At 46.4% G+C, this 105928-nt stretch overlaps 1 protein-coding gene across 5 annotated transcripts; it reads left to right on the forward strand.

Annotated features, from left to right (window-relative positions):
• Positions 1–6819: 6819 nt before the first annotated feature.
• Positions 6820–91399, forward strand: ZHX2 (zinc fingers and homeoboxes 2). 5 transcript variants are annotated; one of them, XM_075085713.1, is made up of 6 exons: positions 6820–7112; positions 37901–37958; positions 38405–38476; positions 54775–54915; positions 82090–84765; positions 90112–91399. In XM_075085713.1, the coding sequence occupies exon 5, from the start codon at positions 82263–82265 to the stop codon at positions 84759–84761; it is 2499 nt and encodes an 832-aa protein (XP_074941814.1). In that variant the 5' UTR covers positions 6820–7112; positions 37901–37958; positions 38405–38476; positions 54775–54915; positions 82090–82262; the 3' UTR covers positions 84762–84765; positions 90112–91399. The 5 variants fall into 5 exon arrangements, with proteins under 5 accessions (XP_074941814.1, XP_074941813.1, XP_074941816.1 ...); XM_075085712.1 differs by lacking the exon at positions 54775–54915; XM_075085715.1 differs by lacking the exon at positions 37901–37958.
• Positions 91400–105928: the final 14529 nt, after the last annotated feature.

Below are 105928 nucleotides of genomic sequence, written 5' to 3' on the forward strand. Positions count from 1 at the left end.
CTTTACCATCATATATAAGTTGCCACAAAGTCTTAATACTTAAAAGTCTAATACTGTGAAAGCCTAATACTTCTCTCTGCACAGTGTGCCACATGAGGAACGGCATTATTTTTCCCAAATTCTCTCCTTCCCTTCCTAAAACACCTCTCAACTTCGTTAACACATGCCATTTAATAGGCACGTATCATTTAAGTCCTCATAAACAGCACCGTGTCTATTCAGCAACAAATAAAATAGCCAAATTAGGCTGCCTGTTAACTTTCCAGCTCTCCAAAAGGTGGCAAATTGTACCACCAGTCCCGCTAGAATTGCCAAATATGCCCATCAATTATGTTTGCACCACCAGTCTAAAGATGCTATATTCTAATCTAAGGGACAGATAAAGACACATTCTGAAATACATACTAAAGTACAGATAAATATACAAGCTGTCTCGGTGAATTAGTTACATGTGCAAATAGCTTGCTGGAAGAGCAGGCTCAGTTTGACGGTTAAAACCTGATCCAAAATCCACAGGAATCACAAAAAAAAAAAAAAATCCCCTACTTTGAACTAGGGGCTCTGAACCAGGTCTTTGGTTAATTGGAAATGGATAACACTGGATATGGCACCTGCTGGGTGGTCTTTGGTCACTAATCCACTCCAGTTGTCCACAAAGGCTTGCGACAGTTGTCACCCTTCATGCCAGGCTCAGCGGGTAGGTGAGAGATGAATGCCTTGGAAAGCCAAACCACTCACCCCCAACTCTGTTATCTTCTGGATGGGGTTGGGTCCAAGCCACAGGGGAGCATAGGTGAAGTATGCATTGCCACCGGCCATACAACACCTGCCTCCAAACAGGAAAAAGAGAATTTAGTCCCAGCACCTTCAATCTATGGATACACTGGGATGGGGGAAGGAAAAAAGTAATCTTAAAAATTCCAGGGATTTCTACTGAAATAGTACCATAAGCTAGTGGAAAAGGCTACTCAAAGAAAGCAACTTTCTCTGAGAGAAATACATGCTTTCTCAAGTGGATGGCCCCCCAGCCCTAGCACTGAAGTCCTGTAAAAAGCTCTGGGGAGGGCTTTAGTCCGTCTGCTCCAGGACAAATCCCATCGGCTTGTAGCAGAGATCCCACTTTTGTTAATACAGAAGCTGCTTTTTATTCATCCTGCCAAAGCAGCCTGGCCTGTCTGGTCCTGCAGTGAGGTCATAACTCAGGGTTGATCACATCACAGCACGTTGCCATGGCGATGCTTGAACTGTCACAAAGGATGTGCGCTATGATTTCACAGCAGATGGGCTGTGAGGGAGGAAGCCCTCATTTAAATTTTAAAAATTGCTTTAGTAATTAGCAAGAGCAATAGAAAAAAGACATTAAAAAGAAAAGAAAAATCCACAAACCGCCACTCTCAGCAAAGGTTACAGGATTCACGTGGGATCTGCAGGCCATCTGCACGGGAGGGTGGCAGAGCTGCTGCTCCGAGTTCACCCAGCTCTTGGGGTCACTGATGGGCCCAAAAAAGCCTGGAGCCTACCCAGCTGCAGAAGGCCCAGAGCAGTGGTGGGCGAGCAAACCCCCCCGTGCATCAGTGTGTTTCAAAGCACACCAGCACTCAGCCAGCACCCTTCGCAAGGGCCTGATAGGAATGGCAGAGGGCAGGCTTTATTAAAACACAAACTGCCCAATGGAAAGGGAGGTGTAGTGCCCTGGCTTTAGAAGTTTTTAGCAAGGAGCTGGCTTAGGTACTCCTATGGCCCTTTTTAACACAGCACGCGAGGAGATGAGAGTCGGATGTGTTTGCCCTCACCTCCTGAAGTGTTACCCCTCTAAGATGAGAGTGCAACCCCCTGGCCTCCTAAATCTCACAACTCAGCAGCACTGACCCACACAGTAGCCTATGCCGGCCTTGCCCTGCATCCTCAGCATCTCTGTCCCAGAGCGATAACCCAGTCCCACCTATTGCCCCTGTACTTGGGAACTGAGATCAACAGCAAACAACAGAGGTAAAGCAGAGGGCATCAGGCTTTCCAGATAGCCACAGTGCAGCCCTGCTCCTCCTTCAGGCATCTCCATCCCCGACAGAGGTGACCTTGAGGAAGCGGACCCCCGAGTCCCCATCCCCACAGCCACCATGGCTCGTGGCAGAGATGCCACATCCCCCAGGTCGCTGTAGCAGCTCTCTTCCACATCACAGCAGCTCAGCAACCTCAAGGCAGAATTAAATCTCTCTCCCCTCTGCCTGCGGCAGGCACTGCACGTGGTATTTCAGGGACCTTGGGCTGAGTCCTCATATTTAATGGGGAGAGCAGACTTCAATGCAGCATGTTCCTCGTTCGTTCGGTGACTAACTGTTGATCTCTAAGAATAAGCCAGATGGTTCCCGTGATAAGTGATCAGCTCTCCTGGAGTTTTTGAAACAGAAAAAGACAGATGCCTGCGTGCCTCTTGCCAGGACCCATCTTAAGCTCAGGCAATGAGTGCAAATGCTTAGGGAGGTTGTGTTCAGGGGATTCTCTCCATCCAGGCTTAGGAACTAATCTTCCCCATCAGCCCTGCGTCCTGAAGGGGAGGTATCTTGCCTTCTGACAGCTTTCCCCGGCTTAAGGGCACTACAAATCATAAGGTCAGCCCTTCTAATTGGATCAGATCTTGATATTTCTTTGCTCTTCTGTGCATTTATATTAGCATCTCATTTTGCAGACAGTGCATCTGATCGGTGCTCGCTATCTCAGCTTGCATTTGCACACCCTGGCAATTGAGAACACTGAGGGGAATTGACAAAGTGTTTTAGCAAAGGAGAAAGCTTGATTTGGGGACTTCTTTTGCTGGGGCAAAAAATCCCAAACCACCAGGGTTGGGGAGTGAATGGCAAACACGTGAGGCTAAAGAGCTTTCTCTCTCAGCCACCAGTCTGCAAAACATGTGCAAGCACCGCTTCCTGCCCTCAGCACAGGGATCAAGATTTCCTCAAGACAGGAAAAAAAAGTAACAACATTTACCTGCTGACTTCTTCCTAAATGGTTTTTACCTTAATTTCTACAGCTGACTGCATAGAAAGCCTAACTCCACTATGGAGCTGTCATTAAAAATCCAAGTGGGAGCAGGGGAATCACCATAGCTGTGTGGGATAAGAAGAGGGTGGAAAAGGAGTTAGGAGCAAGGTGTAAAATTAGCAATTGAAGATGAGCCTGGTTCTTCCCAAAACCAGTGCTAAGGCAGCAGCTTGGCCCAGCAGCCTAGGGCTGGTTCACCTTGCCCAGGGCAGGAAGCAAACACATCCTGAAGCTCACAGCCCACCCATTTGCTGCGGCATCCTGTAGGCAAAACTCCACTTGATCCTACACTATCAGGCCAGCGTAATAGTGAGCAACATGTAGCCATGCACTCAAAAGAAAATGTCTTTCCAGTTCTTTTATTTACATGCCTCTGTTTTGGCTTTTAATGGACGCACATTCCCTTCGAGGATATTTACACGGTCTCTTCAGAGTGAAATTTGGAGCTGCACCTCCAAGAGAGGGAATTAGGTCTGTAATGCTGACTCAGCCTGCAATTTCACAGGATTAAGCAGTCAGGAAGAAACCATTAAGCTGAAAAAGTCTGAAACGTATGTGACAAGACATGTCAGACACTCATCTCCTCTGCATAAAATAATATATATATACATATCAGTATAGAGTTCATTATCCCTGACCAAGGTATTATTTCACAGGTGAACTTGCAACTTCATCTGAGGGCTTTATGGAGCAGATGTCACTTTAAATCTAGAGAAAGTGCACAGAGGAAATGGAGAGGGCACCAGATTTAAAGCAAGCAAGTGCTCTGCCCTCACTTCCCTGGGAAATTGTCAGTGCGTGTTTGCTGTGCTTTGTAATTAGTGTGGCTTCCATTGTGTCATTAATTGAAAAGAGAGGCCTTATGCATAAGAAATTTAAAACTGCAAATTTCCTTTTTGCATCTTCTGTGAAAGCCATTTCCATTTTGTTGTTATCCTGCATCATTTGAATGTTAGATTTCTATAAATGAGGTACATACCCAGAATGAGCAAGAGTATTCACATTGCATTCATCATTGATACTTTTTTTTTTTTTGGGGGGGGGGGGGGGCGGAATGATTTCCAAAGGAATCAAGGCTTTTATAACCATAAACTCTAATCATAAACACTGTTCCCCCACCCCTCAGTAAGCTTTTGATCCTTTCAGTTAACTTCAGTTAAATTCGACAGAGTCGGAGCTAATTGACTAACCACAAGTTTCCTGAAAGACAGTGTCTGGCTAGAGGTGCCACGCAGCCTGTTGGTCCCGCTGCTCAAGATTCAAACAGAGGAGGAATTTAATGACCAAGATGAAACACATTCGCAGAACAGATCTCTGTGCTGTGTTTTACACTTCGGTGTGGGAAAATGCAAAGTCACACACAAGCACGCAGCCTTAGAGTCACCTCCACGGTCTGAGCAGCTTCTCCGGCGCTCACGAAGCTGTCCTTTGTTCATTTGGGACGGCAACAGCAACAGCTGCACTTTTAAACCCGCATCCTCCTCACCTTAAATACAGTGAATTATGCTTTCTTTTTAATTAGGACCTTTGAGCTCCTAATTTATGTGACATCATCCAGGGTTTTAGGGAAGGCAGATGAGCCTCACTGGGGGCATTGGTGCAGAGAACGCTCTGACCTCAGGTTAGCACTGTCTTAGTTACAACCTGAGCTTAAAGTCCGAAAACCCGGACCCGGCTCCAACGGATGGCCCTTTTTTGCACTTGAAAGGCAGCACCAGCTGCCCTATCGCCCAATCGATCAAAGAGCCTTTGCATTTCGCAGTGCAAAAAAAAAAATGGTAAAGAGGCCTTAAGTGTTAATTAGGACAAGAGCAAGCAGATGATTTTTTACCTGCTTTTCCATTGATCTGCCCTTTCAAGAATATGTTATATTCATAAACATAGTCGCCTTATTAAAAGACTTTGGCTTTTCTTTTATTCCAAATCATGGAAGAGGAATTTGAGACGGGAGCAGGGAAAGCATGTCCTGCGGGAAATACTCTTGCCCCCTAAAATAACTCTTTTTTTTTTTTTTTTCCCGGGCATTCAAAATTCAGAAACATTTCCAGGGCTGAACAGCCATTGAAGAGTTAAACAAAACATATTCAGTGATATTTATAAGAAAGAGGAATTTCCATTAAAAAACCCCAGACCTCTAGGGAGCAAAACCGAAGTTCAATGAGCATCAGCAAGCTCTAATGGTCATCTTCCGCGCCCCCAAGCAAGCGCGGAAAGGACGCCCATGCTTGTCCCTTCCTAACAGTTTCGATCTAGAAAGAAGTTAGCGGAAATCTCGGAGCCGGTGGCAGAAAGGAAGGAATCCATTCTGTTATCAAATACTTGCAGAGACTGTACTCACTCAGGCAGTCAAAAACACGCCTACTCAGATAAGGGTATCCCTGCAAAGAAATCTCTTGACACTGCTTTGACATATTTACGTTCTTCTGCGATTATTCAGTTGCAATAACTTAGAGCTCCTCTTCTGACACTCTAATACAAGGCAGTCCCCAGCCCTACACGGGGAAGGGAAGCAAAATGTTGCCCAACGAAGTTGCTATCCAGCTGGGCTGAGGACTGGCGCCCGGCTCTGCCCCTGCATGCCACTACGCTGGCGGTGCGGGGCAGGGCGGGAGCCGGAGCCAGTGGGGATTCAAAGCCTGCGGAGGTTTAGGTTCACCGTTAAAATATTAATTGAATGCGATCTAATCAAAGATACCGCAACGCGGCTAGCACACCCCTGAAGTTACGCTGAGATTATGCTACTCCTAAATCCTGTTAGCCTTGGCTTGTTGGAAGATCTGCTATCTAGTAGCAAGATGCAATCGGTAAACTATGTCTTTGAATTAATTCTCTGAAGTAAACAGCAAATAGCCTGAGTCCTGTCTACACCTCTTTGGAAGAAAGGCAAAGAGGCACAAGAGTTCAACGACAGTTTTACATGGGGGAAAGGATTCCTGCGATGCAGCAGAGGAGCAGAGATTGTTGCAGCCTCCCTTGGAAAAACACACCACCTTCCGCAAAGCAATAAACAACCACCGCCCGAAGCCCATCCCGGACCGGGGGGGCTTGGAGAACCTCCACCACAAGCCGAGGATGAAGAAATGCCTCCCACCTCCCCAGGTAACCTGCCCCGCTGCGGGGAGGGGGCAGCCTCACGGAAGGGCACAGCCTCACGCAGCCCCTCGCCACCCCGATACCGGGGTCCAGCCCCTGCCGCCCCTATAGCGGGGGGTCCCGTCCCCACGTCCTGCAACGAAGGTCCAGCCTCTGCCACCCCCATAAGGGGGGGCCGAGCCCACGCGGTCCCGGACCGAGGGTATCACCCTCCGGCCCCGGTACGGCGGGTCCGAACCCCGCCGGCACCGCCACCACCCGCACCGCCCGGGGTCGGGGGTCGGGGGAGGCCGCCCCAGCGCGAGCCCCGGCTCCGCCCGGAGGGTCGCGGGGTGTGCGGGGGGGGGGGGGGGAGGTGTCCGCCTGGTTCCTCCCGCGGAGCGGGACGGGGGGCACTGCGGGTACCGGCCGCCGGTGTCGCCACAGGGGCTGCGGGGCGCCCGGCAGAGCCCACGCGCGCGCCGCTCGGGGGGGGGAGGGGGGGGTACGTGGAAAATCCGCGGGGCTGAGCAGGGGGAGGAGCGGCCGGAGCCGGGCGGGGGGATGGGGGGGGGGGGGGCACGGCCCCGCTCGCAACTTTCCGCCGCGCCGAGGGACCCCGGCGGCCGCGCCGGCGGTGGTATCGTATGCAAATACGCACGCTGACGTCAGAGATCATGTGGGTGTTGGCGTAGATCCCCACCGATCGAGGGCTCTTTTTTTTTTTTTCCCCTTTTTTTCTTTTTTTCCCCCCTCTTTTTTTCCCCCTCTCTTTTTTTTTTTTTCTCTTCTTTTTTCTTTTTCCCGCGGCGGGGCCGGGGCGGCGTGTGCGTGCGTGCGCGCGTGGCGGAGCGCGCGTGTTTCCCCACGGGCCGGCGCGGCGCGGGGGCGGGGGGCGCGGGGTCCCGCGGCCGCGGGCTGCCGCGGCGGCGCGCGGAGGGGCGCGCGGAGCCCCGGTGCCGCTCCGCCCGGGACAGTCGGTGCCGCCGCCCTGGGCGCAGGTAGGAAACTTCCCAGGCGGGCCCCCCACTCCCCCAACCCCCCCACCCCCCCCAACCCCCGGGGCGCTCCCGCCCGGCCCCCCCTCCCCGGCCGCCCCCTCCCCGCACACACGCACTCGCCGGCGCTCCCGCCCCGGCCGCTCGCACCCAACTTTTCCTCCCGCAAAAAACTGTCCGGTTCCCGGGACTCCGGCGGGGGCCGGGGGGGGGGGGGGGGGCGGCGGGGGAGACCGCCGCGGGGAGGGAGCCGGGAGGGTTGTTTGGGGTGGGCTTTTAATTATTTAGGTATATTTTTAATTTTTCGCCATGCAGGCTCCCTCCCTAACCTCCCCCCCGCCCTCTTCCCCGCTCCCCGTCGCCTCCCGATCGCAAGTTTGGGTGAAGGGGGGAAGGCAGGAGGAGGAGGAGGGGGGGGGGGAGGAAAAAACATGTCTACGTTTGTCTATGTCGACATCAGCAACACAAAATATGGCGTCCGCTTTCGACAGGGCGTTACGTAGAGGCGAGCAGGGCGATTTTGTCAGTGCGGTCTTTAAAAAGGAGCCGCCGGCTTCGGGGGAGGAGGGGGTGGGGAAGGCGCCCCGGGGGTGCTGCAGGCGCGGGAGGGGCCCGGGCGCCGCCGTCACGCGTGGATCCGCGGCCGCACTTAGCAGCGGGTTCTTCTGCTTTAATTTTTTATTATTGTTATTCTTATTATTTTTCCCCCTCTGCCCTGCCCCCCCGCGAGGCCGCGGCCGTGGCGGGAGGGGCTCGCCGCCCCCTGCCCCGCCGGTGCCGGTAACCGGGCGGGCGGCAGCGAGCGGCGCCGCGCTCCATCCCTCCGCCAGCCTCCGCGGGAGCCTGTGCCTGCCCGCGGCGTTTCATTTTCCCCGGAATGGGGAGATTTAGGGAAACTCGGCCTTTGGCACGTTGCATCCACTTTTTTTTTTTTTCCTAGGAGGGGTGACTTTCCCTTTTGTTTTAGCTGGTTTCCAAAGCCATCACACAACTGTCTCCTCTTTTTCCCTTCTCTCTCTCTCTCTGGGATGAGGGTGACAGCAAAAGGCACACGTAGGCACAGGTTTTTCTCCCCTCTTTGCTAGGAATAAAACTTGGAAGTGGAGTTGGGATGTGCCCGCCTGACTTTGGGGGATCCCTCTGCCCGGCTCTTCGCCGAGCCCTTTCGTTTGCTTTGCGCCTGCGAATCCCTCCTTGGGGAGAGAGCGTGGGGAGGGGACGGGGCCCTGATTCCATCCCCCCTTGGTCTCCCCAGGCTCCCCTCCGATGGAGGCTCCCCATCCTCTCAGGGCAGGTGCTCCCCTTAAACCTCGTGTGCCTGCAAGGGCCAAGGGGAACTCGGCAAAAGTTTTGGGTCAGAAGGTGGAGAGCAGAAGGGGGAAAAGCGTCCAAAGTAAGAATGGGAGGGAAGAGGAGGCCTCTCGCTGGGTAGGAAGGTGACTTGGTGAGCGGGATTGCTGGGTGTGAGCACCTCCTGCCAGCTGGGTCCCGAGGTGGCGGTGCCAGTGCCAGGAGCAGCAGGCAAGGGTGGCAGAGCGTGTGGTGCCTTGTGAAGCTGCACCTCTGGCAGCGCCGGGGCCGCAGCATAAGGCTGTCAGCTAGGCAAAGCTGCTCTTTCCTATTTGATTGCTTGTTTTTTTGTCCCACCTTGCTTCAGGTACACAGGTGTCAAGATCCCAGTTCGGGAAGGAATTTTAGCACATCCTTTAGTAGAGCAACGATTAGTCGCAACAACCAAAGCCCTTTCCAAAATGGGACTGAGAACTGAAATGTCAAAATTCTTTTACGGCAAATGATGGTAAATCACTGCCGCGTTCTGCTTCATCATCCAGCGCACCTACAAATAATCCACATGTAGCTGGTCAATGAGTTGTCTTTTTCGTTTTTAAAGCTAAGCTTCCTGCGGAGTTTGTCCCTCCTGGCTGAGGCTGGGATAGTTGTGCAGAGGCAGGTGTGACTTGCAGGGGTCTGATGTCTCTAGCAGAAACCTCTTGTATGTAGCCTTACTGAGAAATGGCATGTGGAGTAACAGGGCTGTGTGCTGCCGTGGTTGTATTAGACTGGTAGAGGAGTAATTTTGCTGTGTAAGAGGTATCTGTGACCGAAGTACTTTGCCAGTGTAATATACTCCTGTCCCGGTGAAGCCTTTCTAATGTAGATGTGCCTTCAGTCTGTGGTATGAACTCAGCAGCTCTTTGAAACACAGAATTGCAAATTGATCTCCGGCTCAGGGAAAGCAAGGTACTGGCCAGCAATCAGGAAGAATATAAATACTAAAAAAGCCCATGCATTTTTTAAAGTTGTTGGCCGGTCCTTATTTTTCTTCAGCAGTCGTGTGTGCTTGTTTATCCCCTTCCAGGCCAAGAGCTCTCTTGTGTTCGTCCTCTCTTCTTCTATCTGTGATGAACTCAGTGCTGGAAAGCACTTACAGATGTGTGTAGCTCAGTTATCAGCCCAAAGCCCAGGTGATTGCTTACCTGTATAAAATGGCATTTTTCCTGCTTGCCCACCCCAAAACTTCTCCCAGAGTTTCATGCCACAGCACATCTCTTCCATCAGTGTTTGAAGGGCCTGCGCTCCTGCCAACTGCTTTCTCTCAAAGTACCACTTTTTTTTTTACCTTTTTACTTTAGTTACAGTCAACAATTTCTAGACAGTGCCTGTAAAGTCAATAATCCATTGTGTGAGACAGCCCGAGTCGGCAGCATCACGTTTTCATTCTTTTTTTGTTAGGGGGGAAGGTTTATTATGTTTTTATTGGAAGTCCAAAAAATAAAGCTATTATTAAATATAGCAAAGTTACTTGCTTCTTTTTACATTTTCAAACCAGTTTCAAACTGCTGCAGGCTGGGATGAGAACACAGCAGGTTTTGCTCATCCTCGTACAAGATAAAGGTCTTAATGCCAGGCATGACATCACTGTATTTGCATGTGCGACATCTTCGTGTTTTATTCCTGTTAGCTTTGCTCTAACTCGGATGATCCTCAGTGGTTTTATTTGGATTCTCTTGTGGTTGGGATTTTTTCACTGATGTCTAAATTTATCCTGTGTGTCCACTTAAGGAATGAAAACATCCACTGAAAATAAATCAAAATAGTATTTTGATTAGAATTTGTTTAGAAACGGACAGTGTCACAACTGGATTCCCTGAGATTTTCGCATGGCATGGCTGTCAGGTTGCAGTAAAGCTGCGTCTGCTTTTTGTGTGGAGAGACTGTAATTGTAGTTTTGACTTTCTTTCAAGTGTGAGGAAAATTCAGCAAGTGTTTTCTTTCCCTGAAAGTTGCTGCAAACTGAAGGTTGTAACTTGCACATCTGCATGATGGTATCTTTTTGTGTTGGAAGTAAGTAATGAACAAAAGCAGGCGTTAAAATGATCTATAAAGGCTTTAACTTAAAGCTGTTAAAGTAATTGCTGGTCTTCTGTCGGGGTGTGTTTACATGTGTCATTCAGGGGGAAATACTATTTGTGGTTTTAGTTTATTTTATCAACCCTTCGGAAATGGGCAGATCTGAAGTTTACTGGATGTCATGATATGGTTCAGTGCTCAGTTCCAGCCTCGCCATCCAGAAGCAGTTCAGAAATCACCAACCCAGCCCTCCCTCCCCAAACCCGCTGTGCCTTTGCAAGTCAGAAGTGTTGTTTTGTTGATTGTTTTGTTTTTAAAAAGATGCACTTTGGGTTGTTGCAAGAAACGCTGTGAGTTTGGATTTAAGACGATGCACTGGCAAGTTTTTCTCAGAACCATGAGACCCAAAACCTGTTTCTAAAGTGAAAACTGGGGTTTCTGTAAAATGAATTTACATAAAACGGCCAGTATTGTGAGTCTGCTGGTGCAGCTGGGAGATGCGGTCCAATTGAAGGGTAAAGGGATTTTCAGGGAGATGTGTGAAATGATTTTGTGTATTTAGCACTGAAGAACCTTAAAAAGTCTGGGTTTTATTAGTGAGCGGAGGGAGAATAGCATAGGCAAGCAGAGGAAGTTTTGGCCTTGGTAACCAGGAGAGGACTTCAAAAAAGGCCTCCTGGGGGAGTTTATTCTGGTAGCTGAGGACATGGTTTATGATGCCACATCCCCTGTGACAGAGGCAGGCTCCTGAATTTGCAGGTGAGAGGGCGCGTGCCCGCGCTGCCTGCAGCTGGCGATGCCCCGAGCGGGGCTGGCGGCGGGAAGGCGCCTGTTGGCGCTTGGCAGAGGGGAGCATTTGCCATCTGGAGGGCTGACGGAGAAGGGAGGAAGGGTCGGGAAGCAAAGGGGGAAGAAGGTGATCTGTAACGCCTCTGTGCTTAGAAATCACACATCGGGGAGTGGAAGGGGGGTGGAGGGGTGGGTGTTCAGCAAGTTTTGACAACCTTTTGTAAATTGGCCCAGTGCGCGGGGTACGTGCCGGGTGGTGAAAGCAGGGCACGTGTGAGGAGTTCAGTGTCACTCCAGCAATGAGCCTCACCAGCTACATCTACAGTTTATCCTCTCCAGGTTGTGGCCCCCAGACAGACTATCCAGCGGGGACCTGATGTAGCAAAGTGAAGGCTGCTCACCACTGGTTTGCCTCTCAGATTAACTTTTGCAGACATTTTGGGGGGAATTTGCAGGTGCCCACCCACCCACTCCACCCAAGACTAAAGGTTAAGCAGGGCCATGGTCCAGGCTCACCCTTGGGCTCAGTTGCCATTTATACTGTTCACAAGCTCTGAAGAGATGTAGGTCTTTTCCATATTGTGCTGCTCTTCATCTTGCAGCTGAGGGAAGCCCACTGGCTGCACACCCTCGGGGCTCTGGCTTGAAGGGCAGCCCCAGTGTCCACAGGATCTTAGAATGATTTAGGTTGGAAGGACCTTTAAAGATCATCTAGTCCAAACGTCTTGCTATGGGCAGGGACATCTTTCTCTAGATCAGGTTGCTCAAAGCCTCATTCAGCCTCACCTTGAATGCTGCCGATGATGGGGCATCCACAACTTCACTGGGCAACCTGTTCCCATGTCTCACCACCCTCATAAGAAATGTATTCCTTACGTCCAATCTAAACCTACCCTCTTTCAGTTTAAAACCGTTGCCCCTTGTCCCATTACTGCAGGCCTTGGTAAAAAGTGAGCATGTATATATTTCAGACTACTTAATATCTCATTACCCAGGATACACAGACCCTAGGAGTGCACGAGCGCTTTGGTGGGGTCAGCATCCCACAACCATGCCAAGAACTTGCTCCATGGGTGAATTTGCTGGTTGTGGGTTTATCCTCCCAACCCTGCACGATGAGTTTGATAAGCAGCATTAGCAAAAAATGCTGTTTTTGCTGGTGTAACAGCCTTTTTGCTTGTGGGTTTTGGCAGCACAGCTATATTAGTGACACGTCCTGCCCTGGGCTGACTCAACTGTGTGGTAAGCGTTAGTGGTGCAGACCTGACATGAGATGTTCCCATGCAGAGATGTCTGCTGTTTGTGCTTGTTCAGCTCTCAATGTCTGCACATCAATGCTCCTCTCTGGGAAACCCTTTTTACTGCTTGAGTTAAGCCCAAGTTAAACCCAGTCCTCCCTGCAGGAGCAGATGTTGGAGGCTCTGGGCCATAAGAGCGGGCACATCCTGGCCCAAACACAAGTGGCTCTGTGCCAGTTGTGGAGTTCCCTCCAGATCGGTGTTACCTGACCACGGCATAGTTTGGTTCACTTGGGAGACTCCTCCACAGCCTCAAATTGATCTTCTGTCCTGGAAAAATGTGGCAAAGCTGAAAACCAGTGTTATTTCCCTTGTACTACACCACTCGCTGTCCCCTTCCTTCGCTGTGGCTTTGCATGGAAACAATCTTGGCAAGAAGCAACCCTCTGCTTCACTTCCTCCTTTCTTAAGTGAGATAGATATAGATTTAATTTTTTTAGTATTATTTTTTAACTTGCAGCATTTTGGTGATGTGATTTACAGTGTGATCCCAGCTGGCATCAATGGAGGGGACGGTTAACTTCACGTGAGTGGTGGGAGGCGTGGGTTGGGAACTTCTTGCATTGGTTTCTGTGCCCCATCATGGGCCTGAAATCTTAGTTTTCCTTTCCTCTTTTTCTCCCATATCCTGACCTTATTTCCCCTCTTAACTACTAAATACTTTTTTAAACTTGCAACCTCAAATTACCTGTAGCTTTTGGCTTTTCTTTTGTTCTTGTTAATTGTCTGTTGTTCCCACAATTTTCTAGGAAGTGTTGAAACTGTGTATTTGACTCGCTGTAGCTTAAAACAAAAAAAAACAAATGGAAGGAGATTTTCTCGCTTGTTTTGAGTCAGTGATGATAGCTAAGGAAGCCTCAAGTGCAGGGTTATTTAACCTCTTGTCCAGTCTTGTGGGCGAAGGAAGAAGTCCTGTGAGCAAACCTATATAGGGAAAAGTGTGTTTTCCTTTCTTTTTAAGCAGGATCTTGTTGTTTGTGGTTTATTTTACTTAGCACCCAAAAAAAAGCAGGTTCTGAGCTGCTGCTAAAGGCACCCTCGGAGGAGTTTGATAAAATAGCAATATTTCTTGAGAACCCTGTGCCCCTTTCCTTGCCTCCAGTGTATGTGTTCCTTTTTCTCACTCTCCAAGCTTTGGACAATTTTTTGTATCTCTAAACCTAATTTCATGCTTACTAGTTTCAGTTACTTTATGTTACACTTCACTCAGATAGCAGAAGTTGGAAAATCCTTGTTCTTTTTTAAAATCTTATTTGCAAGAAGAAAATCCAAGAGTAAACAGTTTGAGGTAGTAAGTTTTGTTGGATTTCAAAGAGTGCCGGGACAGGGGCCCTGGGAAGCGATGAGGGGAGGTTTTCCATCCTCTGCTGCCGGGGGAAGCCGGTACGAAGCAGACAGCGCCGGCATCTCTGAGCTTTGCTGCCAGGCTGGTGGAGCGCTGCTGATTCACTCTCGCATGAAATAAAGGAAAGTCCTGACGGTTCTGGCCTGAAGTATTTTTGAGGAGATGCTTTCCCCACCCCTCTTCCCGCCTCCCACCTCTAAAGCAAGTATGTTTTGTTGTGGTTTGTTTTTTTTTCCAGCATCCTCTTCAGCACAAACTGTCAGGCACCACAGGGAGTTTTTCCTTGTCTTTTGTCTCTCCAGAAACTGATTTATTTAAATGATATGCTGGGAGCACACTGCTGTTGCAGGATTCAGTGCTTGTTGTCTTCTGGGCTTCAGTACAGTTTCCTTGAAAATTGTGGAAGATGGGATTATCCCAGAGGATTGTGGTCCCCCCTGAAGCTGAGTAAACACCCTGCATTTTTCTAAGGAGGTTCCCCTTCCTGGTCTTCTGGGAAGAGTGGTGCTGGGTCGGACCTACTTATTTCCGTGTGATTGAGAGGTGAGGAAGTTGTTTGAATGCTCGGCTCCCCCCGGTGAGAGCGCTCGGTCGCCTGGCTGGGCGTCCACACGGCTGTCGCCGCTCCCACCTGTGGTGAGACAACTGCTGCACCAACTCTCATTTTGCTTAGCCAAAGGTGGTTACAGTTTCTTCTATCACTCATTTATTTCCTTGCCACCATCAGGCACCCTCATGGCATCTCTTGCAGCTGTCACGTTTATGATGCTACTTTTCATCACCGTCATGTAATGCTTGGTGCCAGGAGGAATCGTGACCTCGTGGTTGCAGATTTTTGGGATCTGTTCCTTAGTCTCTAAGGACTGGGCAGCCAATTTTATTTGAGAGCCAGAGGCCTTTTACCTGGGCTTTAACCTAAGGCACAGGTCTCCCCAACCTGTTCTCAGGCACAAGCATCTTGCAAGGAAGGCGCCAGCTCCACTGTGCTACTGTTTTGAGGGTTAGGTTTAATTTTCTTTGAGAAGCCAGGAGTGATAAGATGCTGACAAAGCCTTCTGTGGGGTTTTTGCACCAGGGAAAGTACCTGGGGATGCTGCGTGGCAGAGTGCTGTGCCAGCTGTGCCAGGCGGCTGGCTGCAGGGTCTGGTCACCACTGAGGACCTGCAGGATTTTGCCCAACTGCTGCAGGTAGGACGTTTCCAGGTACAAATGGTGGTGAGTAAATTCAGAGGAAACTGCTGCCTTAGGAAGCCTTTACTTCCCTCTGTCTGTCTGGGATCCTCCAGCATAAGGGAGGAATAGGCTCCGTGTGTGTTTTGAAGCAATTGGAGTGCCAAGGAAGAACAATGTGTGTGGAGGGAACTGTTTTCTTAACTGCTCTTAACTTGGCATCTTCTCTTTCTTTGGCGTTAGAGCATCCTCTTAATTTTGCTGTTGCTAAAACAGTTTTTTCAGGACCTCCGCCACCTCTGCATATCTGCCGGCATCTCGTCTGTGTGCCTTGTGGTTATGTCAGGGGAATAGAAGTGGTTTGGGAAGTATTGCTCAAGGTGAACACAAGTTTCAAAATCCACAGTTAATCAGATACAGGAAAAAAATTGTTAGCTCTCTGAAGTATTTTGCTCTCAAGTCTAAATGTACCTGAAATACATTAAATTCTCTTTGTTTGTCCTGTTATCCTGTATCTTAGCCTTTGTAAGTACCTTATTTTCATGTTTTTCCTTATTTTTACATGTTTACCCTCTGTGCATGTGTCCAAGCCAGGAGAGGAGTGTCACAAGATATTACTTAGGCTGAAAAGAACTCGTATATAGGGATGATCTTAGCTCCGGCCCCATCTTCTCCAGCAGCAGATCAGAGTGCCGAGTTGGTGGATTTAAAATTAATCTCCTGAAATCTGAACTCCTTTTGCTCTGGCCTTGCTTCTGGGCGAGCAGCAGATGGTCTCATTCTCCCCTCAAAGCACTTGAGAGTGGGTGCTTTCAGCCTCAGGGTCTGCAGCTCTGGGGTGCAGGGAGTGACCAGGCACCAGCACGTGCCTTGCCAGCTGGCACCAATTCCCTGCTGACCCCTCTGCACCTCTCCCACAAAATTTATAGGGCACTTAAATATGCTTTTTATAAAAAAACAAAAAAAGCCACAAACCCCTGTCTGCACCCTGTCCCCAGTTTAGGCCGAAGTGTATTGTTGACAGCACATTTTGCATTTTTTATTTCTTTGCAGCACCCTCTTTCTTCCCCTCTTTCCCCACCTGGCTGTTCCCACCCTGCCATCTCTTCAGAGGGGTCCATCCACATCCTGGCAGGGAGCCTGCGGTAGGGTGCTCGCAGGACAGGGAATGCTCCTTTCAGTCCTTAGGGAAAGAGCTTTTGTCGTGCTTGATGGAGTTAGGGACCTGCTTTGAAATGTGCTATTAAATGCAAAGCACCCCTGAAAAGATACATTGTGAGGAGGATATTGGATATTTAGCATTAGCACTGCTGCATCCCAAAATTGATGGTGATGTGGTAGACATCATGGTACTGTACAGCAAAGGATTTGTGGCTGTTTGCAGGCTGCTTTACTTACAGAAGGTAGCAGGCAGTAAGAGGGGATGGGAATTGCCACCCAGTCTCTGCCATGCATCAAACTTTTCTTTGGGATGTTTTACATGCAACAGTGTGAGGTGTAGTTTGCTGCATTTTGGACACAGTTTATTTGCACAGGAAAGCTGAATTCATACCTGACCCTCCTCTCTGTATCAATTTTTGCAGCCAAGGTTGGAATTTGATCATATTTTCCTGTTAGCTTCCTTGGACGTGGTGCATCCTTTCCTGTTTGCCTCAGTGGCACAAGCAGTACCTCGCCGTAGGTGCAGTTCTCACAGGACTGCTCAGACTGGCTTGTGTTTTCATCTAATATGCCTTTGTTTTTTAGTTTTTTAATCTCCCTATATTTTGTTCATGCCTGTGTAGATGGGGGTCTTATTTGTTCCTTCTTGCTCTCGTCCTGATCTTTTTACTGAATCTCAGGGCAGAGACTGCTACCATGGGTCGCAAGGTTGCTGTCACATTGGGTTTGGTTTGTGCATCTAGGCACTGCCATAGCATCCTCGAGAAGAGCTCCTGGCTGTGAGACCCTTCTTGTGCTCAGATTCATGACTGCTGATCTGCACAGCAGTGGAGAAAGACTGTGATTTACCATCCTTTATTACTCATCTTTTGCAACGTACAGATACTCACTTTAAAACACTCTTCACCTTTCTCTGTGGCCGCTTGGCTTGGTTGGGGTTGCAGCTTGATTCATTTTTGGCTAGCACATGAATGGCCCTTGTCCCTTTGCTATGTTTTAAAATCAGTGAAAAATAAGCACTCAGAAAGTTAGAAACAGCAAGCTTAACACACACTTAGTACTGAAACTTTTACAATGTAGCTAGAGGGGGAGGCAAAATATAAAGAATCTTGTTATTTTACTTTTTTTTTTAATTAAACAGACAACTAATAGGAAGCTGGTTAAGAAACATTTGAAGTTGGGTAGGCTTTTTTGGTCATTAAACTTTTTTTTTTTTACTTGGCTGGGGTTTTAAAATACCTGGTTTTAAATTATGTAAAATAGATGGTATGAGGGTGAGGAACAGCCCAGTGCACATGTGGGTTTGGCAGGGTTCTTCATACGTGAAGTTTCGTCCTTAATGTGATTTAAATAGTTCAAGGTATTAAAGTCTTTAAATCAAGGTTTAATACTGACTTTAAGATGCTTTCTACTTAAAGCATGAAGGAATGTTACATACTATGGGTTTTAAAAGGAAGCACTATATATTCATTGCTAATTATATACTTCATTAAGTCCCAGTAGTAATTTTTTTTCCAAGGCATGTTTGGCAATGATAGTTTTTAATCAAATTACAGAATAAAACAATTACTTGGAATTTAACATGATAGTTATTTTAGAGGTCTTAATACAGTAAGGACCTGTTAAGGTCACCTTTGATCTGTGTTGAAAGTAGGCAGGCAGAATCTTGTCTGAAGGCAAGCTAAGCCAAGGACCAGGTTTGTTAAAAACTGTTAGAAAACATCCCAGGAGGTGCTTGTCTGGATCATCCCAGAAGGTGCTTGTCGGGAAGCCCATTGTTCAGGTGCGAGTAGGTGTTGATAGGGAAGTTTTTTGTCTTTTCAGTGAGTACCTGCAGATAGATTAGGCAAATCCTAGTTAATTATTTAACAAAAGGCCCAACACTGCAGTTGCCTTTGACTCCTGCACTACTTAACAGCTCTGGTTTGGAGGGTGGAATTAAGACTATAACTTTGAAATTAAGCTTTTCTTTTCCTTTGCTTCTTCCCAATGAATTCAAGACTCTTGACAGCCAGCTTTGAGCATTACATCCCAAACAGATGAAGTGCAAACTTTTCCACTCTGTGCTAAGGACACTTAAGTAAAAGGGAGCTATTCAGATTGCATCCAGACTCCACTCAGTTCATGGACTTGCTTCTGAAGAAGATGGGTCTGTGCTGTCTCTGTCCACCTGTGGTTCTTCAGGGAGTCTCTCTGCTACCAGTCCTCGCTTTTTGTGCAGACTCCTGTCAGATGTCAAGCAGAAAAAGCTTCACCTGGGACAAGCCAAGTGTGATGTGAGCTGAAATCCAGGAGACCGATTATTCCTGGGAGCAGCAGGACCGACACAGACCGTTTTCCAGTGTGTTTGACTGGTGAAAATGAATTCCTGGCTGCACTGGGAGAGGGGTCGGATTAACCCTTCATCCTCTCCCCTTCATGGCACCAGTGATGGGGATCTCTCCTCCACACCCTGTCTGTTTTCATGAGACCAGTAGAATGTTACTGTCTTTGAGATTTTCACCTCTATCAAATGTGACAGACATTAGCCATCAAGATTAAAAAAAAGTACCACTGGGATTGATAAACCCACGTACACACAAACGTGGAAGCAGCCAGAAAACAGCCTCACAAATCCTTTAAACCAGCAGGGGTAAAAAGAAGGAAATAGAGTTTGGCAGTATCCAATCTTTTACCCAGTTCTTCTTGTCATCCCCTTTTCATTTTGCCCCTGCCCGGGCTGTCGGGCTGGGGTTGCTCCCAGCAGCCTGGCTGGCAGGCAGCAGCCGCGTGGTGCCTTTCCTCCGTAAAGCTCCCAGCAAGTGGAGTAACCAAAGAGTGACAGCTGAGGGACGCTTCGTACTTTCCTGGCTGCAAATGTATAGACAAGGCGATGTCACCTCAGAGGTATGAAAGAGTAAGTCCAGCAAAAATGCCTTTTCACCGGAGTCCTCGCTGCATGCAAGGCTGGAATCACAGGAGCTGTTCTTTGAAGTCAGCTGCCTAATCGTATTGTGAATTTGACTTCAAACAAGCAGCGGAAACCTTTAAAAGGCCCAAATGCCTGCTCTTTTTATTGGCATTTTTACATACGTACAACTACAGGGTGCACACACGCATTGCGCAGTCCAGCCTGGGTAAGTGTGTGGGACAGTGCACTTGTGTTTACATAAGGCGCTGCACTGAGGCCTTTTCACTCCCGCGGATCTGCTTGGAACATCAGGATGGTCGGGTCAGACCCTTTGCAGCAGTCTCCATCCCTGCTGGGTGACAGTAGCGGGGCAGGCAGGGTGCGGTTCTGCTGGAGGTCTTGTGATCAGCTCCCGCATCTTACCATGATAAGAAGAATTGGATAAAAGTATCATTTCGTTCCTTCGCATTATCACATTGTAGGGAATGGGCAAACACTGCTGTTCTCGTCTTGCCTTTACCTCTGAGATCACCAGCAGCTGCTTCATTAACTATTAATGGCCTGCTCATTAATGCTGTAAAAGGCTAGGACCAATCTTGCAAATTTTCTGGACTCTTCCCCTGAAATATTTATGACTTGCTCACTGTGCAAAAGGGCAAGAGCAACAGCAGAGAACATGCCTCCAAGTTTTGTTTAGCATTATTAAAGAGCTCATGAATATGAAGAAGCTGGCAGCTTCTCTCTTTTTTTTTTTTTATTCGCTTACACTACACATCAGTGGGGTCGAATGGGCTGGTGGTTAGCTGGAGCATCAGTGGCTCAGCTGGTCCCTTGGTGAGTTGTTACTCCAGGAAAACCCCTGTAACACATGAGATTCATAACCAGACTAACCTGGTCTAACGTCTGGTCTTCTGTCTTCTTAGCACAGTCTTGACTGCTTTACTGATGATCTGTAGTTCCTGTAGTGCTTTCCTTTGCATGGTGTTCTACAAGTGCCAAGGTGTAAATGATACCTCCAGGGAATGTTTTATTATTCTTGTTTAACAGATGGGGAAACCAAGGCACAAAAGTTGAATGATTTGCCGAGCAATGGGAAGCCAGTAGAGGATGGAAATGGGTTGCACGAAACTGTAATGCTACTTTTGATTAAAGTCTGGTTAGTGTGAAAGAGGGGGCCACTCACCAAGCCTCATCTGAAGCCATTGCTACAAGTTGTTCCCATCCCATCCCAATCAGAGCTCCTACATGATTGCAGAGAGGAGCACTGAGTAGTGCATCCCCTAGGAAGGTGCCAGTTGTTTTAGCTTCCTCTGGTACCAAGAAGCAGCAAGGAAACTATTTTCACCCTCCATCCAGATTTTGGAGATAAAATTTTGTTCTTCCCATCACTTACATCTACCAGCAATAAAGAGTCTGTCCACTAAATCCCAGCTGCAGCTTGGCGGGTGGTGCGCCACGCAGATTAAAATCTATATTTCTTTGCCATCTGCAGAGCAAACACTAGTGTAAATACATGTGGGAGGCTTTTTTTTTTATATATAAAGTAGGGAGATAGGCTTTAAAGACAACAGGTATGTCTCCAGGATTGAGGACCGATCTGTACAAAGTTTAACGTCTTTTCCATCTGCAGCTGGCCTTTAGGGTAAAAAGGCTCCTATGTGTTTGGAAGATGCAGGGTGGAACGACCAACCTTTAATGCTGTTCTAGCTTCTGGACCTGCAGATAGTGCCAGAGTGGAGCCAGACAGCAAAATAGATCCATATCAGGAGCATTTCCTGGTACAACTTCCTCATTATTATTTCTCACAGTGTGTGAATATTTTATCCCACATGATATCAAATTACAAGGGATGCTTGGTTTCTCTCCTGGAGCCATTCCTTTTAGTTGATGGAGTGAAGTTGTGGTGGATCCAGGGTAGAAGTTCAAAGTTCCATCCTTCAGCGAAGTGGTGTTTAAGGGTTTATCTTAACACCTTAACTTTATACTGCTACAAAGTGTAGACTCTACTCAGATATCCTGGTGGTAGCCACAACTTAGTGGTAGAACATGGTCATATTGTGCCCCATATGACCGCAGCAGGTCCTGGTGGGACTCCACTGTCACATTGATCTCCACAAATATCCTGGCAGCGTGCTGAATGCCATCTGATCTTGCCCTCAAAACTAGTGTAAGTGTCTCTGGGCATCATGGTTTAACCCCAGTCGGCAACTAAGCATCACGCAGCTGCTCATTCACCCTCCCCCCCGCAGTGGGATGGGGGAGAGAATTGGAAGAAAAAGAAGTAAAACCTGTGGGTTGAGATAAAAACACTTTAATAGGACAGCAAAGGAAAACAATAATAAAATGAGAAAATAATATACAAAGCAAGTGATGCACAATGCAGTTGCTCACCACCCGCTGACCAATGCCCAGCCCACCCTTGAGCACCAATCACCACCCCCTGGGCAACTCCCCCCAGCTTATATACTGACCATGATGTCGTATGGTATGGGATATCCCCTCGGCTGGTTTGGGTCAGCTGTACCAGCTGTGTCCCCTCCCAGCATTTCGTGCACCTGGCAGAGCATGGGAAGCTGAAAAGTCCTTGATTGGTGTAAGCACTACTTAGCAACAACTAAAATATCAGTGTGTTATCAACATTATTCTTATCCTAAATGCACACAGCACTATACCAGCTACTAGGAGGAAAATTAACTCTATCCCAGCTGAAACCAGGACACTGGGGAAGGCTTCTGGGACTCTGCTGCTACAAGAAAAGCATCCTGATCTTGAGTGAGTCCTGTCACTCTTTATTGATGCAGTTCCCCCAAAAGCTGGAAAGTGGGTAGATGCAGGAATCGAGTCCCCGTCCCTTGGCTGGTGCAGCTCTTCCGGAGACAGCTGCAGTGGAGGCTGCAGAACAGATTAACATTTTCAGTAAGTAGAAACTTACTGTATCCTGTGAAATAACTCGAAGAGGGAGGGGTTCTCTGCAGAAACATCAACTTTAGGTTCTTGGTGTCATAACTTGAGCTAACATGCTGCCGGCAGCCAGACTGATTCCAGATGTGTCTTCTGCATGCTGCTTAGCTGCGGGTTACGTTTCCAAGGAAAAAGTGTGTCTGTTCACACTCTTGGGCAGATTCCTGATTTCAGCAGTTTCGGACTGAGGACTGGACCGTGCTTTGGATGGTGCTGCAACTCATTATTCATTTTCCTTTTCTGCCAATGTACTCATGTCTTGTCAAGATGGAAATGATTGCTCACATTTATGAATAGTAGTGAAAGTCTAGCCTTTAAAGTGATGTCTTGGCATCTAAGTTATCAATGGGGTACCAGTAGTTCATTGGGACCTGTGGGTCTCCAGCATTTTTGGTAGAAAACAGCTGTTTATTAGCTTTTTCTGTGTCTGCCTTGTGTCCCCAGGTGGGTACCCAGGTTTGGAAGTATTAGCTTAAACTCTTATGTGGGTTTAGAATGATGGGTACTCCAGCCAGCAGCCACTTTGGTCCATGGTAAATTCTGACTCAGGAGAATGCTATCTAAGCCTACAATTAAGAAAGGGCAAACCCAGCCGTATAGTTCATGGGTAGAAATGGGGGAACAGGTCAGCTGGTCAAATAACATGGAGTCTGGTTGAGTCTGGGATGAAGCTGTCCTGCAAGACCTGCTAAACTTGGTCTTTTCAGAAGATTTTAATCATCATTTGAGGTGTGCTGGTTTATCATTCTTCCCACTGATGCTGTTTATGTCTCATGCTTGCCTTGGCTTAAGGAGTGCAAAGTTGCCTTGCAACTGCTGTGCTCATGTAGTTGGGTCCTTCTGCACTAACATGACATGACGGGGCCAAAGCCACCAGTGCTCCAGGGGAGTGTGTAAGCCATGAGCATTACAGCTCCACCCTGGGAGCCAAATCCTCTCCCAAAACAGCACTCCTCTAGAGTTTGCATATCAATGAAAACCTTGCTGTCAGGCTTTTTATAAAACCTTTTATTTCATGGCATTGGCATCTTAACACTTACTTGACAGCATCCCATGGTCCCCGCCTCCAGTGGCCTAAGCAGCTCTGTGCGCAAAGGCACAAAGGCTGAATTTTGTATTACAACGCAGGTTGCAATGTATGCTGGGAAGTTAGCTCACGTCTTGCCTTCTGAAAATAGCTTGGGGTTAAGCCATGCCTACACGACAGACTTCTGCCAGCAAAGCTATACAGGCCAAAAAGCATGGAGAGGTGTGATTCCCGAGTGACACGGCTGTGCTGGCACAGCCCTGAGGCACGGTGTGCGTACCCTGGGGAAGCCGCCCTTTCTCCAGCCTTCGAGGGAGTTGTGCTGGGCTCTTGTAGAACAGGGCTTTGCTGCCATAGCCCAATCTGCCCTGTAGCTTTTTGACAAGGTTATGTGCGTGTTCATCTGCTGCTGGAGTGCTTCTGGCTTCTGGGGTCTTAGTTCCTGTAAATTTTTAAAGGAGTGTTTTCAGATCCTCCTCAGTAAAAAAGAGGTGAAAGATGCATTTTTAATGTTGCAGGTCCTCTCTCATCATCATTCTTTGCAGGGAGGGTCTGGTGTTCCCCTCATGCTCTGGAGCAGGGCACGGCAGCAGTTATTCTAGCTATGTGCCATCTAATGCTGGATAATGTTGCAAGATCCAAAAATAAAAAGTGGAAAAATATGCAGACAGAGGAATCAAGGCACAACTTTACCTCTTGGGCAGAGCAACCTTTTTCCTTCCTAGCACAGCTTCACCCATCGAGTCTCAGAAGACAGATAAGTCTGTTGGCTTTTTACCACCTACTCTGTCTTTCCACACCAAGTTTTAATCCTTCGCTCCTTTCAAGAGTGTAAGTTGTTACACTGCTGCTGCAGGTCCTTTGGTGAAATACAGCTCCTCTCTTCCTCCCCAGCCTTTTAGAGTTACACATTTCCTTGCTTGGGAAAACCACCTCAAGGTCATCCCCAGCCTCACTGGAGAAGCAGAGGAGAGAGCCAGTTTATCAGTGCTTATTTAATCCCATCTCTCTTAAAATACAAGCACTTGGTATCTGATTGCATATTTTCCGTACCAGTCATAAAGAAAAGTTTTGTCACAAGAATTAGGTGCAGAAGTACTGAGGAATAAAAATTATTTACACAAGTTTGGGCAGAGGATTAAAACCTCCTCTCCCATAGCCTGGCTAGGACCGTATCCTCTTACCTCTCCTTTTCCTTTGGTGCACCAGTGTCCCTGGGTTATGTGTTGCTATCTCAATAGTTCGGCTTCTCAGTGCAGTGTAGGATGCACCAGTTTCCAAACGGGACCCTAAGAATGTGCCAGCTGAGTGCAACGGATGGCAAAGACCACGTCAGACCTGCAGGTCTGTATTTTTCTATTTGCTTGTATGTTTAAAGTTACTTATTGCCTTTGGCAAAACTAGTGCAATCTTTCAGTCTATTGGAATTGCCCAATTAAGTCTCAGATCAGATAAAAGTCTATTGAGATGTGATTATCAACAAGAAAGCATCAAGATCGCCAACTTGGCCTCCAGGAGGAATGTGGGTTCTGACTTGAAACAAGTGCATTGGAAGGCTGTGATTTTGGCTTGATTTTCTCCCAAAATAAGAATGGGAAGTGTCTCATCTTTTGTAACAGTCTTCCCCTCCCCTCCAGTGAAACTTTGCATTTTTTCATCCTGCAAAGGGGACCCAGAAAATGATTTTGCTAGAGCAGGGTACAGTTAAGATGCAAGCATGCTATGGAGGAGCTGAGCCTGAAATGTTACTGCTCTCTAGCAAGTTTCCTACATATTTGTGACAGTTCTCTTCATAGCTATGGAGAGCAGGGATGCCCAGCTTCCCAGGGCATGAAGCTGTCATGTTTAGCCTGTTCCAGTAGATCCCAGGAGATGGGACCTCAGTGTAATGTCCTTAATTATATCTCCATTCCCTGTTCCCCCTCTTCCACACTCTCCCTGCAGCCGGGAACTCACCATTACTGTAGGAATTCACACCAGCATCCCAACATTCAAAAGCAACACTTTTGTATTTTTACCTGTTTATTGGGGGGGTTTTTTGGAAGCAAAATGCTAAGGACAAATAAAATAAGCAAGCCAATAAGCAAAGCGTTTAAATTAATATGCAGTCATTATAACTGATATCAGGGCAAAGGAATGCAAACACGCCAGTCTGTGGCTTGATGCTTTTAGCTCTTGTCCCTCTGTTTTGTTTTTAATTTTGAGCACAGGAAGGGGCCTGTATGTGACCATATGCTTACAAAGCACTTGTTTTGCATGCCTTCCAAACAATGTTGTCATAGGAATGATATGTCATGTACGTGTCACGTTCTGTCACGCTGTGAATGTACCCGTGTGACTCTAAACTTTACTGCATTTCCTTCTCCTGTTCTTCGTCACCAGTAGTAACAATTGTTTCCAGCCAACTTCTGCATCTATTCTGAATAAATTGGAAATGTGATTTCACTTCATTCAGTGCCGGTGGGAAATTCATACCCTGGGAAATTTGCAAGGGTATTGCAGCGAAAATGTTCAGCATGTGCTTAAGCATCACTGATGTTGATCAAGTTAAGTATGCTCTTAAGCCTTAGGAGTTACTGCCTCTTTCCAAGCATTGGTCTTAATGGAGGGTTCTGAAAGAAGGGGAATTGATCTCCACTTGCAAGACCCTAAAGATGGAAGTGCACCTTGAGGGGAAAAATAATCAGCAGAAGTTAATGCTGATATTGCTGTGAATATTGTCTTGGTCGTACCTTTTCATTTCCCAAAGATAAGATCCTTTCAGCATGATCTAAAGAGTCCTTCAGATTTCAGAAGTCGTGTTTTTTTTCTCCCCTTGTGATTTGCTTTCCCTTATTTTTCTTGTCATGTAATCGCCTTTGCAGTTTTAACAAGGTTTTGAAGTTAACACTGCGTTGAGGCAGTGACATGTAGGCCGAAGAGGTTCACACCTCTTCGGTGTGAGCGAGTTCTTGAGATTTTTGGGGAAGGAGGTCTTGTGATGAGAATGTGGAGGAGCAGGGAATCAAGGCTCCTAGGTCCAGATTCAGTCGTGGCTTTCCCTCCTGCGAGCCTTTGGCAAATGAGACGAGTGCAGGCTCCATAAAACCATCTTTAAAATAGATCTCCCTTGGGGATAGTATGGATTAATTAACATTTCAGAGGCGCTTTGGGTTCCTTTGATAGGTGTTGCAGAAATGCAAAAAGGTTTTTTTCCTTGCTAGACATAGACTGTCTAAAGGACAGATTTTAGTGATGTTGGTTTACCTCCTAAGAGCTCTTTTTCAAATGGACGACTATTTAACTTCTCATGTATGTACCAATATGGTGCTTTACTGCCAATTTAAGCCAAATAAAATATACAGCGTCTGGACCAAGACTAGATTTGGTACCTTCACATCATGAAAGCTCATGTTGATAATTTGCCAGTAGCCTCAGGGCTCTGATAGCAATTTGCCAGATGCTATACTGAACCTAATTTGCATCTGTATTTACATAAATGCTTTAATTAAAATTATATGCACCAACCTGAGATAGATGAGCAGCACTGCCTTGTATTTGTTTACATTCCCTGACAATAAAACCCTGCCTTGGCTGCTTCTTGCTGATTGTATGACTTGACATGGCTATTTGAGGTGCAGACTAGAAACTTGAGAGATTATCAGTTAGGCTCTGCTGCAAACTGAGGAGCAGCCTTAAGCTTTCAGGATCAAATTCTGCCTTTATTTTAGCAGCAGAGGAGATTTGAGCATCTTGATTCTAGGGGTCAGATTTGGTCTGTAGATGCTCTAGATTTAGGGTAGTTTTGTGCAGTCAGGATTTATAGCTTCTTGCAAACAGTGTCTGCTTTGTTACACATGCAGAATGTGAAACACCACTGAGGACAGTAGAAAAACATTTTAAATACAGCTTCCATCAAGAATAAAATTTCGGAGCACTGTTCATCTTTGAATGGAGCGTTACAGAGCTCCTTGTAAGGCAGAGTGCTCTAAACAAAAGGGATTTCGGGGCCCAAGTGGGGTCCTGATTGTTTCATTTGGACATGTGGAAGCTCATGGCTGAATTTGGATGAAGTCAGTGGAGACACTGGCTGAGGTTTTTGCTTAGACCACACTTTTAATCTGGAAAATGCAAGCATATAAATACAAATTAAATTCACACTATGCAGTTTGCCTTTGGACAGTGGAGGATGTTCTGGCTGATGCTGTTGTGCTGCTTCCCATTATTTGGAAGTTGTCATAAAGTGTCACAAAGGAAAGAAATTGGATGGCAAAGTTACAACCTATTTCACAGACCGCTTTGAAGATACACGAAGGTCAGGCTAAAGAGAGCCGTAACTGCCCTGCCTGGATTTGGAGGGTTGCTGAGCTTTATTTAAAGGTGTTTACTTACCTTGCTCTATATGAGATATTTCAGAGTCACTGTTTCCCTCACTGAGAGGTTGTCTGTATGTTGGTGTGCACTAGATGACCATTAAAGGTCCCTTCCAACCCAAACTACTCTATGATTCTATGGTTCTGTATAAATCTGAGCATTACCAGTCACTTTCTCTGGTGACTTCTGACTATATTTGCCTGTAGTAATCTCTGAATCCAGTTTGAGAGAGTCATTCAGGTTCAGCACGTTCATACATTAACCCGTTTGCCTGATGGCTCTGTTGAAGAGGGTAAACTGCCCCACGTATTACAGCCTGCCATGGGACGGGTGGCCAGAACCTGTTTATTGAAGTCTACATGCAAGAGCACAGACACAAAAGCATCTAAATCTATTGCAAAGTGACCTAAATATTTAAATTAAGAGGTGTTAGTAAGCAGGCTGAAATGCACATCCAAGGATGCGGAGCTAGTGGCAGTACAGGGTGACCCAGTGGCGATGGGAGCTGGAGCCCACCTGGCTCCCACAGGCATTGCAGAGCCGCAGCCCTCAGGCCGGTACAGAGATGGCAGCCACCCGCACTTGCAGGGGTGATACACTGCTGGGGGCACCGTTTGCCCAGCAGCTGGGGTCTGCCAGGGGGTCGTAGCCAGGCAGTGCTTTGCACTGCTGGGACACAGTGGTCTCAGTTGAGTACTGGGTGCGACAAAGCCAGATTTGCAATCTTGTGAAGCCGCAGCCTGAATTTAAATTGAAATAACGTAAATAAATACAAACTGTCAGTCTTGCTTTACCTCATCCATAGTAAGAGAATGAAAACACTTCCCATATTAAATTCATTATGGCGGGGGTTGCTCTGATACTTGGGGAAGGCAGCTGAACAAACGCAGCCCTCATTTCCCCCTGATGTGAGAGGGAGGAGGGGAAGGTACTTGCTGATCACTCAGTCCTGCTTTTTACAGTGACTAACCAGAGCGAGGAGGGCAGACAGAGCTCAGCTCCTCTCCGCTAATGAAGCTTTTTCAATGTGAGGGGAGCAGATGAAGGAGAGGGCCTGGGATGTGGCACACGGGGGGAAAAAACCCAAAACATTCTCCCAGGGGAAGTGTCCTGTTAAGGTGGGATATGTGTTTGTGTTAAAATCTGCTCTGCAGTTGCCTCTGGCAGGGAGGTCCATCGGCCAGTTGTCCCTGCTCAGCCCTCCACTTTCCCCTCTGCTGTCTGCGCCACATCTCCCACCAAGGCTGGTGCCGCGGCCCAGCCCCTGGGGAAGGAGCAGAATGGCGGCTGGTGGGCAGGAGCCCTGGAAAGTTGAGGTTTGCAACCCTGCTTCAACGCTGAAACAGCCACTGGTTTGAATTTGGACCAACATACAAGGTGTTGGTACCTCTCTTGGTACCAACTTTGGTACCTCTGGCTTTCCCAAGGTGACCTCTTGGTGTGTTTTGAGGTGGGAGAGCAAGCCAGGGAGGAGGTTCAGTGAGCAGCCCTGCCTTTGGAGAAGGTTTCTTTCAAAAATCATCGTGTCTGTCTGATTTTAAAATTCACCGCTAATGCTTTAAGTGTAGCAAGCGCAGTATGCCAGCCTTTAATCAGCCTGTGCGTATTTTAAGAATCGTGCCAACTGTTACTGCCTTAGAGATACCTGGAGATTTGGTCGAGAGAAGCCTGGCCTAGTTTTTCAGGGTAGCTAGCAATGCATTTTCATTTCCCTATTTAACATGAGCCTCAGCAGTTTTATTTTTCAGGGCATTTTCTTTGGAAGGTTGCAAAGCTCTGAGCAACCAGTTAATGCATGGGGGAAGAGAGAAGTTGGGGTGTAATAAAGCAATAATTCTTGCAATTAGAAGTGTATTAAGAGCTACACTTCAGCTGTGGATCAAGTACGGCATGATGGGGCGCTAGAAGGAGGGTCACCCTTGGGCAAGGGGACCTCCAGCCCTGCGGTGAGGGCAGCTCACTTGTCGCTGGCTCTTTGGTTATAGATGTGCAACACTGGAGGCAGCATCCAGCAGCCTAGCGCAGGACTAGCACGGCGTCCCTAATGAAGACAAGGCTTAATTGGGTAAAATCATGGCGAGAAAATGTTGGGGCATAATCATTTGCATATCAGAAATCATTAAGCTGCTAAGCTGGGTGTTTTGTTTGTGTTACACAACTGGTGTGGTGTAAATGATTGCTCATCTTTCCACCCCAGCTCCCCAGACTTGGAAAACGGAATACAAAAAAGCTGAGGGGTCTGTCCTGACAATCCTCTGGATCTTGATGCCAGATGGACATCCCAGAGCCAGGAATGAAATGCTCAGCTTAGTCAGACCCCTCTTGAGCTCTGACTCAGAAGGGCATGTGCAAACAGCCCCACTTGCCATGTGCCCGGGTCCCTGTGAAACGAGGTCTCGCTGAAGTGGGTGCCCACCTTCCAGCAGAAGCACTCTTGCTACTCATGCTCTTGGGCAATGTGTTGGTATTCCCAGCATCACACCACCATCAAAATGTGCAAAAAGCATCTCTCAGAATTAAAAGGACTCCATCCTGGAAAAGCACTTGAGAGCTGGTTCATTAGATCTTTGTTTTCACCAAAAGTTAATCAAAATTGCCAACCACTTCATATATTTTTTTCTGCTGTCATCTGAAGTTGCAAGCAAATTTTCTGAGTCTCTCCTACTACAAACTGTCAGCTGTTGGTAAGCATCCTCCTGGAAGTGTCTTTTCTCCACTTCCCACCTGTGTGTATAGACGAAGTTTATATGAGACCTTTAAGATGTCTGCAGCAAGTCACCTCCTCCTAAAAACCAGGATCCAACCATTTGTCACCTGAGGGCAGTTCTTACTTTTTATTTCTATTTCAGAGCACCTCAAGACACACATTGGGGTTGATGAAACGACATAAAGCAAAGCTGGAAGCTGTGCCAAATAGTTCATAACCGTGGAGGAAAACTTGGCAGAGGGGCAGAGAAAGGGAGGGATGAATTAATGGTAAAATGTGTGTGTGAGTGTTCTTAATGTGTTTGTCTCACGTTAGCTTTCCTAGATGTTGTCAGCTGTCTCAGTTTTGTACACCTAACAGGAAAGACGTTAAATAGTATTTAATAAAAACAGAAGCAGTATGGGGAGAGGGCATTTACTGAATTTAGAAATCAACCCAGATGCTCCTGCACTGTCGGTTAGACTTTATTATATAAAAAAGCTACCTTTTTGATTTGGAATCTCCCAACAAAACTAATGCTTGGCTCAGGTGGATGTTTGACTTAAGTTCTGATGTTCTCTTTTTCTTCTTTTTAAACTGGAAAAAAAAAAAACTTAGCTTTAAAAAAAATGTATAGGGTATTTGCAGAATCAATAGAAAAACTGACCCAGATAAAAGCGCGCAAAAATTGGTTTCATGCCCTAGAACTTTTCCTGCATGCTTTTTGATGCAATGTATCTGATCCTTTAAAAAGGAGGTAACATACAGTGATCTCAGCAGCTTTGAAGAATTGTTCTGGAAGAATAACGAGGAGCACTGGAGAAAGGGTGTGCACGTGTACCTTTTTTTCCCCCCTCATTAAATATATCATGAGATGGAAGAAATTAATGTCATGTTGCTGGTTATGCGGAAGGATAGGATAAATTCTGTATGAAGTCTGGTTTTGTCTGATTTTTAAAGGGTGAAAGTGCATTTCTCCTGAACAGCTCTTCACAGTAGGACGTGAATTGCACTTCATCTTCCTTGTTTCAAACCTGCTCCTACTAAAGTGAGTGGCAAGGGTGTATCCAAATAGTGCCAGGATTCACTCTCAGAAATGTAATTACGCCCTGGATCCTGAATCAGGTCGAAAGCTGTAAAAAGCATTTGCTGCTACAGATGTATTCCAGTGTAAGTAGGATCCAAATCTTAATTTGATTCAAATACAGCACTTAGATCTGCGGGAATCAGACATTCAGTGTCTGAACCTGTGTTTCTTCGGCTTCCAAAAACATCGCATGCTCTTTAGGGCCGTGGACCTGGAGGCATAACAAATCAATGTTCAATGCATGCATCACTGCAGTGAAGGTGATAAATTGATAGGACAAATTTGTGGGACCATGAGACTGGCAGGCTGTAAGGAGAAAATTTCGTTCCATCCCTTTCTATCGTCGGCCTTAAAAAAAGTTAAAGTCTAGCTGGAGGGGAAGGATGGGCCCAGAGTTACCGATTCTTAACAGAATAAGCAGATGCAGTGCCCAGGCTGTGCTGGTTATCCTCAGGACAGGGAGAAAAACCTATAAAAGCAGCTGCTTCATGGGGATTTCCGCATGCTTTTCCAGTCCTTGGGGTTGGATGCTGTTTTTCAGTGCTTGTTGTACGCAGACTTCCCCGTTGGCTGCATTTGCTGGAGCACGGTGGGGACCGAAGTGCTGGCGCTGGGGCTGTGCAGCCGGGGAGCAAGTGCCACAGGCAGACATGTGCCTCCGGAGATGCTCGCCTCAGAGGGGCTGCTCCGGGAGTTTGCAGTATGGAGAGCGCATCAAGCTCAGCACCAAGCAGGGCCATATAGCAACACACGGGGGATTCCAGGCAACCTTTCCTATGGTCTCTTTGTGGCCTCTTGATTCCTTGTAGCTGAAAGTAGGTCGCCTGGCACAAATGTAGGGGCTGCTGACCCAGGTGCATCTCACTTAACTTTCCAGATACAGACACATGGACCCTCTTACTGGAAATAAGCGACTCAATAACATCTAACAGCACTGGTCTTCAAGAGCAAATGGAGCACAAGCACCTTTATTTGAATGGAGTGAAGTGATTTCTTGCTTTATATTTATACCCTGTGCTCATTTCTTTTCTTGTACCACTTTTGCACTGACGGCTGCTGTGTTTGGCAGGAATTTGCAAACACGTCAGTGCTTACAGCCAAAATTAGGAATGGTCTAAACAGCTGGAAAAGGGAAACCCCTTCCTCTTGTATTTATTTTTATAACAGCAAAATGTAGCCACTGGCTGGCCTTGATCAGTCTTTTTTTTTTTTTTCCTTTTAAATTGTTTTTTTTTCTTTTCAGCTTGGGGGTTGAGGGAAACAAAAGAGGGAATGAATTAAGAGCAAGAGAAAAGAGTATCTGCTGTTGGACTGTGTCATGTGGTAAGGAAATCAGGCTGAAACTGGAGAGACCGGGCCAAACCTAACAGCGGTACTGGGAGGCTTTAAATTGTGTCACACTGACAGCGGATCTAAGCAGTGAAAATAGCTAGTGATATTTCTGGCTGCAGTCTAGGTGATGTGAAGTGATGCTGGTGGGCTGCTGCTCACATCATTGCTGTACCTGCCTGCGGGATAGCTCTTACAGGAAGTCTCAAATGATGACCCCCATCCTTTCCAAATTGGCACATGCATTTAGACCATGGGGACTGATATGAGTTAGCATGTTTTTGTGTTGTGTTTGCTTCAGTTCTCTCATTCTGTTGGTCTTTTCCTCTATAGCACTGCTGTTGTTATGAGCTTGGGTGTTTGGGGGTGGGAGAGGAAGGAACGTGTGATTCTTGTCTGGGTCCCCTGTGTACAACATACGCCCTGTCTCCTCAGCAAAGTTAAATGATTACACCTGGATGGATCTGAACACAGGCTGGACAGCCCATGGTGTTGAAAATTAATGAGCAGATGAACAGTCCACAGCTCAGTTGTTTAAAAATAAAAGTTATTGCTGTACATACGTTGGGCCGCAAAAGTGTCCTATAACAGTGCTACTGTAGCAACTGCTGTTTTGGAAAACAGTTATCAATCATGGTTCTGGCAGAGGAGGGTCTGACAACTGCTTCCCAACATGTGTATTACTATGGGCAAGTAGGTAAATAACCAGAGGGTGACAGTCTGAAATGCAAGGTTTAAGAGGAATAATGTGAAATAGTTTAACTCTACTAAAAGCCAAATAAATTAATGATGAACTTTCTGTTGGCTAGAACCCTACAGGACATCACTCTCTCTCTGATTGAATTTTCTTATGCAATCGAACATTCTTCTCCTGCTTTAAAGCCCTTGCTGCCAATTTAAAATAGTGTACGAGGCTGAGATTTCTCACCCTTCAAGAAAACACTTTGATTTGTTGAAGGAAACTAGGAACAGTTAAGGAGATAGGAAAGAAAGTAATATACCTTTCTCTGTGCTGACATCCGCAGCTGGGGGATGTGTTGAAAAGTAAATAAAATCTGCTTTGAGCAATGCTTCCCCATTCTCTTTCATTTTGGTTCACTGCTCTGGTTCCTGATGAACTAGGCTTAACAACGGAAAGTGAGGTACAGGAAGGCTTGTTTGGCCTGAGCAGAGACATGGGGGATCACCCCCCTGTCCTTGGGACGTGGGGAGGGGCCATAATGTTGTTGTTTGTTTGCATGTTTTTTAAGAAAGCACTAAGATGAGAAGTGGCAGAGTCACGGTCGGTCTGTCTGTCCAGTGCCAGGAAAGCCAGGCCAGGGCACTCGTCAGCCCCTGCCCCACCTTGCAGCCAAGGCCAGCCATGGCTGCTGCCGTCCTCTTACTGGCTTCAAGGGAAAAATATGGATGGGCACATTTCAGCCCTGAACAGCCTGCAGCCAAGGGGTCAGAGCAGTCCCCTGTGAGCAGCGATCGGGTGAAGGTGGCTTCGGTGGCTGCCCGGGCTGCCTGGCTCAGCCATCTGCTGACCTGGAGGAAGCGAAGGCTGCAGAGCTGCAGCATGCCGTGGCTGTGGAGTGACTCCCTGGGACAGTTTCTGCTTGCAGGTACCTGCAAATGGTGTGGCATGGATTAAGACCTCATGTGAGCAGTTTTCACACTGCTGAGGTGGAGAAGACAGCCCTTGGCAGGAGCTTTCTACATTGCCTGTGCAGCACCAGGAGCTGCAGGCAGCTTTCCTGATCCTGGCCTCCCCTTCTTCCAACCATCATATTTTCAGAGGCTGCAGAGCCCCTGGTCTCCCTCTTTTTGTCTGTTTCCCTGTGTTTTCCACATCAGCCAGTGGTTTTCCCAGGGAGTGCCAGGGCTGCTGTCAGCAGCTGCTGTGGGGTGGAAATAGCCGTCTCTGTTCTGGCTTCATTCAGAAGGCTGGAGAAAGGTGGCTGAGCGCCGAGTTCGGTAGGGGTAAGACCGCTGGGGATGGGGAGGTGCAGGGAATATCCCTGGGACTCTCCAAGTATCACTGTCCACTCAGGGTGTGTGTATGTGCTTACACAGAGACTTACACAGAGCACTTCGGAATTTTTTAATGGCATTTTCACTGAGTATTTAGGTATTTGATGGAAATTCTGGATTGTGTTTTATGCGTTTGTCTTAGAGATGGGGGCAAGGATAGGTTAATTTTATTGGCTTCGTAGAAATGTGTTGAAGTGAAGGATGCTCGTGAGCATGTTACTCCCTTGCACTGAAGTCTGCCAGGTTTGGTGAATGTTTAATGAGGGCTGGACCAGCAACCGGGAGCTGTTGGGGTGTTTGGGATATAGCAGGGTAACTGGGAGTCCCAGCATGTGGATACAGACGACTTTCAGGAATGCTTGTATCTGCTGATCATGCCATAACAGGCTGCAATCTACAGGCTGCAAAACCCCCATTTCTGACACAGCTGTGCATATTTAATTCAATAGAAGGCACTTCTAGTCTAGCGTTAGAAGTAATTCAGATCTCTAAGGTGGTAATTTTGATCATGGTAGTTTTCAGGGAAATCTAGGTATAAGCTAGAGGGAGAAGTTAATAAATGCCTGGTACAATAGAAACGCTGAGGATTGAGGAGTTCGGACGAGCCTGCACTGCAGCCTCGCTGTATTCCTGCCTCAGTAAGCCAGCAGAAGAGGAAAGCAGCATCCCGGGGTCACTGGGTTGATGAAGGAAAAGTGGCCCCAACCTATTATTTCCTGTCCCACCACATTCTGGGCATTGGGGAAGTTGGGCAATGGGGGTGGGTCGCCAGCAGTGGCGGGGGAAGCACCAAAGCCTCATGGGGCTGTAGGGGGTTGGCATTACAGGCATGACCTGCTCCACGCCGGTGCTTTCGGCTGACTGGCAGCAGGATTTAAGCCACCAAGTGGGCATCTTTCAGGAAAAGAGGTTGGGAGGAGCTTGGGTTTTATTTTTCTTCATCTCAAGCACAGCTAGGGAAAACAAGTGCTTTCAGGGCTCCCAACTCCATTTCTCTCTGTAAAATGTTCTTTTGCAAAATTGATCATTTCCGTAGGTTGAGAGAGTCTCAAAGGAACTTTTCTGTCAAGCATCTAAAAAGTACCGTTATTTCTCTTCCCTGCCCTAACAGCAGCTCAAGATTTTCATTTTAGCTCACTAAAGATATCCTGATGATCTGTTTTTTGCAAGAAGTTTCATGGCAAGCAAAGCAAAATAATCCCATTTTCAGGTGGTTGCTGTGGTAGTGTTTGAGTTGCAGAAACCATGCGGAGTGCTGGTGTTTATCAAGTTACATATTTTAAAAAAGTATTTTGTAAATGTTTTTGTTTTGTTTTGCCATAAGATGTTACTTTTTTTGGAAAGTATCTAGAATAATGAAGCAGCTGGTGGCTGAGTCTTCTGCTCGGTGGGTGGAGAATGAAGGATGGCTGGAGTAGCTGGAGTTATCCTCTGTGTGCTGTGGGCTACGTACACACAGACACAGGCAATTCCTGTGAACCAGACGGTGTGTGGTAACTCATAAATCACTGTCACCTGTTTTGTACGTGTACTCACCAGGACACCGCGTGGAGCCAGCAGATACAAATCTCCCCAGCTCCTGTCCATGACTGTGTGGGTATATACGTGGCATGGCTCATGTAGGTGGGGACCGGACACCTGCATGAATGCGCTCCTATGGAGTGGAAAGGTCTGCTCTCAATCTGCCTGGTCCCGGACTTGTGGTGCATTTCAGGGAAGCAATGCTGTCATGCCAAGGAGAGATGCATCCCCTGCCTTGAGCTGGCTTGGAGTAAGCATGTCCCCATGGGAGGCTGCTCAAGAGCTGCCCGTGCAGGGATGCTCAGGATGAACAAACTTGGGCAAGATCAGTTTTCTTTTCATTAGTAATTTCCTACCTGTTGCAAAAAATCTGGCATTTCTGTTTGTGTTTGTAACTCCTTCATTTCATTATTGCCTAACTCCAGGCTTTCAAAGGCAGTGGCAGATCTCCCAGAACCATGAAATTGTTTAAAAGATCTGAAATATGTATGTGTATATATATGTATATATGTATTACCAACTTGTTTCTGATCTGTTACATTAAACCCAAATCATATTCTCATAGCCAGGAGGGGTAGAAACTTTTTGCATACTTTCTGGAGAGGATTGTTGCAGTATAAGTACAACAGCAAGGGACTGGATTTAATAACCCTGGAGATTTCTTCCTGCTTTGTGTTTCCTAAAGTGGGGATCCTCGCAGAAATTTCACCAGCTGAGTCTTTAGGAAAAGCACCAAAAATTGTGAGGCTCATTATACAGTCCTAAGAAGCAATGGCACCATACATATGTATTTATTTTAATTAACTTTCTAGGTAGAGGTTAGAGACTGGGGAAAGACAAGGCTGTGTTGAACTATAGATAATTTTCTTGTTCATTAAAAGTGTTTTATTCATAGCAGTGGTTTTGGTCCTTTTTGCCAAGATGTAGGGCCACTTTTGTGCATTGGACACAGCACTAAAAATATAAGATTTCAGATAGTGTATTTGGTGTAAGGTAACTGGACTAAACCCATTAAGTACAGAAACTGCTCAGCCCCGGGCTTGCAGCCTTCGATGGGAGAATGGGGAATTTGACCCAAAAGAGGGAGGAAGGGCAGCAGAAGGCAGCCTGCTGAGTCCAAAAAGGGGTGGAGGTGTAAATAGCACAAAATCTGCATATCCTGTATGTTTATTTCTCTTTTACAAGTCAGTGAAACTAGCAAAAAAGCCTTACTCAGAGATGGAGCAAAGCGGGAAGCAGCTTCCCTTTTATCTATGAATAAACATGCAGCTTTTTCTATTCTAAGCTCTTAAAAAAATGGTTTTGGTTGTGTAACAGCTCCTGGCCTCCCGGCTTCTCCAGTAGCCATCATGCTCTTTCAAGAAATCAAGTCATATCTTCCTTTGAAAAGAAGCGAAAAAAATATCTTCCTAACCTTCTGGGAAGGAGCAAAAGACTGAGTGATTTCTTTGGGGTTTGCCAGCTGACCTTCCTCGGGCCAGATAACAAGAGCGTGAAGTTTCAAACTCAAGTACTTCAGCTGGAGCTGAAAATGCAGGTTGTGGTCTTGGTGCTGCTGAAGCAGTCGATAAGCTTCTACCTCTTTTCTTGAGGGACTAGCAGGGTGTTTTGCTGCATGTATTTCTTTTACTCAGAGCAGTCCTATGACCTTTTATTTTCTATTTACCTGTTCTTTGCAGGCCTGCAGGCATGATGTTTCTCAGGTGTGTATATGCACACGTGCATAGCCACTACCAAAGGGGAAATTTTTTGTATCAGTTCAGCTCTTGCAGCTGCTGAAGCTAATCTTCCTCTTCCATTTCTTTAGGGGAAAAAAAACAAAGGCAAAAATGAGGAAAGCCGACTTTAGCTTTGGGACGCAGCAGGTGAGTCCCTTTAAGGAGGAGAAAGGCACTTTTGATGGCATTTTGTCGAAGATCCCAGTAGCCAAACAGGGCTTGTTCTGGTATGTGTCTGCTGCAACAGATGTTTTGTGGGTATTTCCAGTCCAAACCACAGCAGCGGTATCTTTGGACACCAGTGTGTGAGTGCTTTCCACTGTCTGCTTGGCCTAAGAAATGTGGAATTTTTTTTCCCCAAGAGGCCCCAACATTCGTTGTGTTACTGTAACAGAGCTGGAGCACCAGGTCTTTCAAATTCTGTGTCTGTCAGGGGTGGTCAGTGGAAAAGGGAATTGCTGAATTTCCTGTCAGTCAGCATTCCCGGGTGCTGGCGAAATAACTAAATTGTCAGTTATAGAGTGGAAGGGATGGATGCTATTTTCTCCTTTTTTTTCCCCCCCTGACTTACATAGCTTTTCCCTCTTTTGTAGGTATCAGAAGTTCTGCTCGCCTTCAGAGAGGTATAAATACTGAGATTCCCAGGATGTAAGAAATGCAGTGCTGTGAGTATGGGTTGGTTTTTTTTCCTATTTTCCTTTAAATGAGAAACCCCAGCTTGCTCAAACAGAAGGAAGATTTTTTTAAGGGTTGTTTTGGTGTGTTGTTTTTTTTTTTTTAAAGACACTTTAAGAAATATTTACAGCAAGCAAATCCAGTCTTCTGGAACCAGTTGTGTGCCTTTGGCACCTCTTTGCAACCCACAAAATAAAGTCAGCATTGTATTACCACATAGGCTGAATAATTATCTCACTGCAGATACGAACCACATGAATGCATTTAACTGAGAATATGGTCAGCAGAATGGACCATTAACACCATCTGAAGCTTGTTTGTTGTTTCCAAGCTCTACCAGCCATTGAAAGACAAAATCTTACTGGAGAGTTGAGGCAAGGCTATCCTCAGGCAGAAAGTCTGCATCTTTCAAAAGGGGAGAAGAGCACAGATTTGCTGTGAGGTTGTTTTTGTGTGTGTGCATGGTACCTGAGCCCTGTCATTGAAACAGAAAACTATCCAATATTGACCTCTTCCCTGATCTGGTAAAATAACTTTGGAGGAACTTTTACACCAAGGGAGACACCTGCATGTTTGGCTTCCCTCCCTTGCTCCAAAGCAGCTCAGCCAGGAGCTTTTATACATATATATATTTGTGTGTGTATATATAAAATATATATTCAGGGAGCAGCTTCCCTATAGCCTTTCCCTATGTATTGCTAAAGGGTCCGGGCTGTGATTTCCCAGCAGCTGTGGCTAGTTCGCAGCTCTCCAGGTGGATTAGCAGGGGCTGCACCAGATCAGCCTTGACAAGCCCCTACTGGAGCCCCTGCCTGGGTGCCTGGCACAGTGTGGGCTCCTGGGGCAGCTCCCCTGGGCTGGATAACAGGGCCAAAATTTGGACTGGGGGTTTGGATGCCATTACTGTGAGTTTCATTGCTTTTCTGTAAGTAAATTTTCTTAGCAGAGGGGTTGAATGGGGGGGGGGGGGGTTTGAGGTTTTTAAAATCAGCTCAACTCCTGTCCCATTTTCACCATGTTCTCTGGTGATAGAAATTTGTGGTTACTTGGAAATCAGCAGAGTTTTGTTTCCATTTTTATTTCAGTGGCTTACAGCCTGTTTTCTGTTACAGCAACACAAGTCTATTTGGGCTAGAGCAGAATAAAACCCCAAATTGAAATCAGTGTGAAAAAAGAAGGGCTATGTTTTGTTAACAGGAGAGAAACCAAGTCCATCAGTGTTTGGTGAAGTTGTGGTAAAAAAATCCTTAATAAATACCTAACAAGCATTCAGAATCTGGTAAGAAAAAAACCTGAGTAGGGAATCCTACTTCCAGCCTTTTGTCAAGGATACTGGCAGCGAGCACAGTTACTGGGAGAAAAGGGATGTGAAATTATGATGGTTCTGTATTGATCCTCCCTCAGTAAGGTACATAGATTATATTCTCCCTTTGAATCACAAACGTTTTCTCCTAACTCCTTGGTGTTTAAACTGTCACACAAGACCTGCTAATTGAGCTGTGAGGTTTACTTTTTGTTAGTCACTTACAAAACTCTGTACAGGATGGGCTCTGGCCTCTGTTTTTTCACAGTTGTATTGACTCCAGAGTGATACTGGTTTAGGTGAAGAAAATTCAGCGGTAAGATGCTATGTGTAAATATTGTGTCTCTCAAAGTATATCCATACACTAGAAACATTCTTTGCTCATCTCAAAGCAAAGCTTGCTTTTTTTTTTTTTCTGTTAAAGTAGAGAGCATTTAAATTTGGAAAGTGTTTCTGTGGTCCTAATGAATCTGTGTCCTAATGCACCCCCGTAGTGGTTACTTCCACAAAAGCACAAGAGGAAAAAACAAAGGGACCTGGTCCTGCTCTTCAAAGGTGAACTGCTAGTCCCAGGTAGATGTTGTCTGTGTTGTTAAGTCAAGGCAGAGCAGCGATGCTGAGGGCAGCATGCAGTCTGCGGGTGCCTCTGATACGTCATAGCTGTGTTACGAGGGTGAGAGAGAAAACAAGAGCAGGCTGCTCGGAAGCTGCTCAGGTAACTTGTGTATGGTCTCAGGTGGCTCTGCAATTATTGCAGCAAGTTGTCGTTGTTGCTCAGCAGTGAAAGGAGACCGTAAATTCCCATTTACCTGTCTCCTACTGCGCTGGCTGCATGGCAGAAGCCCAAGTGAGGACGGGGGAGCACGAGATGACTGCAGCAGGGCAATGCTGTACGTCTGTTCTCTGCATCCCCTTCTGGTATTGTCCTGCAAAATGCTTCAGGACTAGGTGTGTCCAGTGAGAGATTTAATGGATAGAGGGGTGAGGAGGCTGCTTTGCCTTTTCCCTTTTTCCATTTGCCCCCCAGCACCCAGAAGGTGAAACTTACCCATGGCTGCTTCCAGAGGCACTGTCCGCTGCGAGGGGTGGCAGTGCGGGATGCTACAGTGGTTCGGGGTGGCTCTGGCTGACACCCATGCAGAGGGAGCCTGCCTAGACCGAGTGCTGATGTGCTGTGTTACGAGCGGTCAGGGATGTTGTTGGTTTGGGGAGCTCCTGCCATTTCCAGTGGGCTTGGGGACATTGATGAGGAAGAAGAGGCAGGGCAGGGAACTGCAAGAGGTGGTTGCTTCACCTGTTATGACTTAATCCACCTCCCCTTTGTAAAGCAGCATCTCTTTTCTGCTATTTAACAGCAATACACTCTCTCTCTCTCTCTCTCTCTCTTTTTTTTTTTTTTTTTTTTTTTTAATTTTAATGGGCAAGATTCCCTGATGGGGTTTTGTTTTCTGGGCAGTGCAAGGCAGAGCCATCTCTTCGTGCGGGACCAAGCCCTGGGAGGATGCAGGCAGAGGGTTTCCTTCAGGTTGTATGCACTTGAGGAGAAACGTCTTCAGCTGCATCATGGTGGTGTGGGTGCTCTCCCACCCCAGGGTGCTGTGTGTGAGGACAGGTCGGTGGGTTGGCTGCAGATCAGGTGGGACCTCGGGGGTGCCTGGGGCAGGCTGCGGCAGCACAGCACATCGAGCAGGAGAGCACCGAGGGCAGAGAAGCACTTTTCATTTGTGCTGGAAAAACTTGGGGAAAACTAACTTGGAAAAATTAATTGGTTTCTGTCAAGGCTTCTGATGTGTAAACTGTAAAGGAGATACTTATTGCAGTGGACTGTTGTCTGCCAGGTGAGATTTAGATGGGTTTTGGGGGCCTCAGGGGCTTGGGGTTTTGGTGGGGATGGTTGTTGGTTTTTTTTTTTGTTTTGGGGTTTGTTTTTTTGTTTGTTTGTTACTTGGAGCTTGAGGAGTGAATCTGCAAACATTTTCTATCAAAGCAAAGATAGGCTCTGAGAGCAGCATGTCCTGTGAGTGCCAGCGCTATGTATGGTCATGGGCTTTGCGAAATGGAGCAGTGGTGCTGCCTCCTCGCTCTTACATGGGGTGGGAGGCTTGGCTCCAGCGGGGGCAGCCCTCGAAGGCTGAAACCATGACTTGTACTTGTCACCAGAAAAGCCAACTCTCTAAACAGTGCACTTCTCACAAGATCAGTGCACGTTTCCCCCATGGTTGGTCAGGTGACTGTCTGGAAATGTTGCGTAGACTGCGGTTTATTTTTAAGAAGGGGGAGAAAATACTATTATAAGTGGAGAATAGAGATGGGGAGGAGAAGTTGGTTGGAGAGCAGGAGAAACTTAGTCAGTAGAGGTAAGGTTTAGCCAAAACCCTCCATTGCTGCCTTTGTCTCAGACCTGGAAGCCAGGCTTAGGCTTTGGATCGTGCTGGTGATTCCCAGCCGGGAAGGGGTGAGGAGATTTCTTCTGTGTGACTGCAAACTCACAGTTCATCGTGCAGCTGGGGGGAGGGGAGAGGGCAGGTTTTCCAAAGTGCTCAGTGCTGCCCAGGCTTCAGTAAGGATGGGGTTGCTGCTGCCTGGCTCTCCAGCAGCACCAGCATGGTAGTCCTTCGGGACCTTACTCCGCAGAGAGGAGCTGATGATGCTTGAAGAAGCAAAAGCAGGTTTTGTTCCAGTTGTCTTATTTTTTGGTAGTGTCTCTTCTTTCTTTTCTTTTTCCATTAAGCATGATGTCACAAATGACATCAGTCCAATAACTGCTTGTGGTTGTCATAGTCACAGCCTGTGACACCCAAACAAAGCAGCAGGAAACTGAAGCTGGCATACAAATGCTGTAATATTCATCACATTCCTTTCAGTTAATAACTACACGGTTAAGTATTTATTTTCCATTTTAAAAAAAAAAGGGGGGGGGGGTGTTACAAGCACAAACTTGAGTCGTTGAGGGGGAGGAAGCTTGTCCCCAACTCCATCTGAGCAACGCAGCTGCACTTCTCCCTCCCAGTCCTCTTCCCCCATGCCAATGTTGCTCTGGACTTCAACCACTAGACTTCCTCCTACAACCATTCCTGTCATTGTAGATCACGCGGTGATGCCACGGCATGGACAAAGGCAATGGGAGAAGTCCCACTGCCTCTAACACAAGCTGTGTCCCCAGGGAAAGCCTCCCAAGGGCTGGCAGCAAGTGCCAGCAGCAGCTGTGGGTCAGGTGGCTTTGACTGCAGGATGGCTGAGGTTGCCATTGTCGCGGTGCATGGACAGAGAGCATAGAAGGGTTTCTTCAGCATGGTTGGGAATGAGGTGTGGTTGGGGGGCAGGGTTGTTGGCAGTTTTTGTGGTTTGTTTTTTGGGTGTTGTTTTTTTGTCTGTAAAATAAGCTATTTTGTATGAGCAGCAGAGCGGGTTTGCCCTTGCAAAGTTTGATCTCTGCTCCTTTGGAGTTTTGCACAGTTGGCCTGATGGTAGGAAGGCACCTGCTGCAAGAAATAATTCCAATAATTTGAAAAAATTTTTTTACAGAAATAGATCTGATGCGAGCGCCAAATTTGTAAGACGAGCACTGGAGGTGGGTGGTCAGGGCTCGCTGGGAAGGAGGCACGTGGGGAGCTGCCGTCCTCGCGCCCCTCGCCAAAACTTCCCTAGCCCTGCACCATCCCCCTTCGTGCCCCCATGATGCTATACTGATCCCGAGCGCTCCGGCGTGGCTTCCCCGAAATATTTGGGCACGTGATTCCTGGGCTGAGCCTGGATAACCACCCAACCCTGCCTGAGCCAGGGGCAGGCAGCAAGTGCACAGAGGGCAGAGTCTGGCAGCAAGCGCTGCCCGGCTCGGGGGGCTGCGGGCTCAGGCGTTCGGTGCTGTAGCTCCCGCGGGTGCTTGCAGAGGGGTGCTCATTATATAATAGCTGGTAGTTGATTAATATGCTGTGAGTCAGTAACGCCAGGGTATTTTAGCTTTCTCTAGTTGCTATGGCAACGTTATTTTAACAAATAGCTTTTTAATATTTAATTAAAACTCAGCTTTTGGCAAGCTGGAGTAAGAGCTATTACAATTGCTACTACAAAGGGTTAGCAGTGAAGTGTATTTCAGAGCCACGTTTTTTTGGTTGATTCTCCCCCCCCCCCCAGCTGTCAGCTCCCATCCCTCCCCCCCAAAAAAAATCTAAAAAGGAAAAAAAAAAATCACTAATTCATTAGTTATGAGAAATGTATGCTTGTTCCCAAGACACTAAGCAAATGTAATGCAAATCTGCAGTTACTCGTCACAATTGAAGGTTGTCACTTCTTTAATGTATAGTGCCAAGCCAGCTCTGTAAGGACGGAGCAGTATGATAGCGTTTATTAATCGTTGCTTTGTCGCTGGCATTCCTTCTTCTACCTTTGCCTGCCGGATGAGATCATCCCCATTTTGTTTGCTTCATGTTCCCTCTGTGTCAGGTTGGATGCTTTTCCCTCACCAGCTTGTAGAGGAGGCTGGTGCTGTGTCCGGATCAGGCTCTGGACTGGTTCCTAGTCTTTTTTTAGGTAAGCTCCTCTGCTCCCTGATACCAAATGATTCTGCAGCGGAGATAAATGAACAGAGAACTCCGTCTCCAGAGAAAAATAAATATTTAACAGCTCTCTTTGTAAATACCCTTTATTTATAGAACAGTTGCAGGTTCTATCATGCTTGGTAAATGGGGATGCTTTTTATGCAAGAATTCTGCCTTGAGGGACTCAGTGGATACTTAATGTCATCTGTGATATAATAATGAAATAAATGTGTTGCTCTCGTGGGATTCCCTCCCAGCCCCCTTTTTCTGTGATTAACTTCAGTATCACACACTTTGTCTCTGTTCACATTGCATCCCTTAATATTGTACTGAAACCTTACTTGGAAGATAGCACCTTTATTTCCTGAGGGGAGGGCAAGACTGTTGAGTGTTTTGACTCATGCCAAGGGGTCTGAAATTGTATGTACCTCCATTATGTATCATCATGGTGTCTCTCAAGTCCCTGGGATTGACGTGCTTGGCCTCTTGCTCTCCCAGAGGCTGGGATGGTGCTGTTATCCTATCTTATAAATGCAGAAAGGTAGACCTGGAGAGATGGACTAGGATGTGTTTCGCCCCAGCTGCCTATGAGTTAAGCAGTTATTTTGTAGTAGCTGCCTAACCACTTCTGGGATCAATTGAGAGGCTGTGGTGTTTGCAGAGATGCTTCACCCCGCTTTAGGACAGGTGTTTGAGGTGGGTCGCAGGTGTAACCCTCAGAGCTGCCCGTCTCTCCCCAGTCACTCTGAGCTATAAATTAGGTGGGGGAAATTAGGCAAGAGAAGTGCCATCCTGCACGAAAGGTCGTCTATACACATTTAGTAACAGTGTCCCAGGCGGTAGGATGTCCTCACTCGTTATGCTGCTCTGATCTTGTAGTATGGGGTTCCCCTTCCAAAGCAGCACAGCTAATCTCTGTCACACGTTGCTCACTGATGGGTTTCCAGGATTGAACAGCGCAGAGGGAGATGCAAACCCAGTCCCCAGGCATGTAAACTGAGGTGCAAAAGATTTTCCTGAGCTCTTCTAGCAAGCTAGGAAGAGAGCTAAGTCTTTCCTTTCTGTTTGTGCTGGAGGTGTACTGTTGCAACCAAAGTTATAGTGATAGCAAACAGCACAGGTGTGTTAGGTGGTTCTTGAAAGCGTCCTTCTGAGTTGTATTCCATGCTTCTTGGTATGCTAAGTTTCTTTGGTCTCTGTTTAAACCCCTGTGGTAGCTGATGGCAGCCTCAAGGAGTCCAAGGAGCTGTGGTGGGAGCAGGGTCTCTAGGTGGATAGTGATGAGCACAGAGCAGCACATGCTCACAGTCACCTGGGTCAGCTGCTGGCTCCTGAGAGGTCTGGGAAGGAATCCTTTCTATTTCCTACCAGTAAGGAACTGAAACGTACTGCAGAAATCATATTTGTCTGGTTTCATAGCAAATGTGGGTCTCCATGAGGCTTGCAAGGCAGCAGCTGGGATGGGCTTTGCAGAAGGATGGCAGGAGGTCCCGCCGTACTGGAGGGGCAGCGTGGAGGGACAGGCGGTGACTGTTGTGGGGGAAGCTGACAAGCAGATGGATGGAGCTGGCATTGCCGGTGCAGCGGAGGTGGTGAGCGCTGCTACGTTAACGAATGTAATCAGGCAACTGCAGAGGGGCAAGGGGGACTGAGACATTTGAACTGAATACCCTGACCACAGGGAGCCTGCGGAGCCGCTTTCTGGAAGGAGGTGGGGAGGGTTTGGTGATGGTGACTAGCACAAGTAGGGGGCTGAGCAGTGATGCTTTTTGCTGTTACAGAGCGGAGGGTTAAGTAGCTGAAATGGGAACTGTGGTGAGAAGGCAGAGAAATAACATTTCTACCTGGAATTTTCATTCTGCGGCAAAATTTTGAGAAGGATACATAATAAAATGCTGCAGGGTAGTGATCCTGCTTGGCTACATGCTGGGGTATAGGAGAAATGCCCCAGGTTACGGGTGAGAGAGATGTGGCCGATAGCCAAAATACGGGCGGTAAAGCAGATGGGAGGGCAAGGAAGGTCAGGAGCACTGTCATCCCCGCGCGGAGGCAAGCAGCAGGCTGGTGGGGAGGGATGGCCATGCCAGGAGTCTGTGTGGAGCAGACCCAGCTGTGAGCGATTTGGGGAATCCCTGTTGCGTATTGCTCCCAAGTGCCATGGTGGGTGGCAGGTCTAGTTGGTCGGTTCTGCCCTGGAAAACGGTTCCTGAGGAGGGATATCAGGTTAGTCAGGAAGCAGAAAAACGTAGGAGATGAGAGCCTATATTTTTATTTGGGTAGATGTGCACTGGAGTTGTGATTTGCAAGGGGAAATAAAGGTTCCACTGCAAACGCAGATTGGTGTAAAAGAGTTTACCTGCCAGGTCCCCAGCTCAGCCTCAACTACTTGGCCTCTCTGTATGGGTGTAATATGCTATATAGATTTTCAGTTTACAGTAATTGGGGATTGGCATGTCATCTAGAGAGGCATGACATGCCTTCTGGTAGGTCTGACTTTCCCACTCCTGAGGATAAGGGTGGATCCAAGCTGGCAAAAAGCCCTGAGTGGGAACAAAGGGCACATCTCTCCAGAGCAAGTGCTCAGAGATATTGCAATAACAAGGACTCCCCAAAATGAAGCCTGAGGGCCTTTCTTCTTTTTTGTGTGTGTGTGTGTGTTTAGGATTCATGTACGCACCTTATATTGCAAGTTAGTGATCTGTCCCAAATCCCCATGTATGGTCTCTTCCCTTCACTCCCTACACTTAAAGCTAACCCAGGCTTTTCTTGCTTTCCTCTTTGCTGGTCCCAGTTGATTTAAAACACATGCTGCTACTTCCATGTCTGTCTGGTAAGCAAGAGCATGAAGGGAGGGAATAGAAAGTCAGGTGGATTGAAAGGAGAGAGATAGGAAGTGACTAAAATTGCAGTATACTTTCCTGGAGCTTCCTGTCTTCACCTGTCCCAGACCTTTCCTTCACCTTCTGCTACTGTCAGTAGTTTTTGGTAGTGTTATCTTCTCAGTGGATGGTTTCTTGCTAGGGTGTCTGCTGGAAATCAGGGTTGATATTCTGAAAGCAGTACTTGCGAATCTGGTCTCCTAACCTGGCAAATGTAACGGTGGGGTGAGTATCCCAGGCTTTGTATCATGAATAGTTTCACACAGTGCATCTGTGATATTTGAATGGGTAATGTGTGCTTAGTCCTAATTTTGCTGTTGGTGGAGTTAGGGTAGAGCATCACATAGACACTGAGCACTGTAATGGTCTCTGAGTTGTCTCAGTTTTTCACTGTCAACATTAATCATGACTCAGGTATAAACAATCTGGCATGTTTCCTGTCTGCACTTCTCCAAGCACAGTCTTCTGCTTGCACGCCTCAAACCAGACTGTAACTGCATTTGCTGTATTCTTAAATCCAGCCAGGCTTGCTACAGATGAGTCAAACCCCGCAGTGCTTGGGGTGGCTGGGTTTCAGATGCTGCCTTGAATGTGTGTAGGAAGGGCGAGGAGCAAGTGTGGCACTCGGCCTCTACTACAGGAGGAGACTTGAGCTCCAGCAGGATGGGGAATGGTCCTGCATTTATTGTTTCTAGTATTATATTTAAATATATTTTATAATTTTTATATATAATTGTCCTGGTTTCAGCTGAGATAGTTAGTTTTCTTCCTAGTAGCTGGTATAGTGCTGTGTTTTGGATTTAGGATGAAGATAGTGTTGATAACACACTGATGTTTTAGTTGTTGCTAAGTAGTGCTTACACTACGTCAAGGACTTTTCAGCTTCTCATGCTCTACCAACAAAGAAGGCTGGAGATACACAAGAAGCTGTGAGGGGGGCACAGCCAGGACAGCTGGCCAAAGGGATATTCCATACCATATGACATCATGCTCAGCATATAAACCTGGGGGAAAGCTGGCTGGGCATTGATTGGCAGGTGGTGAGCAGTTGCATTGTGCATCATTTGTTTTGCATATTCTTTTATCGTTATTATTTTCCCTTTGTTTTCTGTCCTATGAAACTGTCTTTATCTCAACCCAGGAATCTTACTTCCTTCCCCCCACCCCCACCCCCCCACCCATGTGGTACTTAGTTGCTGACTGGGGTTAAACTGTGACAGTCCTTTTGGTGCACAATGTGGGGCTTGATGGGTTGAGATAATGACAAATCTGACCAGAGCACATTAGAACAAATTTGTTATAAACATTCATTTTATTATTTTGATAGTCACTGGTCACAATGTTGATTAATTTGCTGTCAAAGTTGCTGTGTTTGTTCTCAGAGTTGGGTTATGGAACACCTTACTTGCAGTATGTGTTTCCTGTTGTGCTGTTTATCACCTCTGGGAGCTGGGTCAAGGTTATCATTTTGCTGTATTTTGTCGCACGGGCTTAGGATACGATAAAATGGCTGGTCATGAGACTAATCCGGCATTTGTACTCAGCAGTGACGTCACCTCTGTACTTCAGGAGCCATCTCTCAGAAACTATTAATAATTATACTTTTTACCTTTTCTCCTCGGAAAGGCAATTTATGGGGGAGACACATCCTTCACTTTCCCCTTCTCCTCCAGGGTAGCTACAGTAGCTCTTGAGAATTTTTAATATCCTTGGGATGTTCAAATCAGCATGTTCCTGTTGCTCCTACTCCTGAGTGTGTTTCAGGTCCTTTAAAAAGTGAAACAACTATTTCGGAATACCAAAGATCTACCCCGAGACTGGATAGTTATGAGTGACAGGGTGTGTGGGCAGTATGGGCAAGTAGCTAGGATAGTGGGCACATCTAGTGTTTTGGAACTTCACCCCTGAACAAGTTCAGAATCCTGAAAAACTAGTAAAGTATTTGGAAGAAGTGTGCTGTCACCCTGGCAACTCCAGAGAGACACAGGTCACTGCAACATGCTGGGGCCTGGCCCATGCCTACTGAGCCCTGTTCCACGCTACTCAGTACCCCCAAGGGGAAGAGAAGGTCTCTGGATCTGACAACAAAACAACAGGCGCTGCGGCTACTCCAACCCCAGTGACAGGCACTGCAGCTGAACCAGAGAACTAACCCATGCTGGTATCAGTCACCCCCTATATACTAGAAGAAATCTTGGAAGGAAAAGTCAGCTCACTTAGTAAGGAATGATGAAAAAGGAGGGACGTCACCAGAAGAGGAAGAGTCAGAACTTATAAACGAGAAAATAACCACCCATTTCCTATCCTTGAACAAGCTGTGAGATGTGTGGAAAGGTTTCAGCCGTCGTCCAGGCAAGCACATTGTCACCTGGCTGCTCTGATGCTGGGATAACAGGGCCAGTAGCCTGGAATAGGAGGATAGGGAAGCCGAGCAGCTGGGATCCCTTTCTAGGGAAGGGAGTGTTGACAAAGTGATTGGAAAAGGGGCACAAGCCCTCAGCCTCTGGAGGCGACTCCTGTCCAGTGTGAGAGAAAGGTATCCCTTTCAGGGACAGCTGTCCACCCTGCCCAGTGTCTGAGACCCCTCTCTGTGGGGTTGCTGAGGGTCGAAGAACAACAGGAGCTGACTGCCACCACAACAGTGCACCAGCGGCAATATTGCACCATCGGAGACTTCCTGATTCCCATCTGTGAGCTCATTCATTGACTGGAGAGCCAAGGAGTGACCAGCAAGACTCACCCATCCTTTAACAATCCCATATGGCCAGTGTGGAAATCTAATGGAGTGTGGAGACTAACAGTAGGCTATTGTGGCCTGAATGAAGTCACTCCACCATTGAGTGCTGCTGTGCTGGACATGCTAGAACTGCAATGCAAACTGGAGTCAAAGGCAGCCAAGAGGTATATTGCAACTGATATTGCTAATGCATATTTTTCATTCCCTTTGGCAGTGGGGTGCAGGCCAGAGTTTCCTTTCGCTTTGAGGGGTGTCCAGTACACCTGGAATCAACTGCCCCAGGGGTGGAAACACAGCCCTGCCATTTGCCATGGACTGATTCAGACTGCCCTGGAGCAGGGTGAGGCTCTGAAACACTTGTAATACATTGATGACATCATCGTCTGGGGCGACACAGCAGAAAATGTTTTTGAGAAAAGGAAGAAAATAGTCCAAATCCTTCTGAAGGATGGTTTTGCCATGAAACAAAGTAAGGTCAAGGGACCTGCACAGGACGTCCCGTTTTTAGGAGTCAAATGGGAAGATGGACGTTGTCAGATCCCAATGGATGTGATGGATGTGATTGACTAAGTAACTGCTGTGTCTTCACCAACTAGCAAAACGGAAACGCAAGTTTTTGTTAGGTGTTGTGGGTTTAGGAGAATGCATATTCCAAATTACAGTCTGATCATAAGCCCTCTCTTTCAAGTGACTCGGAAGAATGATTTCAAATGGGGCCCTGAGCAACAACAAGCCTTTGAACAGATTAAACAGGAGATAGTTCATGCGGTAGCCCTTGGGCCAGTCCGGGCAGGACCAGATGTAAAATATGTGCTCTACACCGCAGCCGGGGAGAATGGCCCTGCCTGGAGCCTCTAGCAGAAAGCACCAGGGAGACCCGAGGTCAACTCTTAGGGTTTTGGAGTCAAGAATACAGAGGATCTGAGGCCAGCTATACTCCAGCTAAGAAGGAAATATTGGCAGCATATGAAGGGGTTCAAACTGCTTCAGAAGTGGTTGGTACTGAAGCACAGCTGCTCCTGGCACCCCGACTGCCCATGCTGGGCTGGATGTTTAAGGTCCCCTCTACACATCATGTGACTGGTGCTACATGAACTAAGTGGGTGGCACTGATCACCCAACTGCTTGAATGGAAAACCCCAGTCGCCCAGGAATCTTGGAAGTGGTCATGGACTGGCCAGAAGGCAAAGGCTTTGGAATATCACCAGAGGAGGAGGTCATGTGTGCTGAAGAGGCCCCCCTGTATACAAAACTGCCAGAAAATGAGAAGCAATATGCCCTCTTCACTGATGGGTCCTGTCACCTTGTGGGAAAGCACTGGAGAGGGAAGGCTGCTGTATGGAGTCCTATATGACAAGTCACAGAAACTGCTGAAGGAGAAGGTGACTCGAGCCAGTTTGCAGAGGTAAAGGCCATCCAGCTGGCCTTAGACATCGCTGAACGGGAAAAGTGGCCAGTGCTCTATCTCTATACTGACTCCTGGATGGTGGCAAATGCCCTGTGGGGCTGGCTGCAGCAGTGGAAGCAGAACAACTGGCAGCGCAGAGGCAAACCCATCTGGGCTGTCACATTGTGGCAAGATACTGCTGCCTGGGGAGAGAACCTGGCTGTAAAGGTACGTCATGTGGATGCTCACGTCCCCAAGAGTCGGGCCACTGAAGAACATCGAAACAACCAGCAAGTGGATCAGGCTGCTAAGGTTGAAGTGGCTCAGGTGGATCTGGACTGGCAGCATAAGGGTGAATTTTTTCTAGCTTGGTGGGCCCATGACACCTCAGGCCATCAAGAAAGACATGCACCATGAGATGGGTTCATGATCAAGGAGTGGACTGGAGCATGGACAATAATGCAAAGGTTATCCATGAATGTGAAACGTACGCTGCAGTCAAACAGGCCAAGTGGTTAAAACCTCTGTGGTGTGAAGGATGGTTGCTGAAATATCAATTTGCCAGGCATATCCATATTTATTATATCACGCTCCCACAAACCTGCCAAGGCAAGTGCCATGTGCTTACAATGGTGGAATCAACCACTGGATGGCTGGAAACATATCCCGTGCCCCATGGCACCACCCAGAACACTATCCTGGTCCTGGAAAAACAAGTCCTATGGCGACACGGCACCCCAGAGAGACTTGAGTCAGGCAAAGGTTCCGAAACAACCTTACAGACACACCTGGGCCAGAGAGCGTGGTATTGAGTGAGTGTATCGTATCCCATCATGCACCAGCCTCTGGGAAAATTGCATGATACAGTGAGCTGTTAAAGACTATACTGGGAGCAATGGGTGGTGGGATGTTCAAACACTGGGATACACATTTAGCAAAGGCCACCTGCTTAGTCAACACTAGGGGATCTGCTAATCAAGCTGGCCCTGCCCAGTCAAAACTTTTACGTACGGTAGAAGGGGATAAAGTCCCTGTAGCGCACATCAAAAAAAAAAAAAAAAAAGTACTAGGGAAGACGGTCTGGGTTATTCCTGCCTTGGGCAAAGGAAAACCCATCCATGGGGGTGGGGAGTGAGCAAACAGCTCTGTGGTATTTAGCTGCCTGCCAGGTAAACCATGACAATAATAAATATATATTTAATCATAACTAATGATTAGATAATTATTATGATATACTATATAAATGCAAAGAGGAACTGTAATTTTTTTTAGCCCTTTAGTAAGGTATTCAGTGGATCCCTATCCTGGTGTGACCTTGCTTTCCAGTGGTTTTCTCTTAAATAAAAGAGCCTGCTGAATGGCCACGAACAGGCCATCCCTCTGATACTGGAGGAGTGCAGAGAAGGAGAAGCTTTCTTTTTTGATCTTGCTCTGCCAGTGTCAGTGCAAAATTTTGGAGGATGTCAGTGAGTCAGGATCGGCCCCTCTAAAAATACTCCCAAGGCACTTGGAGAAAGCACTTGTGAGTAGGTGAGAAGCAGCCCATATGTGCCTGCAGGGGAGAAGGGAGCACATCCTTAATAGGTGTTGCTTCATTATAAACATGTTCCTTTTGGTGCATGTTATCAAAAGGAAAGATAGTTCTGCAGCGATAGTGTAACATGTAGTGCTGCCTGTTGCATCATTAAGTTTTGGTCTGTTACTAAGGAAATTGTGCCACTTTTTATAAGTGAAAATCCAAAAGCACCTTACTTTGCTGACTGTGAAAACCTGAAGGGCACATTTTGTGTATGTCATGAGGATCTCTGAGCATATCTTTCCAGCTGAGTCTGGCTGAGTAATTGTGTCATTTGGATGAACTCCTGACTTCGTACATTAGCCTCGCTCTAGCCTTGACTGCTGGAGGTGGCAGTGAAATTGGAGGTATACACTGTATGGTAAAAGTGGTGTAAAGCTGGAAGAGCTTGCCACAGCGTACATCTCCTCCAGGGATCCTGGAGAAAGATTTTGTGCGTAGGAAGCAGGCAGGGCAGGCTGGGTGTTGGGTTTGCATGCCCTGGTGGCTGCCCATGGTGGTGGCACAGGCAGGCACAAGGGGACGGTGGTACACGTCTCCCTTCCCAGTGGAGAATGGCTCCAATGTGTCCTTAAGCCTGAGGCTGACCAGGCAAAAAAAAATCCTGTGCTCAGCCCGAGATGGCCTCAGCAGCATTCTGCAGTCATGGTGTATCTGGTCCACACATGGCTGTGTGCTCAGGGACATGATAAATGGAGAGGAGGGAGGTGCTGACCTCCAAACAGCTGCTGTGGTGGCAGCAGGGAAGGAAAGTGGTTTAGCTGCTCTTGGTTTTGGTAGAGGAGGAGGTGACTCCAAAAGAGCATTTGAATAGCAAAACAAGTAGCAAGGTATTTTGAGGGTTTCATAAGCTAGTTGCAAAAAATCTCACTTATAAGGGTGGGGATTTTCTGGGCTGCAGCTCTGAGCAGCATCCCCAGGTTAGGAGCCCTGTGTAGCACAGCACTTAATGGGCGATGGAGCTGTGTGATCATTCCAGTACATTGATTCGCTTCAGGCTCATGGAGGTTCAGCTCCATACCTGTCTAGGACCTCTATCTGCTCATCCACCTGTGCTCTCCTCACCCAGAGGTGCCAGGTCTGCAGGAGGGGGCTTACTGTGCCACCAGCAGTGGCTGGGGCTTCCTACTTAGCAGATATTAAAAATAAAATTTAAAAAACTAGTAGGTTTAGCTCATGAATTACCCCAGCAAGTCTCAGTCCCTGCTTTGGACTCCTGGCTTCTTCAGCGTGTTGCTTGTCTCCCAGTGAATACGTGGCTGTGTCTATCAGGTTTCTGGCCAGTCATAGATACACGTTGAAACTGCTGCTTCTCCTAAAACCCTCAGTCTATTTACTGTGCTCTGGTAAGTGTCAGTGGGACTGGGCTCAGGTGTCGTGTCCTCTTCCACGCTGCCTGAAACATACGCCTGTAAATTTAGCGGCGGTAACATCAATGTAATGAGCTCTGAGCGATGTATGGTATTGATAGCATGACAGCTGCTGGAAAATTGCAGAGTCCCTTTCCAAGACCACTTCCCAACACTCTGAGTGCTGAGGTGATGCCATACCAACCACCTGCTGGCTATCGAAAACCTCCCTTAAAACATGCTACTTTTGTGCTGCTTTCAAACCCCCAAATTTTATAAGAAGTGATGATTTCAAAATGCATTAGTTCTTGCCCCCTGCAGTGCATGTCTGTGGCCACCTCTGGGCCCAGCATAGTGTCTGCTGAGGCAGAGGCTCCCGGGGTGTGTCGAGCATTACAGTGTGCTCACGTTTTGCGTCATCGCTGCCACTGTCTAGTGCCAGCCCTGTTCTGGGGGAGAAACCACCCTGTTTTATGCAGCCCCATCAGTTCCTATCAATCATCTCACTTTGCTTTACAGGAGGCTCTAGCAGGATTAGTCTTGCTGGCACTATCTGACGCTGCTCTGCTCTTCCTCCAACACTCAGTCCTGAGATCTCAAAAATCGAGGGACAATCCCTGGTGTCACCGCTCAGGAGGCGGTGACATTTGAAAACTTCAAGTAAGTAGCTGTGCTTTAGATAGCACCTAATCTATTTGAGTGAAGGACCCAGACATCCCATTTGCTCTGGCAAGAGTAGCTGGGGCATAACGGAAAGGCCTCAGTGTGTGTCCTGGCATTTCCCTTCGCTCTTCCCACTGGTGGAAGCCTTGGCTGGGATGGCAGTGCAGACCCAGATAACATCATAGCTGGCATATTTGCTGGGGTTTATGTGCCAGTGCTGTGTCAGACACCTATATGAAATGCATAGGACTTCCTTTTCTTTTTTTTTCCCCTCAGGACACTGAAATCCTGGGGGTGCCTTTAAATTGCTTGGAGGCTCAGGTACTGGATACATCTGAAAATTAGTCTGTGGCTGCTGGATTTTATTCCAGACAATTGGAAGCTTGGGGTGGGGGGGCGAGGGCACTTTGTATTCCTGTGAGTGAATTTGGTAGATTTTTTTTTCTTATTTGGTCAAAAGGATGACTGATAGCAGTGTGCATGGATCTAGCCATGCTGGCCTGTGTGTCCTTTCCTGTGTGAGTTACTGGAGGTGACTGGTGTTCCTCTGCTGCTGCTTATGAGAGACCCCCTTCGGCAGAGGCTGGGTCCCAAACTGCTTTGTGCACCTTCAGCACAGCAGCAGTTAACTTGAGGTGAGCTGTATTTCACATGAATTCCAGGAGGGTGGTCCCCTCTTTGCAAAGGTTGATGTCATTCTGGTGGACACCACTTGCTTTTTGCCCTCTGCAGTGTAGAAGCACACTCTTGGCTTTCGTTGGACTGAAGGGATTGAACACAATTTGTCTGATGGCATGAGCTGAAATCTGTTTGGTTTAACCTTAAAACATATTTGCCTTCAAGGGGCTATTGTTAGAGGCAGTAACACTTGGTGTTGCTTGTTGTTTCTGAGCTGCTGATTGTAGAGCATCTAGCTTATTTCTCAAAATTGCTATTTTTGTCATAGTGTAAATGGTTAGTAGAGAGTTTTGGAGAGCATGAGTTGATTCATGGAGACAGCAATATTTAGCACTCCCTCCTCCCCCCCCTCCCCCCCCCCAGCAGTTTATAGCTAATAATCCTCCTGTCTCCCCTTGGAGCAGCGAAATAGTGTGTAAACTTTTTGGGACAGGGACTGGGGCCTGTTTGGATTTGTAGCACTGAAGTTGTGATTGGGAAAAGCTGTCGATCTGGGAAAACCTTCTTGCTATAAAAATCCTGCCTAGTAATCATACAGAGAAACCACTTTCCATGAATAGCTCAAAAATACTGGAGAAGGTATTGGGATTGGGATGTTTCTAGTGCTAACAGTTAAACTGTATCCTGTCTTTCTCAAATTTATGAAAAGCAGTTTTATCTGTCTCGGGACGTTTTCTTTTGTTGTTTAAACTTCCATAATTCTACATGGGAGATCTTAAAATTGGATGAGGACTGTGTGACTAAACTGAGGCATTTCTGAGTTAAGTTGTAAATTGAAGCATAAGAAAATAAAGGTTCTCTTGGCTTTTTGCATTAGTAGGATATATTCGAACCAGTGTGTTGCATGTCATTAAACATATGGTGAATTGCGTCTGACATACATGCCAAAAAGAGTCTTGAGATAATGGGACCAAAATGTTATGCAGTAACAATATTCACATAATGGAGTAATTTCCTAGGATATAATCCTCAGGGAATGTAAAATTAAATTTGAAAATGTATCCCCATTTCTGTCTTGCCCCTTGTAAAGTAAAACCACTGGAAATTGTTAAACTCTTGGTTGTTCTTACAGCAGCTTGTGAATGTTAAAATTCTTGTTGGGTCTCAAGTGCCTTTTTCGTACCTTAACTTCATCTGCCCAAGAGCAAAGTGAATCCATGCACCATCCATCTGCAACATTGCTACACCAGTGCTGCCCGTGGTGGAGATTCCCCATAGAGATATGGAAGTCTTCTGCTTTCTTCTTCAAGTCTTCAGGCCTCCTGAAACAGTTTTGGGTCACACCACTGCTGTGTGTAATGTAGTGGACAGAAAAAGATTCTCTGGGCTTGTTTTGGGTTTATAGGATATACACAGCTAAAAGGCATTGCGTGTAGCTAAGCGTATTGTGTGCAGTTAAGTGTATAGCAAATCAGTGCTGGCACAAATGGTGGTGTTCTCCAGGGATTTTTTGCACCTTAAGAGAAAGTATAATCTAGCCTAATTATGGTAACCTATCCTAAAACTGTGGTAATTAAACGTAAGAGATTGCTAAGGTTGTAGGATAGGGTTTTCTGAAAGCCAGCTTCCAAACCGCTCAGTCTTTCTCTAGTCTGTGTTTTAAACGTTGACTTCAGCTTCTAGATAACCTTCTTTAATTTCCAACGTGTTAGGCAGCTAATTCACTGGGAAATTTTATGGGCTCCAGTCTGTTTACACAGTCGTTATTGAATTAGATTAGAAAAGCACTGTGGAATTTGAAAGAAAAGCAGAATATAAATTTGTGACCTTTCTGGTTTTTGTACTCTTTCAAGGAGGAAGCCTGGAGTATCTTCATCTATGTGTAGATACAAATCACTAGCAAAAATATTGCAAAAAAATGTATTTTATCATTGCTGCCTTGGCCAACGTGCTGAGCCTTCAGAGTTGAGATGGGCATGCCTGTAAGTTGGGCTAAAAATTGGGCAGGAGCAAGGGGACGTTGCAGCTCCTGTGCACTTGGCCTGGAGCCCCTGACCAGGGCCCTGTTCATAGGGGGAAGGTGTCCCTGCGGGGTAGGATTTGGTGGCAGCAAGGCTGGCCTTTTTGCCATTTGAGCTGAATTCAGGAGGACTGTAAAAGGCTGAGGGCAAAGATGTTGCTTATTTATTCTCCTCTTCTCGCCAAGTCCTTGTAGCCCTTTGCTGCTGCCTGTTCCTTTCTCTCCCACTTTCCCTTGTCAGCAACCCAAAAACCATTTGAGGTGCAAACCCAACACCTGCTCTGTTTTCATTGTCTACCTACAAATCACCCTCCTTCCCTTCTTCCCCTCAGGAAAACCCTGCCCTATCATCCATGCACACACACACGCACAAAATAAAGTTATATCTTCACCAGGATAAATGCTGTATTAAAATCACACATGTAACATCAAAACTCTGGTTTAAGCAGGGCAGGTGGAAAATGCCCTGCTGACCTAATGCCCATTAAAAAAATAGATCTGTAGCTGGTGTCAATGGGCTGCTTTCTTCTTTTCCTTTCTTTCCTTTTCTTAACATTTCTGTGCTTTCCCTTCATAAGAACTTCAGTGCTGCGTTAAAGAGATTACAGGTGCTTTTCATCTTTACCTTCCCTCCCTGCCTCGATTTTACTTTTCCAGTAAACCTCAGGGGTTTTTGGTTTGGTTTTTTTTTTTTTTTTAATTTAAAAGCGATTGATTTATAACTCTCCTACCTACTGGGAAAGATTGACCTGCTACTGAGCATCTTCAGACAGCCCTTCTTTTGAGTCACTCGGGACTGGAAGCAAACAGAGGGCTGGTTTCAAAGGTGTTTCTTTCCTGGTCCTATTTACACCCTAAGGGAACAGCGATGGTGTGTGGTGGTTTTGAAATATGTAGTGTGTGTATATGCCTGCATCTTGAAATGGGGTTGTCCAAGGAGGAAAGATTCCACCCCCCACCCTCTTGATTTCTTACCTCAGATCTGAATGAAATTTCATTGCACTTTTTTCCCCCTCTCTCTCATAGCATGCTTTTGGTGGGTTTTTGCTGTGTGATTCTGGGGGTGGTGATGGTGTTTATGCAAACCTCAGGGAGTGCTTTGGCTCCTCTGAAATGTGAGGCATGGATCCCATCCGAAGCCCGTTTCAGGGGGTAAAATAATTTGTGGCTCTTTTCTCACGTCATTGCCCCAAATCTCTCTGTATGTCTGGGGCAGGAGATGCGAGGCAAGCAGTGGTGCTGAGTCACTATGTCAAGAGGTGAACAGAGAAGGATGCCTTTCACATCGCTCTGGTTCACTGCAAGTTCGATGGATCATGGATGGCTGTCCCGTTGTTCAGCATTTGAAGCCCTGAAAAGATATCTTGGGGCAGTCTGGAAAGGATTGGGGGTTTTTTGGGGTTGTGTTGGGTTTTATTTTTTTCCCCAGTTCCTGCCATCTGATACCAACACTAAATTGTTTCGCGTTCAAAGGAGCAAACGTGACATGCCAGGATGGCTGTTCTTCATCCTTTCTAAATGATGAATTGGAGAGCACTGAATTTCCTCAGCTGGGTCTTCTGCTTTTATGCATTCATCTGAAAACACTGACCTCAGCAGTTAGGCTGATTTGTTCCACAAAAGGAGTAAAATCTGTCTATTCTTGTTTTAATTCAGTTTTGAAAGAATAAGATATAGAATTAAAAACAAATGATGAGAAGAAAAAAAAAAAAAAGCCTTTCTTTCCTAGACCTAATATTAAGGCTCCTTTCCTCACTTGCTCATGCAACAGCTAAGACTGAGTCCCACGGACATCGCCCTTGAACTCTTTTATTCACTGCCACCTTTCATCATTAGGAAACAGCTAGAGATGCCACGTTTGAACCTTGGCAAGTGACAAAAGAGACCAGTGAAGATTTAAGGCACCAGCCCTGCTCTGAAGATGAATCAAACATGGGGTGACCCCTCCTGTCTCATCTCTCCCGTCCCTTCTTGCCTGAGGGTGATTTGGATGCAGTTAACTGATGTGAACTGCCAGTATTTGGAGAGGAGGGGTTTGGGAGCCGATTTCAGCAGCCGGATCCAATTTCTCAGCAGTGTTGTATGCAACTGGGCTGGGTTTCATCATATTTGCTTTATTTTAATAAGTGTTACAAGAGGACTGCTCAATGACTGAGTGAGGATTTTCCATGAGAGGCTCTGCAGCCTTTTCACGCTCCCTGGCTGTCTTCCCTCCTCTTGCAGTACCACGCACGGGATAACTTTTGCTTTAGAAATGAACTTTTTCAAAAGGAGAGCAGAGGTCCATGACCTGCATGAGCAGGAAAGGATTTTAAGGGTTTCCTGTTTGTTCTCTGTCCCCTCTGATTTTTACCCTTTAATTTACTGTTGTGAGGCCACAGGAGATACCAGGGGAATTGAGTGCATTGGGTCATATCGGGCCCAATTCCTCCCCAAGCCAGAAGCAGCCCTCCTCCACAAGGACTGCCTCTATCAGGATTATTTCTGAAGGTCACACAGATCAGGAGCTATGTGAACGGTTTGTCTGGTTTCTTCTTCCCGAGCTTCCTTCACCCCCTGAATATTTTGGAGGGAGTGGAGAAAGCAAAAGGCATTGGAGCAGAAGCCAATTGCTTCCACGAGACAAAGAAATTGTGAAGAGAAGAGGAACTTTGGGGAGAAAAGACAAAAGTAATTCCAAGAATACATTTTTTTCCTCTTGGGTTCCTGTTTCAGGTGTGGAACATGCAGTAAGTCTTGATCTAGTTCCCTGAATATCAAAAAAGTCTTGAGAAAGGAGTTGCTTCAAGAAATGTTCATGAGGAAGCATTTCCCTGTCAGAAGGCAGCTGATCTGCTGGAACTGAAGCTCTTCACATAAATGTGTATTTTACCATTCTTTTGTCAGGAAAGATGCCTGAAGCCCAAGCCACATTTGAGAGAGGTGATGGCTGATGAATGCTCCTCTGAGATGTGGTCTCAGGTCTCTGCCATCCCCAACTTTATCCATGGGACTATTGTCTCTCCTCTTTCCCCCCTTATTTGGATTTTGGGATTGGGTGACTTCAAATAATAGCACTAGCTCTTGCTGTGGAACGTGGTTTTTCCTAAACCTCAGAAACTATTGTGCAACTAAACTTTCACATAAAGCCTCAGGAGAAATAACTCTGGAGCGCTCCAGTCTGGGTAATTGTAGTGCTTAAGGCAAAGTCTTGCAGGTGATAAGACAGGGAGGGAATGCTGCTGGGAAGGGGGGACGGGGGGAAATCCTTGGGAGCTAGCTTGTGTGTCAGCTTTCAATCCCAAGTAGTTAGCAAAGGGTTTAACTACATGGCTAGGTTGAAGAATAGCCAAAGACGAGACGTGCCTGGAGGTCCTGGCTCCCAGATGTCCAGGGATGCTGAATTTCTAAAGTATTGTCTAAGGGGGCGGGATGGATGTGGGGGTGGGCAGGCATGTTTTGGAGGAAGACTTGTGGTTGCAGAGAGAAGTTTTTGAGTTGTGTTTAACTGCTGCAGCAGCAATGGCAGGTTGGTCCTAGCAGAATATCAGGTACAACATCCAGCAATGGCTATCAGAGGCAGTGAGGGAGCTTGCGAGCACCCTGCCTGCCTGCCCTCCACACCAGCCAGGCTGCCTGCGGCAGTGGCAAGCCCAGCGTGGTTGTCCTGCTAGTACTGGCAGTGACGCAGGCTTCTGCCTGTCCTCCAAAAGGAGATATTCCTCAGCAAGCACCCTGCTGTTGCATATAGAGACTATCTGAGAGCATGGCCCAGTTGCCTTAATTCCACTCCCTTCTGCTGCAGAGAGCGATTTTTGGGCCTACAAGAGTGTAATTTTCTGTGCTGTTTGGGAAACAAAATATGTTGACTGTGCTTTGCAAAGCAAGCAAGCCAACCAACCTGCAAATGACCAAGCAGCTGGTTAACAGTTGGAGCTAAGACACATTTCAGCAGTGAGGCTGTAGAAGTCTTGCCTTTCCCTGATGTCTTCTGTTCCCCAGGGTAGCAGGATTGCCAGGCTGGAGACAACAGCTGGAGCTTTTCAGGAGGCCCTTTCCCTACCCTCCTTCATCATGCAGCAAAGTCCATGTAGAAAAGCAGGCTCAGTGCTGGTGGGTTGCCATGGAAAGAGCTGCCACATCGCACTGAGTTCATAATGGGGTGTTCGGTGGTTGTTCCTTTATGAGAGAGAAATTTTCACAAACATTATAAAACCAGGAGATGAGCTAAATTAACACGGGCTGGTCACAAAATCAGTGGCTCTTGAAATTATATCACTAAGGAATTTTTTTTCTCCTTCCCTTGGAAGGAGTGTGCATTTGTTTTGGCAAATACTGAATGCTAATGTCACGCTAGATTTTGATGACTGGTTGGTTGGAGACTGTTTTGCAACGCAGAGGAGAAAGGGGGAAGGAGGAGGGTTTGCTGGAGCGGGTGGGAGTGAGCATATGCCCTGGGCATGCTGCTGCAGACCTGGTCCTGGCCGTTTCTGTGCCTCTCATGCTCTGTGGCCCTGGTTTGCAGGGTTATTAATGTACTGTGTCAGAGGAGATTTGAACCTCTTGTAAAGCTTGGCTCTAAGAGCACTTGGGCTTGAGTGGAGGTGATTTCTGAGCCCGTGCCATACAGTTGATCACAAATTTGGGGGCTTTCCTGGCACTAACACTTCATTCCTGAACGTTCTCTCTGGTGGTTATGCTCAGGGCTTTGCAGGATTTCCAGCTCCGTTTGGCTGAGGGGCAGCACAGGCTGCCCAAATGATGGGGATTTTTTCAGAAACAATGAGGCTTAACACTTCTGTACCACCTTCCCTCTGCGGAAGCCCGCACAGTTGTAGGTATGGGTAGAAAGAGCTTAATGCTTTCCTTCCACCTTCCCTTTGGCCTTTCTGGAAAAAAAACAGCAAGAATCCATGAGACCAGCAGAGCTCTGGAATTCATAGCGAGAGGGGGAGGTGGGTTGGAGAGGGAACATGAATCTTATGAAATAAGAGGAAAACTGAACTAATGAGGCTTAGGGGATGTTACAAACTTAAGCTGGGGTCTTGCTTTCCTTCTGGTCACCTAGACAGCAGTGAGAGCGGCCACCTTCTGAGTTGAGTTGTGGTTTTCTGCTTCTACCTTCCTGCTTCATGGTATTGTGTTTTACTCATTGTGGTGTAATCTTTTTGGAGAGTAGCTGTTCCATTATTCAGGGGTTTTTTTGCTTTTGGGGGGATACCAATTATATATAAGAAACTCTTCAAAAATAATTTCTTCAGATACTTTTTAATGGAGCAAAATTGCCCAATAGATTCCTGACATATCAAAAGACAACAAGAAATAATCAATTGACCTCGTGAGAGGCAATGAAGATGCACTCCCTCAGGGACATGTTTCTCGTGTGTATAAAACAGCCTTTGCTTTTTCAAGCGAGACCCCCACCTACTCACCAGAAATGGAGAGGAAACCCAGTTTCAAAAAAAACAAAACAAAACAAAAAAAAACCCTGATTTAGAAAAATACCCTTCAGTGAAAAACTGTTTTAAGGAGCAGTTCTCTTCCTTTTCTGCATTTCTCAAGTATTGCTCAAGCGTTATTGTTACAGTTTGTTCATCTGGACGTGCTATGAAGTAGCCCTGGGGGGGAATCCAGGCGCTAGGGAGACAAAGAGGCCGATGCCTGCGATGACTCTGGCACGGGAGGAGACAGTAGGAGGCAACCGCCATGTGTACTTTGTCATGCTTTAAGGTGTTCTGACGGTAAACGCTTCCACTGGTAAGAAATAAATGAATGGGAGGTTTTTCCAATTCCTTTTTTTGTTTGTTTTCCTTGGCAGTTTATTCTTCAGCATAGTAATAATCTGTCTGGGTGAAACATGGGCCCTCTGCGGTTTGGGAGCAGAAGGGGCATTCCAGGCGGATGCCAAAGCATCCAAGCTTCGGATGGTCCAGATCAAGCTCAGTTTTGGAAGTAGGAACTGGTTTGTTCTGCATCCCTTGACATTTAAAATGAAAAGTGGAAGAAACAAAATGTGTCCTCCTTTGTGGCATGCTTTCTGGCAAAAGTCTGCAAAGGCGTGGATTGTGCTAGTCTGATCATATTTACAAGTGTGTCAATTACTATTATTTTTTAATACATAATTAGGTCTTAAGAAACTTCATTTACTTCCAAAGGTCCTTTTCCCTCCCTTCCACTGCATGTTTCCAAAAGAAGCACTGTTTCTTTTGAACTGGGTTATTAGATAATTTGTGAATGATCCAGTAACAGTCCCCTCTTTGTATCTCCTGGGTGAAATTAAAGTGCAGACACATTTGCATCCCACTCTTTTCCAGCAGCATCATGTTAGGGTGCTCACCCTCTGTCCCCTGCCCGCCATATTGGCATCCTTTCCCAGAGCTCCTGGGTGCTGGCAGCTCGTATCCTGGCTTGGGGACCCCCATTGAAAGGGCCAGCTGAGGGAAAGGTGGGACAGGCAGTGCCTCAGAACTGCTATGCTGAAATAACACAGTTAAGATAATGTTTTTATCACAACACACAGAGGCTGGCAGATTAAACACAGATGGGGAAATGTGGCACAAAGGAATTATGTGCTGTTAGATCAGATCTATCTGCCAAGTTTCTGGCTTCTTGAGGACAAGAATATACCTGGAAGTTGGAGAGCCTTCTATTCAGGTGGTCTTGTAGTACCCATCCAGGTAGCAAAAGTCCTGCAAAGAGACTGAGGGCAGAGCTCCGGCAGTCCCTCAGACCCATCTGTGCTGCAAGTCAGGTTAGAGTTTGCAGGAATTAATCCCCAAAAAAGTAGTGACTGCTCCCCTCTGTCTCCTCCATCCTGTGGTACTTGACATGGGAAGAAAGATTTCATGTCGGGGAGGGGGATGGTGTTTGGTTTGTGGCTTGCAGTCGTCAGGGAGTGTTTCTAACCCAGCTATGGAAACCCAACTCTGTGTGACAAGGGGGAAGGATTGCATTGTGCGCCCAACTTCTGGCATGAACAAAGGTCCTTTGTGGCTGTGCCAAATTCTCCCAACAGCAAAAGTGTTACTGTGCACAGAGGGCAGCGGCTCTGCCCTGTGACAAATCGCAGCAGCAGCAGCGGGTGCTGCAGGGAGGAAGAGGAAGCTCGTTAGGTCCTGTGATCCCCAGGGGCAAAATGCGTGTGTTTGCCATCCCTAATAAGCACCTGTAGGGACACTTAATAAACTGTACACACCTACCTGAAGTCTCGGTGTACTGCGTGGCAAGGCAGGCCTTTTCCCCATAAGCAAGCACAGTTTTGGAAGGTTTCCTAATTCTGTGTGTTTTGGTTTTTGTTTGTTTGTTGTTCAGTTGTCTCTTATGTTGGGGGTGGTTTTTTGTTTTGTTTGGGGGTTTTGTTTTTTGGGGGAGTGAGTTTGTCTGTTTGTTTTGAAGAATTGTATGTATAATCTGTGATTATCCTAAAGAAGATAAATATTTGATTGGGAGCATATTTATTGGATGACAGAAGAAATTAGAACAGTGGTACAGAGTAGGAGTGTGCTACTTGGTGAATAACTTCAGCTCCAAACAACTATTCATTTTGAGCTTCAGATGGTGTAGACATCTGGAACATCAGTGATGCTTCAGCTGGCTTCTAGTTTCTGGTGACAGACAATAGTTGGTGGCTTTTGGTCTTGTATTATATGTCTTAAATGCCCGGTACACTGGGGGAAGTGTTTTGTGACCTGCGGTGAAGGGGATGCGTGCAGATGTTTCAAAAGATCTTGCTGGACTTGCTATTTGTTGTCTCTTTGCCTCTTCTGCTGAACATGTAGTAGGTCTTCTGTCACAGTTTGTAATACCATCCTAAAACAAAGTGGTTTGTATGGGCATGAGGTCTAGGCACTTAGTAAGAGAAGGAGAGATAATTAAATAGGCTTTGAAAACAAAGTGCTCAGATAAAATTTGAAGCCAGTAAGAGGAAAATGACGTGTGGAGGTGATCTAAGTGGGAATTGCAGGAGGTGAAGTGCAGCAGATATAATGAAACAACTTCAGCGGGCACAGCATGTGATTAGGGTGATGGGAAACAGAGTAGCTAAGCATCTTTAGAGGGTCACGTTTTCAGTATTTGACCTCAGAGCTGACCGAGGAACTGATGAAGGGATAATGTGATGCATGCTAGGAATGCTCAGTTTGTATTATCAACAGCAGCAGAAAATATGCCCTTGACTGAAAAAGGTGTGGCTCAACTCTTCCTGGGCCTCCAGAGACAGAGAGAAGAGTGCAAGAATATTGATGGTGCCCACAGACTTTGGATGAGATGTGGTTGTCATGAGAAGGTCTTCATCACATGAGAATGCTCACTACAGTACTAGGTTTTCCCAAAATCTAGGCAAACAAAAAAAAAAAAAGGGAAGGGGAGAGTTTTTTCTTGAACTGTAGCATTGAAGGAAAGGAAGACCAGGAGGAATTGGTGGAGCTTTGCTAGTGATGTGTTTTGCTGCAGCTGCAGAGGAAGGTAACTTTTAGCTTGTGTTAGGACAGAGGGAGGTTTGGCATCGTCAGAAGCAGACGGGCTTCTCTGCTGCGTACGTGCACCTGGCCTGATGAGTGATTTCTGACGGAAGGCAGAGTTCAGACCTTTGATCTTCAGACTTTTGCTTCCTCCCATGAGCCTGCTGGTGAGTGAGAGTTGTGGTGGTTTTGTGACTTCAGTGCTTGTTTGCTGGGACCTAATCTAAGAGTACCAGCTCATTTTGTAGGGGCCGTTAAATATTTTCAACTCAGGAGCCAAGAGGATAACCTGAATTTACTGGAGGATGGAGCAGTAGCCTCTAGCACAGAAAACCTGGATGTGGTTTCCAGCACTGCTGAAGACCTTGGGTAAGGCATGATTTTTTAACTGTCACTACCCCGTCCCTTTTGGTAGCAGCAAGCTATAAATTGACTTGGCCACTTAAGGAAGCCTCAGCCACACTCTCTTCATGCCTTAATTGACCATCTGAGCAATGGGGATAATAGCAGTGCCTTAATTCTCAGGCCTGCAGTGACGGTAGGTGCCTTAACAGCTCTAAAGGCTCCAACTACTGGGCCCAGTGGGATCCTCTGATCACTGTAGGTCATTAACCATCTAAGGCAGACTTCTACATGAAGGGAAAGGACCCAGAAAAGGTACCTGTTTTACATAGTCAGTGGAAGTTACGTCATTGCTTTTAGAGAAGAAAAGCCTCCAGATGTGGAACTACGTTTTTCATGGTCTGATGAAAGGCCACTTTTGAAACAGTCTTTCCTTTAAACAATTAGAGCAGAACAACATTTTGTGTAAAATGTGACAAGATGAGAGTGACTGTTATCTACACCAAGACATTTGCAAAGCCCATTTGCAGAACCAAATCCACTCGTCACCAGGGCCAGAGGGAGACGAGGTCAGGCCGGTGCAAAGCACTGCTTAAGCAAGTCCTACTCCTAGCACCTCATTCTTAACCAGCAGCAGCCGCCTTTCCTGCCTGCCTGGACAGGAGACATGGCCTGCTGATCTTGTACACCCAATTTTTGTCTTAGTCTTAGTTGGGAGAGCAGGCACCAGCTACGGTTGGGGGGAAACTGCATCAGGTTTGAGGACGGAGGTGTATTTTCCTAGCAGTACAGGAATTCCTCTGTATCACAGAGGAAAAGAGATAAAGGTTGGGCAACACACATGCATCACCTGCCAGCAGTTTAAGGTCATTCATCTGAATTTGGCTAGTGAGCGGGGAACCCAACCTGGCCACGGGCACTGGCAGCATGGGTGTCTGCAATGTGCTTCCCCAGGTCGGCAGCGGTACATGCAGAGGGGTCTGTTTGTACCCCCAGGCAGAAACGTGGCATTTTGATGTGGGATGCCTGAGGTTTGCCTCCATAGGGTATTGAACCATGTGAGTCGGGCCAATGGCTGACTGTTCATGTGCTTAAAATTTGAGCTGTCCTGAAGCACCTTTGACATCAGATTTGTTTGATATCTTCTGGCTGAGGTTGGAGGACACTGGGTGTTCGGGTCCTGTAAAAATCCAGCTCGCGGTTTTCAGGGGTGGTTTGGTTTTGAAGGAGGTGTGTTGAAATTCCTGCTTCTGGAAATGTCGAGGTGAATGTTTTCATTGCATCACTGTGCAAGTAGTGTGGTGGGCTCCAAGATGCTATTTTGTCGCCCAAACCTAGCTTTTGGGCTTCCTTCAATAGCATCTGGCACCGTAACTCAAGAGTCTCCATTCAGGAAGTGAATATTTTTAGGCGTTAAAATTGTAAGCCAGACCTAATGTTTTAAAAGGGGAAATTACTGTGTACTGAAGCTTTTCCTAGTGGTGCAAAGGTTCAGACTGCTTAAGAAGTGTTAGTCTGGATGACTTGAAGTGATAGCCATTGAGTTCACTGGAGCATGGATGAGTGGACAAGGAAATGGGGGCAGGAGAGAATAATAGCGGTGTTTGGGGGACACGGTTAAAACTGTCCTGTGGGAGGGAGACATTACACTAGTCTGCTTGAGTGTTTTATCCTCTCATCTGTACTCTTCATTGGGGAATGTGAAGATACGCAGAGAAGCCCTTGGCAGGGAGAGAGGAAAGAGGTATAGTGACTCATTGGCATTGTAAATCACAAACCATCTGCGCTTTTCTAACACATTGTGAATGAGTCAAACAGGGAGGTGTGCAGCTATAGACACATGCAGGTTACTAATGTTTTGTGTTAATTATCGAGCTTCTTTGTCTCTTTTGGGAACTCCATAGACTCCTTCAGTGCTGCTGTCCTGTTGGATGAGGCTGATGCAAGGGATGCTCTCTGAGTCATACAAATAATGATGGCCGGGCATCCCATAAGTCTGCATGTATTGCCTGTCTCATTCAGACCTGACACCCTGGTGACATGGATTTCTTCTCTTTTCTCTTTCCCTCAAATCTAAACTCTTCTGAGAAATGGTCACCAAGTCATCTCCTGGCCTCAGCCCTCGCTTGTCCCCCCCATCAGGTTCTCTGGGCACTTCTCTCTCTGTTTCCTGCTGTGATGTGTGCCACGAGCTGCCTGAGCCAAGGGATGCAGGGCTTTAGGGCTACTTCTTGAGAAATGAAAGGGGTTTTTTTTGAGAAAGCTAGAGCTTATTTCTAGCATGCAGCCATGCAAGAGGGATGACCAGAATGTGCATGTGGCTTTTGTTTTCCCTTTGCACTTCACCTGCAGAAGCATTTGTGAATGCCTTGATGATTTTACTTGAAAAAATTGACACTTAGCTGACTAAAGGCAGGGTACTGTCATTCCCAGAGCAGAAACATTTGCTGAGGGAAACAAGTGGTGTGAGAAGTACTAAAGCAGGAAAACTTCTGCACTGTTCTTTAAGTTTTATAAGCACATGGGAATAAAGAAATCAAATGTCTTGATTCTGTCTTAACTCATATTCTTCCTGCCTTAGAGGCATTTAGTTGTGATAGTGTACCTATAATAACAATAAATCTGAAGCGCGAGAATATATAATAATACATAAAACACATAGTAATAAAATGTATACAGCTGTACCCCATCTAGGGGGCAGTGTCATGGAATGATGGGGGAAGGGGAGCAGATGTTGCTGTTAAGATGTTTGATCTTAACAAATGGGAAACGATTACTTAAAAGTTGCTTAAGCAAAGAGCGCTTCTTTTAACACCCCTCCCTTCCTAGAAAAACTCACTCTTCTAAAGCGTATCTGAAAATAAATTAAGCTGAATATTCAAACAGAATAAACTGGTTTTTTCCTGTGTAAAATCGAAGGTAGATATATCCAGGTTTTACCCATGTAGCTGAAGGTAGTGCCTACAGATGATTTTGGTTTTGTGTCTGTGAGTCTCTTGTCCTCCCACTGCATGGTGCAGGATGAAAACTCCATATGAAGAATTACTTAAATCCAGTGACTTTAATCCAGTCCAATGATGAGGATTCAGTAAGCTGCACAGAAAAATAATTAAACTAATTAGAATGAATGTTTTTATAGTATTTCTATTTCTCTCTTAAGAAATTTGTTTGTCTTTATTTGTCTCTTATGAACATGCAAGTACCCACTCTAGGAGTAAACGCACTGCTGATTAAAGGAGATAATTTTGACAGGGTACATGACTAATCTTTGGAGCTTGCTGCCCCTGGAAGACACCGATGGGGGATGTTGGACAAAGGTTCAGCCCTCCTGGGGTTGTTGAGAACATCTGCTGATGTATCTGGCCGTATCATGCACGGGTGGTTCATATATCTTCTTGCTTGGAAGAGGTCAGTTTATATTTTTCCTTCTGAAAGGGTAGCGCGAGGCCCCAGGAGCACACCCACTAGCACCTTCTGGGTTTGAGCAGGCACAGTCATAGCTGCCACTGGGATTTTGGGTCCCTTTCTGTCCCTGAGCATCTGTGACTCTGGTGGAAGGCACCACCTAAACCATGTGTTCATCAGGACCCTGAAGCAGGTGCCTCTGGCAGAAGCCCATGCTACAAGGAAAATAGATTCTCCTGGACCTCAGATACTGTGTTCAATTTTAGGCCCCTCGGTACAAGGGCACGAGGTTGCTGGAGTGTGTCCAGAGAAGGGCAACAAAGCTGGTGAAGGGTCTGGAGAGCAGGTCTTATGAGGAGTGGCTGAGGGAGCTGGGGTGGTTTAGTCTGGAGAAGAGGAGGCTGAGGGGAGACCTTATTGCTCTCTGGACCCACCTGAAAGAAGGCTGTAGTGAGCTGGGTGTTGCCTATTCTCCCAGGTAACAAGTGACAGGAGAAGAGGAAATGGCCTCAAGCTGCACCAGGGGAGGTTTAGATTGGATATTAGGAAAAATGTCTTTACTGACAGAGTGGTCAGGCACTGGAACAGGCTGCCCAGAGAGGTGGTGGAGTCACCATGCCTGGAGGTGTTCAAAACACATGTAGACATGGCATTTCAGGGAATGGTTTAGGAGGCATGGTAGTGTTGGGTTGACAGTTGGACTCAATCCTAGAGGTCTTTTCCAACCTTAATGATTCTATGATTCAGAAACCAATGGCAGCTGCAGCCCTTGTGTGCCAGTCGTGATTGCCCCATTTTGTGTGCAAGCTGAGGGTTGCCAGCCCTTTTTTTGGAGGAGAAAGCAGTGGCTCAGAAGCAGGGAAACAAACAAGGAAACATGGATTTTGTCCCCACCCCGATGCCCTGGTGCTCTCCCTCCCGCTCATCATTGCCCTGTCTGCTGTGGTGTGTGTCTTCCTGGAGAGGGACCATCTCTGGCTGGACCTGAGATTAAAGCCACTGTCTTGGATGAGACAAGTGACCGTTGCTGCTATATAAATATTGACTCGGGATATGAACCAATCCATAAGGTGATGTTTTTCATCCTGGGTAGGTTATTCTGTTATTTTCCCAAAAAGCAAAAAAGTAAAAATCAGGCCTAATCCAGATTTTAGCAACTAACTTAAGCCTGCATTTAAAAAAGGAAAAAAGTACAAGCCAGTGATTGCAGGGAAATACAGAAAATTCACAGCACAGGATATTCAACTTTCCCTTTTCAGGGAAGGGGTCAGCCACTCACATTCATAAAATGCGCAGCACAGAAAACCTACCATTTTTCCCATGCCTTTGGCTTTGCAGAAGCATGAATGAGAACATTTTAGTCCAAAAGAATAGGGTGTGAGCGGTGTACTCTGAAATATGCCTATTGCATGGTACTGCCTGACACAACCTATTCTGGTATCGCCAGCAGAGGGGTTTTTTTCCAGAACACCTGTGTTTTCCAGAATAAGTTTCTTTATCTCTGTGCAGTCGTCATGTTGCAGCTGAGCTGTTAAAGGCTCTGTAAAGAGGCTGCTTTCACATGGGTTGGCTTAGGTGTGCATTTCTCTAGGGTTTTCTACTCCTGTTGGTGCCTTTTGAAACCCCGTTTCATCCTACCCTCAGCCTATCTCCACCAACAACGCTCATTTTTGTTTTATCTATGTATTTTTACAGAGTCTCTCGGTGGCCGTGCTGTAGGGGTGCAAGGCAGAGGTAGGATGTGTACTGGGTTTGCTTTGCTGCCCCTGTTACAGATGTGTTGACATCCAGTTTCACAGGACGCGTTCCTGGGAGTCAGGAGACCTGGAGGCAGTTTGGTTTACTAATTGCCTTTGAAAGGTGTGATCCTCTGGTCCTTAAAAGAAAGAAAACTTATCAATTGCTGTTTCTCTGTAGACAAAAATTCATGGCCATGGCACCCTGCTACAAACATCATGTGGGGTTTTTTTTTTTCTAATTAGAAATGTCTATACCAACATAGGCGAATTGAAGATGTGTAGCACTTTCAAATTTATTTTTTCACATATCTGCAAAGATTATTGCTGTAACAATCTGTATGCCTGCCCATTAATTGTGTTTTATTCAACTTACAAAGAACTGCAGAAGTGTCGGAGCTCTAGGCTGCTCTGACTTAAATGCTGTTTTAAAAGCTGTGCTCTGTAGTTCACAAAACCTGCCTTTCTTTCTGTGGCTTTCTTTTGCAAATCATTACAGTCCTGATGTATCATGCAGAAATTATTTGCCCCGGTTTGCTTCTGCTTATTCTCCTGCATATAATTAAGCAATGTTTTATCACAGTGGAGAGCAGTGGCATTTTTTGCTGTGCTAGCTGATGTGCTTTTTGATATTACTGTAGCAGCTGCATGCTAAAACCAGTTGTAAGGAAGGAAAAACATCACCCTAGGCATGTTCTTTTTTTGCACCATGAAATGTGTGTCTCACCTCTCATCCTTGGATTTGTAGGAGAATAATAATATTACCGCAACATTAATGAATGCGAGTTCAGCATCTCTGGTAGGGAGCAGGATGATAGCTCTGCTCTGTGCTGCATGTGTTCCTGTTGCTGAAGCCTTCGTGGGTGAAGGTCGTGAGTAGATGGTTGTGGGGGGGTTATGATTCTGTCAAGTAATATAAATTAATTTCTGCTCTCCTCTAAACTCTATAGATATGACTGCTGGGCAGCCACACAGGTTGGAGTCAGGTGTTAAAAGCAGGGATGTTCACAGGGACAAGCACTTTTGAGTCCTGGGGGGAGCCAGGGACCCACAAACTTGGAAGATTACAAGAGGGGGAGGACTGTCATTAAAGCTAGCCAGAAATGAACAGACCCAGTGAGGTCCATCGTGGTGTGGTTGGTGACACGTCCTGGAAGGGGTCATAAATTCTTCAGCTCGGGTATGAATTGGTGGTATCTCCGCTTTAAAAGCAGCCTGCAGTGCTTGCAAGGCAGTGGGCAGCAGGTCCTGGCTGGCATCTGAGGGCAGAGCATGGCATCTGTGTCGAGGTTTGCTGAGATCCCCTTGCTGCGTGATAAAGTGAGATAGTATTCCCCAAAAAAGGAGGGACTGAAAGACTTGTCCGACAAGTCCTTTCTAGTGAGCTCTGGTTGGTCCTGTGCTGTGCACCTCCTGTTAACTCCTGCGGCATCCCCCAGCTGGGGAAGGGGCATGGGAAAGCTGCAAGGAGGAGTTTGTACCTTTGTGGCATTAAACATCATGTTCAGTCATGTGGGAGGTTTTTTGTGGGGTTAGGGTGGTTGCTACTTTTACATTACAAGGGCATAATTTGCTGCTGTTTGTCCTGTGTAGCAGAGGATGCTGTTCATGGAGTCTGGTCTCCTGAGCAGCAAAGCGATAAAATGCTTCCACCCTCTTTAAACATCAGCTGGCCCTTGCAAGTGAACCCCCCTGTATTTCTGTGCTGATCTGCAGCTATCCTCGTGATGGTGGTTTGCCCACTGCTCATTTTCAGATGAGGCCAGGTGCTGGGAGCTTTCTGCTAGCACAGGGCAGAGCAGACGATGCAGTGAGATAAAAAAAATTAGAAATATTTTATTGGCAAATCACACAAGTGTCACTAGTGTGTTTTCTTTGTTTTGTTTTTTACAAAAGTAAGGTATATCTGTGAAAAGTAAAGACCCATTTGCAATGGGTGGGTTCAACCTGTTTCAGCCTCTGTTTTGTTTCTTTCTTCCAGCCAAGGACTGGAAGCAAGATGCAGCATGGAGTAGTGATATTTCTGGTACACTTTTCCATTTCTGCCAAAGTTAAGGTTTTCCCTGCTTTTTAATTTGACATCACTTCAAATTTGGTTGTCTTTGGGCAGCCTTTTTCAGACTCACTCATGTTTTGGGGTATGAGAGAAGGCAGACAGCATTTCACCCTGTCTCTCCATTACCCTACCGCTTCCCCAGACGTGGCTTGTAGGGTTTCGGCCAATGCTTTGTGCAAACCCAACTGCCATGGAAAATTCCTGCTCAGCCACCACCTTGGAGGAGTCCATGTGGGAACAGCACTGCATAAAGAGTTCAATCTCTACCCAAATATTTGCTTTTTGGGGGTGGGGGGGGGGATGGGTGGATATAAAACTAGCTATGTGCACAAGGGAAAGATGGGGAGAGTGAAAATATTTCAATATTCAGCAAGAGAAAGCTTTTTGATATTTTTTTTTCATCCCTTTGATTGAACTGTACAGTTATCTTTTGCTGCTGGAAGGTGGCTTTCCTATACAGGCAAACATTTTCCAGTGCCAGCCAGGCCTAAAAGCATGGTTTATTTTCCCTGTGCAGTCCTCTGCAGTTTCCCCAGTCTGGGGCCAGGCAACCAGGTAGGAAATGTGGCGTTTCCTCAGTTGTGCAGAGTTGCCAAATTAGGTCCTACTTCGTTCTCATGTTGGATGCTCCGCAGCCATTTTAACAGGGATTTGAAAATTAGAGGACTGTGGCTGGGTTATTTTGTTAATTAAACAAATTTCACAAATTAAACAAAACCAGGCTAGGGCCTCACTCGTAACTGCTATGACGTACTTTTTGGGAGATAGGTTTAAAAGAACGTGTTCTTTCTGACCTGTATGCTCCCGTCCTGGATTGCTTTGTTGAAGCAAAGCAAATCGAAAGCTCTTGTTACTGCACACAGGCTCTTTGTGGTTTGTTTTGGACCTCGTTCATGACGGCAGCTGTCTGCTTGGAGCCAAGTGCTGTTGTTTTTTACCTGGTTGCATTTTGCTGTTTTGTGCATCTGCTTATTTAAAAAAAATCAGGTGGAGGGTTTTTGTGTGGGGGTTTTTTTTCTATCCCCTGCTGCATGTAAAGACAAGCAGGAGATGTGGCAGGTGAGCTGGAGGGGTGAGGGCTGCCTTCACTCACCGTGTCCAGGGGGACTGACTGCTTGCGGGGCAGCCACCAGCAGCGCCCCTACACCCCACGCCTGTGGGCACCCCGCAGTGGCAGCAGCCCAAAAAGGAGGTCAGTTGTCCAGGGTCCTGTCCATAATGAAACATAAAGAGTGAACCGAGCTGGCTTTAAGGACAGAGGTTGACCTATCCAAGGTGCAGCCCCATTCACGAGCATCAGATGTGAATTTTGTCCCTCGAAGGGACATGTGCACCATGGACACAGGTCAGACGATGCAGTGTAGCTTAGGTTACCCTCAGGATGTGCTGGTTGCTAAGCTTTGGCTGCTTCTGGGAAGTAACTTCTCTCCCCCTGCCAAAATTTGGGAGTCATCACCAGCTGGAGGACCAGCCCATCTGCAGGTGAAATCCAGAGGTTTGTGGGTCAGGTTTACATTTTTCCTGCCCACTGAACTCCAGCAGAGTGACCATCTGGGAGAGCTGCCTCGCTCCCAAGTCAGAGGAGCTGAAGCAGCACCATTTAGCAGCTTTGTCAGGAACCACATGGTGTATTTAAAGCACTCTGCTGGGGCTTTGACATTCTGGTGACCAGCTCATGTTTGAAAGCTGTGAGATGCTCCTGGTGCTTTCTATGATGTCCTTAGATGAGGTGTGGCAAATGTACGTGGAGCGGCTCCCGGAGGTGTGCATGTCCATCCTCTGTAGCAATTGTGTGTTGATTTATCCCAAATGACATCCTTACCAAAGTCCTGGAGGGGCTGTGGCTTGGAGGTCCCAGTAAACTCTCCTCACTCATGCAAGTGTTGGGTCTCGTTTCCTCCCACTCTTTCAGAGGACAGATTGAAGGGACAAAGATGGTCTCTGGCTAGTAATGATCTTCCCTTGCTTCCCAAAACTGCATGTCTTGGACTGAAACTCATTTGTTTTGTTACAGACCTTCAGAAAGAAACATTTGACTTGGGCTTGATTTCTACAGTGGACAGTGATTCTTGTGTGGCAGAAAAACCTGTTCAGATTGTAGGCTTATGAAAACAGCAGTTAGAAACACAGAAGAACACCATGGAATACAAAATAGAACAGAAGCAACAATCTGTACAGTTTTCTAGTAAAACTGTAGCAGGCAGAATTTTTTGTTCATTCACACATTGGTAACTGATTTGGAGGGACTTTAGCCCTTACTCTGTATCAGAGCATCCTTGCTTGGGGCTGATCCCCATGTCCCCATGAGAGGTGGGAGCTCAGCACAGCAACCCACTGTGGCAGAGAGCTTGCTGAGCTTCCAGAGAACGGGGAGTTAAAAACATTTCGTCTTTTAAGAAACCATTGATTGATTCAAAGTTGTAACCTAGCTGTTTCTCGTTTTCCATTCTTTCTCTCCCATCCCATTCCTTTATCTTTTTTTTCTTAGCTCTTTCTTCCTTGGGGTGGGGGGAGGGCATTCAGTGAAATAAATAAGCCTTGCTCTGTCTTTGATGTCTTTTGATTTTTCTTCCTTTTGCTGATGTTGACATATGAATTTTGCAGAAGGTCATACACCAGAAAAGGAGCAGCCCAGGAACCATGGCTCTGTCCTCATCTCCTCCATCCATTCCCAGGGCACTGCCTTGTGCCTCCCTTCCCTCGTCTATGGAAAATCCATCACAAGCGCAGTGGGATCTGCAGGGTAGGGTGAGGTGACCCAATCACCTTTGCCCCGTTTCCAGCACCAGCCAGGCTTACACAGCCCATTATGCCCCCTTCTCACACCTTTTGGCCCTTTTCGGCCAGATTTGTTACAAGGGAAGAAGCTTCAAAGGTAATTGAATTCTCTGCCAGCACCTTTTGGCCCGTTTCAGCCAGGTTTGTCACAAGGGAAGAAGCTTCAAAGATAATTAATTCTCTGCCAGCATCATTAAGAATGGGTGGCCAGGAAGATGGGCTTTTGGACAGTTGCATGTTTGTCTCTAATTTCTGATCCTGTCAGCAGTGGGACACAGCAAGCCACAGATCACAGCCAAAATACTGTGTGGGAGAATGATTGTGAGGGGAAGTAGAAGAGAATTTTGAAGGAATATGGGGAAATAATAGAGAATATTCAGTGTAATCCAGTTTAAAGGTCAGTCAGCACAAATCTGTAGAAAACCAGGCATCGTTTATTCACTGTTCATCTGCTTGCTTTATTATTAAAAGGGAGGATAAAAGAAAACAGAAGAGATGTTGGCTAAGAGGTGCTAATGCTTTGGGAAATGACAATGTTCGTGATCCCAGGTTAGATGGAAATGGCACTTTGTCATCCTGACCGAGCCAGATGCTTGAGGCAGAGTCCTAAGCCCACAGGCAGCCTTATCCCTGTTCCATGCAGCTGAGCAAAGATGCCCCATTTCCCAAAGAAGTGCCTGGAGCTTAAATGCACCCTTGAAAGTCAACCAGATGCTCCAGTGCTTCACTGAATTGGAGCGAGTGTGTAGGAGCATCCCCGGTCTCTGTCAGGGCTGGGAGGTGCAGAGGTAGTGATGACTATGAACGCAGAGCACCGAGAAGTTATGCTGGCTCATCTGCAACATAGCAAAGAGTGTTTCTGCACAGCATCTCCTCTGCTGTGTGTTTAGTGTTTCACAGCTTGTGTTTTGTGGGAGCCTTACCTGTGAAGGTGCTTTGTGGAGAATTCATGTATGACATGTGCGAAGAATTGCTTCATGCTGGCTTTTGAGTACATGGTGCTGGAAGCTGCCATTGCTACTCTTAGCCCCAGCTGGAGCTGCTTCCTCTGGCAGTATATCATTTTGGGTTTCCATATATACAGGAGTGGTATGATCTGTGACAGGCAGAGTAGCAGAAATACACTCTAGAGACTTGCAAAGTATTCATCAGCTGCAAACAGAACTCAGAAGTTAGCAGCTGCTTTTACAGCTACTATTTCTGGATCTTATGCCAATGCACAAGTGAGAAGAGCAGGTTCAGGGAGAGCACTGAGGTGGTTATAAACTGTCTGCTGATGTGGGATCTGTCCAGATGTAACTGCAGTGGGATTTTATCTTGTTTGATCTTCATGTCTGCTGGGTACTGGATGCAGCTCGTTATTTATGAGTAGTCCAATGGTGATCAAAAGAGACTTCAGGGCCTTGGCATGGTTGATAAGGGAATTCGGAGCACAGGATATTTTTTCCTCTCTCTTTCCAGTTGCAGGCAGCGACTTTGGAAGAAACAGACGGGCCCAGTCTATTAATACATAGCTCCATGGCTGGAGTCACAACCACAATTTTGGGTTTTTTAATAATGGGATGGCCTACATGGCACCAGGCTTGCTGGTACAGATGGGATTCACCTTTCTCCAAGAGGGAAGAGGATCTTTGCTCACAAGCTAGCAGGGCTCATTGACAGGGCTTTAAACTAGACTTGAAGGGGGAGGATGATAATACCAGGCTTGCCCATGATAAGCTGTAGGATGACATGCCAAGGTTAGAGGGACAAGATGCCAGTTAGGGCCCTCAGCCGGATTCTCTGAGACATGCTGGCTACACTGGAGCACACTTGAAGTCTTATGGAGATGAGCCAGGGGCTCCTGAGGTAGTTGGAGCCAACAGGGAAACACCAGTGAAATACCTCAAAGGAATTAAGGGGTGTTCCTCTAAGAAGGTGACATGATTGACAGCCCACCTGAAGTGCCTCTACACCAATGCACGCAGCATGGGCAACGAACAGGAGAGTTGGAAGCCATCGTGCTGCTAGAAAGCTATGACCTAATTGCCATTACTGAAACTTGGTGGGATGAATCCCATGACTGGAGAGCAGCTATCGATGGCTACAGGCTGTTCAGAAGGGACAGGCGAGGAAGGAGGGGTGGAGGTGTTGCCTTCTACATCAAGAAACAGATAGAGTGTGAAGAGCTGTCTCTGAAAAATAGCCACAAGCAGGGTGAAAGCTTATGGGTAAGAATTAGAGACCAAGGCAACAAAGGGAACGTGTGGTTGGTGTCTACTACAGGCCACCCGATCAAGGGGAGCCTACTGACAAAACCTTCTTACTCCAGTTACAGGAGGCTTCGCACTCACAGGCTCTTGTCCTGCTGAGGGACTTCAACCACCCCAACCTCTGCTGGAAAAGTAGCACGGCGAGCTGTAGGCAATCAAGCAGACTTCTGGAATGCATTGAGGAAAACTTCTTAGGCCAGGTAGTAGACAACTTGACCAGAGAAGATGCGATATTGGACCCAACGGTCTATAACACAAGTGAGCTAACCGGTGTCATCCAGACTGGAGGCAGCCTGGGCTGCAGTGATCATGCACTGTTGGAGTCTGCAGTCCTGGGGGACATGGGTCAGGCAAAGAGTAAAGTGAGCACCCTGAATTTTAGGAAAGCAAAATTCCAGCTGTTCAAGGAATTAGACAATAGGACCCCCTGGGAAACTGCCCTCAAGGACAAGGGAGCAGGACAGAACTGGTAGATCTTTGAGGATGCTTTCCATAGGGTGCAAGAGCCCTCAATCTCCAGGTGTAAGAAATCAAGCAAGGAAGGCAAGAGGCTGGCATGGCTGAGTCAAGACCTGCTGGTCAAACTAAAGGACAAGAAGGAATCACACAGGCAGTGGAAGCAGGGACAGGTATCCTGGGAAGAGTATAGGGAAGCTGCCTGGTTGTGTAGGGATGGGGTCAGGAGGGACAAGGCACAGCTGGAGCTGAACTTGGCAAGGGATGTAAAGAATAATAAGAAGGGCTTCTACAGGTATGTCAGCCAGAAGAGGAAGGACAGAGAAAGCATACCCCGGCCCCCATGAGGAAGACTGGAAAAGTGGTAACAATGGATGAGGAGAAGGTTGAGCTATTCAATGACTTTTTTGCCTTAGCCTTCACTGGCAGCCTCTCTTCCCACCCCTCTCGAGTGGGTGGACTGCAAGATGGGGTCTGTGAGAGCAAGGTCTTTCACATTGTAAGAGAAGATGAGGTTTGTGACCACCTGAGGAACCTGAACATACACAAGTCTGTGGGACCTGAGGAGATACATCCCAGAGTCCTGAGGGAATTGGCTGATGTAGTTGCCAAGCCACTCTCCATGATATTTGAAAAGTCACGGCAGTCAGGTGAGGTCCCTGGGCACTGGAAAAAGGGAAATGACATTGCACCCATTTTTAAAAAGGGTAGAAAGGAGGATCCTGGGAACTACCGACATGTCAGCCTCACCTCTGGGAAGATCATGGAACAGATCCTCCTAGAAGCTATGCTAAGACACATGGAGGATAGGAAGGTGATTTGAGACAGCCTTAAGAGACCCTTGGCTTCACCAAGGGCAAGTCCTGCCCGACCAACCTAATGGCCTTCTCTGATGGAGTGACTGCATCAGTGGACAAGGGAAGAGCTACGGATCTTGTCTCTGTGGACTTCTGTAACGCCTTTGACACAGTGACCCCCAACATCCTTCTCTCTAAACTGGAGAGATGGATTTGATGCATGGACTGTTTGATGGATGAGGAATTGGTTGGATGGTCACATCCAGAGGGTAGTGATCAACAGCAAAATGTCCAGATGGAGACCGGTGGCAAGTGGTGTCCCTCAGGAGTCTATAATTGTATTGTACTGTTTAATATCTTCATCAACGACATGGACAGTGAGATCAAGTGCACCCTCAGCACCTGTTGGAGCAGGTACAGAGGAGGGCCACAGAAATGATCTGAGGGATGGAACACCTCTCCTCTGAGGACAGGCTGAGAGAGTTGGGATTTTTTTAGCCTGGAGAAGAGAAGGTTGCGGGGAGACTTTATTGCAGCCTTTCAGTACTTAAAGGGGGCTTATAAGAAAGATGGGGACAAACTTTTTAGTAGGGCCTGTTGCAATAGGACAAGGGGTGATGGTTTTAAAGTAGACTGGATATAAGGAAGGAATTTTTTACAGTGAGGGTGGTGAAACACTGGCACAGGTTGCCCATAAAAGGTGGTAGATGCCCCACCTCTGGAAACATTCATGGTCAGGTTGGACGGGGCTCTGAGCAACCTGATCTAGTTGAAGATGTCCCTGCTCACTGCAGGGGGATTGGACTAGATGACCTTTAAAGGTCCTTCCAACCCAAACTATTCTATGATTTACAAGTTTCACAATGAGAAAATCCGTGTTTGGTTAGGCATGAGATCACAGAATCACAAAATGGATTGGGTTGTAAAGGACCTTTAAAGATTATCTCATCCAACCCCCCTGACAGGGACGGGGACATCTTTCCTTAGATGTCTAGTTCAGCTTCTCCATTTAATATGCTTCTACAAAAATTGGTGCAGGACTTACCTACTCTGCAAATGCCCATTTTCCATCCTCCTCCAGTCTGTAAATGCTGGTGCCTCCCCCCAACCCATCACAAGGACTCCTTGATTGTAAAAGATTATTTTTCCATCAGGCCTGGAAGTATTACAAATCCAGAGCCCACTTGATTGGGAAGAGTAGCAAGTTGGAGTTAAGCATTTATTAGAAAAGGCATCTTCTCAGATAGGGAATTGACATCAGTTTCTTGTATATTGATGCCAGTTATGGCAATTAAATTCCTCTCCCTCCACCCACCCTGATGAGTGCAGGTAGACTGTAAGACAGCTGGTGTAGTTTTCCTTTGTGGTTGTGCTGACTGATGTCGACTTCAGATCCTTTTAAAAACGTGTTTTATGGAATTCTTACATTTGGGAATGTCCAAGACCACTTCAACATATGAATCATGCTTTAAAATGCATTCTTTTAATTCTGTATCGAGTGAAGCGCATAGATCAGGGCTTGATGGGAATATCAGCAGGGTCACAGGAAGGGACCCTGCCTAAAAGGGATCTAAGGACTTCAGTGACCTTTGCTAGCTACCTCTGTCAATACTGAGTGAAAAGTGGTGTTTTAAGGAAACCTTTGTCCCAGAAAAGTCTTGATAGGTGTCCATAGATTTGCTGCAGTTTCTTTGAACCCACCTCTCATCAAGACACGGACCTTTGAAAATGTTGATTTGCATTAACTCTTCTTTCTGCCTTTACTTTTACAGCCAAGACAGGCCCTATAGCTTTATTTAGAAATCACCCATCATTAGTAACCACAGTCGTTTAGTAGACATATTTACAAGGTAAGTAACAGTGGGAAGTAATTAAGTTTAATATAAATCACACTCAATTTCAAATCTGCAGCCTTCAAAATAATAATTAATAGAAACTGCTGCTTCTATAAAAAGATACAGTATTTATAGCAGTATCTCCTTTCTTTTCCAGCTAAACACATCGAGTCTAGTGGAGATTAAATTCCCCAGTCTGTTCACCCTGTTTGTTTCAAAGCCATTTTCTACCCGTGGCACACTTCACTGCAAATTATCCACTGCTTTTATTCTTTGTGGGAAGATTTTTTTTTTTTACTGTTAGGTTGACAACGGTAGGGAGGAAGAGTTCAGCGTTGTCCAAAATGGCCTTGTAAAGGCACATATCTTCAGCTGTATCTTTTTGCTAAATCTGTGTTTGATAGATCAGTGCCTAATGGCATGTGCTTTGTTTCACAGGTGTCATGCAGCTGACAGTCTGCTGGTGGAGCTGATGGTCACAGCTGGGGCAGAAATTCTTCATTAAACAGAACAAGGAAGGTTGGAGCTATTTGCAAAATCTTCTGAGTTGATCACTCACGCTGTCAAAAAAAGTCACCATTTGGGACGACAGCCTGCTGCCAGCGGTTGCCATGGCTAGCAAAAGAAAGTCAACAACTCCCTGTATGGTGCGAACTTCTGAAGTCATGGAGCAGGAAGGCTCTGAGAGCATAGAGGCTCCTAAAGAGAAGGGGACTGGTGCACCACAGCAGGACTTCAAAAAAAATTGGCCTTCAGAAAGCTCAGTCAAAGACTGCGAAGTGGTTGAGGCAAAGCCCCCAGCTGAAAATCAGTCTAAGAAACCCCAGGGTGGTTATGAGTGTAAATACTGCCCTTATTCAACACAAAACTTAAATGAATTTACAGAGCATGTTGACACTCAGCATCCTAATGTCATTCTCAACCCCCTGTATGTCTGTGCTGAATGCAACTTCACAACCAAGAAATACGATTCTTTATCTGACCACAACACAAAATACCACCCAGGAGAGACTAACTTTAAACTGAAATTAATTAAGCGCAATAATCAGACTGTTTTAGAGCAGTCCATTGAGACCACCGCTAACGATGTCACTGTCACAAGTGGCGGGCTAGAAAATGCAGAGTGTGATGATTCGCTTCATGGGGGAATTAATGCAAGTAAAGCACCAGTGATGAAATTGGGAAAGCCTAAAGGGGAAACCAAGAAGGGTCCCAAAAAACCAGAAGAGGGTGTTATGGACAACCATGTGGATGCCACTCTCCCCCGCATCATAACTGAAGCCACTGAAGCTATTGCTTGTATCAATGGAGACCTCCTTCATGATGTGTTAGCCCATGTTATGCCCTCTGTACAGCTGCCGCCAAATATTAACCTTGTCCCCAAGGTCCCAGTACCTCTGAACAGTACCAAATACAACTCTGCACTGGACACTAATGCAACCATGATCAACTCCTTTAATAAATTTCCTTACCCAACGCAAGCAGAGTTGTCGTGGTTGACAGCAGCGTCAAAACATCCAGAAGAACAAATCCGAATCTGGTTTGCTACGCAACGTTTGAAGCATGGTATAAGTTGGTCTCCTGAAGAAGTGGAGGAGGCAAGGAAGAAGATGTTCAATGGTACTATCCAGGCGGTTCCCCAAACCATTACCGTCCTGCCAGCTCCTTTGACAACTGCAAAAATGCCCCAGCCCATCATCCAGACAGCTTTGCCTTGTCAGATACTGGGCCAGACTGGTCTGGTTTTGACTCCCGTGTCAAATGGTTCAACCGTTTCTTGTTCACCAATTACACTTGCTGTTGCCCCGAACCAGGGGCAAAAGAGGACAATACAGACCTTGTCAAGTGCCCCAGAGGCCAAGCGTCCTCACGTAGTTCAGGTGCCTGAGCTTCCTGCTAAGCTGACCACAGTACCACTGACGCCAGCCAGTGAACGGAAAAAGACAAAGGAGCAGATAGCAGAGCTGAAGGCCAGTTTCATGGCAAGCCAGTTTCCCGATGATGCTGAAGTCTACCGGCTGATAGAGGCAACAGGTCTCTCCAGAAGCGAGATCAAGAAGTGGTTCAGCGACCACAGGTACAGAAGTCAAAGGGGCATTGTCCACATCCCCGGCGATGCTTTAGGGAAAGATCAAATAGCACCTTCAGCTGGTCGACACGGCCGTTCATTTCACCCATACACAGATTTTACTCCCCAGAGATTGAAAGAGAAAACCCAAGAGCAGCTTAAGGCCCTTGAGGAAAGTTTCCTAAGATGTTCTTTTCCTACCCAAGGAGAATTGGACAGGCTACGAGTGGAGACTAAACTGAGTAGGAGGGAGATAGATTCATGGTTCTCTGAGCGGAGGAAGATAAGGGACAGCATGGAGCAAGCTGTCTTGGACTCAATGGGATCATACAGAAAAATTAAAGAACAAGGAACTCCCAACGGTGCAATAAGCCAGGCAGAACTGCTGAGTAGCTCCCAGCTCCCTGGTTCTTTATCTGGGTCCTCCACCACACTTAAGAAAACTCAAGAGCAGATTCACCTACTGAAAAGCACATTTGCAAGGACCCAGTGGCCATCGCCCCAGGAGTATGACCAGTTAGCATCTCAGACTGGGCTCACAAGAACTGAAATAGTTCGCTGGTTCAAGGAAAACCGGTCTTCACTAAGAACAGGGTCGCTTAAATGGATTGACCAGTACCAGCAGCAGTATGTTGTTGATGGTCATAACGAGCAAAGCCAGAAAAAGGGATCAAAACACATTGAGAGTCCAAAGAATGGTAATGAGGTGTCTCGGCAGCATTACCAGGAGCATAAAAAACTGAATGAAGAGAATGGGGGGAAACTAGTGGTGAGAGCAAAAAGAGACTGCGAACCACTGAAAGACTCTTTGTTGGGGAATCAAGCAGAGGGTACGGACAGGTTGGAGTGCAACAGCCACGACGGCCACGGCAGTGAGGAGAACGAGGAGCCCACAGAGGTCAACTGGGTGGAGGTAACAGTGGGTGAGGATGATGCTGCATCAGACTGTACAGACAGCTGGAGTCAAACAGTACCTGAAGGCCAGGCAGAGCTGGCAGACTTTGACTCTGAAAGTATATCTGGAGACAATTCCCACGTATAGACAGGTAATGCTGATGGTGCCTTGTTTCTCTGAGCCTGCCTCTGTCTGGGTGTGCTTCCAGCATCTTGTAGCCCCTCTTCAGTATAAATCCCTGGAGCCCATCCCTGCCGGATCCTTGTGCCCGCTGGATGCCTGAACAAAAGGGAGACCCATCCTGCTTGTAAATTAAAGCAACTGCATGGTAGGGGAGGGGTTACTGCTGTTTGCCTTGTTTCTTGTCTCCTTGTGGGTCAAGGCCTGGATAAGGGAGGTTTTTTTCTTGGGGTTTTTTTTTTTTTGGCAGTAAGTGATTAAACCTTAAACTTCCTGCCTTGAAATGACCTATGTAACCTCTGCAGTACTTGATGTAAAACATACCAGCTGAGCCACGTGAAGAAATAGTAACACTAGTTGCTAATATCCACCTTGCTAACAGATCGTTGATCTCCCATGAATAGAGGCTGTGCCTGTTTTTGCACCTCTGGTCCTTCCTTTGCAGCATCCTGCCCTGCGTAGAATAAAAGGTCACTCGCTGGGGGAAGGGCCCAGGACAGAGATGCTTCTTTATGCAACAGCAAGCCCCCCCCCAAAAAAAAAAAAATTGTGGGGACTGAAGTGGCTCATGCAAATGTGCTCTCTTCCTCTTGCAGGTGAGAACTGTCTCCAGCCTGCTTTGTTCTGCTTGCTCACTCTAGAGGCTTAGGAAATGCCCCAGACTAAGCTGTGTGGGTGTTATAGCAGCTCCTCTTCAAAGGATGTTGAATTTAAAAGCAAGCTTCAGGGCCTTTCTTTAAGGGGGTTTTATACGATCTTTCACAATGTGAAAGGACATGTTATTTGGCGACCTGAAGCCTGTTTCTGACCGCAGTTGCACAGGTATAAATCTGGAGGAAGCCCTGTCAGCATTTCTTGCCTCGCATGTTGAATTGAGTTCACTGGAGCCTGTAACATTTTGTGCTCAATATAACTGAGTCTGCCGCTCCCAAACTGGAGTTTCCTTAAGCTAGAGCTTATGCCACAGAAAGCTCAGCACCCTGCATTAACAGCCACAGTGTGAAACACCTATTTTAGAAAGAGTTAGTAGTTTTCTGATGTCTAATAAGTTTAATATACTCAAGCATTTAAAGAAACAGAATTTTTTTTAAATAATCTTTTTTTAAAAAAAGGAAATATAAAAGCCAGGACCATAGAAGTCCCTTGGCACTTGCAAGGAAGACTCTTATTCTTGCAGCTGGCAGTGCTTGAATTGAACTACTACCTGTTGCAGAGGTGCATTTTTCTTAGCGAGCCCTGCTGGCTAGCTTAGAGCCCTCCACTTTCTCCTTGTAAAATACCTGTCCAAAAGTCTCCTGGACATTTTCTCCGAGTTGAAGAGGGAAGCCCTGCAGTAGTTTTGTTTAGAATTATGAATTGTGTCAGCTAATTTTGAGAAATGTTATCACAGCACCTGTATCATAAAGAATTGTTAAGCTCCAGAGTGCAGTGCAAAGCACTGTCCTGCGTTATGCTTGCAGAAGTTGGTAATTAGGATGTGAGGAGAAGGTGGTGCTACCTGTGTGGCAGAGGCAGAGATTAAAGGAGGAAGGACATGGGAGCATGAGTCGGCGGCACGCTGGGGTGCTGCTGTTGTGCAGCCACGTAAGAAAGGAGAGCCAGGATCTGATCTCCCTTTTAAAATCAAATGCGTGATGAGTAAATGCATTGTGGGATTTTTTTTTTTTTTCAGGGTTGTTATTGCAGATCATTTCCCCCTTCCAGCTATACACATTTGTACTGAGGAGAGGGAGCAGACAAGGGGCTAGGAGAGGGAGTGGGCAGGAGGGGGGTGGGGGTCGCCTGAAACCACTGTTTCTTACAAATCTCTTGTAATGTGAAACCCAGCTCTGCAGCAACCTGCTTCCAGCGGCATAGGTTTGGTGCCTGCGTTTTTGTGCTTGTGAGCAGTGTAGGGTATGTTGGTGTGAACCTCCTGCCTTCGTGCCCTGGCCCAAGTGCTGGCTGTAAAGCTCCAGGGCTGTGGAGGTGCTCGAGTGTTACCAGAGAGGAATTTTATTAAGAACTTTGATCTCAGTTAAACTTTCACTGGGTTATCCTTTTGATGAGGAGCTTTCTGGTGGCTGGTTGTAAAATACACCTATTGAGAAGAGACGCACCGGATCAGGGCTGCTGCTGTGAAGACCATGCATTTTGTCCTCTGCTTTCTGCCTGTTCTCAGCGTGCTGCCTGGGGACTTGACAAAATTCCCAAGTCTGTTTCTCTTTCATTTTCCTTTATTCTCCCTGTAAGTCTCAGCTCAGAAACACAAGTGCCTGCTTTCTAGTGCCTGCATGAAGGCATTGTCACAGGTGTTGTGACACAAAAGCTAGAAGCTTTATACCCCCTGCTGATGGGACCCATGGAAAAATCCCAGCTACTGGCTCCTTTTCCTTCAGGATAAGCTTTCATTCTTATCTTTGTGAAGCTTTTAGCTAGAACTTTGGTGTTAAATTAATAAGGCATTATCTTAGCTGACAGCCAGGGTATAACTCAAAAGCAAAGACTGCAGAAGACCTGATGGAGAGCTTTTTTCTGCCTGCTGTCATACAAAAGTCTGATTTTTTCATAACTTCATACTCCTTGGTACATTAGAGGGGTCATGTCACTGTCCAGGCCACTCATAAAAGGTGGACTGAAGAGCTGATGAGGGGCTGCTTCTCTTGACTCTCACACAGCCCCAGGTATTATGTGAAACTTGCTGCTGAACCCTACATTGAGCAGAAACCTGCTCCTTTGATATTCATGGTGTTGCTATTTTCTCAGCTTGATGTAGGTTAAAGTGAATATTTTTTAGTGGTAGATCTCTGTGCTCCTGTTGTTAGCTGAATTTGTGTAGCTTCTGTAGAACCTGAGCTCTTCCAGACCATCTCGGTCACTCTCTGTTCTGGTGTGTAGCTTTAGGAGTTTCTTAAACTATTAGGGAGTATTTATGTTACAACCTAGACAGGCCTCATGCCTTAGAAGATGGAGTTTTTCAGAACTGTTCTGTGTTCAGCAGATTCTGCTGCCGCTGCAGCTTGTGGGAGTTCCATGAGCGCCTCAGCGAGGGCAGGATTCACACCAGGCTCTGAAATACCATCCCTGGATTAAGAAAAGGCTCTATTACTAAGTCTATATCTGAAGCTTTTGGCAAAATTGGATTTATTCCATGGAGGTCAGGCTTCCTGAACAGGGAGGCTGGGAGACCTGTCCCCAGAGGATACCAGGGCCTTCAAGATGTTGAGTGGCTGCTGTAGGGTGCACTAAAGGCATCGCTGAACATGCTTCAGATGCTGCCTGATGAAGCCTCTTGTAACGAGGCCCAATTGCTCTATCAAGAGAGTGCTTTAACTCCCTTTCCATCAATAGAGATATTCCTGCCTTCCAACAGGACAAGTCAAAATTAGGTCTCTTGTCCTCATTTGCACCAGCCTGACAAACAGAAACCGGTCCTGAATTAAATACAGCAAATGGCAGCTCAGACATGAGAGCAGGACCAGAGCGTGCCAGAACGGTTGGCTGCTACCGCTGGCTTTCTTCACAGCGTTGTCTCCCCATGGGATTTTCCCAAGGTCAGTATTTCCTCAGCCCAGAGCTTTTGGGTTTTTTTCTCTCAGAAGCATACTTTTTTACCCCACCACCACCTTTGCCGTCGTAAACTTTCTTTTTTAGAGCTGTCTCATGACCTCCATTTTAAGCCCAAACCCTGCAAGATATAGGCACCAAAGTCCATGGCTCACAGTGGGAGTGAGGTAGGTGGACACCACAGGAGATGCATGCCCTGGCTTCTAATGGCTGTGACCACTGCTCTTTAGAGATCTGCCAAAGGAAAACCATGCCTGGGAGTTACACAGCAGGAAAAAAAAAAAGTCTGAAGGAAGTCACCCCTTGCTTCTGTTTTATGCATCGTATTAGGTATCAAACGTGGTCTGGGTCCTCTTGGAGCCTCCAACCCCTTTTGCACCCCTGTGGGAGCTGAGATCCCTCACTTGCTGGTGGTCCAGTGCATTCCTCAGTGTCTGAAACTGGTAAAAGTGAACAGCACTGGGGTTTTCCTCCCTTTCTGTCCAAGTTCTCGTTTTTCTTGTGGTTTAGGATTTTATCCATAAAGCTAGCTGTAGTGCCCAGTACTAGCGTTGGGCTCCAAGGCACCATCCTGATGTCAGTGTGGGATTGACCAGTGGTTTTTGCAGAACTCGGGTTACCCTAAAGCATTTCAGGGAGTGAGGCCAAAGTGTGGAGGACTCACCATTTCCCCTGAAACCAGTGAGGTGTTTTGAAGACCCAAACTATAATGCAGTGAAGGACTTCAGAGGGGGAAGCAAACCCAACACAATTTAAATTTTCCAGTGACTTAGGAGGAGCAAGGGGCTGTTTGAGGAAAGGTCACGAGGATGGGGAAGACCTTTGCCTTTGGTGTTGGTGCAAGCCTGTACCCTTTTACTGGGCTCAACTGCATTGCTTTCTGCGTTGCAGATGCCAGGCAGAGCTTGCTGCTTTTGTAGGAAATAACAGACCTGGTAGCAATATTCATGAAAGCTGTGAAATAACAGGTTAGTTCAGGTTTCGGTAAGCATTGCTGCAGGATGGGAGGTGAGGATGGTGCAGGAAGGCCACCTCGTGCTGCTGTGTGCAGCTCCAGCCTGCGTGGGTGCTTGCACTTCTTGCATGTTTACACCTCAATGGAAAAAAACATGCTGAACATAATCCCTGTCATAGAGCCCTTGCTCTGTGCTGGGAACTGGGGATATGTGTAGGTGGGTGAGCATTTGAAGGTTGGTTTTTCTCAGGTTATTTTTTAATCTCTGGTCTATGGTGCAGCCTTTATGTAGGTGCAGGAGCCATAGCAGAGCCGAGGAGCTGCTCTGCGGAGCACAGACACATGCAATTTTTTCCATTGTCTTGCAGTTTGTATAATTATTTTCTAAAGTTATGCAAAAGAAGTATTTAATGAGAGGACTTACCGGGGAAGAAATACCTGAAGTCTTCTTGCCTTTAGCACCATCTGTCCTGCGGTAGCAAAGTGGCTGCCCCCAACCCACATGCACATCGTCTTTGAGCCAGCATGAGGACCTGCCCGAGGTGTATAGTAGTGAGGGATCAGCAGAGTTAAGGCTGGGATGTATGTCTCTGTTAGAAATCTCTAGGGGTTATTAGCTCGGTGTTTTAAACAGCAAAAATCTGGCACCCTACTGCAGCGCCAGGCTGTGATAGGGATAGGCTTCAGGGTGCGGTTAATACAAAATACAGAGGCCGCGTGTGCAGGGATGTAAACTGGACACCGTGTTAGCTGACAGTTTAAATAGTTGTTCATAGTGCCTTCAAAAATAATATGCTGCTTTTATAATTTTTGCAGGGATACTCCTCAGCTGCACTGTCCTGACGTTGAAGGGGAAATGCTGTCTGAAAATAGAAGAAAACTCTATTTTCCTGCCTGGGGTGAGATAGTGTATTGCAACTCCAAGTCTCAAACCGCACTTGCGGAGGCACAGCAAGAAATACTCTCATGGAGCATCATCATGGGATGGTTTATAGTGCCAAAGTCCTACTACTGCATTAAAAAAGAAAAGAAAGAAAGAGAAAAGGGTCCTTGTACATAGGTTTCTCCTTAGCTTCTTTCCCACCCACTTTCCTCCCCAGCCTCTTCCTCTACTGGAGCAGATTTTTACAACGTGGAAATTTTGTTAACTTTTTAATAGGTGCAAGTCATTCTTGCATATAATTCCACTGCAAAATTTGGGGGTTAGTTTGGGGGAGGGAAGCATCTTTTGTGGGGGAGGGAGAGGAGAATTTTTTCTGAAGTGTTTTAAGACAGATTTACAATATTTTGGAGTCTCATTGGTGCAGACCAACATCTGAGCCCAGATCCCCACCCCAGTTTACATTTCAGCCCACTTAAATGCATTACGGGGTTGGGGAGGGTCGTCCTGGAGTGGTTGGGATCTTTTTTTTTCTTGTTGTTTTGACTTTTTTGTTTTGTTTTATGGCCACCTGCTACTGGTTGAAGTATTTAAATCTCAGCTTTTTTGTGCTACTACAAGGCAAGTCTTCTCCAGCTCTTGTACTTCACTTTTCACAAGCCAGTCCTGGCCATGGGTCTCTGAAGATTTGGCTAGAATGCCTTTCCTTTTGGTTTTATTTTTTTTTTTTTAGCACTTTTTGTTTAAACGTGCCGTACAACCCCCAGAGGGGTTGGAGCGAGGAAATTAAGACGCTTCATAATCTGAAATCATTTGTATTTCTTCAGCTGGTAAAACGATGGATGCCGTAACCAACAGTCTGCCCTCCAGCTTTAGATGTTGTAGCGCACAACAGGAATTTCTGATTAATCCTTTCCACTAAATTCTTAGATCAATCCTAGGTTCCTGAGTGCACTTTTTTTCAAATACTGCTAATTTGGATTTGTGCGGGGGTGTCTGTCCACGCACGTGTGAGGAGGAGGAGGAGGGAGGGCGGGAGCGTGGGTGCGTAGGCAAGCAGGTGCAAGAGCCGTCCGGTGCGTTCCTCTGATCAGCTGGGTTCGGGAAACTTACCCACCTTTCAATACGCTGCACAAATACAGTGCTAGGGAGTTTGAATAAATCCAACTTTTCTAACTTGTTGCTCATTTGTTGTAACTCAATAAAACAAAGGCTAAACATTTTGGTAACCTTTTTCTCGTATCTTATTTTTTTTTTAATTTATTTATTTTATTCCCTTTAAAACCTAAACTTGGACCCCACTAGCTCTCTTTGGGGCACAGGAGCTCAGTGTCTTTAGAGCCATGATTAGGGTTTTAATGGGGTTTGCAGTAATCGGCTCGGCAAACACTAACCAGATTAAAATTAACTTGGTGAACTACTGCTGTTTACTTCCCCGGTGCTAGGCAGCTGTTCCCTGTGCCAGGGAGTTGGATAGCGCCTGGGAATGGAGATTTGGGGGCACCTTTATTTTGGTTGCAAGCACAACTCGATGAATGAAACTGTCCCCATGATTACCCATATAGAATTATTTTTATTAGTCATCAGCACAACATTTAAGTGTCGAGGGAAGGTTGCAGTAGGTGGTGTTGAGCGCTCAGTGACTTTCCTTACAATAACATTGCCTGGTTCATCACCAGAAAGAAGTAACAGAATGGGGCAGCACTTGTGCTCACAGTGTTTGCATGTCACGGGCCAAGGGCAAGAGGTGGGGAAGCAACCTTGGCTCCTCTACAGGCAAAGGTAGCCTGAGTATCCACATCCCATCACACGTGGCGCTGTGCAGCGTAGCCCTGCATGCATGGAGGCAGATGCCTGTGCAGTCACATCCGTACTCCCTGCGCAGGTTGTCAAATCGATGGATGTAAGCATCAGGTTGCCAAAAAGAAAATGCCCCTGAGGACGCACCTTCAGGACAAAGTTGTAACTGGAACTAATTGCCACTTCTGGCTCCTTTGCTTACATGAAAGGATGCTAATATTTTAATTGCCCTTGTGCACAGTTCTTAACAGCCACTTGGCGGCTTAATATTCCCATTTGCATCTTTCCTGGCTGATGTGCACGAACGTCTGTGTGTCTGGAGCACTGACCTACTTTGCTTAACCAGCAGTGCTCCCAGGGAGCTCAGCGGGAGGTTTAGGAAGAACAAGACCCACCTGGGTTTTTCTGTATTTGTACAGCCCCAGACACAGTGGGATGAGGGGCCAGGACTGGGGCACTTTAAGATCGCTGCAATTCAAATAAAACAATAGCAGCAGTCCTGGAGTCTGTCATCGCACAGCTACTAAAGCTGAAGCTCTTCCACAGCAAACAAATGGGCTTGCAAAAGACTAGCACGGCCTTTGCCGGCATCGGCAGAATGGCAGCACCAGGTAGGTTTGCACAGGCGTGTTGTGATGGGCTATCAACCCTCCAGACGCCAGGTTTTAGCGGGGAAAGCCGGCGTGGCAGCCCCCCCTTTTTTTTTTAAAGCTTAAAGCAACCCCTGTCCCCACAAAGATTGCTTCAGTGTGCCTGCCGGACCGGGTTCACAAACTGGGCATTGCAAGCAGGCTTTGTTTTTAATTACTACTGCCACAGTGACTGCGTTTCTAGGAGAGCCCAAGCGGCAAGGCACAATCGGGACATTGTTTGTGCGCGGCAGCCATTAGGGACGGCCTTGGCCATGGGGTTTCATTGCACATGGCTGAAAATAGGCACTGAGGTTCCTCCTGCACAGCCTTGCCTCCCCAGTGCAGGAGCCTGGCATTTCCCCCATGGCGCACGGCTGAGCGTGGGGCCATGTGGCCTGCAAAGCCCCTCAGCGAGGGGGTGGCTCGGGACAGCCGTTCCTGGGCAGGGTCCCCAGGACCAGCCGTCCCTGGTGCTCAGGTGTTGATTGCTATCTTTCAAAATGTATTTTAACCTAAGTTTCTTGAACTGTTTTAGTCAGAAGTCTAGGTTACAAACAAACACACACCCCCCACCCCCACACACACTTTTTGCACTTGTGCAACACTTTTTTTTTTTTTTTATGTGGCTTGTAGAAAAATCCATCACTTGGAAGCCATGAATTACTTGATTTAAGTGGCCTCTACTTTCTTAATTTAGTCTGCTTGTATGCTGACAAGAAGGATGGCTTTTTATTACATACACACATTACTTCTGCCTGGTCCGTAAGGTCCTGGGAAGGGTGATGCTCAGAGAATGAGCTGCCATTAGCTCCTTCCTGCAGTCAGAGATCTGGACACTCCAAGCACATAATAACACAGGTACAATTTAGGACAGGTCAGACAGAAGCTACATTAAATATGATCATGGTGAGAGACCACTCAGCATAGAATGAGCATCACATAATGGTTTGAGTCAGAAGGACCCTCAAAGATCATTTCATCCAACCTCACTGCCAAGGGCAGGGACATCTTTCACTAGACCAGATTGCTCAAAACCCCAGCCAACCTCATCTTGGGAAGTTTTGGGGCAAACCTTCAGCATATACAAACTTCTCTGCAGCCTAAAGGATTCCCTTTTCACAGATTTTTTTTAAGCAGAAAAAAAACCCCAAAACAAAAAACTCTTCACATTTTAACCACATCGCTGTAGTGGCACCGCTTCTAACCTGAAATCTCCGGTGTTGACCTTTGGGAATTTCATTTAATGCATTGCTTTGACAGCCAGCAAGCGGTGCAGGGAGGCTGCATCTGCAGGGTGAAGCCCAGAAGTTGCAGGGATCGCTCTCAGAAGGGGTGTCTCCTCACAGGCTGGGGGGAAGTGCTGGGTTATACAAGAAATCTGAGTGATTATGACCATAATTATGTGGTGATAACTTAAAATTCAGAGAAATACACATGTAAAATGCCCACCAAGTAATATTTATGCATTATATTCACCATTACCAGAAATCTAATCACTGAAACTTTCCCTATCATCTTCTTGTAGCCCTCAGATATTATGAGGTAGCAAAAAGCCACATCCTGAAATCTTGTTAGCTTACAGAAGAGGGAAAAAACAATTAATTTTGAAGGCACATAAGGTAACATTGTAGGAAGTCCATTTGGCATCCTGATAGCAAGGAAAGAGTACACAAGTGCTGGAAAGGAACTTTTTTAATCTCCTGAAGAAAAAGAGAGACCTGAGACCCTTTAGATGCGTGAAAGGGAGGACTGCCATACTCCTTTGGGCAGTAACTAATGGAAAGCTGTTATGAATGGGGCCTGTGGCTCTTGAGCATAATTCTGAAAATGTTCATAGTACACCAGGAAAAGGGAATGTATCAACAGTAAGAGAACGTGAGATACACAATGAAGGAATGAAAAAGCAACGTAAAAACCAAGGGAGGGCTTCCCAGGCATTACGCAATTGAACCATATCTCAATCAGATTATTGCAAGCTCTAGCGAGGATGGAGGCAAGAGCTGAGTGACCGGGTAATTGTCAGTACTAATCACACAGCACACATCTTGAGTGCAGTTAGCAAAAGCAGGGTTTTTTTCCATTATTTTGTTATTTCCATCAGACCTGATGGCTCCAAAGGAAATTCTAATTATATTATAATTCTCATCAAAGCGTACTGTGAAAACCACAGCTCGGGCTGTGCACAGTAAGTGGGACATCTATGAAGCTTCTTCAATACACAAACTCATCCTTGCTCTTTTTTTGCTTTCTTAAGAGTCTATATCATCCCAGTGCAATATACCATGTAAAACTTAACAAGCAGCAATCTTTTAATCTTAAAAAAAAAAAAAAAAAAAAAATCACTGTTTTTACAACACATCTGTGAGATAGTTAAAGGAATAACAGCATTAACCTAAGTTTATGGACAAAGAAACCAAGATGTATGCAGTTATTCACAAGACTGCAGAATAAATGTGCTGAAGGCAAGAGCTGGAGTTCAGCTTGGCCTTGTCTTGACTTCAGCAAGGAAGCTTCATTTTATATTTGCATCAAATCATTGCCCTTTTGTTGGCATTTGTCCTGATTTCAGCTTGGATAGAGTTAATTTTTTTTTTTCCACAGTAGCTGGTATGGGGCTATGCTGTGGATTTAGCACGAGAATAACGTGATACCACACTGATGTTTCAGTTGTGGCTAAGCAGTGTTTATACTAAGTCAAGGACTTTTCACTTCCCATGCTCTGCCAGCGAGGAGGTGCACAAGAAGCTGGGAGGGGGCACAGCCAGGACAGCTGACCCAGACTGGCCAAAGGGATGATCCATACCATGCTCAGTACATAAACTGGGGGTGTTGGCTGGGGGGCAGCGATTGCTGCCTGGGGACTGGCTGGGCATCAGTCAGCGAGTGGTGAGCAGCTGCATCACTTATTTTTTCCCGGGTTTTGTTTCTCTCTCTTTTTGTTATTTTCCTTTTCATTACAATTTTATTATTGTTGTTGTTATAATATTATATTTTATTTCAATTATTAAACTGTTCTTATCTCAACCCGAGTGTTCTCATTTTTAGTCTTCCAGTTCTCTCTCCCATCCCACTGGCTCTGTGGTGCTTAGTTGCCAGCAGAGTTAAACCACAACAGTATTTCTGATTCTTTCACTCAAAACCTTTCCCTTTCCAAGAGGCAAAGACACAGGGGCAGAAATGAGTAAGCCAGGACTGGGACTCCTCAGGGACCTGCATCCCTCATGATCCTGCGAGGACATCCCTCTTCCCCAGCAGCTCTACAGGTAAAGCTTTCACCTTCCTACCTTAATTTCCTCCACCTTTAAGTCTCTCCCTAAACATCTTCCCTCTGTCTCCTATTTCCAGCAACTATCATCATTTTGGGGGCCCCCACAGGAAGTGCCAGGTGCTCCCCCCAGCCCAGCTGGCATTTCTGGCCACCACTGCAGCTGCTCCTTTTTCCCCCCCACAGGGGGAATTTCTCCTCCCTTTAAAGCAGGAGCTCATGGCATGCCCCAGGGTGGTTTATAACACATTAGCATGCATGTGTGACTAAATCCATCTTACTATGAAGAGCATCAGTATCTTCCCAGCTTGAGACTAACAGAGCCATTCAACTTCTTTTGCCTCTCTGAACTGCTCACACACAGTCACTAATACCAAAAGGCATTTTGCCATACTGTACCTAAATGTCGGTATCCAACATATTTTGCTTTTTTGTCACCCCATAACCCCACCAGTCCCTCTCATCTCGACGCTGGGGCCATCAGCTAATGCTAGTGAACAATTATGCAGTTTTTCAGCAAGGTAGAAATACTTGACTTTGCTTCCTGCCTCAATGCACTCCCAAGACATGCATTAAACAGTGGTGGCATGTCATATCACCTGACTGCTAAACCTCTTCATAAAGGGATCTTTCCCAGCACCTATTCATGGTAGCCAGGGTTTCACGCCAGTTCAGGCTTATGTGGCTGCTCTCTGATGCTCTGTTGCCTACAAATCTGCTCCAGGTTCTCCCAAAGCACTTTGGAATATTTACCTTCACTTGGGTCAGCCGTAGCCTAAATCGTTGAGCCCCATCGGTTGCTCCCTCACCTGGAGGGCCGTGTTCCCCCCCATGCTGTCCCCCAAAACTGTCTCCAGGTGAGGGGAGGATGCTGAGCAGGGGAGCTGGCCCTGAAAAGCCAGGGAGGCTCCCTACAACCAGGACTTTAAAACAGCACTAAATTTCATCAGCTGATGTTGTTGTTATTATTTGTGACACATTCAGAGATAGAGAGGTAGGGACTGCCCATGCTAAGAGCAAGGGACACATCTGGAGCAGCTGCAAAAGAAATAGGATGTCAGTAGTTTTGGCACCGTTAGCCCCATTATACAGAGGGAGAGCAGAAGTACCCCAAACTGGGAAGCACAGCTCTAAACCTGTTCTCCAGCCCAAATTCAGCTACCACCAGGCTTCAACCACAGCTGGGCAAAAAGCAGGCAGAGAGCACCCAGGTCAGGGTCAGGGGTCTGTGGGTTTGACCCATTGTCCACAATGCCAGCAGAGCCCAGGTGAAGAGCCCAGAGCCAGGAGCACAAGCCAAGCCCTATCCCCACGTCTGAAGGGCAGCATGCTCTAAGGATCCCTGTTAGGGATTTAAACAAAAGGAATTTTAATCTTTTTTTTTTTTTCTTTTTAATGCCAGCGTTTGAATGTGGGGGGATGGAAATTTTAACATGAAGCCACACGCTGAAGGTCATGAAAAGGCAAGGCAGACATTGTCTTCAGTAATATTAAAAGGAAGACCAACCCTGCTGTGTCAGAGCAAAAAAATGAATACTTTTGATTGGAAAGAAAGTTTCTCCATGCCCGGTTGCGGTGCAGCATTGCACAACAGAGACTGCTGTGGCTGGGAGCAAGGAGAATTAATTACTTTGCTTTTTGAAGCATGGGCTGCTCTACTCCGCTGTGCCAGCTTCAAGAACAATAAGCGCTCACCTAAAGAGCATGGTTTTGTCCTCCAGCACAGGAGTTCTGCTCATCTAAATCACAGGAGGCCACTCAGTTTTTGTTGTTTTCTTCATACTTGGCCTATGCTTGAACCTGGGCAGCACTGCTCTTCTCAGACTCACAGACACCAGTTTTATGCCATCTGAGGGAAGGGCACTGAACGGAGCATCGATGCTGGCCACAAAGCACCGCGTTGCAATTGTGTTCAGCACCATCCCAGGGTGCCGCTACCATCACCGCAGCACAATTACAGGCCCGCAACACAGACAGGGACCTGCCAAACACCAATTTATCTCCAAACCACCTCCTCTCCAGGGATTTTGCTTTCAAGGGCATTTCAGCATCTAAACAAAGATGTACGCCTCTCCCCGAGCAAGCAGGCAGTGGGGTGGTGCCACTGAAGGATGTGTTCAGTGCCTTGTCCTCAGTGGGCAGCAGCAAGTCATGCTGCAGAACAGGCTTACTGATGATATGTTTGGTGTTTCAGGGGGTTGAATTGTTTTCTTGAGTCTCTTACCCCTCCACTTATTCATTTAGAAGGAGATTTTTTTATATATATATATACACACACACACACACACACACACACAAGTGACTTGGGAGCTGAAGTCATACAGGTTGCTGAAGCTTTCCTCCTTTGCTCACAAATAACTTCCAGGTGGCCCTTGGCAGGAGAGAAATGGTTTCCCTCAGTAAAAGCACCACCCACCAATTCAGGATAGCTGCAGATGCTGCCGCACGGACCTTCAACAAGCAAAAATCACACGGTGTTTAAATTTTCACCATAGTGTTGACACCCCTTATGAGAAAAAGCAATTCCCACCCCTCCCAGAGCCACTGTTTGTGGCCATCTGCAGCCTCAGCCTGCCAGAGTCATAACTCCTAGCTCTCCTCCTAATCCCAACTATTTGGCAAAAGCTTATGATTTACCTCAATGGTTGCAGAAGAGCTGGAGGACACAGGAATGGGGCAGTTTTTACATTAACAGCTCCTGCTGGTCTGTTGTTAACAGGCTCTTTCAGCAATACTCAGCAAGCCTCATCCCAGTTCTCCGATGGCAGAGCCAAACTCAATGTCTCCTCAGCACCCTGCATGCTGAAGTTCTTAATTCATTGTCACAGCATTAATTTTTTTTAAAGTGACAAGCATAAGTTAAATATAAGAGCTACTCAGAGCTTATCAGACTTCTCCCATCCATTTCTTGATGTGAGCTAGAACTGTCCTACTTCCCATGACTTGCATAACTGATTTTAATTTGCTACTCCTGAACCACAACCATCAGTATCTAAGCAAGCCAAGAAACAAACTCACAGACAAGATCAGTACTTCTTTCAAATTATGTTCTTCTGGAATTATCACGTGCAGATGGCAGCTTCTTAATTGACACTTACTTACACTTCAACACTAGATCAATGTTTTGAATATAACCCAGACTACCAGCTTCTTAAAAACATCACCATTCAGGTTGCAAGGCAGATGTACAGGGGTGGGGGAAAAAGAAAATTATGCCAATGTCCTATCTGTTGCTGCTGCTATTCAGAAAGAGGGCTTGCAGATCCAGGACACCAACATACTTCTTCCTTCCAACCTTCTTCCCTCCCACCCCTGTGTTCACCAGCTCTTTACTGGGGTTGCAGTACCAGTCAGTGGCTGTTTTCAGGCAAACACATAGCAGAGCTGAAGCCTGACACACAGTGGCATAGTCAGAAATAAAGGCAAGGCTACAAAATTGCCCTCATTTGGGCAACTTACAGTTTACCAATGCTCCCTGCCCAGCAGGAAGCATCTAATAAGTACACTTACCTTTTGCATCTACTTTAGCATAGCTTGCAATTTTAAGATACTCCTCCAAAAGGGGAAAAGATTAAAGCTTTATAGACCAGATAATGAGTGAATTGGGAGTGCTGGCCCTATTGATTTGGCCCACAGGTAATTTTAGCTTCAGTCAAAAAAAGAAAAAAAAAGCAGTGATACAGCAAGGTACCTATCCAGCATGAGCAATCTTAGCACCAAGTTAAAGATCACCAAGTATAAAGGAGATGCCATGTGCTGTCCGGCCCCTTACTCAGGCTGGGGGGAATATGCACAGCCCTGCCCCACTGCTCCAGCCCCTGCTGACATGCTCTTCCAGGGCAGGGTGCTCCTCCCAGGCTCCTCTGCTGCCTGGCCCCTTGTGTTCCACCGAAGCCCCTACAGCGTGAGCAGGAACAGGCCCACCTCCACACATTAAAAACAATCCCATGTGAGTGGGATTTAATTCCCTCTGGCCTTTCAGCTATGGAGACACCACTGCTAAACTGTTCTTAGATAGCCTTCCCCAGGGTCAGGGTGCTGCCTTCATGGTCAGAGGTACAATCGCTTTCCTGCTATTCTTTTCCCTAGATTCCTCCTTCCCACGCTTCCTCTCCTGCCCACGCATCCTCTTCAGGGTGTTTTTTTTCCTTTGAACAATGCAGACAAGAGTCATGATTAATCAGAGTTTTCCATACTCCATTTCTCTTCTCATTGTCCCGTGCCACTTGTCGAGAACCTTATCTTTATTAGCTGGTCTTATCATGACTCGATTACATATTAACAGCAACTCTCCTTACTCAGCAGGATTTCCTCAGGATTGCATCGCTTTTGGCTTCAGAGAGTAGCTCTGTGGAGCGAGTCAGTCCACTAGAGCCAGCCTAGGAAGTTACTGATCTCATTAAAGATGCATGAGGGGCCACAGAAAGACGTAGGATGACTTTGAGGAACTGGCATGAGCAGATTTAGAGGACAAAGCTTTTCTATAGGGAAGCAAATACATTAGCTTACGTTGTTTGTATTGGCATTAGATTATACAGTAATTATTTGGTCCCAGTGAGCTGTGCTCCAATAGCAGCTATAGAGCTATCCGAGATCCTTCAGCACAGGGAATGCATCCAGCTAAAATGTCCCCCTATCCACTTAGCTACTCAACCAAATAATACAGCTGTAGGGCCTATTGTTATCTGTCTGCCTTCAAGAAATTAGACTGATACACTTCTCAGAGATTTACTAGACCTTCAAGTGCAATATCACCACACCATGTACACCTCTGATAGAGGATTTTTCTCCTTCAATGCTTCAATCACCTTGCCCAGGAAGGTTAAATGGCATCGATTTGTATCAGTCGCTCTTGCTTTTTCTTCTTTTCTTAAAAAATACATTACACAGAAGAATTCATTATTTGAAAAGGACAGCGTGATGGGCACAAGAGAGGGGAAAACGCATTGCTGGAGATGAGAAAAGCTGCTGCTTAACAGATGGCTCTGTGAACCCCAAAAATCCATCTCTTGTAACGGCAACTGACCATCCAAGGACTCCACAGCCTGGCGAGACCCCCCCAGTGCCACACAGTCCAGGTAAGAAGCAGAGCTCACCGTTTGGTTAGTGATAGCTTTCCCTCTGCTTGGGAAGAGTGGTATGCCTGCAATGACATGCTGTCACCACGGCCCTTCACACTCCCTTCTGCTCCCAAAAACAGCCCATGCATGTCTTCATGGGGCAGCTCCGAGGAACAGAAACAAAGAGATGGTTTGGAGAATTCATTAGACACTCAGTTAACACTGCTAGCTGCTTTTCTGAAATAGCAGCAGCAGGCTCCAAAAGCACGTATGGCATTTGAGGACGATTACTCTTAGTTATATTCATCAGACCATCTGAGAAAACAGTAGCTGATATCTGGAAAACAGGTGGATGTAAGCAAGGGAAGAGGTATTAAACTGGTTATCACCTACAGGGGAGAAAGAAAAAAAAACCAGAGAGACTGGTAATTTACTGCCTGCATGACAGCCAACAGAAGAGGCAAAAAAAGATTATAAATTGCTATAAAACCAATATCGCTGCTGGGCACATGATTTTAAGTACCAAGACTCAACTTCTGAAAATGGTTTGGAGCTCTTCTTTATATACAATGGCTGTCATGGCAAGCAATGGATGAAGAGCCCCTGTTACAGCCTGCTTAGGCTTTCTAAAGTGAGGATTTACATTTGCTCAATACATTCCAGTTGCTCCCTCACATAAAGAGCAACGCCCCCACCTCGCCTCGCTGGCCTGTCTTTCCTGACAAGCCTGTAGCCATCCATGAGCACATTCCAGTCATGTGAGCTCTCCCATCGTGTCTCTGTGATTGCAATGAGATCATGGCCCTACAACCGCACACAGACCTCTAGTTCCTCCTGTTTATTCCCCACGCTGCGTGAGTTGGTGTACAGGCATTTCAGAAAGGTGCTTGAGCACACAGGTTTCCCCAGAGGGGTGTACGAGGACCCACTACAGCTGTGCAAACCCTTGAGGTGGTTGGTCTCCTGGTTGCCATCGCATGAGGCCACCACGGCATCTTTATCACTTCTCGGGTTGTCCTGTCTTATTCCCCCATTGTGTGTGATGGCATTAGCATTGCCAGTTTGCCCCCCTCCCTCCAAGTTCCTCAGTTTTGTCCCTTTATTTTCAGATTAGGGGCTACCTTCCCCTCCACAGCCTTCAGGAACAGCAGTTTGCATCCCAAGAGACTTCCCTGAAATGCCCTGGCAAAGGCTGTACCCAAGAGGTAACAAACCAGGGCCTCCTCAAAACAATTTGGCCACATCTTCATCCTTGTCTGTCCTATTCTCTTCTGGAGTGCAAACCCACCAGCTCAACACAGCCAGCTAAGGAAGATCATATAGAGAAAGCTGACTGTCACATCATGCCTGGCACTCCTTCCTCTTAACTCAGTTCCCACAGGTGTGCGTGCTAGGTGTGCTGGTCGCCTTGGGGAGCCCCTGCCCCTGGCGATGTGCACCTTGGACTACTAAGGCCAAACCGGACAGGTACAGTTAGAGAAGAGTACAAGTGCAGACTGCGCTTAGGTCTGAATATTGCTAAGACAGAGCTGTAGCATAGAAAAAAAGGAAATATTGCTCTACTGCATGATCCAGAGCACTTCTAATTTCAGCAAAAGTTTCAACACCTGCAAAATTCTTGCTCTCCTGCTCATAGATCCTGTCCGGGATCTTCTAAGAATATAAAGTCCTGCAAGATTTAATCTGTTTTCTGAATTTACAAAAGGGCTGAAAGAAAAATAAAAGCTCTTTATGCCATCAGTTGCATAAAGCTTTGGGATGTTTGAGCTCCTTGATGTTGCCCCAGAATCTCTGCTGTACTTTTCCAACATTAATTGGATTCTTATCTTAAATTATATACCTTGGGGAAGAAGGGTTAGACAGAACAGAGAACAGGAGAACACTAACTTTCCTACACCTTTATATATTAAAAAAATCCAAAAACACTCTAGCATCTGGGCTTTGAATTAGCTTTTAAGAAAATTAATCTGTACGTAAAAGCTCCTAAGTGAAAATACTGAAACATTAACATCAGTTACAGGTAACTCCTTAGCCTGAGCCCCTAAAACAAACAAGGCCAACTCCCAAGGCACACACATTACCTTTTTTTTTTTTCCCTGAAATTGCCTCTCAAGGCTTTCTTCTGTGAAAGGCTTATCCACCAAGTCCAGTTGCGGGTACAAATACTAAACAATGTCTCATCTTGCCCCTCCACCCACTGTGGGATTAAGGATTCAGTAGATGAGGACAGAGACAGGCGTTGCTTTTCTTTGCAGCCTGAGCGGAGATTGCCACTTCTGAGCCCATGTTGGGGAAAAAGCACTTTGAAAAACGCTCTTTGATCAGACACTGAATAGAATTCTTTTTCCCATTCTCAAGTCTGGTTAAAAACCAATTCCTCAGCATCTTTAGATGCCTTCCTGACCAATTTAAAATATTTTTTATTCCAAAAAATCAGTATCTTAGGCTTCTCTGCCTTGTACACATACTGTACTTGCATTAAAAAAAAAAAGCAGCAATGACATAACCTCAGTTGCATTTCTGTCACAACACTCACCCTGCACAGCCTGGGGCTATAAGCACACACCACTGCCCAAGCACCAGGCAACCGAAACAGTTCTGAGTGCACTGATCTGAGACCCTCTCCTACATGTAGGAACCACCCCGTGCAAGAGGGGCACTACATGGACTGCAAGAAGCCAACCGCCCCTCCAGCCCAATCCAAGAGGAAAAGCATACTGTACATGCAGGGACGGGCAACGGGACGACCCTTTCATCTTCTCCCCTCTCATGACTGCAAAATAAACTTTCTACCCAATTGCCTGCTAGAGTTTTTACAGCACCAATGTTGAGCTGTGTCAGCCAACTAAGTCTGAATGAAGGCAAGTGCTACAAAAAGCCATTCCAGTTGGAGTATCATCAAACATCTGAAGTTGGAAGGGACCCATAAGGATCATTGAGTCCAACTCCCTGCTCCTTGCAGGACTACCTAAAACTAAACCATATGACTAATTAAGAGTGTCCTAGTAGGGTACATCACGGTGTTTTGCTTTTAAAACAGGCTGAGGAGTCTGTTAGGGTTAACTATGGCTTACCAAGGCTTTAATTTGAAAGCAAAGGGAAACATTACTGCAAAGAAACTGCCTACATTTAACTAGCTATCTCAAGGAGACCCAACCTTTGTGGTGTGGAGAGATTTACCAGGCAGCTTGGCAAGCCCAAAGGTTGGTGCAGGCAAGCATCCTCACACCTCCGGTTACAATGACAAGTCAATTAAGCCGTTAATACAGGGATCTACCCGCTGGCCTTTAATCCATGGCCAGGCCAGGGAATAAACACACACGTTTCTTTTAAGAAATAAATGTAAACATTCAGATGCAAGCAGACTGCTCACGATGGTTGTGTTTTTAAACACTGCCTCCAGTTGCCATGATCTTTGTCACAGGAGACCTACGGCTGGTGGTTAGCAGTCCAGAGAAACTTGGCCTTAAGACCCAAGTTGAGCTCTAATGGCATTTTGCAAGGGCTTTGTCCTCTGGAGGGAAAAAAGCTAACGAAACAAACAAACAAAAAAAACCAAAACCACCTCTAAGCACCAGAATCAAGGTTTCATCATCACATTTTTTCCCCCAACATCAACAAGAATCTGCAGAGGCCTTACCAGCATCCCACCGTTACAGCTCCTTTTATGTAACTTTTGCTCACAAGTGTTGTAATCACTCCTCCTGGATCATGTTCCAGATGATAAAAGGGTGAGCCCCTGCTGCAAACAGAACTCCTTTCATCACCAAAAAGAGCGCTTGAAAAATATAAGCAGCTGATGCCTTTTTCATCTTTTCAATCCTAGAAAACAGCACATCGTCACCTTTTGATGTAAGTACTTCTGCCTGATATGCACATATTACATGTCTAACTTCATTACTGAAACCACAACAATGGACTCAGTTCTGAGTTTCAAGTCACACTGTTACTATCATCCATGGCAAAATAGGAATCTAGGGACACACAAAAGAAGAAAAGCCATTTACTACTGCAGGCAATGGCAATGCTAAGAACATCTTCACCAAAATCAGCATTCTGCCGTACTACAGCAAGCACAAATTGATCCATCATCCTAAGCCTAGCACAGAACAAGGGAGAATATGAATCATCTTCATTTTATGGATGCAGAACAGGATTACAAAGTCATTAGGTGACTTGTAATATCAGAAGCTTCAGACTGTAAATTAGCATGTATCTCTCCAGCTCACTACCTTAACCACCAAGGCAAAGCAGTCTTCCTCCCTGGTAAGGTACACAGTGATATATAAACACAGAAAGAATCTTACGTTGTATTGCAAACAATATGCTATTCAGCAAATTAAAGCCTCTCAGCTTTCCTAATGTGACAATTAGATGACAGAATGAAGCAACAGGTCCAGTTTCTCATTAAGTCACTGGCAACACCACATTACCAAGTTGTGTTGAGAGAGGAACTGTCGCCAAGACAAAGCGATAGGAATGAAAGACGAAGCGTTTTAAAAGCCTTTGATTTTGTATTCCTGGCTCTTCCGCTGACTCTATGCATCTGGAGCAAAACTGAAAGGCACGCGCTTGCCATGCTGTTCCACCTGGTACATTTAGTACAGACCAAGACTCTCCAGTTCAAGGAGCACAACAAATTCACACAATGCTGAATGTACCAAGTCCGTGATCTTTGGTGCCTCTATGGTAACAAACAGGAAAAGTGCAGTCAGATGAACGATGAGGACCAGAATAGTCATTCAGGATGCTCAGTGTGTCTCCAAATCAGTTGAGATAACAGCCTCAGAAGCAATTCTGGCAGCTGTGAACACCTGGCTGGACAGAGAGGGGGTATTGCAAGAATATCAAACTTACCCCTGGAAAAGTAAGTGATCTCTATCAATCCCACAAACTCTGAGGGTGAGAAGAAGGACACTTCCTACCTCCCAGAGGACAATAAAGAATGAATCATCAAGCATACAAAAATAAAAGCTGTAAAATTATAATAGCCCAG

This window comes from Phalacrocorax aristotelis, chromosome 2 (assembly GCF_949628215.1).
Source record: "Phalacrocorax aristotelis chromosome 2, bGulAri2.1, whole genome shotgun sequence".
Classification (NCBI taxonomy): Eukaryota; Metazoa; Chordata; class Aves; order Suliformes; family Phalacrocoracidae; genus Phalacrocorax; species Phalacrocorax aristotelis.

Excerpts from the sequence above, each read along its gene's own strand:
- ZHX2 (XM_075085713.1), top strand. The coding sequence starts at position 82,263 with ATGGCTAGCAAAAGAAAGTCAACAACTCCCTGTATGGTGCGAACTTCT.